This window comes from Pogona vitticeps, chromosome 5, assembly GCF_051106095.1.
Source record: "Pogona vitticeps strain Pit_001003342236 chromosome 5, PviZW2.1, whole genome shotgun sequence".
Taxonomy (NCBI): domain Eukaryota; kingdom Metazoa; phylum Chordata; class Lepidosauria; order Squamata; family Agamidae; genus Pogona; species Pogona vitticeps.
The window spans coordinates 88,593,701-88,695,696 of record NC_135787.1 but is presented as its reverse complement, the minus strand read 5'-3'; the positions used below and the strand labels follow the sequence as shown (position 1 = coordinate 88,695,696).

The window sequence follows — 101,996 nt, the reverse complement described above, 5'->3', positions numbered from 1 at the left end:
ATGCCTATGAATATATATATAGTCAAAAAATATAACAGTGAATAAAAACAAACCCAATGTGAAAGCAAATGATATTTAATGAATGAGTCTAAACATGTGATTTACTCCTGTGATTTGCATGACATCTGTAAAATAAATCTGTTGAATTGGCAGCACGTGTCTAAGATCTATTTGGTATTAAGGGAATAATACCTGGTGGCAGCGTGAAGTGAGGACACACACCCAGAGGGTGGACTTGTGTTTAAGGCAAAATAAACAAAGGACACGGGGTGTACGTCACAGTACTTTTGAAACAAGGAGAGCACATTTTAAGTGATTTTAGGTGCCATCAGGTTATTTCCAACTTATAATAACCCTATGAATTAATGGCCTTTAAGAAGTTCTGTCATTAAACAACTCTGCTTAGTTCCTGCAAACTAGGCCATGGCCATCTTTATTGAATCAATGGATCTCCTGGTATTTCTTTCCCTACATCTTTCAATTTTCCTAATATTAATGTCTTTTTGTGTGAATCTTTTCTTTTTCTGGTATATGCAAAGTTTCCTAGCCTATTTAGATATTTTTGCTTTTAGTCTGAGACTTTTGAAGTACAAATGATAAACCTACCGGTATAGGTCTATGGTAAATTAACCATTAGATCTTCCCTTAGAACTAAAAATTTAATGTGTTGGTAACATTAATAGAAATTGAAACAAATTAACTTTTGATTTTTAACATTTAAGACTAACAAATTAAGGAATAAAGCTAATATGCCAGGATACAAGGGAAAGTAAGAATCAATTTTTAAGGATATATATTTTTTCAAACAAGTAGCTGTATCAGCTTCTGTCACAGTGTAACAGAAACAAAATACTTGTGGCACTTTTAAGATTTATTTCAAATTCAGTGATTTTTTTCTTTATTACAATACAAGCGGCAAATGCTCACACTGAAAAAAACAAAAAGTCGTTTAATCCTCACTGACAATCCAAGGCCGGGGCACCTTTACTAGACCACTAAAAAAATTATCATGGGCTAGATGTCCATGCCAGCTTCCTCTGTTAGAAGCCGCCTAGAGTGGTCTTAATTGACTAGATAGGCGGGATATAAATAAAATAAATAAATAATAATAATAATAAAACGGGGGCTGCAAACGAAAACAACCGTTTGTCTTTAAAAGTGCCACAAGCCTCCTTTTTGTTTTAAGAGCATCCACCGCCCATATGGACAATTTTAGGCCTATTTGTATGCAGTCTGTTAATACAAGGGAATCTTTGGCTGGGGAACAGTATCCAGCATCACGAAATCCTGCAATGGTTCAAATCCCGCACGTAAAGCAACAACTCCTCCTTCGCCAGATCTCGCATAAGCGCTCCATTCTCTCTCCCCGCCTCCTTCTTGGTCTCGCGACGCCTTTAGGCTAACCGTACGTAGCTGCGCCGAGTCAGCTGCTCCCCTTCGTCACTTCCGTTCAAGCGCGCTTCCGGAATAGCGACCTTCGCCCCCCCGTCTTGGTTGCTATGGCGGCCGGTTTGAGTGGGATGTTTGGGAACCAGGGCCCGGTCCCGCCCCCTCCGCCCCCTCCTCCGCCCCCAGTGGCCCCGGGTGGTCCGGGCCCAGCTGGGCTGCTTGCTCCGACTCCTGCGGGCCAGCGGAACCCCAGCAACACCCTCGTGGACGAACTGGAGGCTTCTTTCGAGGTGACCTGCGACGGCACGGGCGCGGTTGGACGGTGTTGCGAACCGGGCGGTGGCGGGGAGGCGAAGGGTTGCAGACCTAGGAAAGGTTGGACCTCTCTTCACCTTTGAGCGAGAGGCCTCCCTCCCCTTGAAGGTGGGAAAAAAACAGGAAAAGGGAGAATTTATTGTTGTTTGGACTTCTGTACCGCCCGCTTCTCATCTCCGCGCCGTCGCTTGCGGGGCAGGTAACGGCATAAAAGCGACAATGTTGCTATGGGTCGCAAAGAGGCTTGCGGCATTCTCATTTTCTTTGAGTGGGAACTTCCTAGAAAAATCGGTGGGGAGGCCTAGTCGACACTCTGCGGCAGCACCCCGTCCGGTCGCAGACATTGTTTTCTTTCCAAGTCACGTCTTGTTAATCGGGTTACTGTTTGGTTTTTTCCAGTCATCTTTGTTGGGGGGGGCGAGAAGGGAGACAGACTTGTAACAGTCTTAGAATATTGTCCACTTTCCGGAGGGCAGCCCTTATGATTCTGCTGCTGCTTCTGGAAGGCCAATATACTTGTGCTGGTGTCAGCTTCGTTAGTTTCCTCCACTGTGGTGTAGGAAAGTTTATGCCAGCCTTCCAGACGTTTTTGACTTTATCTCCCATAAGCCCCAAACAGCATGGCCTATGGCTCGGAATGCTAGAAGCTGTAGTCCAAAACATGGAGGGTGGTAGCTTGGCGTGGGCTGGCTTGTGATGTAACAAATGCATCAGTGTTTAAAATGCAGTTGTTGCTGCTGTATGCTTGTGGTAAATCTGTGGCATATTTGATTGCTCCTAGCCAAAAGGGGCCTGTGTGGTACAAATGGTTTAGGGGTGACTGACTTAGGGATAAAACCTCTGAAAGAATCACTGCAGGCATGTCTGTGATTGACAACTTAATCTCCATGATGTGCAAATTGGGCTACGCAGATTTGGAGAAATACTGTAGAATATGGCAAACATTTGCACTCTCATTTATGGGATTTTTTTTTGTTGATTTCTAATTGTTGCTTCAATATAATTATTCTGATGTTCAGCTCTGTGAGGGGCATCTTTTCATTCTTAACACTTTCTTGATTTGGGTAGTAAAACTACATGGGTATACTTTTAGATGGATAGATCCATGTGATTATTCAGTATTAGACTGTACTAATGGCAATCAAGAAGCTATAACCTCTTAATGGGATGTAACTTGAGTTTCCTCTGTTCACAGTGAATTCTAGGATGTCTGTATGGATGGATGTATATAATTTTTTCCTATTGCTTAGGCTTGCTTTGCTTCTCTTGTGAGTCAAGATTATGTGAATGGTACAGACCAAGAAGAGATTAGAACAGGTAAGCTTCTGTTACATTTTCTTTTTCATTTGGGATTTTATTTTATCTGTGCTACAGTATTTCCTTCTTCATTTTCTGTTTTTCATCTTATACAGATTTAACTTCTTTTATTTACAGAAGATAGAAGACGTCTTACTGATTTTTCTGTTTAAGACAGAAGTCTTGCGCACAGCATGGAAAATCCAAATCGTTAAATATAGGCTCAAATCCTATTTATGCCTATAGAAAGTGAACAGTGCAACTCACAGTACTTTGTTACTGCTAATTACTGAGTCTCTACTTGAATTTCTTGGTGTGTGCTAATCCAGTTGATGGCATGTACCTTGGAAATTAAGTATGGGCTTGTTATTTGCCATCAAGAAGTCTCTAGAAGTTATGCCATTTGCATTCTGCACGCATAACTATATAATAGGATTTTCTTTTTGTTTTTTACAGGTCACTTTCTGATTTTGGACACTCCACTGTTGTTTTTGTTAACAGTATACTTTAAAAAATTAACTTCAGTCTCATTTTTGTATTTTTTTAAGAAGGCAATGAGTGCATTATACTTTGGCCTAAATCCATTTGTTGATCATAAGTAAACACATACGTGGGGCTGCCCACTTCAACAGCTCTCAAATTCAGTGCCAGGTTGATTACAGGAGTAAGCAAATTCCATCATATTACTCAAATCCTGGCCTGACTGTGTTGGCTCCCTGTTAGTTCCCATGCCCAATTCAAGGTGCTGGTTTTGACCTACGTGGCCCTAAATGGTTTAAGAGCTAAATACTTGTCGGAACATCTCCTTCAAAAAACATCTACATGTATCACTCATTCTTCCAAGGCCTTGCTACTGAAGGTGGCCAGTCTGCAAGAAGGTCTCAGTGAGAAACCAGATCATCTCGATGGTGGCTCCATCTCTGTGGCACAAATACACCAGACTCTCATCCCACCAAGTATTCAAAAAGTTAAGGCATAACTCTGCAACTGCATTTAAGAGTATACTGCCATAAGCGAGGATTGAGTACCTATAACATCTTTCATTTTTTCTCTCTCTTCTAGTTGTTTATTTATTTTTATTTAATTACAGTATTTTTACTCTCCCTTCTCTTTAAAAAGACCACTAGATGGTTGTCAAAATTTTTCAATAAATAAACATTGCTGATTCCTAATAGAGCACAGCTGAGGAACCAAAAAAATGCGCCCCAAAACAAACAAACCCTCCCAAGACCCATCACAGCACAGAAACATAACCCCCCCAGCCAAAAACCACACTGCAAAAATACTCAGAACAGTTTTTAAAAAGTATAAAGGAGCACCTTACCTTAGCAGGCAGCCTCCTCGGATCACACACTCTCTAACTGCCGGGGCGAAAGAGCGACAGAAGCAGCCTGGTCGCCACCTACAGTTAGCTATTTGAATTTCCCACCCTTTCCCCTACCTTTTTGTGTTCGCAAGTCAAAGCAAAATTATGTGAATGGAGCTGCTCATAACTCAAAATGTTCATGGGTCATAAGTCAAGGCACCACTGTCTATATTAGTGGAATTTCCCAGTTATGTTCAAGGTAACAAAAAGAAAGGGTATTCATAGACAAGCAGATCAAAGCAAAAAGCTAACAGGGATTATTGAGGGAAGGGACAAATGTGTATACACAGAGAGAGAGAGGTCAATGGCACTTTGAGAGGTGCCTCTCTCTCTCTCTCTCTCTCTCTCTCTCTCTCTCTCTCTGACAAAATTAATCGAAGTGATGTCTATGTGGCAGGATAAAAGAAAAGTAAGGAACTCAATGCAGCCTCCCCAGTAACCCGGGCCAATTATAGGGTTGCACCGTTATTTGTGGGTCTTTGTTTTTTATTTGCATCTTGCTATTTGCATTGCCTCACACAATGAACATTACATATATTTCTATATGAAAGTCATCAAAACACCTCCTCCCAGTTAGAGAAGGACCCATTAATCTTCATCATCTGAGTATGATTCTGTAGCCAATTGTGTATCCACCTGACATTTGAACTATTCAGCCCACACCTACTTAGTTTGCTAATCAGGAGATCATGGGGCACTGTCAAAAGCTGTGCTGAAGTCAAGATATACTACATCTGCAGCATTCCCTCTGCCTATCTGGGAGGTGACCTGATCAAAAAATGAGATCAGATTAGTTTGGCAGGATTTGTTCTTGGCAACTCCATGTTGGCTTCTAGTTATTTGTGGCGAACACCCTAAGATATGCATTGTAATTATGAATTATTCATGGTATATGTTAATGTGGTTAAGAGTTGGGGCCGAGAGAGATGTTAAAAGGTGGAGCCTGAGAGGAGTAGTTAAGTCGGTTAAGTGAGAGTCAGGGAGAGTCTGTGTTAGGAATCTGAGAGAAAAGGATAGTTTGGGGTCTGAGGAGTGATTAGTCTGAGTGGAAACTGTGACAATTACTATAGAAGGTTAATATTGAAGCTTGATGAAATTTGAAGATTGTGCCAATGAATTGTTCCAGAAACCGACTGTAATCAATAAACCTGTTCTATTAAAAAGTCAGTACTGAATGGACATTCATCTTTTCTAAGTAAACTATGTTGATAAGGAGATCAACTGGTGGCAGTGTGTCAAGAGGTGTTTTGATTTGCCTTTGTGAGCTCTGTGTTTGGGAAGACAAACAGGGGCCATGAGAGCAAAAGTCACATTATTACTGCCTTGTTTTCTAGGTGCTTGCACAATGACTGGTTTATGATCTGTTCCAGAATTTTGCCTGGGATTGCTGTCGTGGTTACTGGCCTGTGGTTCCCAGGTTCCTCTTTTTTGCCCGTTTTGAATATAGGGACATTATTAGTCCTGCTCCAATCCTCTGGCACCTCACCCATTTCCCATGATTTCATAAAAGTAATGGATAGCGTTTCTGAGAGTTTCTCAGCCAGTTCCTTTAGTATTCTCAGATTCAGTTCATCCGACCCTGGAGATTTGAACTCGTTCAAGATGGTAAGGTATTCTTTGACTATTAGTTTATCTATCTCCAGCTGCAATCGTGTCCCACCCACTTGCATTTCCAATTTGTTTGGAAGTTCATTGTCTTATGGGAAAAGACTGAACTAACATAGGAATTGAGCATCTCTGCCTTTTCTTTGTCTTCTGTTACCATTTTCTCCATCTCCATTGTGGAGCTGTGCCACTATGTCTTTTCTTTGTCTTTTGCTACTCACATACCCGAAGAATGCCTTTTTATTGCTTTTAATGACTCTAGCTAACCTCAGCTCATTCTCAGCTTTTGCCCTCCGAATGCCACCCCTGCATTTCCTTGCTACTTTTCCGTACTCATTCTTGGTGGCCTGGCCTTCTTTTCACTTCCTGTACCTGTCTTTTTTGGGGGGGGTTAGGTCCTTTGTGAGCTTTTTGTGAAGCCACACTGGCCTTTTTTGCCACCTTGCCCCTTTTTCTCTTGTTGGAATTGTTTGGAGTTTTGTCTTTAGAATTTCTGTCTTAAAAATCTCTCACCCTTCTTGGACTCCTTTTCTTGTAGGATCTCCTGCAATGGGACCTTACTTATCCTTGTTCTGAGATTATTAAAAGTGGCTTTTTAAAAATCCAGCAGACCTCTGTGGTTACACTCTGATTTCGTTTCCTTTGAAACTGAGAATTCTAGAAGGACATAGTTCCCCTTACTGCCATTTCCCCCACCAACTCATTTCTGTTGGTCAGAATCGAGTCAAGGATAGCAAACCCTCTAGTTTCTTTCACCACTTTTTGTAGGAGAAAATTATCAGCCACAAAAGCCAGGAATTTCTTGGAAGGGCTATACTTGGCAGAAATTGCCTCCCAACATATATCTGGATAATTGAAATCTCCGATCACTATTACTTCATGTCTCTTTGACCCTGCAATTCGTTTTTCAAAAATTTTGTCTGCTTCCTCTCTTTGATTGGGTGGTCAGTAGTAGACTCCAAATGCCAAGTTCCTTTTGTTTTTTCCCCCAGCTCGATTGATTCAGATGCTCTCGATGGGACAGCCAATTTTCTTCTGTATTTCTGTGCAGAAATGTGTATTTTTGACATATACCGCGACTCCACGTCCCTTTTAATATTCTTTGTTCTTTAGTACTAGTGTAGTAGTAATGGGAGATTTCAGTTATCCTGATATCTGTTAGGAAGCACTAAGGGGAACTCTAGGCAAGAGTGACCATGTTCTACTCTGTTTTCCTGAAAATAAGACCTGATTTGAAAATAAGCCCTACTATGATTTTTAGGATGCTTGTAATATAAACCCTACCCCCAAAAATAAGACCTAGTTAAATGAAACCCCAACCTCCACCATTGTGCAGCAACCCAAAAATGACATGACTGCATTTGAATAAATGTAGGTTGTTGTACATGACAAAAAAATCCCCTGAAAATAAGCCTAATGCATTTTTGGAGCAAAAATTAATATAAGACTTTATCTTGTTTTCGAGGAAACAAGGTACTAGAATTCTTGATTTCAAAGAAGATTTCACACTGGATTTTTAAAAAGCCCAGAACAAGGATAAGTAAGGTCCCATGGCAGGAGATCCTAACAAGTAAAGGAGTCCAAGAAGAGTGGGAGCATTTTTAAAAAAGGAAATTCTAAAGGCACAGCTGCAAACACTTCTAACAAGAAAAAAGGTGGGAAACAGCAAAAATAGGCCAGTGTGGTTTCACAGAAAGTTCAGACAGGACCTGGAAACAAAAAAGGACATGTCTAGGAAATGGAAAAGAGGCCAGGCCACAAAGGAAGAGTAAACAACTAGCAAGGAATTGCAGGGTTGGTATTCTGAGGGCAAAAGCTGAGAATGAGCTGAGGTTAGCTAGAAAAATCAAAAGCATCAAAAAAAAAGCATTTTTCACATATGTGTGTAGCAAAAGAGAAGAGAAGAGTGTCTCAGTGACTCAATTGAGATGGAAAAATGATAACAGAAGAAAAGGCAGAAGTGCTCCATTCCTATTTTAGCTCAGTCTCTTCCCAAAGGACAGACTGTGACCCTTCAGACAAATGTGTAGTGCAAGCAAAGGGGCAGGATTGTAGCTGGAGATTGATAAACAAATAACTTACTACCTTGACCAAATTCAAATCTCCAGGTGCAGAGGAATAGCATCTAAGAATATTGAAGGAACTAGCCAAAGATCTCTCAGAACCATTGTCCATTTTCTTGACATCATGAGAAATGGGTAAGATGCTAAACCCTTCAACTTCTCTGTTCTACTACTTCAGAATCATTATCACTAGTGGTTTTTCTTTGTTGCTCTGCTCTCGCTCCTCTGTTGAAGGGGTTGTTTTCCTCTCTCAGTCTTGGGGATCTTGGGGTTGGGCTCACCTCTTGCTCCATGGACGAGGGACGACGCTCTCGCAGTGACTTTGTCTACCCTGCCATCTTTCTCACAATCGCAAGCCAAATATAAGCCAACAGTGCAAAAATGGCAAATGCTATTTTAGGCTGCGTTAACAGAATTATAGTCTCCAAATCCTGTGATGTACTAGTCCCCGTCTATTCAACACTGGTTAGGCCTCACCTTTAATTCTGTATCCAGTTCTGGACACTGCACTCCAAGAAGGATGCTGACAAATTGGAACAAGTTCAGAGGAGGGCAACATGGGTGATCAGGGGGCTGGAAACCAAGCCTTATGAGGAAAGGCTGAAAGAACTCGGCATGTTTAACCTTGAGAAAAGAAGGCTTGGGGGAGATATGATAGCACTTTTCAAATACTTGAAAGGCTGTCATTCAGAGTAGGGGCACAATCTGTTCTCAATCATTCCGCGCAGGACACGGAACAGTGGGCTCAAGTTACAGCAAGCCAGATTTCAGTTGAATATGAGGAAAAACTTCCTGTTAGAGCAGTGTGGCACAGGAACCAGTTACCCTCAGAGGTGGTGAGTGCTTCAACCCTGGAGGCATTCAGGAGAAATTAGACAACCACTTGGCAGATATTCTTTGATTTCTGTTCCTGCATTGAGGAGGGGTTTGGACTTGATGGCCTCATAGGCCTCTTCCAAAGTCATAATTCTACGTGAATTGAATTGATTCACCGGGATAAGCAGTGGGATTTAGGCCATGAACTTTGTTTGTTCCTCCCTAACTTATTTTGTAAAGCTACCATCTTGTTCTGCTCTTAATGGTAAACATTGTTTTAAAATGTTGCTTTTTCTGTGTATTAGGTGTTGACCAATGTATCCAGAAGTTTTTAGATGTTGCACGGCAGACAGAGTGCTTTTTTCTACAGAAAAGGTTACAGCTATCTGTCCAGAAACCAGAACAGGTAATTAAAGAAGTAAGTAATGTAACTTTCTTTATACTTTTAAGTTTGAGCCCCTGATCTGTAATAGACTGTGAAAGTGGTAGGAGTGCACTACATAGTACTTGGGTTTAAAAGACTCACTAGAATTTGAGTAGGTTAAATTTAGGTAGGAGTTTTATATGTGTGTTTAAGATTATAGCTGTAGTGTCATTGCCACTTTGAGCCTTAATTAGAAAGGAATATGTAGAATAAAGATACTTTTAATGAACAAATAGTGCCTGAATCCAGTATTGGACTGGAGAATCTGAGCCAATATTATTGGTAGTTCTAACTAGGGATGGAATTTTCAGAAGAAAAGAATTCCTACTCACATAATTCAGCAAGAATCCCCCAGGCCTACTTACGGCAATAAAAGCACTCAGATTGGCAAGTGGTATAGCTTCTTATTGTCCTGCCATTCCTGTAACGATTCTATTGACCAGAAAGAAACTCACTGCAATATATGAATTGTGAGGATTCCTTGTGACTTGCAAAGGTTTGTGTGAGGACTGCCTCCACTGAAACTTGGCCTCCCATGAACCTTCATGAGTCACAGGGAATCCTTGTGACTCAAACACTGCAGCAGGGTGCTTTTCTTGCCTCTAAGCAAGAACAGCAAGGAGGTAAGAGGGCTGCTCTGCCTCTTGATGGTTAGACAGCTTTTACTTGCATAGTTTGGCCTGGGGGGGGGTGAAGTTTCATGCAATTAAGGGAGTAGAATTTATTTATTTCCAAAATCGCTCCCTAGACCTGCTGCATTTTGGATCTGTTGAAATTCGCTGACCCTTTCCGTTGGCAGCCCCACATAGAGCACATTACAGTAACCCACCCAGGAAATAACTAGGGCATGTATCACAGTGGCCAGATCAAATGTAGCTAGCACACTAGTTTTAATTGTGTAGCTGCTCTCCTGGCTACCTCTGAGACCTGGGCATCCAGATTCAGGGATCAATCCAGGTGCACCCCCAAACTTTTCTTTTTTCAATGGGGGTGTAATCCCATCCAGTACTGGCTCCATTCTTATTCCTTGGATCTGCCTTTCAACTAACTAGGCACACCTGTCTTGTCTGGATTAAGTTTCAATTTATTCACCCTCATCCAATCTATAACTGATACCAAACAATCATCTAGAGCCAAAGTAGCTTCCTCAGATTTAGGTGGCAAGGAGAGGTAGAGTTGGGTGTCATCTGCATATTGGTGACACTGAACCCCAAAACTCTAGATAATCTCTCCCAGTGGTTTCATGTGGATAGGAGACAAAACAGAACCTTGAGGACTCCACAGGTCAGCAGCCATGATTTTGAACAGACGTCCCCCAGCACCGCCTTTGAATTCTCTCCTCCAGGAAGGACTGGATCCACCATAAAACAGTGCCCCCAAATCCCATTCCAGAAAGATGGGTCAGGAGGATATTGTGGTCAATAGTATTGAAAGCCGCTGAGGTCTAGCAAAAACCAACAGGGACACAGATTCCCTATCCAGTTCCCTTTTTAGGGAACAGCTGTCTCTATCCCATAACCAGGCCTGAAGCCAGATTGAAATGGGTCTAGATCAGGGGTCTCAAACATGCGGCCCGGGGGCCATTTGCTGCCCACCAGATAATAGTTTGTGGCCCCCGCCTTGCTTGCCCCCCTGAAGCGCCCACACATCCTCTGCTGTCAAGAGTCAAAAAAGCCTCCCCTCGCTTGCTGGCTCTCTCCCAAGACAGCACCTCTTGCACCCTCCATCCGGAACTGCAGCCTGCACTTAATTTGTGATCTCAACACTATCATTCTTTTATCATCCTTAATCTCAAAGTCCCAGCATACTGTCTCAAATGAAATCAGGAAAGATTCAGGGCAATCTCCTTTCCTATATTGGGGAAATTTCTTTAGGTCAATTTTTGAGATATTTCCCTCACTAGTGTTGTTATTATTGTCATTTTTTGAGCAGCTAATTCTAATTATTTCATCTGTATTTGAAATTCCATTTCCCTTTCTCTTAATTCTATTTGTCTTTTTTCTTGCTCAAATGCCATTTGTCCGGCCTTTTCTCCATAATCTCTAATTCCTTGAGCTGTAGCTTTTTAGCTTTCTCTTCAGCCCTGGCTTTCCCCCTAATTTCCATTTTTTCCCCTCTGAGTCTATGCTCCCGTTCTAGTTTCCATTTCTCCAGATCTAGGGAGCTTAGAACACTCCCTCTCTCTGAGGCACCCTCATCAGTCTCCTCCTGTTCCACTGGAGCTACAGGGTCTCCATTTCTGTCCACTTCCTGAGATAAACTTTGTGCCTCTTAAGGATCAATTTCCTTCAATACTGGCTTTTTAGTTCTGTTGGGTGGCATATTTATGTACTTTCCTAATAGGAGCTGGTTTCTGTTGCTTAGTCAGGCCTTTTAAAAAACAAAACAAAACCAAAAAAACACACACACAGAAACACTTTTACTGCTGTTTTATTTTCCCAGTATTTTTCTGGGGTACTATGTAGTTCTCAATCGGCAGTTAAAGATGGCTACACTTTATCTGGCCTCATGCTATCTCTGATGATTCTTGGTCTGAGACAACCTTCTTACCTCCAGACACAAAATAAATTCTATCTTCAAGCCCCTGCTTTTAATTTTCCTATCACCTCAGATCCGATCTGACCCTGGCTTCCACTTTTTATCCATGAATAGGTTCCCTTATATCTCAGTGCTCCCTTATATCTCAGAGCCTTGGATTTCAAGCTAACCCACTGGGTCTTTTCAAATCCTGAAGTAACAAAATTTTTTTCCCTATCTTTAGTTCCCCCAGATCTGCGTTCAGAAGCCCCGCCACTAAGCTTTTTCCCAAAAGCTCTAGCAGGCCACCCACTTTTTCACCACAGACCTCTGACTAAAAGATACCCACGACTCCAGAAAATTCACTTTTTAAATGTATTTTATTATTTTTTATGGCATACATATCTATAACAAACGACAGAAATACCTACAAAACAATAACACATGAAACTAATAAAACATACAAGACTAGTAAGACAAACATATAGGCGGGGAGGTATTTCCCATACCAGCTTATCTATTATATAGATTCTGACTACAGAAGTAATATATCTGTGTGCATCTGCACATATTATATTCCATATCACTATTTTATATATCTAATTAAGTATCTAAACATCCTAAATTTATAATAATTTTTTTAAAATTCCCTCATCTGCATTTCCATCCATCTGTCTCTCATCATATCCATCATGATATCCTCACAGGCCTATTCATTCCTCGATGGTCTCCATCCTTATATACAGAAAACTCTGTATCTCATCTTTTCAGCATAATCACTCCTATGGTTCACACATATTTGATATTTCCATATACATACCTTAGAGTAAAACATCCAATATTATTATTCATCATCATTTCTAAATCACATACACTTGTCTAACCTTAAATTCCATATCAGGCCAAATTTGCTTATAGTATAGTGTATTAGTCATGTTGCTTTATATATTAATTATATATTAGTTATATCTATCTTAAACCAATTGACTTCTATTATTTATTCAGCAAGTAACTTCCTCCTTTCTGGTTTCTATTTATCAGCTCCAGTGTCATCAAACCGGGATTGGCTTTCTAATCTTGTCAACATTGTCAGTATTATGGTCACACATATTTAATGTCTCAATATACATGCCTCACAAACAAAGTGTTTTCCAGTTTTGAAATGCCATCTATAATATTTTTTTAAACATTTTCTATGCGGTTGACTAATTTTGGTCCCAATGTAGTCAGTATTCTGGTTTTGGAGCAACATAGTATGTGATCTCTGGTCATAAATTCCTGCCCTCAGCTTTGCCCATCCCTCCCCCTCTGCATTCTTTCTTTTCGGAACAGTCTTGAAAAAATTCTCCCCCGCCCCCCCTTTTGTCTTTTTTTGTCATCCTTTGAAGAAAAGGAGTCTTTCTTCTCTCTCTCTTCAGATCGCACAGATTCCTCGCCTGTCTCTGACGACGGTGGCTGTTTCTCCGGAATTGAAGACTGTTCATTAAAGATCTGATTAAGCAGTTTCTCCTTGCTTTCGATCTTTTCATGCAAAGCATTTTCAAATGATTTATTATGTTACTTTGACATTCTTGAACAAGTTCCTTGATATGAATCATTGCCAGTTGCGATGATAAATCTCCCCCACCTTCCATGGCCGTAGCAGTCAGCAGATTAGTTACTCAAATTTCCCACATGATTTTTAGCTAGTCGGCACTTAAAGTCTTACGAGAGGGGGCTCCATGGATGTTATTTGATTTACAGATCACCTTGTAGTCAGATACAGAGTCACTTAGATTAAATTTGGCGGAACGCCTGCTTCCACCAAGGTCTACCCGGATCACCCGCACGAGTCAGGAGGTGAGGCTGAGGAGCCTGACGCCGAGAAAGGCCCGGAAGGAGAAGACACGAAACCGGGCCTTCTCGGCAGTGGCTCCTCGCCTCTAGAACAATCTCCCTCTGGAGATTTGCGTGGCCCCTACGCTGGGCATCTTTAAAACTCAATTGAAAACATGGTTGTTTATTCAGGCCTTCCCTCCAGCCAACTCTTGATTTTTAAATTTTTTTCTCTTACTTTTCCCTATCCTTTATTTCATTGTAGTTATTACTGAATTGTCACGTACTTACCTGTGTTTTATTGTTTAATTTTGTATTGGAAGCCACCTAGAGTGGTCTGGTAGTCCAGATAGGTGGGTTATTATTATTATTATTATTATTATTATTATTATTATTATTATTATTATTATTATTATTATTATTATTATTATTATTATTATTATTATTATTATTATTATTATTATTATTATTATTAATAATAATAATAATAATAATAATAATAATAATAATAATAATAATAATAATAATAATAATAATAATAATAATAATAATAATAATAATAATAAAAAAAAAAAATTATGTAGAGTCATTTAGAGTTCTTAAGTCCTGACTTTATAAATTTATGAGAAGCCAGTTTCTCTGGGAGGGATTAGAGAGAAAAAGAGCAAGTTGGTTTCGTTTCCGAGCTGTGGCGTAGTAAAGAAAACTCCGATTTACAGGCATCAACAAGGTTATGCCACTTGAGATCTCCTTATCAACTTTCAAATAGCAGATTTGGTCTTTTACTTGCTGTAGCTTAGCAGCAGATCGTTAATCTCTGTTCTGCAGTCAGATAATAAATTTCAAAACCTCCCCATTCCAAGCAGCTAACTCACCATCATGGCGACTTCACGAGACAGATTGCGTGTAGGAAGGGAACTCTTCCAAAAAACAGACTGCCATCTGAAATTCGGTGGTTCCAAGGCCCCCACTTGCTAACAAGTCCCACTCCCCGGTGGAACTTGCCCCCCCTTCTCCGGGGGGGTGTCTCTGACTCGGAGTAAAACCCAGGGGAATCCAGAGCCCTGGAATTTCCCCTGTTCTCGCTCTCGTTGCTCCTCCCTCCCCAGAAAATTCACTTTTAAACATTAGTTTCACTGGATTATTTGGTATCCTGCTGCGGGACACCAATTGTAGCGTTCGCCCTTGTGGCCCCTGCTTCTCCTTCTGTCACAAAGGGTCACATGTTTTCCTCTCGCTGCCACAGTGGATTACCTCAATCCACAGTATAAATGATGTTTGTCAGGACACTTGTAAACACAAACAGAACTTATTTGTTGAAATGAAGCAGATTGAATAATAACAGAAGTCCTTCAGATACACATTATACACAAGCAAACCATTAACAGTTCTCTCAGTACATACTTCTTTTCCCCTGCAATGTCATTACCACCTTCTCTACCTATTTTTTCTAACCAGCCTGATTACTCAGTATTTGTTCCCCCTCTCTCTGACTAACCAGCCCTTATCTCTGACTCCTCCTTCTCCCACCAAACCTCATATAGCTGCTGACTTTGTCTCTCCAGTTCTGTCATAGGCTCATGCAAATCAGCTCATGACTATGAATAGCAAGAGTGACATGGGGCAATTGTCACAAACACTTTATGTTAATGCATTTTGTAAAGAAGATTGAAGTAGGAGTAAATATGTGTTGGAAGAAAATTAATGCCTCTTTGGAGTTTGAAAATACTGAGCTGTCTGCTGTAAACATTCATCCACCTAGCTTGTTCCACTACTCTTTCCAGTAAAGTTTTTTCCCCGTTTGGATAAAACTTATGAAAGATTCACTTCAGGCGTGTCTGTATAGTGGTTAGTGCATTAGAGAGGCAAGCTGTATCTTATAAAATTGTATGAAGTATATTGTTTAGAGATAGGATATGTTTTTCCAAGGCAAATATTGATAACATTTATTAAAATGGCTGTTACTAGGAAGATAACGAGTTACAGGTGTGCAACTGCAAAGACTTGTCAGTAAATGTACCCTCCACTCCTATTTTAACACTACACAAAGAGTAACTTTTTAGGAGCAGTATTTTTAGTTCTTAAAAATTCATAGCGTTTAAGATTAAGCAGAAAAACCTGTCTTACTCCTCTGCAGGATGTTTCTGAACTGAGAAATGAATTGCAGAGGAAAGAAGCACTGATCCAGAAGCACTTGGGTAAACTGCGACACTGGCAGCAGGTTTTGGAAGACATCAATATGCAGCACAAAAAACCTGTTGAAATGCCTCAAGGACCTTTAGCGTATTTAGAGCAGGCTTCAGCTAATATACCTGCACCACTTAAGCAAACATGAATAAAAATATACTTTGAATGGTGAAATGACTTTTGCTAGACCAAGGAGTGTGGTTTTAAAAAGCTTTGTACTGTCTGATGTAATTTTTATAGATATTTTTTAAATGATGTGAAGATGCATAAAATGAGAACACCATCTGCCTTTATTCGGGTTTATTGTATTTATATTAATCATTTCAGCCAACCAAAGCATGATAATGCAAACTGAAAACAAAATTTTCTGCTTTGTGATATTAAAAATGTTTTGTTGAAAAAGCAGGAAGGAACTTTTTCTCTGTTACATGGGTTTCTCTTTACTGTAGTACTGAATAAGCAAGATTTAAAAGAAAAAGTCACATGTGTTCCACAGATGTTGATTGATCTGTGGAACAAAATATTGGCTGAGATTCAAAGGGCTACTTCAGAATACACATCAGAGCCTGAGTACCTTAGTCAAATTCTTGGCCTTTTGAGTATTAGACCTGTTTCCTGGTAAGTTACTTTTTTTAAAAAAGTGAGTTCGTCAGGAACATAAAGGGATGGGGACTGTGGTGAAAAGCAAGCAAGCATTTGAATGTGGCTAAAGTAGACCTTTGGATTTCTGCAAATATTTTGTTCGAAACCATGTTTTAGCACTTTTCTTCTGCTTCTACTACCCTTGATGGTCTAAGACACTGAATAAAGAGCTCTATAGAGTACACCCTCCAATAGTCTCTCTCCCTCAGATCCCAATGCCAGACTTTTCCACTTTCTTCATATTTATTTTTTCCTCTGTCAAGCCTTTTTTTTGTCTTGCTCTGGGTAACATGTTGCTCATAATTGTTTCAGCTTAGCTGTTCAAAATTCTTGTTATATAATGATAGAACAGAAAATATCCATGAGAAATATGTAGCTAACTTGGATTGCTTTTATTTTCTGTCATTTTCTGCGTATTGCAAACTACTTTCTGAATACTTTAAAACAACAAATATTTAATAATGCATCAATAAATCAATGTCTGTTTATGTGCTATCAAGTCACTTCCAACTTATGGTAATCTTAATAGTATTTTTCAGGTGTGTGAGATGGACAAAGAATGGTTTATTACTGCCAGCCCCCCCCCCCAAGTTTCTGTAGACAAAATGGGGATTTGAACCCACATCTCCCAAATCGTAGTCTGACACTTTTATCTGCACAGCATGGGCTGTCAATGTCTTATCTAACTTTTTTAAATGTTATCAACAAGTGGGCTGTTAGTAGAGCTAATTTTTATTATCATGTGATAGCAAATTGGTTTTAAATACACAGAAACCTTTGGCATGTTTTATTCCCTTGACACACAGACTTTTTCTTTCTTCCAAGTACATTGTTTCGTTGCAAATATTAACAAAAATCTGGCATTCAAAGAATTTCCTAACCTTGCAATGTGTAGTGTGAATAAGTGAAAGGATACATTGAAGGAGAGATACCTATCATTTCAATAATTAAAGGGAGAAGGGCAGTTTATGGTGGTATGAAGAGCCATGAGGAGGATGTTACTTGGGATTTCTTCCATATAATATTAAAATATTACATGTGACACTGAAGATTTATTTTACATGGATTCAGTATTTACACTTCTATAAGATGGTGTAGTAGTGATGTTTGAACAATTGCCCAGAACCTAATCTTAGTTCTAGCCAAATTAGCTGCTACTGTAATGGGAAGATTCTGTTCTAAAGGGGATGAGGCTTATCTTTCCTTAAGGCAGGACAATGTTCAGCTTTTCTCCATCAGTGTAACACAGATGGGATACTTTGCATCTGTAGAATTTACTATCCTCATCATTCATAAAGGCACATGGAGTTTTCCAAGCAACAGACCTGACCCTGATGTGTACTCATGACAAGGTTAATATTAATTAATTCATTTAAAAATAAATAAAAATATAAATGTAACCTTCATGCATTATTAGAGCAAAATAAATACCGTCTAAGCAACTAATTTCCACATCACCTGCTTACAAATATTCCAACTCCAAGTGCTCTAAAACAGTGGTTCTTAACCTTTGTTACTCAGATGCTTTTGAACTGCAACTCCCAGAAACCCCAGCCAGCACAGTTGGTGGTGAAGGCTTCTGGGAGTTGCAGTCCAAAACTCCTGAGTAACCCAAGGTTAAGAACCAGTGCTCTAAAGAACAATTTACATAGATTGATGAAAAGCATTATGATCATAATGACAAGTGTATAGAAAGTAGCTCAAGTAAGGAAAGCAAAAATGTTTACCAGAGGCAGATTACCTGAAATACCTTTCCTATGTAACCCCTGGCAAAAGTTCTCAGAGTTTTCAGTGCATTCTGTTTAAAGTCTAATGTTGGCCTTTATAACTGATGTTGGAACTCTGATCCATTAAGGACCATAAACTCCTGCATGACTCTGCCTCTATGTTATGGTATAACTTGAAAGTTCTTTCCTAGGATCGGGTAGTATCAGATCAAGTGGGTAACCTTTTCAGAGGTGTTAATTCAGCTTTGATTTTTTTCCTCAGAGACACTTGTCTGATATGAAGTCTGTCATCTTTTCAACACTTGGCAAAGTACTTTCTATTGTCTCATGCATTTTGGCTTCCTGTCTTCTTTTGGTGCTTTTTTCAGGTGTGTTGTATATGTTATATGTTGCACTGCCCAAGCATGTTCTGTTTTAATTTACTGTTTATATGATTACATTGCTCTGGAAATCTTATGGGACTGAAGTTAACAGAAATAAATGCTTATGAATGTTCTTTAAGACTGGTAATCTGTAGTGCCAAACACTTGATGAATACAGTGGTGCCTCACAAAACGAATGCCTCGCGGGACAAAAAACCTACAAGACGAATGGTTTTTGTGATCGCTGTGGTGCCTCGCAAAATGGCTTCTTCTATGGCTGTGCTTCGCAAGACGAATGTTTTTCGAAAGACCGATGCCTCGCAAGATGAATGAATTATTTTCGCCTTGCGAGGTGCATTCCTATGGGAAACCACTTTTCGCAAGACAAAAATTTCGCAAGACAGCGCTACTCGTGGAATGAATTACTTTCGTCTTATGAGGCACCACTGTATTAGAGTTTATTTGTAATACATCAGATATATTTAAATACGTTATCACTGATTTCCCACTCTTCCTTTTAAAGCTCAAATAATAAACACTTCACGTTTGATTATGTTCTACAAACCCTAATCTCTGCTACAGAACAGTGATGTTTCTCATGATATGGAAATAACTGAAGAGACATGTTTCTGAGTCCAGAAACATGTTGACTTTGAATGTGCTAATTATCTGAATCTGTCAACAGATGAACTGGCCGAATTAATTGAGGCTTACAACTGGGATAAAAAGAACTAAATATTAAGTGACCATTTCACATTTCTCTACATGCAAAACATTTTGTGTCAATTCATGCTAAGATCTCATGTCAGACTATGGTTTGCTGTAACCATGGTAGATCATGCAAACCATGGTTTGAGGTCCTAGAAGTAAACTATAGTAACATCTTTGGGAGTTTCTTGTCTGCTTTCATTTTCATACCCACTCAGCAATTAGGTTCCTTAATTTATGCCTGTTTCTGTGCTGTTTTATTGTTGAAGTTAACATGAAATCAGGTCCAAAGACCTTACTAGATTTTCTTCATGCAAAGATCAAACATACCTAGAATGATTTCTGGGTAACTTTTTGTTTGAAGTATATTTTTTTGAATAACTGAAATGTTTTAAAATACTGGAGCAATAGCAGTCTACTCCAGTATTTTAAACCACTTAAACTACTAATAATATTCAGGAAATACCAGATTTGTGTTTTATTTCTCCCAGGAAAAATGGCACAGCAAGGGGAAGATCAGCATGGCCTCAACCTTTGCCAGAGAAGATGCAACTGCACGTTGCTGGTTCTATTCCCCTTGCTAGAAGGAGCATTTCTCTAATTGCTAGTTGCCTTAGGACTGCAGAAGAGGAAACATTTTTGCTGTTACTGGGGTCTGATGTAGCGTTGGTGTATCCTGCCTTAATTGACAGCTGTGATATAGCAGTTAAAGAGTAAATGCATAAATAATGATTGCATAGTTCATCAGTCCAAAAACATCCTTCCAGAACATAAGATTATTTAAATATGGTTTGGCTTCATGCATACACTAAACTTTATTTTTTAGATTTGTATCTTGCCTTTCCTTCAGTAAGCACAAGGTGGTATACATGGCTTGCTTGTCTCTATCTTCACAACAACCCAGTATGGTAAGCAAGGTAGAAGAATATAATTGTCTCACTTTTTTTTTTCCTAGCCAAATGAAGATTTAAAGGTTTCCAAAGTCTTAGCCATCTGCTAATAACAACATTACACTGGCTTCAACTTTATATGCTGCAATATTCCAGAAAGCAAATATCACAAGACTAAGAAGGAGCACCTGGATGTTCAGTTTCTCTTCAAAAGTGATACAATAAATTCTGAAGACAAGTTTTAAATAAGCACAGGTTTAATGTGATCTTGTTTCTGCAAGTTCCTTCCTTCCTTGAATTTAAAGAACTGAATTCTTTTTAAAGTGTCTGAATGATTCAACATTCTTAAAGTATGTATGTGTATACAGCAATACTAGATGGCTTGTTCTTGCTGGGTGAGCAGTCCCTCAATGCATTAGATGTACAATATAGGAGTAATTCTTGATGCAACCCTGTTACTGACCTCATAGGGAGCTGTTCCTGCACTGGAATAACCTGGCAACCGTAGTCTATGCTCTGATGATTTTCTTGCCAACAAAGGTCCGCATAGTCAAACCTATCGTTTTTCCAGTAGCGATGTATGGAAGTGAGAGCTGGACCATAAAGAAGGTTGACCACTGAAGAATTGATGCTTTTGGATTGTGGTGCTGGAGGAGACTCTTGAGAGTCCCCTGGACTTCAGGGAGATCAAACGTATCCATTCCGAAGGAAATCAACCCTGAGTGCTCACTGGAAGGACAGATCCTGAAGCTGAGGCTTCAATACTTTGGCCTTGTCATGGGAAGAGAAATCTCCCTGGAAAAGACTCTGATGTTGGGAAAGAGTGAAGGCAAGAGGAGAAGGGGACAACAGAGGATGAGATTGTTGGACAGTGTCATCGAAGCTACTGTCAACACCAGGGTCTTCTAAAAGATCACCTGATGGTCGAACAAAGAGGTTCTAGGCATAAGTGTACTAAAACAGTGAGCAGAGTCCGGGTAACCCAGCCAGGCAGTACCACTTACCCTTTTCCCAAATCTGTTCTAATGAGCAGTTAAAAGAAAAAACAAAGATAGAAGTCATGAGTTTTGGAGTCTGCCAAGACAAACGAAACTCAGATCAAAAAGGACTCAAGTAACACCTTATTGGAAGCCGCCCAGAGTGGTCGACCAGACCAGATGGGCAGGATATAAATCAAATAAATAAATTAATTAATAAATAAAAATTCTCTGTGGCCTGTCACTATAATACTTGCAGATTTGCTGTTCAAGAGACCAAATTTAGGATTTTAAGAATTATTGTTTCATTAGAAAAATAAAGAATTTAGAGATATTCAGTTTGTTGCAAAAGCATAGCATCAAATACATTTCCATAAATCATAGCAGTTAGAATCTTAGCAAATTCTAGCTACAAAAATAAAATAATTTGCATTCAACAAAAAAAGAAAAAGAACTTGTGGACTTACTGCTTTGTTAAAGGAATGTACACAATGTGGTATTAGAATGTTCCTGAAGAACATGGTATATGAGAAGAGGGCTTCCTATCAACATGCCAGATTAAAAAAAAATAACATTTCAACTCGGGGATTCTTTCCTTTTGTGGCGGAATGCCCACTTCACTCCTGTCTATCAAAGCTCAAGCTCAAGTGCAGGAGCCTATGACAAGACAGGAGGGGCAGAGTCAATGAGACAGAGAAAAAGAGGAGTTGATGGAGAGTTAGAGAGGAGAATAGAAGAACTGGAGAGTGGAGAGAGAATGAGAACGAGAGTTGTGAAAGAGATGAATAGTCAAGATATAGCCAGAGATTATTAATGAGCTGGGTAATGTGTGTATAATACAACACTTCAATAAACTAATGTGTAATCAAATACAAGAAGTTTTAATGAGTGATCCTACACAATGATAAAAGAACATCTGTGATTTAACAAGTTATATTGGCAGCACGTGTCTGAGACATATATGGTGCAGTGTGGGTGAGAGAGACTCACCGTGGCAGCGGAAGAAAGACGAAACTTATCCAGAGAGTAAACCTTGGTTTGGGGGAAACAAACCGGGAACACTGGGCGGAACGTCACACATTTCAACTCAGGAAGCCAAAATCCTTTGTTTTGCTCTTAGCTTTATAGGTAGTTTGCTTCTGTTACTTTCTTCCAAGCATAGTAACCAATTAGAGGTTTTTTCCCCCTTCAGATAAGTTTGCTAAAGCTTTAAAAGACTCAATACCAGAAACATCTCCTCCTATACCCCCCCGCCTCCCCCGCAACGACTATGGCATTGATTTCTGTCTGGTAAGCCTTCTCTGAGGGGTGTGTAAGGTAAGGAGTTCTCTCTCCCCTTCTTTCTCCCCAACAATGGTATGCTTGAGGTATCGCCTGATCTTGGGCCTCTCAGCCATGAACTGTTTTGAACCGTCATAGGCTGTGTGGCGCTGTGACCCGCCTCTGGCGTTACCTGCTCGTAAGACACGGTTCAGAAATCCTGCTAATAAATATGAATAAACGCCGGCTAGGAAAAAGAAGAGAGACAGCAAATTGTTAACCTAAAGGCGGTCCTGTACTTGGGACACACATCGACCCGAAACAGCACGTTCCCGCTCGGCAGCAAAAAACAAGCCGAAACTAATTGAAAACCCTTTTGGGCGACGCCGCCCAATCACCGAAAGGAAAAGTCCCCGCCGCTCGCTCCCACTTCCTCACTTTCCTCTTTCCCTCCTCCCGGCTGACTAAGCATTAGCCACGCCCCTCTTCAGAACGTTCCCCACTTCTTCTTGGGGTAGGTCAGCCGTCTTCTATAATCTCGCGAGAATTCTGACGAGAACGCAGAGTGCTTCCGTCGCAGGCTGAGCATTTGAACAGAGCGGCGGGAAGAGAAAGGTCGTTCTCCGTCGTACAAACGGCTCGGGCATCTCGAGGTCCTCTGGCTTGCGCTGCCGTTAGGCGAAGCGGGGAGTCTTGCGTGTGGAGGGTAGAAGCTGGGGAACGTGGCTTTCGGACTGGCTGGAACGGCCCCAGCCGTTTAATAGCGAAGACCAGGTTTGCTCGAAACAGCTTGATCTAGCTTGATCCGAGGTATGGGAGCTGGTTGTCACGGAGGAGAGCCTTTTCCAGTTGGAGCCGGGCCTCCTTACATGTAGGGACCAAGCACTGCGCTTTTAGGAATGGATGCGCCCGTGTGGTGGATAGTCGCTGTCTTAACTCCTCCTCCCTCCAAAAAGGCCTCTTTCATGTCTTTCTTACAATACCTCAGCCCACCTTTCCCATTTCTCTCTGAGTGGTTTACAGAATAAATCACAATCCAGAGCCCCTTAGGTCCACCCCCATATCTCAACACAGTCAATATGGTGATAGACCAACTTGAACAGAGTTAGTAAAAAAGAAAAATCCTAAATAAAAAAATAGTATTAACACCATTTATGGCTACATTCTTAAAGGGTGCTTTGTATAGTTCTGTTTTAACTAATTTCTGAAATATCAGGAGCCTAGTGTAGTTGTATAGAGGAGGAAATTTCACAAGTACAGCTTACATTAAAACTGCACCTGCTAAAATGTTCTCTCCTTATCCACTACTTAGGCTGTATAATCCCTCTCATATTTTTCATCTAGCTACCCCTAAGGTTTTCGTTAAATTAAATCAATTCATTTCAGATGTTATGATAGCAATTTTGATTATAAGGAAAGGTGAGTCCTGGAATTACTTTTAAAATAATAGCATGAATCAATATATTTGTCTTGACTATTTGAAACAGATGACTGGTTTAGGTATTTGACTGTGAGCTAGAGGTTGAGAGTTCAGATTCCCACTGTGTGTTCTGTGAGTAGAGCCAGCCTGTGTACCCTTGGGCAAGCTGCACAGTCCCAGGGAGCCCCAGAAGAAGGGAATGGTAAACTCTGAAAAGGGTTGAACACAAATCAGAACTGACTTGACAGGACAGATGCTTGCAAGTAATTCCATGGCTAATGACAGCTTTCAATTGCAATCTTTTAAAGTTACACATCTTTTTGCAGCTATGAAGGGAAAGAAGACTCTTCATATAAAGGAAGCCTTTGAGCAAGCTCAGAAACTTCACCAAAATCATGCAAAACTAGTGGTGTCTTTAAAGCACACATACAATAAGGTAAATACAAATTATTTGTTTGATTGGATCTAGAACGCTTTTTTGACAAGAGTACCCTAGAAAATACTATAGTTCCATTAAAGAAGTGTGCACTTCAAATGTTAAAAACATGCAGGAAGTATATACTTTGACAATACTGAAGAGAGCAGGTTGAATAAGGAACTACCTTGCAAAAAAGAAAATGAGAAACAAAATTTCCACACTTGTAGAAGGTTGCAGAGAGGTAGCTATAATAGTCTGTTCCAGCAAGAAGAGTATTGTGACACTTTATAACAGATTTATTTATCTGATCTTTCATAGATTGTTACCCAATTTATCTGGAACACGGTGTACATATGGTTTTGGAATACATTGAAATGGGATACAGAATATGACCATTATATCTTTGCTTGCTTTAATGCTGGTAATGAACTTTCCAAGTGACAATGGTATTTTGAAGATGGTTAATGAACATTCAAATTACAGTGGAACCTCTACTTAAGAACTTAATCCGTTTTGGAATGGTGTTCTTAAGTTGAAACGTTCTTAAGTTGAAGCAAAATTTCCCATAGGAATGGACTGAAAACCAATTAATCCGTTCTGGCTGTTTTTTTGTTATGTAGAGGTGCGTTCGTACATTGAAGCATTAGTTCCCATAGGAACTAATGCAAAGCTGGTTAATACGTACTCTACCACTAGGGGGAGAATTTTTTTTAACCTAAGATGACCTAAGGTTAAAAAAAGAGCAGGAAAGGTTTTTTTTCCTGTTCTTATCTTGGATTTCTGTTCTCAAGTAGAAGCAAAATTTAGCAAATGGAGCTGTTCTTAAGTTGGATTGTTCTTAAATAGGGACGTTCTTAAGTAGAGACTCCACTGTACATAAGTGCTCTGTAAATAAGTGATTAGCTTGTCCGTCAGCTGGTAGACAGTGGTTAGGTGGTTGTTTTTGAAATGTAGCAACAAATGACTTCTGTTTTCAAGAACAGATGGTTGTCCTGAGGGTGCTTTTGTGTAGTGGAAACATTGTTACATGTAGGGATTGTTTGAGTCTCATCTTAATGTGCCCCTTGCATGCTAGCAGATTGTTCTATTAGCTGTGAAAATCAAATTATATTGCTGTTTAATTCTTGCTTCTTAGTTACAAGACAAGATTGGCTTTCATGAGGAGTTTGTTCATTACCTTAAGTATGCCCTGATAATCTACAAACGAGAACCTGCAGTAGAACAAGTGATAAATTTTGTGGCCAAGTTTCTTGCTTCTTTTTATGAGCCAGAAGATGATGATGTTGAAGAGGAAGAAGTGGAGAATTCACTTCTGAATTATTTGTTCAACTTTCTGCTTGAGGTACTATAATAATAATGTATGTTGAGAAACTGGTATTGAGTAGATAAATGTTGCCCTAAAAACACTATTGTCTAATCAGCATCAAACCTGCACATAACTGAAGCATACTTTATGCTGTATTCTCAGTGATTTTGTAAATTCGACATTAAGCTATAGCAGGAAAAGAAATCACCATGGGTGCCCTATATCTGTGCAAAAGCCACCAGTGTTAATTTATAACCTGCTAGTAGCAGGGACTTCTGATGGAGTCATTGAGGATCTGATTTCCTTAGTCTACTTCTGTGGAATCTGAGTGAATTGTGGCTGTATATGTAGCTCTTTTTATTTTATAGTTGCAGGAAGAACAGAAGTGTCACTGTGAGGTACTGTCCTATCACAAAAGTCTCTATACATAGCAGAATCCAGTGTGGTGTAGTGGATAGAGTACAGTGGACCCTTGACTTACGGAATTAATCCGTATTGGAACTGTGGCCGCAGGTCGAAAAGTCTGTAGGTCAAGGGTCCATTTCCCATAGGAATGCATTGAAAACCATTTAATCCGTTCCAGGCAAAGAAAAAAAATCCCGGGCTTCCAAAGCTGCACCCGCTGCCCTCTGTCTCCCGTCCCTGGTGCCCTCTGCCTTCTGTTCCTGTGTGGACAGAAGGCAGAGGGAGACAGAGGGCAGCGGGAGCAGCTTTGGAAGCCCGGGAAGCCGAAAGCCGCTCCGTACCCGCTGTGGCTGAGCGGCTTTCGGTGGGGACAGGAGGCAGATGGCAGCTTTGAATTTCCCACCCTTTCCCCCTGCCTTTCGTAGGTCGAAGCTCCGGCCGCAAGTCGAACTAAACTTGCGGCTGAAGCTTTTCGTACCGCGAAATTTTCATAAGTAGGGACCTTCGTAAGTTGAGGGTCCACTGTAATGGAAACTCACCAGGCAATGGACGTGGTAAAACAATTCCTTATATACTTAACATACTTTGAAAACCCTATCGGGATTGCTGTAAGTGAGTTCTGAATTGACAGCACATAATAACAATGACAATACCATGCTAAAGAAGAAGAAGAATTTAAGATTGAAACTCACCATGCCAGTATTGTAACGTAGCTTTAGAAAAATTGGGAAATTGTATTTTGTATTATTGTGTAAGTAAACTTAATGGGATTTTTGTATGTACCTTTCTTTAAATTTGTATGCCAAATGAAACTTTGTGTGCCTAGAACAGTAATGCAAATATGTTAAAAAATTAATGTCTTCTTTTTAAGTCTCACCATGCTAACAGTAACGCAGTTAGATTTCGAGTGTGCCAACTTATTAATAAAATTTTGGGAAGCCTGCCAGAGAATGCTCAGATTGAAGATGAGCTATTTCATCAAATTAACAATGCCATGCTGCTCAGAGTGAAGGACAAAGTTCCAAATGTGAGAATACAAGCTGTTCTGGCATTGTCTAGACTTCAAGATCCAAAAGAAAATGATTGCCCTGTGACTAATGGTATGTTGCTGCTTTGTATCTTTTTTAAATTGTTTTTTACTGTGTTCTGCTTTCTGTGTTCTGGCACCACTAGAAGGAGGGAGGAGCCTGAACAACTCAATGGCATTTTAAAATGTGTGTCTTCTTTCTGTATGAATCCAGAATGGTATCAACTTCATGCTTGGTTATTAAAAAATAATCTCCTGAATAAAGCTTACTTGGAACAGTCTGTATTATGTTAGGGTCTCAGAGAGTCCAGTAATATGATTTATGATATCACCTGGAGAGCTTTCTGTTGGGGGTGCAATAGAAGGGGCAGGCAAGCATGGAAGGCCTCTGTTTCTGATATCTTGGAGTTCTTGCAGAAGGGCATGGAAAGAAAGAGGCAGCTGGTTTGGCAGCATTTTTTCCATCTAACAAAAGCAGTTTGTTCTATATGCAGAATATTGCATGTTTCTTTAGGGGTGTGTCTTTGTAATTTCCCCGTTATGTCCTCCCTTCTGGAATCTACACGTGGCTCTTAAAGCACTCACTAAGGCCACATTTGAGCAACCAAAGCCATCTGTATTCCAAAACCAGGCCTGAAGCCAGATTAAAATGGACATAGATTATCTCCATCATCATATTGATTATTGTCGTTTGAGATGCATTTTTTTAATAAATGACCTAATTTTATCTAGGGATGTTTGATCTTTTAAAACAACAGGGTTTTATATGACATGTGATAACACATGATCTGCACAGCCACATAATCTAAGGTTATAATTTGGCCAATTTCTCAGTAATATGATACCAATATCATTGAGTAACTGGAGTGAAGGCGTGAATGAAAGTTATATCCCATTCAATAAAATTTTTTTGTTGCCACATATGTAACACACAACTCTTTGATGATGGGGTTAAGAACTTCTGGTAAACTTAGATTGGTGGCTGCTGTAATCATTTAGAATTTCATATTTTCATTGAGATCTCCACCGGTTGCGAGTTCCCTGTCTTTGTATCTTTCCAAAGTGCAGTGGGTGTCACAGCCCACCACAAAAATACAACAAATGTTACAGTCAGCAAAGGACAGAAGGGACCTCCTCGCCACTGCAGGAGTATACCGGATACCTTGCAGTTGTGGCCAGGTATATATTGGAACCACAAAATGAAGCATCCATACCAGAATCAAAGAACATGAGAGACACTGCAGACTAAAACAACCAGAAAAATCTGCAGTAGCTGAACATGCCCTAAAACAAACTGGACATGAAATTTTATTTCAAAATACTGAAATACTGGACAACACCAGCAATCATTACATCAGACTGCACAGGGAAGCCATTGAAATCCACAAGAATCAGCAAAACTTCAACAAAAAAGAGGAAAGTTTGAAACTCAACAAAACTTGGCTCCCAGCTCTCAAAAATACAGCGTGCAAAAGTCAACAAACTCTACCCAGCCACAAGGACAGGGGATCACTACACACAAAGACCAGTTAATGACACCCATCAACTACAGTGACAGATAATCTCTCCTTATCACAACAATGCACCCACAACAAGACACACTAATCACCCATCTACAGAAAAAGAAAAAAGCCCATCTCACAGCCATAAATACTCCACTCCCAAGCCAACTACACCAGAGCACAGAGTGCTGTCCTCTGAAGATGCCGGCCACAGAGACTGGTGAAACGTTAGGAAGAACAACCCTCAGAACACGGCCAAAGAGCCCAAAAAACCCACAACAACCAATGTTGATTGTTATTAAGTAAGTAAACTGATGATGGGAATGAACTGCAATTTTCAGTATCCCATTAGGAAATATAAATGTGCCAATAGAGCTTCTTTGTGTTCCAAGCTCTTGGAACAGAACCTGGGATGCAATAGCTATCAGGACTCTTCCAAATTTTGTAGATACAAGAGCTTTCTCTTTCAATGCATTTGATTAGATATGTTAATATTTATTGATTATGTATTTATTTAAAATATGTTTACCCTGCCTTTCTCCTTTTAGCCTTTTGTTTCTGATCATGGGGCGTTCTTGGCAAAGATACTGGAGTGGCTTGCCATTTCCTACTCCAGGTGGATTGCGTTTAGTCGGAACTCTCCACTATGTCCTGTCCGTCTTGGGTGTCCCTGCACGGCATAGCCCATAGTTTCTCTGAGTTACTCAAGCCCCTTCGCCACGACAAGGCAGCAATCCATGAAGGAGAAGCTCTATACAGTCAGCAAAAACAAGACCTGGAGCTGACTGCGGTTCTGATCATCAGCTTCTCATAGCAAAATTCAAGCTTAGACTGAAGAGATTAGGAAAAACCACTGGGCCACTCAGGTATAATCTAAACCAAATCCCTTATGAATACACAGTGGAAGTAAAGAACAGATTTAAGGAACTAGATTTGGTGGACAGAGTGCCTGAAGAACTTTGGATAGAGGCTCGTAACATTGTCCAGGAGGCAGCAACGAAAACCATCCCAAAGAAAAGGAAATGCAAGAAAGCAAAGTGGCTGTCCAACGAGGCCTTAGAAATAGCAGAGAGGAGAAGGGAAGCAAAATGCAAGGGAGATAGGGAAAGTTACAGAAACTTGAATTCAGACTTCCAAAGAATAGCAAGGAGAGACAAGAGGGCCTTCTTAAATGAACAATGCAAAGAAATAGAGGAAGATAACAGAAAAGGAAAGACCAGAGATCTGTTCAGGAAAATTGGACATATTAGAGGAACATTTTGCGCAAAGATGAACATGATAAAAGACAAAAATGGGAGGGACCTAACAGAAGCAGAAGACGTCAAGAAGAGGTGGCAAGAATACACAGAGGAATTATATCAGAAAGATTTGGATATCCTGGACAACCCAGACAATGTAGTTGCTGACCTTGAGCCAGACATCCTGGAGAGCGAAGTCAAGTGGGCCTTAGAAAGCCTGGCTAACAACAAGGCCAGTGGAGGTGATGGCATTCCAGTTGAACTATTTAAAATCTTGAAAGATGATGCTGTTAAGGTGCTACATTCAATATGCCAGCAAGTTTGGAAAACTCAGCAGTGGCCAGAGGATTGGAAAAGATCAGTCTACATCCCAATCCCAAAGAAAGGCAGTGCCAAAGAATGCTCCAACTACCGTACAATTGCACTCATTTCACACGCTAGCAAGGTTATGCTCAAAATCCTCCAAGGTAGGCTTCAGCAGTATGTGGACCGAGAACTCCCAGAAGTACAAGCTGGATTCCGAAGAGGTAGAGGAACTCGAGACCAAATTGCTAACTTGCGCTGGATTATGGAGAAAGCCAGAGAGTTCCAGAAAAATATCTACTTCTGCTTCATTGACTATGCGAAAGCCTTTGACTGTGTGGACCACAGCAAACTATGGCAAGTTCTTAAAGAAATGGGAGTGCCTGACCACTTTATCTGTCTCCTGAGAAACCTATATGTGGGACAGGAAGCAACAGTTAGAACTGGTCATGGAACAACTGAGTGGTTCAAAATTGGGAAAGGAGTACGGCAAGGCTGTATATTGTCCCCCAGCTTATTTAACTTATATGCAGAATACATCATGCGGAAGGCTGGACTGGAAGAAACCCAAGCCGGAATTAAGATTGCCGGAAGAAATATCAACAACCTCCGATATGCAGATGATACCACTCTGATGGCAGAAAGTGAGGAGGAATTAAAGAACCTTGTAATGAGAGTGAAAGAGGAGAGTGCAAAAAACGGTCTGAAACTCAACATCAAAAAAACTAAGATCATGGCCACTGGTCCCATCACCTCCTGGGAAATAGAAGGGGAAGATATGGAGGCAGTGTCAAATTTTATCTTCCTGGGCTCCATGATTACTTCAGATGGAGACAGCAGCCCTGAAATTAAAAGGCGCCTTCTTCTTGGGAGGAAAGCGATGACAAATCTTGACAGCATCTTGAAAAGCAGAGACATCACCTTGCCAACAAAAGTCCGAATAGTCAAAGCTATGGTTTTTCCTGTCGTGATGTATGGAAGTGAGAGCTGGACCATAAAGAAAGCAGACCGCCGAAGAATTGATACCTTTGAATTGTGGTGCTGGAGGAGGCTCTTGAGAATCCCCTGGACTGCAAGGAGAACAAACCTATCAGTTCTAAAGGAAATCAACCCTGAATGCTCACTTGAAGGACAGATCCTGAAGCTGAGGCTCCAGTACTTTGGCCATCTCATGAGAAGAAAAGAGTCCTTGGAAAAAACCTTGATGTTAGGAAGGTGTGATGGCAAGAGGAGAAGGGGACGACCAAGGATGAGATGGCTGGACAGTGTCTGCGAAGCAACCAACATGAACCTGACACAACTCCGGGAGGCAGTAGAAGACAGGAGGGCCTGGCGTGCTCTGGTCCATGGGGTCACGAAGAGTCGGACACGACTAAACGACTAAACACACACACGCCTTTCTCCTTAAAAGGACACAAGGCAGCTTACAACATTAAAAGGACAATATTTAAAAACTTAAAAAAGTAAATATACAAATATTGAAATAATTAAATATAATATTAAAATAGTAAATAAAATCATGAAGGAAGACCACGTATTGACACCAGCAAGACATGCCATCAAAGAAAAGTGGAGGAATTTGCCCAAGTGCTTGAGGAAACCCTGGCTGATGCAAATGCACCTGAAAAATGGGAACATTTCAAGAACGCTGTTTATAACACTGCCTTGTCCACATTTGGAAAGAAGACCAAAAAGCTGGCAGACTGGTTCGAAGCCCATTTGGAGAAGTTGATACCAGCCATCGAGGAAAAGAGGAGAGCTCTAGCAGCATACAAAGCCTGTCCTAGTGATCAGAACTTGCAGGCTCTTCGAGTTGCTTGTAGCAAAATCCAACAGGCTGCCAGGAGATGTTCTCATGATTATTGGCTTCAGCTCTGCTCTCAGATACAGATAGCAGCAGACACAGATAACATCAAGGGAATGTATGATGGTATCAAGCAAGCTTTAGTTCTCCTTTGTGTTCTCTGTGAATACACACTAATGGCTTAATCTGCGCTCAAGCAGAGCAGCTTCAGAAACTTTCAAAAAAAAAAAAAAGCAAAGCGTGCTGCTTATATACCGCCCCATAGCGCTTCAAGCACTCTCTGGGCGGTTTACAATTTAATTATGCAGGCTACACATTGCCCCCCCAGCGAGCTGGGTACTCATTTTACCGACCTCGGAAGGATAGAAGGCTGAGTCAACCTTGAGCCGGCTACCTGGGATTTGAAACCCAGGTCGTGAGCACAGTTTTAGCTGCAGTACAGCGATTTAAGCATTTAGTGCGGGGACCTCTCCTACACCAGCTATATAACTCCGCCCCCCCCCCACACACCCAGTCTTCAGTTCTTTTTTCTTCTGCCACTGTAGCAGCAGCTTCATTTGGAACTTCGCAAGTAAAAAACAAAACAATTCTATTCCTTTCCTTTCTTTGGCCTCCCCTTGTTATTTCTTTATTAACAAGTTGTTTCTTCTGCCTGGGGGAAGAGCACTAGCTGGGGTTAGGTATTCTTTGTAAAAGCTTTACAAAGCCAGCTTTGGAGCCCTCAGGGCTTTTCTCTTAAAGAAATAAGGTCTCTTTTCCCTTCTTAGCAAGGTTACCCCCAGGCTCAAGAGCAACAGCTATCCACTTGTTTGCAATCTTCCTCTTTGTTTCAAAAAAGAAGAGGACAGCATCTGAGCTAACTCTGCAGAAAGCTGGGTGCCAGCAGCCCTAGCTTGCCCTTGGAAGAAGAAAGGGAGCCCTGCAGCTCTTGCCACCATCCCTGCTTGTCAGTGATTCTCCTGACTGGGGTAAAAGCCTCTGTGGAGGTTGGCGTGGAACAGCCCTCTTGCATCAAGGGGCTCGTTCATACAGCTATTTAACCTATTCCTTTAATGGGTAGGCATTCTGTCACTTAGCATCATGATGACATTTGCCTACTAGGCCAACGTCTCTGGACACATTCCTTCAGTTTCTCCTTCACCTGTTTTGCCTTGGACTGGCCCGTTCTACCTGCAAGCTAGTTCTCTGAGGCCTGAAGAATATGTGCCCTGCCTATAGACCATTAACACCTCAGTGGTCTCTCCAATTAATTCTTCGGTGGCTTATGAGGCCTCCCTTCAAGCCCTTGGCATCAGCATCACTCCGCTTGCCAACTGTCAAGACTGCCTTTCTCCTGGCGATATCCTTAAGCTTGCAGGGCTGGAGGACTGGCTACACTAAGAGCAGGTCCTCCTTTCTGCAAGGTAACCATACGGCCAGACCTTACCTTCCTGCCTAAGGTATTTTCTGCCTTCCATTTGAATCAGCCAGCTGTCCTTCCTGTCTTCTTTCCCACATCATCTTCACTGCTTGAGACACCTCTGCACACTCTAGATGTAAAGTGTGCTCTGTCATATGTGCATCACACGACCACTTTACGTGCCTCACAACGTCGTTTTGTCACCTTTGCTGGCTCCTTGTTTGGAGCACTGGCTTCCTCTCAGACCATCTCTATATGGATAGTCCAGACCATCTGTCTTTCCTATGATTTGGCAGAGATTTCTCTTCCAAAATCAGTGAGAGCTCACTCTACTAGAGTTGTAGGATCCTCAATGGCCTTTCTCCATGGAGTGGACATCACAGATCTCTGCCGTGCTGCCACATGTGCCACTCCATCTGTCTTCATCTCGCACTACCTCCTGGATGTCTGGCCGAAGGCTCAGGCTGTGGTAGGTCGAGCTGTCCTGGCTTCTGCACTTTTGTGACGTCCCTCCTCCTGGTTAGTCAGCTTGCCAGTCACCCATTAGTGTGTATTCACAGAGGCCATGAAGGAGAAAGAGAAGCTATTTACCTATAACTCTGGTTCTTCGAGTGGTCCTCTGAATTCACATGACTAAGCCTTCTCCCTGTTGTCCGTCACATGTTCCATGGCTTAGAACTGAGGCACTGGGCGGAGTTATATAGCTGGTGTAGGGGAGGTCCTAGCACTAAGTGCTTAAAGCTGTGAAAGTTTCCGAAGATGCTCTGCTCGAGCGCAGGTTAACCCATTAGTGTGAATTCACAGAGGACCAGTTGAATAACCAGAGTTACAGGTAAGTAACTTCTCTGTCCAATACAGAAGAAATCTGCTCCTTTGAAGTCTGCTGCAGGCATGATCATCCAGGACCAAGCACAACAGATCGAATGCGGGGTGCAGCATTACTATGAGCTATATTCCAGAGAGAATGTAGTAACCGAAGAGGCATTAAATAACATTGAGTTCCTGCCTGTCTTGGAAGAGTTGGACAGCGAACCAAGTTTAGCAAAAATAAAAGTGGCCTTGGATTCCCTCGCCTCCAGCAAGGCACCTGGGAAGGATAACATCACTGCTGGCGTGCTGTAAAGAGATTATCACCACTGAGCTGTATGAAATATTTTGTCTTTGCTGGAGGGAGGGTGGAGTACCACAAGACATGAAGGATGCAAACATGGTCAAACTATATGAGAACAAAGGAAACGGGGGAACTGCAATAACTACTGTGGCATCTCTCTTGTTATCATTGTAGGGAAGCTGCTTGCCCATGTTGTGCTGAGGAGGCTCCAGTTGCTTTCAGACAGAGTCTATCCAGAATCACAGTGTGGATTTCGAGCTAATAGATCCACCACTGACATGGTATTTTTCCTTAGTTGCAGGAGAAATGTAGGGAACAATGACAGCCATTCATTGCGGCCTTCATAGATCTTACAAAGTCCTTTGATTTGTTTAGTGGGGACAGCCTTTTTAAAATACTTCCCAAGAGTGGATGTCCACCTCGACTCCTTAACATCATCAGATCCTTTCATGAGGAAATGAAGGGCACAACGTCAGATCCCTTTGACATCTGAAGAGGAGTGAAACAGGGCTGTGTCCTGTTTGGGATTTTTTTTGCTGTCATGCTGAAGCATTCCTTTGGAACTGCAACAGAAGGTGTCTATCTACGGACTGTATCAGATGGAAAACACTCTAATCTTTCTAGATTGAGAGCGAAGACCAAAGTCCAGCAGAAATGCATGCAAGATTTTGCAGCTGCATAATCGCCGATTATGCAGCTGTTGTTGCCCATTCTGTTGAAGAGCTCCAACAACTCATGAATTGTTTTAGCAAGGCCTGCCAAGACTGGATTAACAGTCAGCCTGAAGAAAGCACAAATCATGGCCCAGGGCATGGACTCACCTCCCTCTATTACCATGTCCACACAAGAATTGGAGGTTGTTCATGACTTTGTGTACCTTGGTTCAACGATCTCTGATACTCTCTTCCTAGATTTCGAGCTGGATAAACACATTGGCAAATCAGCTACCATGTTCTCTAGACTCACAAAGAGAGTATGGCTTAATAAGAAGCTAATGGCATATACCAAGATCCAGGTCTATAGAGCCTGTGTCCTGAGTATACTCCTGTACTGCAGTGAGTCTTGGACGCTTTGTGCATGGCAGGAGAGGAAGCTGAACACATTCATATGCATTGTCTCTGACACATTTTTGGTATCACCTGGCAGGACAAAGTTCCAGGTAGAGTAATCCTAGAATGAGCTGGAATTTTTAGCATGTATACATTACTGAAACAGTGATGTCTATGTTTGCTTGGGCATGTTGTGAGAATGCCTGACAGTCGGATTCCAAAAAATCTCCTGTATGGAAAATTAGTGCAGGGAAATTGCCCCAGAGGGAGACCACAGCTGCAGTACAAGGATATCTGCAAGCAGGATCTGAAGGCCTTAGGAATAGACCTCAACAGATGGGAAACCTTGACATCTGAGCGTTCAGCCTGGAGGCAGGTGGTGCATCATGGCCTCCCATTTTGAAGAGACACTTGTCCAGCAGGCAGAGGCAGTCCCAAAAACAGCAAAAGCAGGGAGTTGGACAGGGGACAGATTGTATTTGTCTTCAGCGTGGAAGGGATTGTCACTCTTTTATTGGTCTTCTCAGCCACACTAGACCCTGTTCCAAGTCCTCTATTCAGAGCATATTACCATAGTTTCTTGAGACTGAAGGATGCCTAATCTAAAATAAAATCAATAATAACTACCTTTAAAAACAACAGAGCACAACAATGCAATTTGAAATACCTCTCTCAGACTGCCAGTCACAAAGGAAAAGCTTGTCTGAAGAGTAAGGGCTTTCCTTTCTTGTGGAAAGACAGGAAAGATGGGGCCGCCTGGCTTCTTGTGGCAGGGCATTCCAGATTCTGGGAGTAGCAACAGAGAAGGCCCTTTCCTGTGTCCCCACCAAGTGTGCTTGTGAGTATGGTGGGACTGAAAGACCAATATGGTAGGTTACTGGTTTCCACAAGCTGCACCATATTTTATTTGGCAGTTACTATTCCATGATAATTGCTAATGATTAGCAAATAATGTGATGTGTTCAAGACAAACAGGTTTTGCCCTCTCAGCCCATGGATAAACATGGTGGAAAGCTGGTTTGCTTGTTTTAGGGGAAGTTCTGGGTCTACTCCAGAGAACACAAAGTGTGTTGGCCCTTCTTCTTTTCTCCCAGTTAATTCCCATATACACATTCCTGTCTCTAACAAATCTTGTATAATAATGTTGCAGTTTACAACAATTTAATCGAGAACGACTCCAATTCAGAAGTCAGGCGTGCAGTGTTGTCATGTATTTGTCCATCACCTAAAACTCTGTCCAAAATTATTGGTCGTACCATGGATGTAAAAGAGACAGTCAGGAAATTGGCATATCAGGTAAGCTGACTTTTATTAATGTTACATAGGCTGAAATGCTGTTAAATGTAGCAATTCTGAACTAGAGTTGGCCCATTGAATCAGTGGGGATTTGGTGAGTTCTCTAGAAATTAAATTGATTCAAAAGGGACTATTCCAATTGAAACCCTGCCAAGCAACAAGATTTCAGCCTCAATGTGTAATACCTTTATATATGTACCAAACTTTACTAAACATTTTACTACAATGACTTAAGCATTTTGTTTTTGATCAGTACCAGCAATAACAGTATAGAAGGAAATTCAGTAAGACAACTGCTATCTCTTTTATGCCTACCCTATTTGTTAGCCATGTTTCTTAGAAACAGCCTGAAAGCAAAGTGAACATGTCATTAAAAAATCTGCCAGAAAGCAAATGCTTTACAATTTGCACTGAATTTTTTTTTTGCCTGCTCCAAGAATAGGTTAAAATTTCAGAGAACCCTCGAGGTTACTTGGCATTGAATACTGGCTACTTTGAACACAGGTCTTTGTCTTGTTGAGAATGATATTGTTAGTGTTTATTTCTGCAGGAATTAGATGATACCTTTATTAAATTACTAAAAAAAATTCACACAGTTTGCAAAGTTTTGTGGGTAAAATCCAACTTCCTCAGTCTGTGCATTACCCTTTTATGGAGAGTGCAGAAAAAGTATCCCAAAAATTCATTGCAGATACCTGTGCCAAGTCTGCTTCTGTGAGGTGAATCCAGACTCAGGTAGCAAAGTCAGTTGGGAGGAGTGGTCTCAAGCACCCTCTCTTGTAAGCATGGTTGGAATTTTCCATCCCAAACTCCAAACAAAATATTTGCTAATTTCTTTGTGTCTGCCCAGACACCATCCCATTGCTTGCTTGTGAAACATGAACTTTCCTCTGGACTGGGAGTTGCAAGGGGTGGGGGAACAATTCAGAGACATAGCAACTTCTGTTGGTTGGAATTATATGTAAATGTTACCAGCGGGCAAAATACTAAATTTTGTAATTCAATTTTGGTAGCATTCAGGAAGTCCTAAGAAGAGCTTGAAAATGTTGGATGCAGTCCTGCTGGTGTATGCATAAGGTTTGCATAACTTGCCATGACTAATTGATGAAGTGCCAGCAGACTCCTTGGTTGCATGGTTGCTGAACAGAGCTGAACAGATGTGCAGCCAAGATGTGCCCCACAATGTTGTCAATTAGCTGTGGTTATTTCACAAACCATAGACAAAACCCAGTACAATTCTGACGATTATTTTTTAGGCTAACACGACTACCCCAGCCAACATGATCGATAGCCATGTTGGTCAGTAGATTCTGGCAGTGGTAATCCAGAAATGATCTATTTCCTGTTCTGGACTTTAGAAGTATCTGGCGGTATATTTGTATCAAAAGATATATTAAGCCAGTTAAAGGGTTTTTGGAAATTTCAGCTAGTTCTAAGATTCCCAGTGTGGTGTAGTGGATAGAGTGAAGGACTAGGATTCTAGAGATCACAGTTTGATTCTGCACTAGCTATGGAAACTCACTCGGGGAGGGGAACTGGTGAAACCACTCCTTAAATGTCTCTCCTTGAAAGCCCTATTAAGATTGCTGTAAGTTGGTTCCGACTTAACAGCATGTAACATTAACAACAGCTGGTTCTAAATGTTGTGGACAGATGTTGGTTTCAGGACACATGTGACTCCTTTGTTACAACAGCTTCATGGGTAGCAATCTATTTCTGGACATCTTACTCGAAGTGCTGAATGGGACCTATAAAGACTTGGAATCAAGCTGTGTGATGGATAATATTTTTCCGTTCAAGCTTTGAGAGCCTGAGGAGAAGACTGAAGTAGATGTTTATATTGTTGTTGTTTTTTAGTCATTAAGTTGTGTCTGACTCTTCATGGCCCCATGGATAAGAGCACGCCAGGCCCTCCTGTCTTCCACTGCCTCCCGGAGTTTGGTCAAATTCATGTTGGTCACTTCATTGACACTGTCCAACCATCTCACCCTCTGTCATCCCCTTCCCCTCTTGCCTTCACACTTTCCCAACATCACGGTCTTTTCCAGGGAGACTTCTTTTCTCATGAGTATCCAAAGTATTGGAGACTCAGCTTCAGGATCTGTCTTTCCAGTGAGCACTCAGGGTTGATTTCCTTCAGAATGGATAAGTTTGATCTCCTTGAAGTCCAGGGGACTCTCAAGAGTCTCCTCCAGCACCACAACTAAAAAGCATCAATTCTTCGGGGTCAGCCTTCTTTATGGTCCAGCTCTCACTACCATACGTCACTACAGGAAAAACCATAGCTTTGACTATGCGGACCTTTGTCGGCAAGGTGATGTCTCTGCTTTTTAAGATGCTGTTGAGGTTTGTCATCACTTTCCTCCCAAGAAGCAGACGTCTTTTAATTTCGTGGCTGCTGTCCCCATCTGCAGTGATCATGGAGCCCAAGAAGGTAAAATCTGTCACTGCCTCCATATCTTCCCCTTCTATTTGCCAGGAGGTGATGGGACCAGTGGCCGTGATCTTAGTTCTTTTTGATGTTGAGCTTCAGACCATTTTTTGTGCTCTCCTCTTTCACCCTCATTAAGAGGTTCTTTAATTCCTCTGCACTTTCTGCCATCAGAGTGGTATCATCTGTATACCAGAGGTTGTTGATATTTCTTCTGGCAATCTTCATTCCGGCTTGGGAGAAACTGATGTAAGGTGAAGCTATCAGCAGCTCCTAGTCATGATGGCTCTATCTTATCTCCAATGGAAAAGATAACATGTCTCTAAATATCACTTTCTGGGAGTCAGCAGGAAAGGGCTATTGTCTTGCATGTGGGCTCCCTGAAGGCATCTCTGTGGTCACTTTTCAGGGAAAATTATGTACTAAATAGGCTTTTGGTTAGACATGGCATAGCTGATTTTACATTTTGATTAATAGAGACATTTGCTATGATTTACAGAAATTCATTGTTAATCAAATGCTAAAGTAGTCTTTTCTTCCAAAGGTTCTCGCAGAAAAAGTTCATATGAAAGCTTTGACAATAGCCCAGAGAGTAAAACTTCTGCAACGAGGACTTAATGATAGATCAGGTAAAATATTTTTATTTTAATTTACACTTCTCTCTTTTGTGTGTTTGTTCAATGTTCTAGGGTTCCCCAAATCCCCTTTTTCAAAGCTTTAGTGAAATACATCATGATGTTGTGCAAAGCAAGGACTCCTAAGCATACATACCTGGTAGTAAGACCCATTAAAACCCCTTTGGCATGCCTAGGGGTAAAGATTCAGACAATGATTGTGTGATATGGGCAGCCTTCACGTTGCTGGTAGCATTAATACATTCTCCAAAGTATAACTTCTTTCTTAGCTTAACTCAATTTCCTATGCTAGAAGAAAACCCTGCTAGAAAAGAGGAGTTGTGGACACAAATGTTAGTATTTGGGTGAAAATTATTTGAGGACATTTGTTAAAACTGAGGGTGGGAATTTTGAAATTCTAGGACTTCCAGTCTCAGAAGTTACCAATAATCCCTCAGGTAGACCTCTGGGTGATGAGAAACCAGAAGACAAAAGAGATATCTATCTACCTACATATTGTCCTTCTCTTCAAGTGTATCAACTGAGAAGCAGAAAGAAATGCTTCCTCAACTGCACTGCTTCCTGGGAGTCACCCCACTGTTCCATGGGAATCTCACTGACCATTAGGCTCTATAGGGTGAACCTTTCACTGAACTACATTCTCATGGACTGATGGGGGTATTTCTTTCTTCTTTTGAGCCAAACCTCACAGAGTAAAGTAGGGAATGGTGGTAGAAAGCCATCTCTTTTGCCTTCCAGTTTCTCCTTTCCCAGCCCCAGAAGTCTCCCTAGGAACGTCTAAGCGACTTCTGGGACCAGAAGTCTAGAATTATGAACATCCCATCCTTAATTAAAAGAAACTTGTCAAATCTGAGAATGATGTGAAGAGGTTATATAAATGCAGTAAAAGAACAAATACAATGGCTGTCATCAGTTGCATGGGTGTAAATTTAGAACTTTGGCCAATATATTTTAGTACAAGCTATTAATTATTTCAAAAAGTCCTAGTTAATTATTGCTGCACGTGTTTGAAGCAGTAGATATTGTGTGACAGTCCAATTTAGCATTCTATAAGTCAATTCAAAAAATAGGGGTGCCCCAAACAAAAAATTATAACTTTGGAACTGGACCTTGGATCAGCACCACATTTGGCACAGATGTAGCGGATAGTCTTCTCTTGCTCTGTGCCAAATTTGGGGATGTTTTAGAGTCAGGATTTTTTTAAAAGATAAAACTGTTTTAACCCTTGTGCAGACACAGTCAACCTTCCGTGTTTATAGATTTAAACCAATTTTGAAAACATCAGGCTTGCTTATCTTGACAGAGAATAGTTCAATCCTTTTTTTTTAATTTGGAAGGAATCTGGGCATCGATGGTTCTGATACTGATATTTAAAGTAGCCATTTCAAAGGGATGAAAAGTCAGTTTTTGGGTTTCTTATAAACTCCAACATTCTAAAGGTAAACATAAACATTGTTTCAGCTTGAGAGCCAGGGAGGTCTGAATTTTTGACCCAGCCAGAATCAAATTAAACCACTTTGAGGAGGAAAACACTTAACTCATTCCTGTTGAAAAAAGACATTAAAAAGAGTTTCTATTTCTGTATAAAATTATAAAAACATATAGAGAATAAATATTCTTTGTGGTCTACGTGAATTCACATCAATGGGTTTTGTGTTGCGCATGTGCAAATCCTTGGAACATTCTAGAGCTTAGAGCAGAAAGAGATTGTTAAAAGCCCCACCCTCCCGCATTGCTTCTTTGTGGTTCTAATGGTCCTCCCTCAGTTCCTTTTTTGCTGCTGCTTTGGATGCATCTAACGATTGTTCTGAAGCTTACTACATTTTGTAGTCTATTTTCTTCATTTTTTTTCTACATTGTCTACAGATCTTCTTTCCATGAGTTGTCTCTCCTAAAGGGAAAGGTTTTTGGCGGTCTATTGTGGTTCTCCCCAAAACATCTACCCTTCCCCTAGGCCCTTTTATAGCCTCTAAGGGCCCTTTCAAGAAGTGCCACTCTTATGGCAACAAGCTACCCATCTCCAACATTCCCTCTGCCATTTCTGCTCGGAAGAAAACACGAGCCCTAGTTGTGCCACCATTGCAAAGGTTTCACTAAAGCTGCCCTCTGTCATCATTTGGCTTGCCTGAAAGCTCACCTCTGGGAAGCTTCTCTTCAAGCTGTTTCCCCCATGGAAACCCCAAGAGATTCAGCCCCAAACTTGACAGACATCATGCAACCAAGGTCTAACCATTGGCTTCTAAATTTTTTACCTCTAAATCCTCAATCAAAGCTATCGAAATTGAAAGCCTTGGTTCTCTAGGACTCCGCTTCCAAATTGAAGTCTTTCATCCATTTACCAAGAGGCCTCTTAAGCATCACCAGCTTCCTCAGTCAACCCGAACACCTATCACGGCTGTTATTATCTCTCTGCTCTCCAGGTCAGACAATAAGGCTCTTGAGCTTCGGGACTGTCTGCTTTCTCCTGCCTTCATTTTCCTGCATGGATGCACAACATCCCATTAAGCCAAAATGTTGCCCCCCCCCCACTCCCCAGGGTCATGCATGTCTTCTCATGCCACCCCACAACACTATTTTCCGACCAACTGCTGTACTGCAACTAGGGTCTCACACTCTTCCTCTACCATTGAGGTTAACTTTACATTGTCCACCCGCAATACCACCAGACATCCAATCCTGTGGTCTACTACAGAGATCAAGAGTGGTTGGAACCAACAACCTCCAACACTTACTGCCCTCCACATTACCTGGGAGAGCACACCAACCCCCATCAAGGGATGCAACGGGCCTCCACCGGGTGGTGTTGCACCTCTGACTTGCTGTTGGTTGCCTGGCACTGACACCAGAGTGTTTCTCAAAACCACTATCACTCTGACCACCCTGGATATCCAGAGGTTTCATATCCAGAGGTCTTGTATTAGTACCAACATCTGTCAGTGACCGTCTCTGTACCACCCTCTCACCACGAGACCGAGCTTCCAGGCCATTCCAGGTCCCATATTGGCCTCCCTGAGGCCCTTCTCTAAGAGACACTACTGTGGACTTGAGCCTGTGTTGGCTCCAGAACCAAAGAAGGCTCGACATTATTGCTCTCACCAGATGCCTCCGCCACCTCCTTTTGGTGCCATTGCCCCATGCATCTACATTTGGAGCTGAATAGGAACACCTCATTACCTGTTTCAAACGCTCAGTTCCGACAGCTTTCACTGCCCTGCAGCCTCCCCATTCTCTGCCACCAATATCAGGTGGGAATACTGCCAGCTACCATATCAGCTGTTACCAATTCCAGACTCCAGTCTATCAGTTCCAAGGGCTTTCCTGATTCTGCATCGTTATTGTCAGAAGGCACCCCTTTGGTGCTGATTACTACACCAGAATCAGACATGGCAGACACTTGTCCACTGTCCCCTTCTCCAGACTTACAATCCTATTCAGACCTCATACTTTGCCTGGCTTAGTCACTGGAGCTTCAAGCCCAAAAGCCCCCACCACAACACAGTGACTCCCACTACAATGAGATCAACAAGAATTCCTCTGTGCTGGTCTAGCTCGCAATTATGCCATATCTACCCAATATTGCCAATGATATTTGAGTCAAACCCTCCTCAACTCCACCCACTTCCAAGCAGGTGGAAAGCTTCTACAAAATCTTTGAGGCAAGGGTGAACTTCCTGACCAAACATCCACCCACACCAAATTCTATTGTTATAGATGCTGCCCAGATAAGATCAAGGGGCTGTCAACCAGCCGCCCGAACAATAAAGAGGGCATCAAGATTGATTTCTTGGGCAGGAAGCTTTACTCTACTGCTTCTCTGGCTTTGAGAGTAGCCAAATACCAGTGGGCCATGGGGGCCTATACTAAACACTTCAGAGCTAAACTTCAGCCCTGGTTGTAAAACCTCTTGAAGAATTTCATCCCTAGTTCCATCAGGAATCTCTAGTGGTTGCTGCACAGCAGATGAGAGCTGCTCATCATGCCACAGAGTGTGCAGCCTGCCAGGTCTTCACTGCTGGCTCCCTTAGGCATCATTCCTGGCCACAATCAGCAGGCCTGCCTGATGATGCTTGCACTTGTATTGAGAATCTTCCTTTCAATGGCAAGGGCCTCTTCAACACAAAGATCGACAATATTATGTATGATCTCTATAAAAAGAGAAATGGTGCCAAATGCCTCAGAGTATATCAACTTACCTATTGGGTTACCTGTCCTCAAGCTAATAGGCCTTGTTTCACATCCCCAGCCTCTGTTGCCTATTTCGCCTCCAAGTCTCATCGCTCTAAGTTTCTCCAACTAACAGCTGTCAAACGGCCTAACCACAAATCCACACAATCTTTCTGACTTGCTCTCCATGAGGTACATGCAAATTCCCTTCCTCATTGGTGTCACATTATAACTGACAGGTGTGTTCTGCATATAGTTCAACATGGGTATGCTATAGAATTTAAAACTCTTCCCTGGTGGGCATTTTCAGATCCACACCACTATCCATCACTCTATTTCAGGAGGTCTCTGATCTCCTCCAGAAAGATGCCATCAAACCAGTCCCACAGTCTCATTCATTGCAGTTTCTTCTCTTGCTACTTCACAGTACAAAACAACGATGGTGGCCTCTGCTCCATCCTGAGTCTCAGAAACCTCAATTCTTACATCTGAGCCACCACATTTCGAATGACCACACTTGAAACTGTCCTACCACTCCTTCATTGGGGGGGGGGGCTGGTTTACTGTCATGGATCTCAAAGACACCTATTTTTATATCAATATCTACCTGGACCACAGAAGGTTCCTTTCCTTCGCTCTCAACCCACATGCCTTCCAATTCAAGATCTTACCCTTTTGGACTCTCCACTGCCCCCGCATTTTCACAAAATGCATGGCCCCAGTTACATCTTACCTCCGTACCTGAGGAATCACTGTCTAGCCATACATAGACAACTGGCTCCTTGTCACCATCTTAACGGCAAGCAAGACAGGACATTGTCTTTATGATCTGGACCTTGCAGTACCTTGGTCTTCACATCAATCTTCAAAAATCCACACTCTGCCCCTGCAGACCCATTCAATATATTGGGGCCATCCTTGACTTCCACTCAGTTTGGGCATATCTTCCTCTAGAAAGACAACACAAGCTTGTGGCCCTAATTCAAGCCTTCTCCTTGGGCACCTACATATCAGCCCTGTGGGTGCAGAAGCTGCTGGAAATAATAGCATCTATCACATCAACGGTTGCCCATTCCAGACTCAACATGAGTTCCCTTCATGCATGGTTCTTGGCCCAGTTTGACCCTCTCTGGGACCCTCAAACCAAACGTCTTCTAGTTACTCATAAATTTAGCCTCCAACTTCAGTGGTGGACTCGCACTCAACATTGGTCTGGGCAGGCTTTTCCAACCCCTACGCCCGAAGCTCCAACTTACCACCGATGTCAACCTCTCTGGCTGTGGTGCCCACTGTTCCGGTCTTCATGTTCACAGCCGATGGTCAGCCTCAGATGCGGGTCACCACATAAATGAACTGGAGCATTCCAGTCCCCTAGAATGAGAAGAACATCTTTCTTTGGTGTCAGTTCTAGAAGGTGTTGTAAATCTTCATAAAATTTTCAGTCTCCTCAGCAATGGTGGTTGGTGCATAAACTTGGATTATTGTGATGTTGAAAGGTTTGCCTTGGATTCGTATTGACATCATTCTATCATTTTTGAGTTTGTATCCCATTACAGATTTCTCACTCTTTTGTTGACTATGAACGCTACTCCATTCCTTCTACGGGCTTCTTGCCCACAGTAGTAGATATGATAATCATCTGAGCTGAATTCGCCCATTCCTGTCCATTTTATTTCACTGATGCCCAGGATGTCGATGTTTATTCTTGCCATCTCCTGTTTGACCACCTCCAGCTTTCCAAGGTTCATAGATCTTACATTCCAGATTCCTATGCAGTATTTTTCTTTACAGCATTGGACTTTCCTTTCACTTCCAGGCACCTCCACAGCTGAGCGTCCTTTCGGCTTTGGCCCAACCACTTCATTAGCTCTGGAGCTACTTGTACTTGTCCTCCACTCTTCCCCAGTAGCATGTTGGACGCCTTCCGACCTGAGGGGCCCATCTTCCAGCGTCATATCTTTTAGCCTTTTGTTTCTGATCATGGGACGTTCTCGGCAAAGATACTGGAGTGGCTTGCCATTTCCTACTCCAGGTGGATTGCGTTTAGTCAGAACTCTCCACTATGTCCTGTCTGTCTTGGGTGGCCCTGCACGGCATAGCCCATAGCTTCACTGAGTTACTCAAGCCCCTTCACCACGACAAGGCAGCAATCCATGAAGGATTACCTTAATATCCTTTAATAAACCAGTTCTGTTGCTGGTAGCCAGTGTCAGACTAAAGTCCTTTACAGCGTGGATAAAGAAATCCACTGGTGGTAGCGAAAGAAAGAGGGAACGCCACCAGCGTGAGCCCTTTTGGGTTGAGAAAAAGAAACAGGGGCACGGGGTGGACGTAACAGTAGGTATAGAAGAACAATATCCCATATTCCTAACCTGAAGGTGTTTTTTTTGAAGGACTGAATAATATCTAAGTTGTTTATCTGCAAGCTAATATATGTTTATTTTTGAAAGTTTCTAGAACACTAATTCTGAACACTTAAAGAAATTGTATCTTAGTTAAAATTCTTCTGCTTAAACAGAAGCTGTGAAAGAAGTAGTTCAGAAGCAACTTCTTCAAGCGTGGATATGTCTGGTTGAGGGGAATGTGTTAGAACTGCTTCATCGATTGGATGTGGAAAGTTGTCCCGATACTGGAATTTCAGCACTTAATGCCATATTTTCACTGTCTCCACCCAATGACTTGATTAAACATTTCTCAGACCTTGATGATAGGTATGTTTGTATGTCTTCTACAACTGTATTTTTACTTAGAATTTGCTTCTTGTATTTATATTTAACATTGCTAAAAGAGAACAACTTTCTGTAGTGGGAAAAGAGTCTTGTAGTTCTGGAATTTCATTTCTTTTTTATTATATAGTGGCTCTTGCCGCCATATGGTTGTGATGGATTAGAGACCTCCACAGAAATAGATCCTAAAGGCTATGTTCTCCTCCCCTCTTTTGACAATCTTTTTATATGGCTGTTCTTCACTTTCTGCTTGTGAAGTGTTTAATTTCTGCCTTTTACCCAAGTAGAGAATGTCAGGTGGCTACTGTGGAGTAAAAAAGATGTTTTCCTACTCCTCTTCATTTCTTTCAGAATGTATGGGTTTTGGTGGAACACATGTCTTGGAGGATGCCACATTACTACTACAAGGGGCCTGTCAACTCATTCTCCTTTGTGGTTGGTTTTGTTGTTCTTAGAAAGCTGTCTAGAACTGGCTGGGGGAAAAAGTTGGTTTTCTATGTATAGTGTGTCCCAAGGTGTTATGTTGCTGTTGGCCTTGTTCATTTATACAGTGGTGCCTCACTTAACGATGATAAGTGGTTCCCAAAAAATCGTTGTTAAGTGATTTCATCGCTAAGCGAACCACGGTTTCCCATAGAAATGCATTGAAAACAGGATAATCCGTTCCAATGGGAACGGATTGCCGTCCTTAAGCGAAAATCGCCATAGGAAACATCGCTAAGTGAAACACGGTTCTCCAATTGAAATGCATTGAAACCTATTCAATGCATCTTAATGTGGAAAACATTACAACAAATTTAAAAAGAGTCGGAACAAAGTCAGATTAGTTTAACAAAGGGTTTATTAAGTGCACTTATGATTTCAAGCATTCTAAACATTTTTTTAACATTTTTAAACATTTAAAAAACAGCCAACATGAAGCTATCGAAACCATCATTAAGCGAAACAGGGAGACCCAAACTGTCATCGCTATGCAAAGCATGGTCCCAAACATCGCTATGCGAAAATTGCCCATAGGAACCATCGTTAAATGGAGTGCAAGATCGCTCTGAAAAAGTCATCGCTAAGCAATTTCTTCATTAAACGAAGCAATCGCTAAGCGAGGCACCACTGTATTATGGCTTTAAAAAACACACATACACAACTTTTACCACAAGTTGTTTTGTAAACAGAAACTTCCCTCACATCATTGATGTTTGTATATACAGTTCTCCCTTGAATTGCACAGGCCTGATCTGGGTTCAAGAAGATACTGAGAGAGTGCATCAAATGGGATTTAAATGCTGGGCTTGTTTGATGCCAAGAGATGTTGACAGATTTTGTAATTTTTAGAAGTAATTGTTTATGAAAGCAGCTACAGAAAAATCTGGAAAGTTGTCATATAAGGATATCCAGATATATCAAGATCTTTGTTTTCAAACTGTACCCTGGAGGATAGCCTGAAAATCAATAACAGCCACCCTCATGAAAAATAATACAAGTTGTAATTGGGAGTATACAGTACAGTGGTGCCTCGATTTATGAACCTAATCCGTATTGGAATGGTGTTCACAAGTCAAAATGTTCCTAAGTCGAAGCACCATTTCCCATAGGAATGCATTGAAAACCAATTAATCCGTTCCAACTGAAGAAAAAAATCACCAAAAAAATAAAAAAACACAACAAGCCGAGTCAGGAGGTGCTCTGTTGCAGAGGTTTAAGAAGGAAAAAAAGCCTCCAGAAACAAACACTAAAGCCACCTCCGTTGCTGAGGTTTAAGAAGAAGAAAAACCTCCAAAAACAAACAGCAAAGCCACCAACAACACAGCACAGAAACATACCCGCCCGAGCCAAAATCCACCCAGAACAGTTTTTTAAAAGGAGAAAACAGCAGCTGACCTCCCTGCAGACACACACACATAGGCTCGCTCTGAAGCAGGAGGCTCTCCCAAGCCTAAGAAGAAGACCCGTGTCTTGTCCAGATTCAACTTTAGCCTATTGGCTCTCATCCAGTCCATAGCTAAGGTAAGGCAGCACTCCAGGGATCTGTACAGCTTTCTCTGCTGAAGATGAAATGGATAGATAGAATTGTGTGTCATCAGCATACTGATGATGGTGTATTCCAAACGTCCTCCACCAGCAGCCTTATATAGATGTTGAACAGCAGTGGCAGATGATTAACCCTTATGGGACGCCACATTGTAGGACCTACAGGGATGAGACAGCATCCCCAAACTGGACCATCTGGCACCAGTTGTCAAGAAAGGACTGAAGCCAGCACAATGCTGTACCTCCAATCCCCAATACCAACAGCTGGTCTGGGGGATATCATGGTGCATTAATTTAAAAGCTTGATGGTTCTTGCTTGGCAAAAAAGCCAAAACACATTGTTTTCATGATACAAGCATGACTTTTCTGTGATCTTCTCCTGTTCTTTTGTTTTAAAGAAAATTAATTCCAATAGAAAAACTAACTGCGGAAAATGCTTTATTCTGGAGGGCTCTTTCTGAATACTTGAAATCCAAAGGGGAAGAATTTTTGGAGTACATTCTGCCAGAACCTGCTGTATATGCAGATTATTTGTTAAGGTAAATTTATAAAAGAAAATCAGAAAACTAATGTGTTTGTTAAATATAGACTGCTTTCTTCTCACAGTTAAATTCTTCTCTTCATCTCAGTTTCTCAGTTGTGGCCCTCTTCTATTCTGTCACATAGAGAAACAAGCAACTAATGTAGCTGTCTTGTTAATGTGTGTGTGGAGTATAGAGAAATGTCTGTGAGGGGGGAAACAGGTTCTGAAAGCTTTGGATCTTGTGAAGTAGATACATTTCAATGGGAAGTGAAATGTGATCTTGAGAACTTCATCTGAGTATGTTCAACCTCCAAAATCATTGGAAGAGGGTGGGAAAAGACTAAAATGAAAGCCACCTATGACATCTGGTGAAGACGGCTTTGCTCTTTAGAGAAAGAGTGGCTCACCTGCAACATGACACTCCTGCCCTGGCATGACCACCGCCCTTGCCCGTGGTGCAGGTGGCTGGACAGGTCTCTCTCATAGTTTCCATAGACTCTATGTTCTTGTCCTGCTGGTACTGGCCTTAATTAGGATAAGGAAGGGACGCAATGTTATTTGGATGTTGTACTCCTCCCATTCCGATAGTCGCCTTTAGAACTTCCTCATCATTCTCAGGCTTCAATTGGGCCTTAGTCCTGTTCACTGGACTTCCACTGTTTCTAGTCTGGGTCTGGGTACTGGTTTGCAGCACTGACACCAGCCAACTGATGCCCTTTAGGGAGAGCTAGTAATGCTGGGATGATGAAGGTCCCCAAGCCCCAGTAGCTCATCCCACTCCCACAGGATCTGCTTTAGGTGCTCTCTGTGGTGCATCCTCCTCCAGTGCTGCTTCTGCATTAGGCTGGGGTGGGGATGACTGGGCCAGACATCTGTTCCGTTGTTGTGGGGCAACAAGCATGCCCCTTACCCCTAGAGAAGTGGCCCCATTCTCCTGTCCCAAGGGTTATGTAGCAGCAGTGACTGAGGTTGCAGAAGATGGGAGGGAGCTCTTTGAGGCCTCAGCCCAATCTTCTGACTCTGAGTCCATCAAGGATGATGAGTCCTCTCCTCCTCCTCTTTAATTCTGGCTCCCAGCCTACTATTCAAGCCTACTGTCCACCTTTGAAGTCCCACGTGGGGCTATACTCCTGCCTTCTGTGCTGTCAGGCTGCTCTGCTGCCAGGGTTTTCAGGAAGTCCACTGCAGGGGGCGGGGGGGGGTGCTTGTATGAGCCAGGGCCCACTGTGGACAACTGGAATGTCTCCCTCACACTTGATAAAATGTATAGGATTGGGAGGAATACAAATATATTTAAAAACCCACTGAACAAATAACAATTTGTTTTTAATTAAGTTATCTTCAGAATATGCCAGTTCTCAATGGAGAAGAAAAGGAAGACATGGCATGTATTGAACACTTGATGACCAAAGAATTTATAGGACAGCAGCTGCTTATTATAATAGATTTCATGGATACCACTGAAGAGGGAGGAAGGTAAGGCTTAGATTAGCAACAAAGAGGGCATTGTTGTATTTTTTTAAATTAGCCTTTAGAAGTATTTTTTCCCCTGATGCATACCGAACTGGAAAAATATTCATTAGCTCTATTCAGACCATACGATGTTCAAAATGCTGACCATTTTGTCTCAAAATTTGGCATATGCAGTAATTATCAATAGAAAACCATGGACTTGGTTGTCCAATGATCAGATTTGGATTAATGTTAGCATTATGTGTTAAGGAGAATTTAACTCCCACAGAAAATCCATCAAGTATCAAATTAATTGGAAAACGATATAGGTATATTTTCAGAAGCTTCACATTATATAAAGACACTTTGCTTCTACAAAGCAAGAGGTAAAGATAGACTCAAGGGCAGTTCTCTGATAACATACATTCCAGCAAGCCAGGCAACTTACCTAAAATTAATGTTAAGTGGTTAATGTCTTTCCTTTGTTATCAAATGATCAAAGGTATTGTGCTTCTTACTATTCAGTATCATTCAGCTACTTACACCAGAAAAGGAATTGATTTGCTTTGCTTTTAAACTGGGAAAATGAGTATTCAGTAACAATAATAATATAGCAATCCATGAGATGAATTTGGGTATGTGGAGAATGGAAAAGATAAGAGAACCTAGTGAAGACTTAATAAAGTCAACAGTGAGAATGAGAGCGCTGTGCATGGAAGGTGCAAATGGAGCAGAAAAGCGGATAGTATTGCTTGTGTACAGGCAAGATTTATAGTTGCAGTTGGAGCTAGATACTTGCATGCCAACCACAGGTAAAGTTTAGTAGCCCAACTCTGTAGCAGAATGCTTTCCTGTCTTTGAGTTATGAAGAAATAGGAATGTTTAACAGAGGCACAGATAAAGTTCCAGTTAAATTTGCTCCCTAACAAGGCTTTCTTCTTAGTTCTTAGACTAAGCATTTTTTATTTTGGTGTATCTTCTACTCACAGATTTTTATGCTTTAAGATGAGGGTTTATCCAAGTCATGCTATCTGTATTTTGTCAGCTCTAGACTGCATGTTTAACAGCATATTTAGTGACTTTTTAATGCATTTTTGCAGGCTTTACAGTCAGTCTTACAAAGGTATCAACTCCCACAATAGTAAAAAATAGTAATAGATTTCTTTGACACCAGGCTTAACATTCATTTATGTAGTATAAATTATATTGCAATATAAAGCAAAAATCAGACAAACTTAAAAGACAGAGACATGAGCATAACATAGGAAAATATCATTTCACACAAGTTCAGTAATCACTTTTACCAAATCTAATGTTAGACTCAGAAGGCATTTGCATGACTGCATGTATTCTCTTTTTCTCTTGGGCAGTTTTTGTAATGTTTCCTCAGCACAAAATATAGTTTGTGTACAACTTAGCATCTGATCCTTTTAACTGATTAACAGCCAACCATTACTCTTTAGGTTCCAAACTACACCAATGACATAAATAAAACAAGGTTGATATTTCAAATAATTGATACCTAAAGTTTGCAGAATCATTTAATTAATTAATTGTTATAAATTTTTCTTGAACTTGTTATGCTTTATGTTGTAAGCCACCTAGAGTGGTCGAAATGACTAGATAGGCGGGGTATAAATAAATAAATAAATAAATAAATAAATAAATAAATAATGTTTCATCCTTATGTGAGAATGTTGCTTAGATCACTGATAGCCTGAGAGCAGGCTGTCCTATGTTTTAAAGTTCATGTGCAGTGTTGGAACATCCTTTCCTTGGTAGCCCATGCACAAAGGTCAAAATGCTATACTAATTGTGCTGGCATGCATTTTACTTTTATTTGGTTACTAGAAGTTCAGTTTTATGCCTAGTCCAGTTTTGGCATCAACTACAGGCCTTTGCTTCGGATTTCTTGGGCACATAGTTCAATTAGTTCTTTCAGCTAGTAGTTCAACAAAGAAAATGCTGATTCGGTATCTAACAAGTGCCTTTTATTTTATTTTTTGTAAATTATTAAGTATTAAGTTTGTTTTTCTTATACGCAACTTACTTGGGTTTGATAAAGTCAAGATAATTATTTTGAGTTTCAAAATATTCAAAATAAAAAATGTTCTTAGTGTTTCTTAACAACTAAAATTAGGAAATATTTGTGACATTCTAGGTACTAGATTTCTACTTTGGCTATAATTTTATTTAGGCATATTCTGATGTTTCGCACCTCGCATAAGAATTGAGGGAAAAGTGGTTTCTGTCTCTTAATGTGAAGTTAGCAGCTGCATTAATTAAGCTGTACAGCTGAGCTGGTTGGAAAGAGAAGCAAAGAAGCTTGTAAATGTGTTAGAAAGCAGTGAAGTAGCTAACATAGAACTTTTGTTCCATTAACAACAGCTAATACCCTGTCCTTCGATTCTGAACAAGAATATGAAATGCTTGTTCTTTTAAACTAATAAATACATTTTACTATTTGGGAAAGCCTTCATCCTTTATGGTTTTTTTTCAAAGGAAGAGATTGCTGACTGTATTACAAGAAATTCTTATGATTCCAACCACTTCAGCATCCCTTGTACCACCACTTATGGAAAACCTGCTCCATATTATCAAAGACGATGACAGAAGAATCCAGACTGTATGTTCTTGTATTTGTAAACTTTTAGAAATTTTAACATCTATAGCAAATGATACTAGTAAAGTATTTCTATTTCCAGCATACTCATGTATGCATTGTTTGCTAGCATTAAGTGCTTTTTGCTGTGTTTGGAAAAAAATGAGTGAGTATAATTTATTTATTTATTTATTTATTTATTTATTTAATTTATATGCCGCCCACACTACCCAGAGGTCTCTGGGCGGCTTACAACAATTAAAATGCAATACACTAAAAGATAAAATAATTAAAATACAATGATAATACAATTAGAATTGCCATCGGACCCACAGCTAATATTATTTCAATTAAAAGCCTGGCGCTGAAATTTCATCAGTGTCGGCGCCAGACGAATCTCGGTCAGGAGGGCATTCGATAGTCTGGGAGCAGCTGCCGAAAAGGCCCTTTGTCTACAACCCGTCCCTCTTACTTCCTTAAGGGGCGGCTCTTTCAAAAGGGCCCCCTGGCTAGATCTTAACTGCCGGGTAGGTTCATATGGAAGGAGGCGGTCCTTCAGGTATACAGGGCCCAAGCCATTTAGGGCTTTATATATCAAAACAAGAACCTTGAATTGGGCCCGGGCAGCAACTGGTAGCCAATGTAACTTACACAGAATCGGCTTGATATGTTCCCTGGCGGCTGCACCACTCACCAGCTGCACAGCTCGATTCTGGACCAGTTGCAGTCGCCGGACCGTCTTCAAAGGCAGCCCCACGTAAAGCGCATTGCAGTAATCTATGCGGGATGTTACCAGTGCATGTGTGACTGTCATGAGACTCCGCTCGTCCAGGTAGGGCCGTAGCTGGTATAATTTCCGCAGCTGAAGGAAGGCGCCCCTGGCCACCGAGTCCACCTGGGCTTCCAGTGTTAGACTGGGGTCCAGGAGCACCCCCAAGCTGCGGACCCTGTCCCTTAGGGGGAGTGTATCCCCATTCAGGGCAGGGAAATGGCCCTCCAGCCTGTCCGCTGAAGCACCGACTAACAGCACTTCCGTCTTGTCTGGATTGAGTTTCAATTTATTAATCCTCATCCGGTCCATTATCCATTTTATACTTTCTTCAATATGTACTGCAGAATATTCAGGAATATAGGAAGGTCTACAACTGTTTAAATGCATACATACATAAATATGCATACGTTTATGTATACAGAGAAGACTTATATTTATCAAAGTTGTTTGAGTGAGAGCTTGGCTTTATGCAGAAAGTATCAATGTGTGTCTTCTGAATCTTTATTTGGACAATATGTTGGTTATGGCAAGCGGCAAGCGTCACACAGGCAGTCTTTCCTTCCATTTTAGAAACTGTTGAGATTGCCTTAAACAATTGTGCATGCCTGATTTAAAATTACCTGGGATTAACTGGGAAGCTGCTATTTCTCCAGTGCCAACGTTGAGAGGAAAGCTGGGAAACACTTTTGAAAGCTAAATTGGGGTAGGTGTTAGCCATTCAGTACCAGATCACAGCCTTCTTTGCTTTGGAGCACTGAAGATGAGCGGGATGAAGCATTAACTAGCGCTATCAAAAGATGTCCTTTGCACTTCCAGGAAGTACACAAGCTTGCAGTCCCAGTCTTGCTTTCAGATAAGACCAAGTTGCGAGGGGGCAGGCTCTTCAGGAAGCAGAACTCAAGACATGTTTCTTCTTCGTTCATTCGTTTAGTCGTGTCCGACTCTTCGTGACCCCATGGACCAGAGCACGCCAGGCCCACCTATCTTCAACTGCCTCCTGGAGTTGTGTCAAATTCATGTTGGTTGCTTCGCAGACACTGTCCAGCCATCTCATCCTCGGTCGTCCCCTTCTCCTCTTGCTGTCACACTTTCCTAACATCAAGTTTTTTTCCAAGGAGTCTTTTCTTCTCATGAGATGGCCAAAGTACTGGAGCCTCAGCTTCAGGATCTGTCCTTCCAGTGAGCACTCAGGGTTGATTTCCTTTAGAACTGATAGGTTTGTTCTCCTTGCAGTCCAGGGGATTCTCAAGAGCCTCCTCCAGCACCACAATTCAAAGGTATCAATTCTTCGGCGGTCTGCTTTCTTTATGGTCCAGCTCTCACTTCCATACATCACGACAGGAAAAACCATAGCTTTGACTATTCAGACTTTTGTTGGCAATGTGATGTCTCTGCTTTTTAAGATGCTGTCAAGATTTGTCATCGCTTTCCTCCCAAGAAGAAGGCGTCTTTTAATTTCGTGGCTGCTGTCTCCATCTGCAGTGATAATGGAGCCCAGGAAAATAAAATCTGTCACTGCCTCCATGTCTTCCCCTTCTGTTTCCCAGGAGGTGATGGGACCAGTGGCCATGATCTTAGTTTTTTTGATGTTGAGTTTCAGGCTGTTTTTTGTTCTCTCCTCTTTCACCCTCATTACAAGGTTCTTTAATTCCTCCTCACTTTCTGCCATCAGAGTGGTATCATCTGCATATCGGAGGTTGTTGATATTTCTTCCGGCAATCTTAATTCCAGTTTGGGATTCATCCAGTCCAGCCTTCCGCATGATGTATTCTGCATATAAGTTAAATAAGCCGGGGGACAATATACAGCCTTGTCGTACTCCTTTACCAATTTTGAACCAATCGGTTGTTCCATATCCAGTTATAACTGTTGCTTCCTGTCCCACATATAGGTTTCTCAGGAGATAGATAAGGTTGTCAGGCACTTCCATTTCTTTAAGGCCGTAGTTTGCTGTGGTCCACACAGTCAAAGGCTTTTGCATAGTCAATGAAGCAGAAGTAGATGTTTTTCTGGAATTCTCTGGCTTTCTCTATAATTCAGCACATGTTTGCAATTTGGTCTCTAGTTCCTCTTCCCCTTCGGAATCCAGCTTGTACTTCTGGGAGTTCTCAGTCCACATACTGCTGAAGCCTACCTTGTAGGATTTTGAGCATAACCTTGCTAGTGTGTGAAATGAGTGCAATTGCATGGTAGTTGGAGCATTCTTTGGCACTTCCCTTCTTTGGGACTGGGATGTAGACTGATCTTTTCCAGTCCTCTGGCCACTGTTGAGTTTTCCAAACTTGCTGGCATATTGAACGTAGCACCTTAACAGCATCATCTTTTAAGATTTTAAATAGTTCAACTGGAATGTCATCACCTCCACTGGCCTTGTTGTTAGCCAGGCTTTCTAAGGCCCACTTGATTTCACTCTCCAGGATGTCTGGCTCAAGGTCAGCAACTACATTGTCTGGGTTGTCCGGGATATCCAAATCTTTCTGATATAATTCCTCTGTGTATTCTTGCCACCTCTTCTTGACGTCTTCTGCTTCTCTTAGGTCCCTCCCATTTTTGTCCTTTATCATGTTCATGTTTGCACAAAATGTTCCTCTAATATCTCCAGTTTTCCTGAACAGATCTCTGGTATTTCCTTTTCTGCTATTTTCCTCTATTTCTTTGCATTGTTCATTTAAGAAGGCCCTCTTGTCTCTCCTTGCTATTCTTTGGAAGTCTGCATTCAATTTTCTGTAGCTTTCCCTATCTTCCTTGCATTTTGTTTCCCTTCTCCTCTCTGCTATTTCTAAGGCCTCGTTGGACAGCCACTTTGCTTTCTTGCATTTCCTTTTCTTTGGGATGGTTTTTGTTGCTGCCTCCTGGACAATGTTACGAGCCTCTATCCAAAGTTCTTCAGGCACTCTGTCCACCAAATCTAGTTCCTTAAATCTGTTCTTTACTTCCACTGTGTATTCATAAGGGATTTGGTTTAGATTATACCTGAGTGGCCCAGTGGTTTTTCCTACTCTCTTCAGTCTAAGCTTGAATTTTGCTATGAGAAGCTGATGATCAGAACCGCAGTCAGCTCCAGGTCTTGTTTTTGCTGACTGTATAGAGCTTCTCCATCTTTGGCTGCAGAGAATATAATCAATCTGATTTCGATATTGCCCATCTGGTGATTTCCATGTATAGAGTCGTCTCTTGTGTTGTTGGAAAAGAGTGTGATGACCAGCTTGTTCTCTTGACAAAACTCTATTGGCCTTTGTCCTGCTTCATTCTGAACTCCAAGGCCAAACTTCCCTGTTTTTCCTTTTATCTCTTGGCTCCCTACTTTAGCATTCCAGTCCCCTAGAATGAGAAGAACATCTTTCTTTGGTGTCAGTTCTAGAAGGTGTTGTAAATCTTCATAAAATTTTCAGTCTCCTCAGCAATGGTGGTTGGTGCATAAACTTGGATTATTGTGATGTTGAAAGGTTTGCCTTGGATTCGTATTGACATCATTCTATCATTTTTGAGTTTGTATCCCATTACAGATTTCTCACTCTTTTGTTGACTATGAACGCTACTCCATTCCTTCTACGGGATTCTTGCCCACAATAGTAGATATGATAATCATCTGAGCTGAATTCGCCCATTCCTGTCCATTTTATTTCACTGATGCCCAGGATGTCGATGTTTATTCTTGCAATCTCCTGTTTGACCACATCCAGCTTCCCAAGGTTCATAGATCTTACATTCCAGATTCCTGTGCAGTATTTTTCTTTGCAGCATTGGACTTTCCTTTCACTTCCAGGCACCTCCACAGTTGAGCGTCCTTTTGGCATTGGCCCAACCATTAGCTCTGGAGCTACTTGTACTTGTCCTCCACTCTTCCTCAGTAGAATGTTGGATGCCTTCCGACCTGAGGGGCCCATCTTCCAGCATCATATCTCTTAGCCCACTGGTTCTTAACCTTGGGTTACCCAGGAGTTTTGGACTGCAACTCCCAGAAGCCTTCACTGTGACAAACACGGCACCCGAAAGCACGCGTGAATGCTCGGACAGAGAGTAATTTGGTGATTGGGCACGCTAACACGTGCTGAGTGAGTCCTAGAACTCAGCTGGCCGTGAACAACTCCCCATCTTAGAAGTCTGACCTAATAAGAACACCCTTGTACCTTTGAATATTACTGATAGAAAACCATGTGGGCTTGGTAGTCCTGAGACTTATCATGCACCACAGGCTGGACTCCTTAAGTATGCTAGGCCGAGGCAGCACTCTCAGATGACCCTAAGACAAGTTTACTGTTCAGGAAACCAATTGATTTTTATAATCATTATTTTATTAAAGAATAAGCATGTTCCTAGGTATCAAAACCAATCTAGGCCAAAGGTAGTAAATAAGCATTGTGCTGGTTATTTACAAATCTGTAGTGAGGCAAAGAAAACATGAAAAATAGACAAGTGTTCAAAAACATTACAAGAAATCAAAAAGCCATTAAAAAGAATAAAAACAGTTCCATTAAAGTAATTCATCAGAGAAATAAATTAGTCCAATTATGTAAGAAACAGTCCGTAGTCCTCAATAATCCTGTAGAAGAAAAATACTGTACAAAAATTAAAATCCAGTATAAGAAAATGTCCCATTGTCCTGAGAAAAATCCAAGATAATAGTCCATAAGGAGCATTCCATCAGAAATAGTCCATGAAAATTCCCTCAGTGCGTGTATGGGCAATCCATGTGTGTAAGCCACGAGTGAGTCACGAAAGACTGAAGAGTAGGTCCCGAAAGACAATGTCCATAGGCAAAAAGTTCCTTTTTCAAGAGTAACTGGTAAGGTCTTATCGCTCCTTCCCACGATGTCATCCAATCACAATCTGTTGCTAGGCAAACAGTCCTGTTGTACCACATGACTTTCTCTTCCATGCGTAACAGATGTTATTTGGGTTTCTGTGGTTTAGCAAAGAGTCACAACAATACCCATCTATCTTATCACAGAGTCCTTTGTCATGCTCTCAGAATAGCATTCCCTTGGCTCTCACTAGCAAACACCCTGTCAGCATAGCATAGATCCTTTATACAGAGAACCAAGATGGAACCTCTCTTGCACATTTCTCAATTACAAAACCCATGTTCCTTACAAGATTTCAACTACAAATTCCATCTCATCACATTCACCACCAGCTGTCCTGAATGGGGTTTCTGGGAGTTGCAGTTCAAAAGCATCCGAGTAACAAAGGTTAAGAACCACTGTTTTAGCCTTTTGTTTCTGATCATGGGGCATTCTTGGCAAAGATACTGGAGTGGCATTGCCATTTCCTACTCCAGGTGGATTGCGTTTAATTGCAACTCTCTACTATGTCCTATCCGTCTTGGGTGTCCCTGCACGGCATAGCCCATAGCTTCTCTGAGTTACTCAAGCCCCTTCGCCACGACAAGGAAGCAATCCATGAAGGGTAAACTGCAGTACTACAGCCAAAACTCTGCTCATGATCTGGATTCAATCCCAGATAGCTGGCTCGAGTTTCACTAAGCCTTCTAACCTTCTGAGGTTGGTGAATAGAGTACCCAGCTTGCAGGCGGAAGGTGGCATAATAGGCGGGAGGGAGCCTGTATAATTGAACTGTAAACTGAGAAAGTGCTTTAAGCTCTATGGGCAGTATATAAGCAGCACACCTTTTCTTCCCCCACCCCCAAGGAGAAGCATTCCACCTTTTCTTTCCAGTCTTTTACACAGTAAAAGGAATGTGTGGTATCCTACAGCACATGCTTCCTCCTCTATTTTAGGAAAGACTTTGGAGGAGATGTAGGTTCTAAAGACACAGGGACTAAGATCTTCTTTACAAGAAGATCTTTACAAGAAGATCTTCTTTACTCTGTCAAATAGTGCATACTCTACCTCACCTTCCTTTGGTAGTGGGAGAGATAGGGGAACTGATTATTCCCTTTGATGTTTGGTCTTGGAGCTTTTTCATCATTAGTATTTTATATTCAACTCAAAAATGAGATGGATGGAGAAATAATCTCCCAAAGTTTACATCTAGAAATGGGGGTATTCATATACAAATACCCCTGCACAGGTGGAGATAATGAGGGCCCAGTCATCCGTCTGCTGCTGCAGCTAACTCCACACTCCCTTCCAATCATTCCGGAGCTCGCCATCGACTAGCCACTCATCAGCCTGGCAGGGAGACCCATCTTCCCTCCTTCTGCCAGGAGTGGCTAGTCAACCATGAGCTGTTGTTTTTGAGCCTTTTGGCGTAGTGATTAAACTTCAATACTGCAATCAAGAGTCTTCCCACTATTAGAGTTAGATCTCAGCTGTTCTCAAGTAGCCAGCTCAAGGTTGCCTCACCCCTTCCATCCATCAGAGGTTGGTAAACTGAGTGTTCAGCTTGCAGGTGGGGGGCAATGTGCAGTCTCCATAATTAAATTGTAAAGTGCTAAGACAGTGGTATAAGTGGTATGGGGCAGTATATAAGCTGTACACTTTGCTTTAGTGTTCTGCTTTCTTCTTTGTTTTCCTGTTCATCTACTGCTTTGCCACCCATTTTATGTATCAAATTTGTCTTCTTCCATAGAATTGTGTTGTTCATAACTAGTCAGATCAATATGTGGTGATGTTATTGCTAGAAAGAACACTAGTTTAGAAAAACATTTGCTATAGCAGCAGCTGCTTAGGCTTGTCAAGAAACTCTGAAGCTTTATTGCAATGCTGTGACTGGTGAGGCTGGGATTGGCAAATGGACTAGCTCCCCAAACTTTTCAACCATCTCAAATCAGGAAGGGTCTTTTTATTGGTGACTTGTGTGGGAAACTGTTGCTGTACGTTTCTCCTCTGAAGTTTCAACTTAGTGTTAATTTCATCTGCATCACCAGGTTGCTCAAATCATTTCAGAAGTTCGTGAAGCAATTATTACTTTAGATAAGCCACCAGATGCAACTGAAATAAGAAAACAACAGCTTAAAGTAAGTGGAAGGTCTCTTTTTTATACTTTAATGATGTAATATAAGCACTGTGACTGAAATACCATAACACCAGTTTCTTCTGTAATAAATGATTTAGCTAAAATGGTTTTCAATAAAGCAAATAATAAAAATAGTGAAGTATGGGAATCAAGCTTTCTCTAGCTTAGAGTCAACTAAGTGTCAGAAAAGACAGTTCAGATCTTGGCTTGGGTGTCCATGTGGGCTTTTTTGATGATAAATGGCAAGTGGGGAAGAAAGGTAGGTCATTCGTAGATAGAAAGGACAGGTATTTCATTCCATTGCTGCAGCATCAGGCATTTAATGGTCAGCAGTGCATAAAGAATTCATTGTTGATAGCAGGTGTGCTGTTGGAAACAGCTAGAAATATTCTTTTAAGATGTATATGTCCAAGTGTCTATAGAAATGCAATGAAATTTTTCATCTCCATATTGATGTTAATGGAGACTTCAAACCAGATGGGGTCAACAATCAACTAGTTACACGTTAGATTTTGTGGTTTTTGCTTGTGGGATATAACATCAATTTTAGAAATGTCAACTGCTCTTTTGTCATTTATGGTTTTCCTTTCAGCTAGCTGAAATAAAAGTGAAGCTTATTGAAACAAAAGATGCATTGGAGAAATGTGTGGCTCTGCAGGATTTCAGTCATGCGTCATTGTTGAAAGAAAGGATAACAGAGCTGGAAGACATTAGAAGTGGTCTTTTGAAAGAGGCAGAGGAATCTCAGACAAAAGAAATATGCATAGAAAAGGTTTTGAATTTATACTTATTATACTCCAGTTCAATGACTGTGTTTTAAAACAAATATAAAGGTTCTTTGGTGTTTTTAAAATGACTTGTAGGCAAACTAATCAGTTTACACAGCAGCATACTATTATTTATTTATTTATTTATTTATTTATTCCTTCCTTCTTTCCTTCATTGAATTTACATACCACCCCATACTGCAAAGCACACTCTGGGCGGTCCATAGCATAAGCATACAAACAATACAGCACAATACATTGACTGATTTTGCTTGATGGTATTTATCTGTCCTCAAAACTAAACCAGCCAAACTCATTTCCAGATAGCAGGTAGAATGAGTAGGTGTTTTGTGAGGAGATGTTCTGACTGATATTGAGGTCCTAAACAGTGTAAAGCTTTATAGGTGATGACCATCACCTTGAATTGAGCATGGATACTAATAGGAAACAGTAGAGACATGTCATTATAGGAGATATGTTGTCATATTTATTGGCATTTAAGATCAGTCTGGCTGCTGAATTTTGGACCTTCAGAAGTTTCTGTACTGACTTCGCAAGGTCAGTTCTACATACTGAACATTACAGTAGACTATTTGGAAATTACCAAACCATGAATCACTATTGTTGGGCATTTGTTCTGCATGTAGGGGCACAGCAGGGCAATCAACCAAAGTTGATGAAAACTACTCTTGGCCACAACAAATATTTGCACCTTCATAGAGAGAGCTGCATCCAAGAGTACAGCCAAACTGTGAACCTGATCCTTCGGGGTAGTGTAACCCTGTTGAAAGCAGTAAAATGTCCCTCTGACTGGTCTAGTGATCCTCCCAACAGCAGGATCTCCACCTTATCTGGATCCAGTTTTTGTATATTGGCTGTCATTCAACCAATATTGGCTATTGTATATTGGCTGTCATTCAGCCAATATTGGCTAAACCCTTATTGCCACCAGACAACTCTCAAGGACCTGCACTGCATCATCTGCAGATGAAGAAAAAGAGAGAAAGATGTGTGTCATCTGTATTGGTGACAACTATTTCAAAATGACTTTTCACACAACTTACTGTGTTGAAAAGTATTGGGGAAATGGTTGATCTCTGAGGGACCACATAAAAGAATCATGTTAGGCATCCTTCAGTCTCGAGAGACCATGGTAATGTGCTCTGTATAGAGGACTTGGAACAGTGTCTAGCTGAGAAGGCCAATTCGAGAGTGACAGTCCCTTTCACACTGAAGACAAATCCAATCTGACCCCTGTCCAGCTCCCTGATTTTGTTGCTTTCATGACTGCCTCTTTGCCTCAGCCTGATGGACAAGTGTTTCTTCAAAATGGGAGAGGTCATGCTGCACTGCCTGCCTCCAGGCTGAACGCTCAGATGTCAAAGTTTCCCCTCTGTTGAGGTCCATTCCTAAGGCCTTCAGTTCCTGCTTGCAGATATCCTTGTATCGCAGCTGTGGTCTCCCTCTGGGGCAATTTCCCTGCACTAATTCTCCATACAGGAGATCTTTTGGATTCCGACTGTCAGCCATTCTCATGACATGCCCAAGCCAACATAGACGTAAGAGAGGTCTCAAGGAATAGGCATTACCTTCCAAGCTGTACTCTCTGAGAACCACGAAAGAGCGGTGTCCCCAAGTCCTAAACGTGACAGTTGTCTCAGAATGATATCGTGGTTGACAATATCAAAAGCCCATAGAAAGATCCAGGAGGACCTGCAGGGTTACACTCCCCTTGTCAGCCTCCTTCAGGAGGTTGTCCTGCAGACCAACCAATGCAATTTAAGTTCCATGACACAGTCTAAACCCCAATTGAAATGGATCTAGAATACCCATTTCCTCTAAGAGTGCAACTGGTCAGCCTCCACCATCTTGATCAACTTGCCTAAGAAAGGTATATTAGCAACAGTCTTATAATTATTAAAGTAATCCAATACTAAATTTGTTTTCTTCGGATGGGGCCTTCTAAAGGTCTCTTTTAAGAGGATAAGTGTTCTTCCCATACATTGATGCATTGATCATATATGTAATCCATTCCCTAGCTGACATCTTAGCTGATTTTAAGAGCCATGGTGGACAACGATCATCATAAGAAATTTTATTATATTTTAATGTTTAATTTTTGTTAGTTATGTATTTGCTGTTGATGTTTGGTTTTGGAAATTCATTGGCCAGTGTGATTCATAAAGTCAATGGTGGGCAAAAGCATGCATCTGCCTGTTTTTGCAGCACTAGGGACAGTTTTGCTCCTGGAATCCTCCAAGAACAGCTATTTTCTAAAGAAAGGGATGCTGCCTTGTGTTACTATGTAGGTGTGTGTGTCTCCAGTCACTTCTAGTTTTGAAAAAGAAAATGGGGAGTAGGGGATAAAATAATGTTTAGAAGTGGGTAGCTGTTTGCTGCTGGGTGGATGGGATGCTAGTTGTGTCTGAGCCTGCCAAAGTTTTCTTCCCCTGTTGGAAGTCTCATTCGTAATGATTAAGTTCTCACTTAGGAAGGGTTTAGGAATGTGATGTTAGCTAGGTATGGGACTCCCTTATTTCTTGTACATCCGCATGCAGAATTCATCAAGAATTTCCTCAGACAGGATTCTGGGGGTAAACCAAGAAATTAAAATCCTCACAGGAGTTTTCAGCTATGCATAGGTGGAGAATGAAGGCTCCAGCAATTATTGTTCAGGACTCATTGGAACCTCGGGATGGGAGGAGGAAATGCTACACCTGATGACATCAGCTTGACATTGTGAAACTTATACAAATAGCGTTTCAGCTGTGTTTCTACTTTCAGAGTAGCTCAAACTTCAGCTTTAACTTGATTTTATTTTAAAAAGAAACAAATTGCTATCCCAGTTTAATGTTCTTCAGTATGTCACACTTGGTTATTAAATGAAGTATATGAAATAGTCTCATGTGTAGTAAGCATCTGCTAAATTCTGATATGTTTGTTTTAAGAATGATCCTGAAACATTGCTGAAATGTCTGCTAATGTGCAGTGAACTTCTAAAGCAGCTATCAGTTTCCAAAGGATTAGGTCCAACAATGGATGGAATAATCGAATCCTTGGTATGTGGCATCAAAAACAAATGCTTGGCATATGTGGGAGTTCAAAAGATGCTTAATGAATGTGTAAAGTATTAAGTAGCCAAATGTTATTGCATGTCATAAGTCACAATCTTTGACTGTGTATCCTGTTTCTGAATTTGTCAATCCTGTGCATGGAGAACTGAGACAAAAGCTGGAGCTAGACTGAGCTCTTGACTATAAAGACCTCTCGCGCTTACCAAATTAAAAAAAAGTATATGGAGGGTAGGGATGAGATTTTGAAGAACTCTCAGGCTCCTGTGGTGCATTGGGACACTTTTAATGGAAGTGAGGGGGATGTTCTTCCTCCTGCTGGTTTGAGGGCTCCCGGTGCAGTAATTTGTCATGGGGTGGTTCATGTCAAATTATGGGACTGTGCTTTCTTTAATTGCCAAAGTTCCATCCCTAATGGAAGATCAAATCATGCACTTCACATGCCCCATCCCCACAGCATATTGCTAAATTTCACATACTGAGTATTGATATGTGATACTGGATTTTTGAATAATTGTTTGAAAGCCCCTGTTATGTTTGTTTTGACTAGAAATGTGTATTACTATTATAATAATTTGTTTGTGTTTTAGATAATTCCAGGAATTACCAATATCCACCCAGCTGTAAGAAATATGGCAGTTTTATGTTTGGGTTGTTGCGGTCTGCAGGACAAAGACTTTGCCAGCCAGCACCTTCCATTGCTATTACAGGTAAAAGTTTTTATCACTGGGCCTGCTCAAATTATACCTTCTGTGTTAAGAAGCTAGCTGCACCATTCAGGCAAACAGTAGGATGTCAGAGCTTGCACTGCTTTCTGTAAAAAGATACAGAGGAAAATGACTTACTAATATAGGAACCTGTCTTGTGAACCGTCAGCTTGAGATTCACAGTTTCCCATCTGTTTCCTGCTTATTCACTGTAAGAATATGGGGAGTCTGTTGAATCCCTGCTGCTTTCTTGTGGCACGGAGTCCAGGTAGATGCAATCTTCTCCCCCCCCCTTAAAATCTTATACTTAAAATACAAGAATAAGTGGTATGCTTGTTCTATATTCAGATAATTGTGATTTACAGGGAAGGCAGCAGCATGAGGACTACTTGATTTGTTTGTTGTTTTTCCTTAATTCTGTGTAGTGATCATGTGCATGCAGTTAAAACTAAGAGTTGGACCTGTACTACTAGCATCATTACTTGAAGACTGGAGACTAGGAGAAGCATCTGAGCAAACCCTTCTGGTGATACAGATTTTGATTAATTGGCAATTTGTAGTTTTCTGTTAAAAATTCTGTTGCAAGGTGACAGAGAATCATGAACCTCAAAAAACTCTGCTTTCCCCCACTGCAGTGAAATATCAATGTTTTAGTTCAAGCCTCTATTACTTTCTGTAAAGAAAACATCAACATGACTGTATTTTAATGTAAGTTAAGTGTGTATGTCTATGTGAACAAGTGGAAGTAGGACTGCCTTAATTGGAGGCCATTTGTGCTTTCTCGATGACATATGTTTGAATTTGCAATTCCAGTTTTGAGGAAGTTCTAAAACAAGGGAGTGTGCAAAACAAAGCCCTTTGTCAAGCTCGGGATTATACCTCACTGTGAAGTAGAATCAAAGGCCAATTTCATAGATAAATGTATCCTATTTCTCTTCTAAAACTACCCAGGTATTGCAAATTGATGAAATGAAGGTAAAATTAAGTGCCTTAAAGGTGCTCTTTGATCAGTTAATGATGTTTGGAATAGAACCATTCAAAGCAAAAAAAGGAAGAGATCCCCAAAATGAGAATGAAGATAATGACGAAGAGATGACTAAAGAAAATGAAGAAGAACCTACTACTGCCCATAATCTCCTCCAACTTATTTCTGGGTTTTTAGACAGTGAGGTAAGGCAATGAAATCAAGAAATGTTGATTCAACACTTGACTACATGTTTGGAGGATTAATAAGCATAGTGTTTTAGTATAATGTTTTTGCTAATGAATAATTGTTTGTTAACGTTAAATTAATATGGAGATAACATATGCATGTAAAACTGACAAGGAGTAAGGTTTTTTTTTAAAAAAATTGTTTATATTTATAACGTGTCTTATTTCTTGAGCTCAGAGATCACTAGCAGTTATACACAAAAAGTAGATATGGACTTGCAGGCCATTGGAGAGTGGTTCTATTCCTCGAACATAGAAGGCATGGACAAAGACAGATTTCCAGTTTTGGGCAGGCGGGAGGAAACCACCTGCAGTGGCATAAGTTTGCTGAAGAAGTAGATCCAACACTAAATATAAAACACCAAAACAATTGATCAAGATAGGGAGAGGTGTAGGAAGGCCTGACTGCATTATTGCACATGCTCAAATACAGCTCTCCAGAAGAACTGCTGCTGCTTGGAACTGGTGCATCCTTTCTTTGCTGTTCAGAAAAAGTCCAACTTTCTGGTCTCTGTCAGTGGACTGAATTGGAAAGGTATATATTATAGCAATATGTCCCTGCAGTCTAATAAAACATTCACTGGAGGAATGCTTCAACCAAAGTGTACTTGTTGATTCTTCTTCATGGCCACTGTGAATCACACTGTGGGTAATCCGTGCATGCATGGAACCTCATTGGACATTCTAGAGTTTTTGTGATAGCAAAAAGATACATTAGAGCAAACCCCCTCCCCCTTGGTATATGTACCTTGGTGCCAAGGCTCTCCCTTCAGTTTCTTTCAACTGCCACGTTAAGAGCCTCTAGTGGTCGACCAGACCAGATGGGCGGGATATAAATCAAATAAATAAAATAATAAATATAAAATAAATATCGTTCCTTCTGTGAAATATGAAAGTGAAAGAAAAGGAAAGTTATTTATATCCTAATTTAACAGCTATTACTAATACTATATTTGCAGACCAAGAAGAAATATGCTCCAGCCTTAGGGCCGAAGCATTCCTCCCCCCCCCCCCCCCAATCTTCAGTTCCTGGCCTCTTCTGGCCCATTTAAGTGATGCGTGGCCTGCAATAACAAGATTCTGCTCTCAGACGGCCACGCTAATTGCCTTTTTTGCCTTGGTGAAGCTCATCAAACCTCATTGTGTCCTCATTGCAAAAACTTGGAGTTCTCTGTAGACGCCTTTCTCGGCTTCAGCTTCAGCTCTGGGAGCAATCTCTCCAGCCAGCTAAACCAACCTTCCTGCAAGTCCATATCCCACACTAAAGCAATGAGCAAAGCAGTTTCTGAAGTAGCGAAACAGGGCCCGTCAGGTACTCCATCTTGCTCTGCTTCTGTGCCGTCCACAATCACGTGAGTACATAAAGCCAAACAGCCAAAGTCAAAGCCCCCGACATCGAAGACAGCGCTAAAGAGGAAACTGTCCATGAATGCTTCCTCGGCACCTGACCCTTCACCACCAAAGAAGGCCAAGTCCTCAAAATTAAAGCCTCTTCCAGCTGCCTTCCCGACTCCACAGCCACCACAGTCCGGAGATCTGATCTGTATTGGTTCCCTTCCAGATGAGGAACCACTTCCACCTCACCAACTGTCACCTTCGCAGTCTCCCAAGTGGGAACAAAGGATCGACCAGCTGACAACTTCTCCCGACAGCCCGCAACCTTCCTTGGGCTCTCTGAGTGTGTCCTCATCGATTGCCTCTCTAGGTCTGCATGATGCTGAAACTCAGCCAGAGACTGTGCCTTACCTGGCCCCAGTAGGCCTACTATCTCGGCCTCTGGCATATCAGCAAGGGAGTCAAGCCTCTAAGACCATCTGTTGGCCCTTGCGCGTGGAAAAGGATTGTGCTCAGCACCATCATTGGGATGCTCTTTGCCCCAATCAGTGCCCAATGGAGAGGCCCACCAGACATTATCGACCAGCTGTTGTTCCTGGTCTGGTGGCACGGCCAGAACATATTACCCCTCCTCAAGACGATTAGTTTTTGCGATCGCTTTTGTGCTTCCTATCAACAATTTTCGCAAGACGACGATTTTTCCCCATTGGAACACATTAAATAGATTTCAGTGCATTCCAATGGGGAACTGTGTCCTGCAAGACGATGTTTTCTATGGACGATTTTTGCAAGACAGCAATTTTTCCATTGGAACACATCAAATAGATTTCAATGCATTCAACCCCGTTTTGCAAGACAATGTTTTTGCAAGACAATGTTTTTCACGGAACGAATTAACATCGTCTTGCGAGGCACCTCTGTGTGTGTGTGTGTGTGTTTATATATGTTTATATACATAGCCCTCTGATGGTTGAGTCATGGCCAAGTGAGGATACAGACAATAAACAAAGTGATAATGCATAGTTAGCTCTGGAGTGGGACTATTGGGATTACTTCAAATTGCAGGCCATAACCAATGATTATCTGTCCATATGTAGTGCTTATGTGTTTAAGAGTAGTTCCTGGGGCAGGGAGTAAATCAAATAAAAAACCCCAGCTATTTTATCTATATAAGATGTTACCGAAAACTAATTAGTATACAGTGGTAGCTTGGTTTACAAACGCCTCGGTGAACGTAATTTTCAGTTTACAAATGAAAATCCATTGAAAATAATGCCTTGGTTTACACTTCTTTTCTGCAATATGAAGCAAGTTTGCATTGAGCCTGGGAGGTTTATAGCGCTGCCCCCGTGCATGCATTCATATGGGAAACTGTGTTTTGGTTTCTGAATTTTTCACGTTATGAAACATCCAGGAGAACGCATTAATTTTGTAAACCGAGGTATGCCTGTATTGAGTATACCAATATACTACATATGTTAATATGCATAGTGCACTAGGAGCACTATATAAGTCCTTAGGGAGATGTTTAATTTGTTTTTGTAGCTTATTTCTGCTGTCTCTCTCTCCAGTCTTCCTTTGTAATTCTTGTTTCCTACAATGGCTACTTAGAGATCCTTAACATAGCATTCTGGGATATTGTGTGTTGAAATTATATCGCCATTCTTGATATTGTAGACTATTAACAACCTTTTTTCAGTTTTCAGAACTTAGAACTGAATCTGCTGAGGGTCTAGCAAAGCTCCTATTTTCTGGACGACTGATAAGTGCTAAGCTTCTTTCTCGACTTGTGTTGTTGTGGTATAATCCAGTAACTGAAGAAGATACTCGTCTCCGCCACTGCTTGGGAGTTTTCTTCCCATTATTTGCTTATTCAAACAGGTATAGCACTTTTTTCCTGATTATTTTTTTTTGGGGGGGGAGTGTTTTCAATAATTTCTGCAATTTTAATTAGGGATAGGCAAAATGTGACCTGGGGACTGAATATGCCCCCTCATGGGCATTTTTTGTTTCACTTTGTGGTCTTCTGTGATTCATACACTTGGGTTTCACAACTGTGCAGAAGCAAGCCATTCAAAATTTCCCAGAGCTTTCTATCCTCCTCTCCTCCATTTCTCTTGTGTATGATCACAGTGCCTCCCATTCATTCCCTCAGTCCTCTGTTGTAAGAGATGAAGGATGGAAGGATAGAGTGCTCTGGAAGGTTATGAGTGGCTGTGTCACGAACCCTGTGTCCCTTGTTTATTATTATTCCTTCACAAAGGCCCACAGGCACGTTCCCTTTATGCTGCCACCAGTGGATTATCTGAACCCACAGTACCATTAACGTATGACAGGACACTTGTCTTGTGAACAAACAAAATGTATTTATTGAAGTGAAACAATATTAGAAATCTTTCAGGTAATCAAAATTCATTGGCCTTAGCTCATAGGTCGGGGAACAGGGGTAAATTACCCCAAATGGGGTAAAAGTGAAAATCCTGGGGGTAATGAGCAGGCTGCTACACCCCTCCCTCCCAACCACCAACCCCCACCCTCTGGAGCCAAAGCTTTAATTGTAAACCACCTCGCCCTGTTACTTCCTTCGTTGCAGCAGGGCACTCCTAAATGCTCCGTTCTGTTAGAGAGATCGGAGAGATAAACCTAATTGGTTACAGGTGGGGATTAGCCCGGGCAATCAGCCAATCTGGGGCTTCTGAATGACTGCTTCCTCCGGAAATGACTGCAAACAAGCAGGAGGAGGGAAAGGAGCAAGCAAGGGAAGGAGGGAAGAAAGAAAGATGCGAGAGACTGAGGACTTCATCACGCTTATTTAAATGTATGTAATTGTAGAAAATGGAGGGAGAAAATGGAGGGAGTGTGTGTGTGTGTGTGAGAGAGAGAGAGACAGACTGACTCAAAACTGAAAATGAATAGGGAGTCAAACAAAAGAGAAACTGAATTAAGGCGGGGGGGGGAAGGGTGGCTTTTTAAGGTGCTATCTAGGTTTATCATTGCTTTCCTTCCAAGAAGCAGGCATCTTTTAATTTTGTGGCTGCTTTCACCATTTGCAGTGATCATGGAGCCCAAGAACGTAAAATCTGTTACTGCCTCCATTTCTTCCCCTTCTTTTTCCCAGGAGGTGATGGGACCAGTGGCCATGATCTTTGTTTTTTTGATGTTGAGCTTCAGACCATTTTTGCACTCTCCTCTTTCACCCTCATTAAGAGGTTCTTTAATTCCTCCTCACTTTCTGCCATCAGAGTGGTATCATCTGCATATTGGAGGCTGTTGATATTTTTTCTGGCAAACTTAATTGCGGCTTGGGCTTCCTCTAGTCCGGCCTTTCGCGTGATGTATTCTGCATTTAAATTAAATAAGCAGGGGGATAATATACAGCCTTGTCGTACTCCTTTCCCAATTTTGAACCAATCAGTTGTTCCATATCCAGTTCTAACTGTGTCTTCCTGTCCCACGTATAGGTTTCTCAGGAGATAGATAAGGTGGTCAGGCACTCCCATTTCTTTAAGAACTTGCCATAGTTTGCTGTGGTCCACACAGTCAAAGGCTTTTGCGTAGTCAATGAAGCAGAAGTAAATGTTTTTCTGGAACTCTCTGGCTTTCTCCATAATCATCACATGTTAGCAATTTGGTCTCTAGTTCCTCTGCCCCTTTGAAATCCAGCTTGTACTTCTGGGAGTTCTTGGTCCACGTACTGCTGAAGCCTGCCTTGTAGGATTTTGAGCATAACCTTGCTAGCATGTGAAATGAGTGCAATTGTATGGTAGTTGGAGCATTCTTTGGCACTTCCCTTCTTTGGGATTGGTATGTAGACTGATCTTTTCCAGTCCTCTGGCCACTGCTGAGTTTTCCATTGATGATGATAAAAAAAGCACACTGGTCCTTTGATATTGGGCTGTGGCACCAGGGTGGGTGACATGACCTTTAGCCTGGTTTGTTCCTTTTTGCACACCACACATAGAATGATTAAAGTGGTGGGGACCCCCCCCATTCTGCGTTGCCTGTCTCTAGCAAGCATGTCATTGCTAGAACCACTCTGGCAGTCACCTCTGCAAGCTAGCAAAAATTTAATGCAAATTGCTAAGCACGTTGGACACCTTACTACTTACTCCCTATACCACACCATGGGTGGAGTGCAATGTGTTCCAGCAAAAATAGTGCACATCTTTATCAAATTTGGTGCATCCTGCTAGTTCGGTACACAGCCTCTGTAGATTCAGTAATATTTTTAATTCAAATAATGTATGATTTCCTTCCTTTCGAATCAAGGGGGTAATGCCGGCGTATATAAATTTTTTGCGGGGTAAAAGGTTAAAAAGTTCCCTGACCCCTGCCTTAGCTTATCAATTCCCTCATTACTTTGTTTCTCTTTGTTTACAGTTTCATAAACACATCACCAACCTATCTCTTTCTAGCCAGTTCTTTTTATCTTCTCATCAGTTCCCTAACCGTTTCGTAACTTATCCCTATCTGACTGCTCCTCTTTCAGCCAAGGCTCATATCAATTAACTCCGCCTCTCCAGCTGTCTCATAGACTCATGAAAATATGCTCTTGAGCGTAAATGGCCGGAGTGACAGGGCCAATCGTCACATTCCTCCCCTCTAAGAAAAGTTTGTCTCATGAGGGAAAACTTTACAGTTTACTCTTACGAACAATGGGACACAGGGTACATTTAAACCAACACACTTACCTTATAATACACTTACCATTTAGGATCTAAACCAATTAAATACATAAATATATCTCTATGTCACTCATTTATTTATACTCAACACATCACTAGATAAGCAGAGCATTATAATAAAACATTTAATATATTAATATTCATTAGTCCTCTCTCAGTCCTCTAGTCTCTGCGACAGCACATCCGCATCCACATTCTGGGTTCATTTCACAGTTCATATCTCAAAGTCAAAGTCCTGTAGAAGTAGTGCCCACCTCATCAGTTTATTGTTGTTGGCACGAGTAGTCCTCAGCCACAGAAGTGGGGAATGGTCATTACATAAGACAAAACGTCTCCCCCAGATATATGATTTCAGTTTTTGTAATGTCCACATAATGGCTAGGCACTCCTTCTTGATCGTAGAAAGATGTTTTTCACCTGCCTGCAGTTTCTTACTAACAAAAAGTAATAGGGTGCTGCTCTCCATTGTCATCCACCTGACTCAGCATGGCACCCAGCCCGATGTTAGACATATCCATAAAAATGATGAATTCACGCTAGAAGTCTGGTGCTCACAGTCCTGGTCCAGAAGTCAACACCGTCTTTAGCTTGTTAAAGGCCTCACATTCGGCTGTCCAATGGATTTTCTCAGATCGGTGTTTCTGGGTTAGATTGGATAATGGAGCGGCTTGTTCACTAAAATTGGGAACAAAACATCTGTAGTAGCCCGCTAACCTTAGGAATTATCTTACCTTTTTTCTTAGATTTTGAACTGCGTCAATTGTTGATAGCTTCTATTTTAGATTCTAAAGGTTTAATTACTCCACCTACTATATGGCCTAAATACTTTAGCTCTGAACTACCAATCTGGCATTTATTTGCTTTCACTGTTAATCCAGCCTCCTGTAATCTTTGTAGCACAGTTTCTAGGTGGGTTTTGTGCTCTTCCCAGGTCTAGCTGTAGATTCCAGTGTTCTCAATATAAGCTACTGTAAACTCTCTCAGCACTTGTAAGATTTGGTCTACTAGCCTCTGAGAGGTTGCTGGAGCATTCATGAGCCCGAATCCCATGACTCAAAATTTGAACAGGCCCAGGGGGCTACTGTCCCCCATGCTTTTTAACATCTACATGAAACCGCTGGGGGAGGTCATCAGGAGGTTCAGGCTGAGGAGTCAGCAATATGCTGACGACACTCAGCTCTACCTTTCCAGCAATCCAGGTGAGGCAGTTTCTATGCTGAACTCATGTCTGGACCTGATAATGGACTGGATGAGGGTTAATAAACTGAAACTCAATCCAGACAAGACAGAAGTGCTGTTAGTCGGTGCTTTGCCAGACAGGCTGGAGGGACATTTCCCTGCCCTGAATGGGGTTACACTCCCCCTAAGGGATAGGGTCCATAGCCTGGGAGTGCTCCTGGACCCCAATCTAACTGGAAGCCCAGGTGGACTTGGTGGCCAGAGACTCCTTCTTTCAGCTGCAGAAATTATACCAGCTACGGCCCTGCCTGGATGAGCAGAGTCTCATGACAGTTACTCATGCACTGACATCTTGTATAGATTATTGCAATGCACTCTACATGGAGCTGCTTTTGAAGATGGTCCAGTGACTGCAACTGGTCCAGAATTGAGCTGTGCAGCTGGTGAGTGGTGGGGCCACTAGGGGACATATCAAGCCGATTCTGTTTAAATTACATTGGTTACCAGTTGCTGCCCGGGTCCAATTCAAGGTTCTTGTTTTGATATATAAAGCCCTAAATGGCTTGGGCCCTGGGTACCTGAAAGACCACATCCTTCCATATGAACCTACTTGGCAGTTAAGATCTAGCCAGGGGGCCCTTTTGAAAGAGCTGTCCCTCAAGGAGGTAAGAGGAATGGCTTGTAGACAAAGGGCCGTTTCGGCAGCTGCCCCCAGACTATGGAACACCATCCCAATTGAGATTTGTCTGGTGCCGACGCTGATGACATTTTGGCGCCAGGTCAAAACCTTCCTGTTCCAGAAGGCTTTTAATTGAAATAATAACTGGGGGTCCTAATGGCAATTTTTAGAAGATATACTTTAATTGTATTTTAATTTTGTTATCTTTTTATTGTATTTTAATTGCTGTATGCCTCCCAGAGACCTTTGGGTAGTGTGGGTAGCATATAAGTTAAATAAAATAAAATATAAAGCAGTCTTCTCAATTTTTGGTAGAGTCAAAAATATAAGAGTCTTAGGTAGAGTCTTGAAATATAATTGCATTTCCCTATGGCTTCTATAAGGTCATCTAACCGAGGCATCGGGTAAGTGTCGGTTTTAGTGAGGTGGTTTAATTTTCCATAGTCTATACAGAAATGGATACTACCATCCAGCTTGTCCACCAACACAATCAATGCTGCCCAAGGCTGAAATCCTGTTGGGTGGCATCATAAATCACAAGAGTAAAGCCATTGAATCAATGGAACTTACAAGCTTAAATACCCATTGATTCAGTGGGCCTACTCTAGTTGCAAATTACTATGCTGAGCAACAGGATTTCGGCCATAAACTGTTCTTTGTATCACAGTAAGCAACACTGTGATTCTCAGATTTTATTTGATTTGAAATTATTCTACAATAAATTAATTTTGGAAGGGGCAATACATGATTCTTATGAATATGTTTTCATGTTGATTTCTGGAATACCAACCTTGATAAAAGCTCCACAGCAGCGCATTCATCATCAGTAGTCAAAGGTGATTTATTTTCACTTAGATCATTTTTTGTAAGTGTATAATGCAGTATATTAACATTTAATATCAAACATTTTAAAAATCTAGGGCTAATCAGGAATGCTTTGAAGAAGTCTTTATTCCAACTTTGCAAATATTGTTTAATGCTCCTGCATCATCACCATTATCTGAAGTTGATGTCACTAATGTTACTGAGCTCTTAGTAGACCTGACAAGACCAAGTGGACTGAATCAATGTACAAAGAATTCCCAGAATTATGAGGTATGCTAAATCCTGTCCAAGGGCTTTTATTTTGGTTTCAGTAGAGCAGAACTCTACTTGGTAAATGCCGCAAGTTCCTTTTAGTAAAATTGGATATGTGATGTTACCTGCCTCTCATATTGGAAGTTTTTAATACTGGAAGACCTCTAACAGGCAGGTGACATCAAGTGACTGTAAGGAACCTTTCATGATACATAGCAACAATGTGGTGCATACGGCTGTGTATAAACGAAAGTAGGCTACTTATCCATATTTGATGGGTAAGTAATAATATGCTAGATCAGTGGTTCCCAACCTTGGGTAACTCAGATGTTCTTGGACTGCAGTTCCCAGAAGCTTTCACCATTTTTTGTGCTAGCTAGCTTTTCTGGGAGTTGCAGTCCAAGAACACTTGGGCTGCCCAAAGTTGGGAACCACTGTACTAGACCAATGGTTTCCAACCTTTGATCCCCAGACGTCCTTTGACTAAAACTCCCAGAAGCCTTCACCACTAGGATTTCTGGGAGCTGTAGACCAAAAACATTTGGGGACCTAAGGTTGGGAACCACTGTACAAGGCTCTGTAGCATCATTTGTAGAATCATCTGACCATCCACCTGTATCAGCTTGATGGTGTTCTTGCTTTCCATCTTGAGGAGCCCCAGTGACCCTGCAGCAATTACTCCAATTGCATCCTGAGGAAATGGGGCCTCTTCTGGAGTTAATCATTGGTAGTAGATTCTTTGAAATTTTCTAGACCCTTCCATGTTGGGTTTTCTCTTGCTAGAGAGAGGAAGGATATCACACAGTTTTAAACTTGGTTCACAAGCTGCCTCCTCTGAACCTTCTAGCTTCTTTATCTTCCTTGTGCAGAGGTGAACTGTCTTTGATGTGCTCTTTCTGCCTCTGTTTTGTGATTTGTACTTGCTGTAATATGCTGAAGGCTTCCCTATTTTTACCTAGGCATTTTTCCTAGGATTTAAAGAAGGTAACTGCTGAACACCTTAGCTGACGGGATGAAAAATGGGAAAGTTGGGCTTTAGGGCGATTGGGAGACATTTCTTCTTTGCCTGTTCTGCTTTATTTATTTAATGTCATTTCTGCAGTGCCTTTTGCCTAGTGTAGGGACCTAAAACTGCTCACAAATGTATTTTATTGCTTCTAAATCTGTTTTGCCTAATATCTTTCATGTAGTTATTAATTTTTTAAAATATTTGAATAATTTACTATTTTCTGCTTTTAATATTGTGTTTTAATGCTATAAGGCAGCTTGGATCCCTTTTAGGAGAGAGGAAGGGTAAAAATATTAGAAATACATAAACTATGTAAAAAAAATTCAAGCCATCACCAAAACTTGGGCATCTATGCTCAGGGATGAATCTAGTAATGCATCTAAATGGCAAATCCGAGCTTTTAGAGGGAAGATAATCCCATCCAACACAAACTGAATACTTACTTTTGACAGACAAGGAGAATGTCTGTTTTGTTCGGACTAAGCTTAAATTTGTCCAGACTCATTCAATTCATTCCTTGGAATGAGCTGGGAAGAAGAGACAGAGTTTGGCACCAGCAGCATACTAGTTGCACCAAGCCCTAAAACCTAGGCCATCTGTCTCAGCAGTTTTATGCATATGTTGAACAGCAAGGGAGACAGAACTAAACACTGAAGGATCCCAAGGGGCAATAGCCAGTATATTTAACAAGAGTCCTACAGTACAAACTTGTGAGCCCCTATCAAGATACTGGGATGTTGTTTGAAGTGAGGTTCTCGCCTCACTCTGCCATTTGCCCAGATCAAACATTTTACAATCATTTGCCCATATCAACTATCTTATAAACACAAGTTAAATAAATGGCATTCACAGTTCTTGTTTCTCATATCTGTTTCTTGGCAGCACCTCCCCCCCCCCAAGAAGAACCAGAGCCACTACAAAACAGTGGATGTAATCCTGTGGTAAACTGCATCTTGGCTCATTAAATCAGTAAAAATTTGGTGAATCACTTCCATAAATTCCATTTATTCAATAGGCTTGCTCTAGTTGTGATTTACTACTGGATTTTAGCCAGTATCCCTGTTCCTCATTCTTGCTTGAAAACAGATGTTCTTGCACATTTGCTTTGAAGCACTTGAACAGTATATGCAGCCTTGCTTGATGTAGTAACTTTATTCAGTCATTTGTATTGTGATGCTACTAGCAGTCTGTCAATTTTGTATGAAAAGTGGGAAAATTTAATTGAATGTTTGCTCACCAGAGTACTATCCATATAGCCACCCTAGACAGGGTATAGTAAGGTAACTGTAGACAATTCTTTAAAGTATGAAAATAAAATGTTTAGTTTTTTCCTTAAATGATGTGCATTGTGGTGGCTCTTCTAGGGCTTAAACATTCATGATAATTTAGCAATGAAAATATGCAATGAAATGTTGATGGATCCAAGTGCACCAGATGTCCGTGTCTATGCAAAAGCCCTGAGTTCCTTAGAACTTAGTAAAGACTTCACAAAAGATCTCCTGATTCTGTTTGATGAGGTCCTAGAGGTAAGGTTCTCTTGCTTATTTTTCTTAATATTCATTTATTTTGAAAGGTGGGCATGAAGTAGAATATCATTTTAATCAGGTGGACACATATGCTATTGGAATAGTAGCATAGTAAGTTGCAATCCAAGTAGGCCCATTTGAACCAATGGAATTTATGGAACAGTTGACTCACTAAATTTCTTTTGATTCATTTGGCCTACTGTAATGTGATTTACTATGCTAAGCAACAGGATTTTGGCCAATATGTCATTTATACATGTAGGTATAATTACATCCTGGTAATTATTCACATAAAATACCTTCACAGTATCTTAAAGGGTGAGAAACAATTACAGTGGTGCCTCGCATAGCGAGGTTAATCCGTTCCGGATTAACCCTCGCTATGGGAAACATCGCTGTGTGGAATGAAAAAAGGCTTCAAAACTCACCGCTGTGCGAAGTTCTTCCATAGCGCCGCCATTTTCGCGCCCTCGGTAAGCGAGGGCAGGGTGCGAAAATACAGCGCGGACCTTCCGGCGGCCATTTTGGAACCGCCGATCAGCTGTTCTCCCCCGCTTCGTTATGCGATATTCGCTAAGCGAATCGCTTAGCGAATATTGCAGTGCGAAAAAACTCCATGGGGCCATCGCTGAGCGAACGCTCCAGCGATGGCCCAGAGCCCCTCGTTAAGCGATTTAATCGCTCAACGGGGCGCTCGTTATGCGAGGCACCACTGTATATTCTTTCTCTGAAACTTGTCATATGTTGCATATCTAGTTTTGAATCTCAAATAACTCGTAAATCAGAATTCTCGGAATTCTTTGGCCACCATTTCTCAAATTACAGTTGAGAGTAAATAATGCAAGAGGGTAAGGTAAAGGTAAAGGTTCCCCTTGACAATTTCTGTCCAGTCATGTTCGACTTTAGGGGGCGGTGCTCATCCCCGTTTCCAAGCCATAGAGCCAGCGTTTTATCCGAAGACAATCTTCCATGGTCACATGGCCAGTGCGACTTAGACACGGAACGCTGTTACCTTCCCACCGAGGTGGTCCCTATTGATCTACTTGCATTTGCATGCTTTCGAACCACTAGGTTGGCGGGAGCTGGGACAAGCGACAGGAGCGTGGATTCGATCTTACGACTGCTTGGTCTTCTGACCCTGCAGCACAGGCTTCTGCGGTTTAGCCCGCAGCGCCACCACATTCCTAATGCAAGAGAGTAAGGAGGCCTATTCAGCCTATAAACTTGGAGAAAGAAATGTGTAAACAAAATCACACCTCTTCAGAGCTCGCTGGATAGCTCAGTGGTATCTTGCTGTGGACAAAGAGTTGGGAGTTTATTCCTCGCTGTGCCTCCTATGAGCAGGGCTAGTATGGCCTTGGCAAGCTTCACAGTACCAGGACACCCTCACAAGAAGGGAATGGTAAACCACTGAGTATTCTCTACCTTAAAAACCATGAAAAGGGGTTGTCATAAGTCAGAATTGACTTAAGGGCACATTATCATTATTATTCAACCTTGAGTACATGTGCATTTCTGTAATCATATAAGTTTACAGGTACCGTAGTTAGAAACTGGATCTCCTCTAGAACTCAGTGACAACATGGGCATTTAAAGGGGGTGGATGTGTGCTGGCATGGCCCTCAGGTGATCATGCACAAGTTAAAGTGATATTTAAAAACATAAGATAGCTTTTTAAAGTGTGTCCAGGCAATATTTATAAGTAGTATTAGATGGTATTACTCATAAAAAAAGTATTACAGTACTTTGGTTTCTTTATGTTAATGCATTTCTTTAACTTGGAATTAAGTAAAACAACAAAACATATAATCTAAAATGAGAAAAATGCATCTCTGAATGTTGATATATGTCTATTTACACAGTTAATTCCCACCACAAAGTTATATTAACCTCTCATATTACTGCTGCAGAAAGTGAAAGATAAAACATGTTTAAGAATGGTTGAAAAAGTGAAGACCAGTTTAAGTGGGAAAAATCATATCAGTGGAGACACCTGTCAAGTAACACAGAAAATGGGTTTTTTTCAAGTAACTCAAGATGCTGTTGATCCTGACGATCTGCATGACAGTAACAGAACATCATGTCTCACTGACCAGAATGAGGAAGGTAATGTTCAGAATCAGTATATTTTTTTAAATTTTCTAATCTGCCTCCAGAATACTGAAATCTTAATAGTAGTCATTGTCTGTGTCATGTTTAGCTAGGATAGAAATCTTAAAAACAAGGAATGCTATTTTAATAGTGAACACTACATAGAAAGGTCTCTCTCCCTTTAGTGGCCAGTTCTGGTAATGACATTATGGAAATCTCTTTCACTAGGGAACCCTATACATAGCATGGTCTCTGGTTTTCTCTAGTTCTGATAACTTCATCGTTAAAAATATACATGTATTGGGATTTTTCTTTTAATATTTTGAGTATTTTCAGACCGTGAATCAGTGGATACTGGTCCCGTGGATAAGGGGGGCCTACTGTATATATTCTTTTGTTTTGTTAAATTTTGCTGTTCATTCATTATCTCATTTTTCGGTATTCTACCAGATTGAAGCTGTTTAACAGTTTTGAAAGGTTGTTACTAGTAGCTCTTTTTGTCATTGTCTTATATTGCTATATTTATATTTCCTCGCCAAAGGAATAACTTATTATGGCAGTTATGATTATTTTTCTAGAATGTTTTGAAAACAGAAAAACTTTAATGGTCTTGTCACTATTAATGTTTCTCCCACAACGTTGCACTGAACTCGGAAAACTGACCTTCTGAAGAATCCGGAGTGCTGTTCTGCAAACGATTACACTAGATTTCATTTGATACCATATGATAAATTGATTCTACATAGAATGTAATGCTTCTTCTTTGTGAATTTCTGTGATTCGCACATTTGGGTTTTGTATCTGCACAGCCATTTGGAACATTCCAGAGTCTACAGCCTGTTAATAGGTTCCTCTCCTCTGTAGAAGCAGCAGCTCCAGAATGAATGTTGCTTTCATTGTGGTACCATATCTAAAAAATTCTACAGTATGTTTACTTACATCTTTTGTTGTGGTTTCTCTTTCATCCCTTCTTCTGGCACTTTTCTCCTGAAAAAGAAAAAGAGACCTGTTATCCCCTATGTTTTACTCACATTTTTCCCAGTACAGTGGTGCCTCGACTTATGAACTTAATCCGTTCTGGAAGATGGTCGTAACTTGAAATGGTCGTACTTTGAAGCACCATTTCCCATTGAAATGCAATTAATCCGTTCCAGCCAAAGGAAAAAAATCACCAAAAAACCCGCACAAAAAACACTGCAAGACCAATTGGAAATGTTATTAATCCGTTCTGGCCAAAGGGGGGGGAGAGAAAAGCAAGCCAAGCATTCAAGACCCATTGGAAATGCAGAAAAAGGGAGGGGTGGAGCAACGGGCAGTGAGAACAGGGGAATTCTCAGGGCTCTGAGAACCCCTGGGTTTATTCTGAGTCAGCGGACCCCCCAAGAAAAAGGGGGGGCAGGTTCCCACAGGAGACGTGGGGCCGTAGCAGGGGAGCCGGAGACGCCAAAGAATCCAGACTGCAATCTGCTTTTTTCAGAGGAGTTTCCTTTCCTCAATTGCAACTGACTCGTGAAATCGCCATGATGAATTGGTGCGTAGCTGCTCGGAGAAGGGGGAGAAAGGAAGATTTATGATCTGACTGCATGAACAGAAGCTGATCGGATATCTCTACGGCAAGTAATAGACCAGATGTTTTGTTTCTCTCTGGGAAGTTTGAGTGTGGAGACGATCTCTTAAGCGGCAGAGGATCTTGGCAAACTTTGGAGGTTTTTCTTACTACGCCATAACTGAGAAAGTGAAACTCAATCTGTCTTTCCCACCCCAACCCCCCCTCCTAAGGTTTGGCTTTTTATAAATTAGAAGCTTGAGAATCGTGAATGACTGAACAGCTTAAATTTAAGGAACTTTACTTTGAGCCATAAAGGAGGACTATATATCTAAATAGTCACTTTTATGACCAGAGTGCTTTCTGCAAAGGAGCGAGGAGGGAAGCTGAGCAACTTCGTCTGTCGGACTCTAATGATTTTTGGATGAAAATTTTAAGGGCGAGATGCATCTTTGAAATTTTGAAATGGAAACCGATCTGATATTCTGTCTTCAGGAATTTCAATCTAATCTCATCAGTCATCTTAAGGCTCAAATTTCAGAACTGAAGACAGACATTAAAGTAATATTTCTTGGCTTGGACACTATGATAGCAAGAGACAGACAGTATCTTCTAAATCAGCTGAACAACTATCATCGCTAGAGAGAGGGGGAGAGACCACTGTTCCTGAGGAGGAGACGGGAGATGAAACGATTGACTGCTCTGAACTAATTGAACAACGGCCTCCGGAGAGGCAGAGAGAGACTCTTTTTTTTAAAAAAAGCAGAATAAAATACTTAAAAATGAGGAAAGGAGGGGTGAGGACAAGGTGGGAGAGCACATGGATTTTATCCTGATGGAAAATAATGTTAAAGAGAAGAGATGGGTGAATTTAAAGGCAGGAATTTATGATCAGAGGTTGAATTGATCTGTGTTGCTTGGAAATTGAGATATGGATTATATTGAGAGGAAATTAGTAAATCACATAGAAAATGTCTTAATGAAATTTTATAGAGGGCATTTTAAAACTGGTAAAAGGGAAGTAAGAAATTGGGGAAAGAATCCTGTGGATTAAATGATAAAATTTCTTGGTCCTGAGATATATATATTCACACAGAAAGCAATATGAGTAATTACATTATGAACAATTATGGCCAGATGGGAAGCTAAAAGGTAAAATTTCATAAAGGTCAATGAAGAATAATAATACTAGATGCTAGGGCTCTTATGGTTTATCGTCGTCGTTTAGTCGTGCCCGACTCTTCGTGACCCCATGGATCAGAGCGCGCCAGGCCCTCCTATTTTCCAAAGCCTCCCGTAGTTGTGTCAATTTCATGTTGGTTGCTTCGCAGACACTGTCCAGCCATCTCATCCTCTGTCATCCCCTTCTCCTCTTACCTTCACACTTTCCTAAGATCAAGGTCTTTTCGAGGGAGTCTTCTCTTCTCATGAGATGCCCAAAGTATTGGAGCCTCAGCTTCAGGATCTGTCCTTCCAGTGAACACTCAGGGTTGATTTCCTTTAGAATTGATAGGTTTGTTCTCCTTGCAGTCCAGGGGACTTTCAAGAGCCTCCTCCAGCAACACAATTCAAAGGCATCTATTCTTCGGCGGTCTGCTTTCTTTATGGTCCAGCTCTCACTCCCGTACATCACTACAGGAAAAACCATAGCTTTGACTATTCGGACTTTTGTTGGCAATGTTATGTCTCTGCTTTTTAAGATGCTGTCAAGGTTTGTCATCGCTTTCCTCCCAAGAAGCAGGCGTCTTTTAATTTCGTGGCTGCTGTCTCCATCTGCAGTGATCATGGAGCCTAAGAAAGTAAAGTCTGTCAGTGCCTCCATATCTTCCCCTTCTATTTCCCAGGAGGTGATAGGACCAGTGGCCATGATCTTAGTCTTTTTGATGTTGAGCTTCATACCGTTTTTTGCACTCTCCTCTTTCACCCTCATTACAAGGTTCTTTAATTCCTCCTCACTTTCTGCCATCAGAGTGGTATCATCTGCATATCGGAGGTTGTTAATATTTCTTCCGGCAATCTTAATTCCAGTTTGGGATTCCTCCAGTCCAGCCTTCCGCATGATGTATTCTGCATATAGGTTAAATAAGCCGAGGGACAATCTACAGCCGTGTCGTACTCCTTTCCCAATTTTGAACCAATCAGTTGTTCCATGTCCAGTTCTAACTGTTGCTTCCTGTTCCACATATAGGTTTCTCAGGAGACGGATAAGGTGGTCAGGCACTCCCATTTCTTTTCTTTAAGGACTTGCCATAGTTTGGTTTATATAGAGAGCTTAAATATGACTGAATCACTATATTGATTATATAGATAAGATGAGATTTACAATGTTTTTTTATCTGTAAAAGTGGTGCTCTTTTAGAAATATACTGAGCTGGCCTAGAGCTTCTATGTAGGGAGGTGTGCATGGCTAAGCTACCTTTAAGATGAAATTAGAATTACTTATGATGAGTACTGGTTAGAGGTGAATGCGGATGAAAGAATATAAAGAGACAATATAGATAGCATTTTAAAAGCCAGTAAAAAGAATGAAAGAAATGAATTCCTAGATTCACAAGGCTATAAATAATTAAAAATCCCTGATTTATACATGGAGCAAAGAAATATAATAAAAATGGGGAAGTTACTTGCTGAATGTCGTAAATGGTAGATAAATATAGGTAATGCTCAAATTAGATTACATATTCTGATCACAAATGTTTAGAAGTTATTGAGGATGAGTTAGAAGTATGAAGATAACTTGTGAACTATAGTTGATCCATGCAACTAAGAATGGCTTGAATATAAGATCAATACAGGCTTAAGATTATATATTAGACAATTTAAGTATGTTAATCTTTACGGTTTATGTAGTCAGAATTATATATTAAATGGATATGGCCTAAAGATGCTTAGTAGGGCAATATGGTTTATGTAGTCAGGTTTATATGTTAGATGGATATATTCTCCCCGTATATATGTTTTTGTGTTTGTTTTGTATGTTTGTCTGTGTTTAATAAAAAAAAGAGAAATGCAGAAAAAACAAAGCAGAAAGCAAGCCAAGTATGCAAGACCCATCGGAAATGCAGAAAAAGCAAAGCAGAAAGCAAGTCAAGTGTGCAAGACCCATCGGAGATGGAGGGGGAACCAAAAACCAAACAACCCCCCAAGACCCATCAGAAATGGGGGGAAAACAAAAAAAACAAACCCCCCAAGACCCATCAGAAATGGGAAAAAACCCCAAAAAACGAACCACCACCCCCATGACCCATTGGAAATAGGGGAAAAACCTGGTTGTAACTCAAAATCGTCGTAAGTCGGGACTTAAGTCGAGGCACCAATGTAATTGTTTATGGCTTCTATTAGCCTTTTAAAAAGATGTTCTGTGTGTAAGGCCAAGATACCCCACACCGATGGATATAGTGTTTTTTGTTTTTTGTTTTTTTTTGGTGGAGAATCATCAACCCCAGAGTTGTGTCAATCTAGAAAATTTACCAAGCTAGCTTTAAAACCCAGCAGATTGAAGTATTTTTTGTAGGGAAAATTGCTAAAAGCTGCTAGGACATTTAAATAGGAGCAAACTACTTACTTGTAACTGGTTCTTTGAGTGGTCATTCTGTGAATTCACACAGCCCTCCATCCCCCCTCTGTCATGTCATTGCTTTCTTACGGGACATCAGACATGGGAGGACTGATGGATTGATCAGCATGGAGCCTGTCCATAAAGAATTGGTGGGGGTTAGCCTGTTGACAAGCTGTAGAGCTCTGGAATGTGCTTTAGAGCTGTTCTGCACATAATACTAAACTCAAATGTGTGAATTTACAGAAATGACCACTTAAAGAACCACAGGTGCAGGTAACCCAACTTTACTGAAGCTGTTGTTCTCACATATGCAAATTTAATTTCTGACATCTCCAGCATAAAGTGTGAAGCAACTTTTCTGTAAAAGAGTAACCACCTTTGAATCCAATCCATGGGCTTGTGTGACATGAGATTATATCTTGATCAGATATGTAGATTACAGTATAAGTATGGTTGGTGCATTCTTCCATGTATCTGACATACATGAATTGCAGTTTGTACTCTACAGGTATGTGTTTATCATTATGTATGAGAGCCTTGAGAGCTCATATGACTATGCTGCCTACATGAGTCTGTGAAGAAGGTGGACAATTTATAGCAGTTATGGCTTTGGACTGCAACAGTGTATTAACAGTTCTGTCAGCCCCAGCCAGCTTTACTAGTAGCTAAGGGAATATGGGAATTACAGTTCAACAGTATTTATAAGGGCCACAGGTCACCCAAGCTGATCTAGAGCTTGCTTTTGTACTCCCACTATTGAGTGCCATTTGTGTTTGCAGTGCTGAAATTGTACAGTACAATCTGTTGGTCTTCTGATGAAATAGTGATGGGTCATCACTATTTTATTGTTTTAGAGTTCATTTGTTCCTTTTGCCAGTGTTAGCTTTATAGTACTTTAGAAGTTGTGATTTTAAAATTATAGCTTTTCTAAAAATGATGAAATCCAGTGGAATGTGATCCTTTGAGGGTCCACCTCAGTGAGCAGGGAGTTGGACTCTATGGCCTTATAGGCCCCTTCCAACTCAATTATTCTATGATTATATGAATGGAATGTGTGTTGCTGTAATTCATTCAGCAACATGGATTTGATTTAAATCAAATTAATTTTCTTCCATGGATTATTGGAAATTGAGTTAATCTGGGCAAGGAGATTTTGAAATATATATATTAAGATTGTAGTAAACCAGGAGTAAACCATTCATGGATTGCTACCTTGTTGTGGCGAAGGGGCTTGAGTAATTCAGAGAAACTATGGGCTATGCCGTGCAGGGACACCCAAGACGGACAGGTCATAGTGGAGAGTTCCGACTAAACGCAATCCACCTGGAGCAGGAAGTGGCAAGCCACTCCAGTATCTTTGCCAAGAAAACCCCATGATCAGAAACAAAAGGCTAAAAGATATGACGCTGGAAGATGGGCCCCTCAGTTCGGAAGGCGCCCAACATGCTACTGAGGAAAAGCGGAGGACAAGTACAAGTAGCTCCAGAGCTAATGAAGTGGTTGGGCCAAAGCCGAAAGGACGCTCAGCTGTGGACGTGCCTGGAAGTGAAAGGAAAGTCCGATGCTGCAAAGAAAAATACTGCATAGGAACCTGGAATGTAAGATCAATGAACCTTGGGAAGCTGGATGTGGTCAAACAGGAGATGGCAAGAATAAATATTGACATCCTGGGCATCAATTCAAATGACTACCATACCTACTATTGGGGGCAAGAAGCCCGTAGAAGGAATGGAGTAGCCCTCATAGTCAACAAAAGAGTGGGAAAATCTGTAATGGGATATAATCTTAAAAATGGTAGAATGATGTCAATACGAATCCAAGGCAGACCTTTCAACATCACAATATGCACCAAGTTTATGCACCAAGCACCAGTGCTGAGGAGACTGAAATTGACCAATTCTATGAAGACTTAGAACACCTTCAAGAACTGACACCAAAGAAAGATGTTCTTCTCATTCTAGGGGATTGGAATGCTAAAGTAGGGAGTCAAGAGATAAAAGGAACAACAGGGAAGTTTGGCCTTGGAGTTCAAAACGAAGCAGGGCAAAGGCTAATAGAGTTTTGTCAAGAGAACAAGCTGGTCATCACAAACATTCCTTTCCAACAACACAAGAGGCGACTCTACACATGGGAATCAGCAGATGGGCAATACCGTAATCAGATTGATTGTATTCTCTGCAGCCAAAGATGGAGAAGCTCTATACAGTCAGCAAAAACAAGACCTGGAGCCCATTGTGGCTCTGATCATCAGCTTCTCATAGCAAAATTCAAACTCAAACTGAAGAGAGTAGGAAAAACCACTGAGCTAGTCAGGTATAATCTAAACCAAATCCCTTATGAATACACAGTGGAAGTGAAGAACAGATTTAAGGAACTCGATTTGGTGGACAGAGTGCCTGAGGAATTTTGGATAGAGGCTCGTAACATTGTCCAGGAGGCAGCAACAGAAACGATCCCAAAGAAAAGGAAATGCAAGAAAGCAAAGTGGCTGTCCAACGAGGCCTTACAAATAGCAGAGAAGAGAAGGGAAACAAAATGCAAGGGAGACAGGGAAAGTTACAGAAAATTGAATGCTGACTTCCAAAGAATAGCAAGGAGAGACAAGAGGGCCTTCTTAAATGAACAGTGCAAAGAAATAGAGCAAAATAATAGAAAAGGAAAAACCAGAGATCTATTTAGGAAAATTGGAGATATTAAAGGAAAATTTTGTGCAAAGATGAACATGATAAAGGACAAAAATGGGAGAGACCTCACAGAAGCAGAAGATATCAAGAAGCGGTGGCAAGAATACACAGAGGAATTATACCAGAAAGATTTGGATATCCCGGACAACCCAGATAGTGTGGTTGCTGACCTTGAGCCAGACATCCTGGAGAGCAAAGTCAAGTGGACCTTAGAAAGCTTGTCTAACAACAAGGCCAGTGGAGGTGATGGCATTCCAGCTGAACTATTTAAAATCTTAAAAGATGATGCTGTTAAGGTGCTACATTCAATATGCCAGCAAGTTTGGAAAACTCAACAGTGGCCAGAGGACTGGAAAAGATCAGTCTACATCCCAATCCCAAAGAAGGGCAGTGCCAAAGAATGCTCCAACTACCGTACAATTGCACTCATTTCACACGCTAGCAAGGTTATGCTCAAAATCCTGCAAGGTAGGCTTCAGCAGTATGTGGACCGAGAACTCCTAGAAGTGCAGGCTGGATTCCGAAGGGGCAGTGGAACTAGAGACCAAATTGCTAACATGCGCTGGATTATGGAGAAAGCCAGAGAGTTCCAGAAAAACATCTACTTCTGCTTCATTGACTACGCAAAATCCTTTGACTGTGTGGACCACAACAAACTATGGCAAGTCCTTAAAGAAATGGGAGTGCCTGACCACCTTATCTATCTCCTGAGAAACCCATACGTGGGAACAGTTAGAACTGGATATGGAAACATTGATTGGTTCAAAATTGGGAAAGGAGTACGACAAGGCTGTATATTGTCCCCCTGCTTATTTAACTTATATGCAGAATACATCATGCAAAAGCCCGGACTGGAGGAATCCCAAGACGGAATTAAGATTGCCGGAAGAAATATCAACAACCTCAGATATGCAAATGATACGACTCTGATGGCAGAAAGTGAGGAGGAATTAAGGAAGCTTGTAATGAGGGTGAAAGAGGAGAGTGCAAAAAACGGTCTGATGCTCAACATCAAAAAAACTAAGATCATGGCCACTGGTCCCATCACCTCCTGGGAAATAGAAGGGGAAGATATGGAGGTAGTGACAGATGTTACTTTTTTGGGCTCCATGATAACTGCAGATGGTGGCAGCAGCCATGAAATTAAAAGACACCTTCTTCTTGGGAGGAAAGCGATGACAAACCTTGACAGCATCTTAAAAAGCAGAGACATCACCTTGCCAACAAAAGTCCGCATAGTCAAAGCTATGGTTTTTCCTGTAGTGATGTACGGAAGTGAGAGCTGGACCATAAAGAAAGCTGACCGCCGAAGAATTGATGCTTTTGAACTGTGGTGTTGGAGGAGACTCTTGAGAGTCCCCTGGACTGCAAGGAGAACAAACCTATCCATCTTGAAGGAAATCAACCCTGAGTGTTCACTGGAAGGACAGATCCTGAAACTGAGTCTCCAATACTTTGGCCATCTCATAAGAAGAGAAGACTCCCTCGAAAAGACCCTGATGTTAGGAAAGTGTGAGGGCAAGAGGAGAAGGGGACGACAGAGGATGAGATGGTTGGACAGTGTCATCGAAGCGACCAACATGAATTTGGCCCAGCTCCGGGAGGCAGTAGAAGACAGGAGGGCCTGGCGTGCTCTGATCCATGGGGTCACGAAGACACGACTAAACGAGTAAACAACAACAACAAACCAGGAGTGCACTTTTTGATAGGGAGTAACAATTAAATTCAAATCCACTTAATTTTCTGACAAAGTGTGCACTTTTAGAGAAAGAGTTTAGGACTTGCTTTGTTACTACTGCTGCTGCTGCTGCTGCTGCTGCTGCTGCTGTTGTTGTTCAAAAACACTAGGCACAGTCAAAATTATAAAAACATTGACTGGTATTGTACCGTGTTTCCCTGAAAACAAGACGGGTCTTATATTAATTTTTGCTCCAAGAAACCACATTAGGGCTCATTATCAGGTGACTTTTAATTCTTTTCATGTACTACCGTCTACATTTATTCAAATACAGTCATGTTATCTTCTGGTGGCTGCACAATGGTGGAGGACGGGGGTTTCACTTAACTAGGACTTATTTTTTAGATAGGGCTTGTATTGCGAGCATCCTGAAAAATCATGCTAGGGATTATTTTCAGGTTAGGTCTTATTTTCGGGAAAACAGGGTATAACAGATGCAAGTTTTAACCCAAAACCTTAGTATTGCAGGGTTGCCACTTTCTGGAAAGTCAGGGAAATGGAAATTGGTCATGGAAAATCAAAATTGGTCTGAAGTCAGGGAAATTGTGATTTAAATATCTTTAAGCAGTGGATTTTTGACCTGCTGCTGCAAGAGCATGATCTGTTCTTGTGGCAACGGGAATATAGAAGTAGCAGAATACAAGTAAAACTTAATGATGCCCTTTCCTAGCTCCAGCTTTTTCTTAGCCACACCCTGAGTAACCAGCCTAATGTGTTTGCTGAACTCTGTCCCTGCACGATTTCCAAGGTCTGCCTGTAGCATTTGCAAAGCAAGGCTAGTTTAAACATTTAGCAAGATACCAACTGTAAACAAGTGTTTTCATCCTTACCTGCTAGTACTGCATTAAATTACATATAAAGATAAGCATGTTTTCAGGTCATGCTTGTGTATGGAATGGACAGTTTGTGTCCTGCTAAAGCCAGCACAGAGTTGCAAATGTGTTTTGCTGCTGTTGGATTTCACAATCAACTAGCACTTTCTACTCTGCATCATGCAAAGTAAAAATTTTCCAGTGAGATTGCTTGTTCCTGCTGGAGTTTTCAGAGTACCAGCTCTCTCACCCTCTTCCCTGACTTCTCCTACGCATAAAGGTTGCAAATGAGGATTGCCTGCTTCTCTAGATTTCAGAAATGATCTGCAAGCATTTAAACTCCACCTCCTTCCTTGCTGCTGATCTGCTCATTACATTTAATGGAACAAGAAAGTGAAAGTGACACTTTCCCAGCTTTGGAAAGTTCCTACTTGCCAGAAAACAAATCTGCTAACATCTTGGTGCCAGGCAGGTGGTTTTTCTTTATGGCCTCTGTGAATCACACCCTGGGTGATCCGCACCTGCACGGAGCCTCATCAGAAAGTTCTAGAGCTTCTGTGGTAGCAAAAAACACATTGGAATAAGGGCCCTCCCTCCTCATATAAGTACCTTGGCACCGAGGCTCCCCTTTCAGTTTCTTTCAACCACCACGTTGAGAGCCTCATAGTTTCTGCTTCTGTGAGTAAAAGAGAAAAAGCTTATTCTTGATTCCTTCCTGTTATTGATCTTTTTTCTTTTAAACTTTAGATCAAATTCTTTATCATCAGATTTTTTTTCCTTTTTGCTTCGCTCGGCCACCGGCTGCAGCAGCACCCCGTCATCATTTTTCTCCTCAAAACATTTTTCTCCTATTCATGGCCCCCTTGGGCCCGTTTAAACACTGCGTGATCTGTGATAACAAAATACTGTACCACTTTCCAATGACCACACCAGGTGTCTTTTTTGCTTGGGAGAGGCACACCAGACATCCTCCTGCCAGCACTGCAAGAACTTCAAGTGTGGAGTCCTCCATTCTCGCTTATCCAGATTTAAACTCTGTCTTTGGGAGCAATCCCTTCAACCAACCACAATGGCCCAACCTCCTTGTAAGGCCACCTCACAAACCAAAGCAATGGAAAAAGCTCTTTCTGAAGCCTGAAAACAACATCCATCGACCACACCATCCCACTCAGACGCTTCATCCACTTCGTCTAAAACTTCAAAAACCCATAAATGGAAGCGCTCAATACCAAAATTCTCGATATCGAACCCCTCTGCTAAACATCAAATGTCCACGGAAGCCTTTTCAGTCCCGGAACCTTCTCTGCCTAAAAGACCTAAACGACATAAATCTAAAGCTGCAATCATCTCTCAGCAGCCTCATCAAACCACCGAATCAATCTCCATTGGTACACCTTCTGACAATGGTGGAATCCCCTCTCATCAACCCTGCTCCCAATCACTGGAATGGGATGACAGAGTCGATTGATTAACATCTCCTCCCAGTCCTCAACACTATTCTTTTGAGCAACCGTCCCATAGTTGCTTCACCTGACAGGGTCGACTCCAAACAACAACTAGAGACCATACCTTATTCGGTAACATCTGATCGTCCACCATGACTGCCTCAGAGACATTGGTCCCAACAGCCCCTGGAGCAGTCTATTTCAACATGCATGGCTCAGACCCGTGTTCAGCACTCATCGGGTTGCCCTTTGCCCCAACCAGTGCTCAACAGGACAAACTGCTATCGCCAATCAGCCAGTTGCTCTATCCAGTTCAGCCTTAGCTTCTCATGGCAGACCTCAATCTCGACAGCCATTGGTGCCGTAACGGCCATATCACCTGACCCACATGGACTCCAACCTGCTCCCTACTTGGCACCTAAAAGATCCAGGACAATCGAGCAATTTGCTTATACATTCAAGGCTTTTACAAGCTCCAGCCTCCCGATATTTTCCCGTTAATCCAGATGAAGGAAATCATTCCACTTGCTCAGCATCTCCAGTGTTTATATACTACACTGCTTTACCAGCTCGTCAGCAACCTCCACTTCGACATCAGTGAGATACAGGCTCTGATATCAATGATCTTCGATATCCATCCTGGTCCATGGATGTTCATTCTATCCTTCTATTAACGCACGATTTCCATTGACCAGTAGAACCAAGCCATCAAACTCGACATCATTATGACCCTGAGTTCAACACTGACGTGCAACCATATCAAATGACGTCCATGGAAACTTGAATGACATCTCTCAGTATCAAAAATCCTCAACACCGACAAATGCCCATGGACATGCCTCCATCGATATCGAGCCACAAATGTCAATACTATGACACTCAACCTATCGACACAGAGGTCGATCGACAATCCATCAACTCCAAACACAATCCCGATTCTGATCATGGATCCAGACCTCAGACACCATCAGTATTACTCACCTCACCGGAATCCTACCTCATTGATGCCAACCCACCATCACCAGCAGAAGACTTTCAGACTTATGCCCAATTTATGATCGATATGGCTGTCTCTCAATCTCCAAATCCACCGTCCTTTGACAGAACCAGCCAATCATCTATATCACTGGTTCTTAACCTTTGTTACTCAGGTGTTTTTGGACTGCAACTCCCAGAAGCCTTCACCATCAGCTGTGCTGGCTGGGGTTTCTGGGAGTTGCAGTTCAAAAACACCTGAGTAACAAAGGTTAAGAACCACTGATCTATATGACCCAGTCTCTAAAGATACAGCTACTCCAGTACACATCTCGATGCTTCTGTCTCTACTCAGCACCACTCAACGATCCTGGACAAAGCCAGCCTCTTTCCATACCATGTTTAAACGAATCGATAACCTCTACAGAGTCCATGATCCTGGAGCTCTATTTCTTCAAAAAGAACCAACTCCAAACTCTATTTTTGTCAAAGCCTCTCAATCCAGATCTCTACATCGACAAACCCTCATGCCACCAAATAAAGACAAAGGAATGACTGAATGGGAAGATGGCCTTACTCATCAGCAGCATTCACCATGCATGTCGCTAACTACCAGGGAGCCATGGGTGCATGTCAGCATTTCCTTTGGGACAATATGTCAACCTTTGTTGAATCTTTACCAGAAGATAAAAAGTACTCACCCATAACTTTCAACAAGGTCTTTCCGTTGCCAAACAACATATGCTTTCTGCTAGGCAGGTCTCTATTTTGTTAATTTTTCCATTCTTCATCTTCAGTTCTGGTATCCTAGAATTGCAATGTCAATTACCCAGATATTTCTCTGTCCCATTACAGTTATGTCTGGTGTATTGTGCTCAAGGTGTCTGTCCTAATGTTCCCATGGATATTTGAATGCTAGCAGATTTTTTTACATACGTATATATGTAATTGTGCATGATTAAGTCTTAAAGAATTGCAGTGTGGGTCCAGTGACAACAGAAACAATATTGAATTCTACAGTTTTATGTTTGCTTTGTTACTTTTAGGTCTGAGAAAAATGGAAGGAAAATGTGTGCCCAGAAGAGGAAGTCATACAATGTTTGAGTCAGAAGATGAAAGGTAAAAATTTCTTTTATCTATAAGGAATACTTCAGCCATAACTTGAACTATATTTGACTGGAATATTTTTTAAACTTTTTCACACTTATTTTCTCATTCCAAAGAAGATGGATGTTTGACAGGTCTCAATATCAACCTGAAGAATTGTTCATTGCAATTCAATATATAAGTTGTTACAGGATCAGATTTAGTGAAGCAACATATAACAAAGGAGCACAGCTGGGTTGATTGAGGCAGCTGTGTGACAACCAATGTGATTGGATGATCCAAGAATAAAGCTAGCCAAGCTTACAGAGACAAACTGTTGGGTAGTTTGGGTAGTTGGACTGTTGGATAGTTTGGTTGGTTGTTGTGTTGCTGGTGATCGTGTTACTGTATTTACTGCATCGCTGGATGAAGACTTGCCATATTGCAAGGAGAAGATCCTGGGAGAAGACTATCTCCGTGGTGAGAGGAGAAGACTTCGTAGATGCTGGACTCTTTATATTGGTAACAATATTTGGTTACTGAAACTGTAAATTTACCATTGCTAACTGAAGAACTACTGTGAATGACCAGGACTGTATAAAGACCAAGAGAAACTGTATTTACCCCTGTATATATGGACTTTATTGTAAATAATACTTTCAACACTACAACAGTGTCTGTTTGGTTTCATCTCTGGGCAGTTCACTTCACCATTACGCCCCCTGGCGTAGTCTGGTAACGCAGCACCTCTGTCAATTGGTTATGGGCCCAGACAGCGCACCAGACTGCATCCAGGTATAAATTTAAGAAGTTATTGAAGAAACTGCTGACCAGAGAGAGCCAAGTAGTGTGTGGTCTACAGTCTGTGGTAAAAAATGTCCAACGAAATGTCTATGGCTGGACTGTGCATAAAAAAGTTGAATGGGGAGAATTATGCAACTTGGCAGCAGAAGGTTCAGTTGCTACTACAAAAGGAAGCATTGTGGGACATTGTAGAAAATCCCCCAGCAGTCCTAAATGAGAGGAAAAAGAAACTAAATTTTAAAGCTCTGGCTATTATTGGGTTAACTCTAGAAGACCGTCTTCTTATCCACCTGAGAGGCCAAAACTCAGCAAAGAAGGCATGGGAGGATTTAAGGAGACTCTTCGTAAGAGATAACGTTGGAAGCCAGATTCAAATTGCCAGGAAACTTTTCCGAACTAGACTGCAAGCTGGAGGGTGTATGCTTCAACATTTAGAGGCAATGAAGTCAATGTTGATGGACTTACGAGAAAAGAACATCACATTTACAGAAATACAAGAAGCATTTATTATCCTGTCTTCATTAGATGAGTCATATGATCAGCTGGTGACCAATTTAGAAATTCTTCCTCAAGCAGAGCTAACAGTAATTAATATAACTAGCAAACTGTTGGAAGAAGAACAAAAGAGAAAAGATAACAAACAGTTCCGAGACTCCAAACTCACTAATCACCGTGATAAGCTGAAAGAAAGTGAGGAGGAGGGGGACACAGCTGCAAGCATTCATTCTGGAAAACGCTGTTTTTCCTGTGGCTCAAGAAAACATCTGATGAAAGACTGTAAATTTAAGAAAGGAAAAGAAAAACAAACCAGACGCAAGAGAGAAACACTAAGCCTGACTGAGGAAATTTATAACTCTGAACAGGCAGAAGAGTGGATTGTCGACTCTGGAGCAACTTCCAGCATGTGTAAGAGTAAACAGCTAATATTTAACTACCAACCTGTATCCAACCAACAAGTATGCTTAGCAAATGGTGTTAGTGCTAAGGTACTGGGAAAAGGTAAAGTGAAATTGCCTTATATTGCTAGACCAATAGATGTTTTACATGTTCCAAATTTGAAGCATAATTTACTTTCTGTGAGTTCATTAGCAAAGAATGGGTTTGTTAGCACTTTCTATGAGGAGAAATGTGTAATAACTAGCAAGAGCAATGAAAAATTGAATTGCTATGCTAGAAACAATTTATATAGACTAAACTGTACTAAGGCTAACAATGTCTATGAAAACAAATGTATACACAAAGATTGTATTCATTTATGGCATCAAAGGCTAGGACATGCAAACTACAAAACATTGAGAAAAACAATTGAAAACTCAGTAGGAGTTAATTTAAAGCAATGCAATGAATATGTGAATTGTCAAGCATGCCAATTAGCCAAGAGTAAGAAAGCTCCTATAATGAAACATAGTGATGTACAAGTGAAAAATATATTAGATTTGGTGTCAGTTGATGTAATTGGACCCAAAAGTGCATCATTAGGAGGAGCTAGATACATTCTCTCTATCCAAGACCAAAAGTCCAGGTTTGGATACTGCTATCTCATGAAAGATAAAAGTGCAGTACATATAGAGTTTGAGAAATGGCTCAAATTTGTAGAGCGCAAAACAGGGAAAAAGGTTAAGGTGGTGCAAACTGACAATGGAACAGAGTTTACAAATGCCAAATTTCAAGCAATATTAAAGAAAAATGGTATTACTCACAGGAGAGCCGCTCCCTATACACCTACTCAGAATGCCTTTATTGAAAGAAGGGGCCAAACTCTGCAGAATATGGCTGAGGCAATGATTAGGGGGAGTAATCTATCTGAGAAATATTGGGGGGAAGCTACACTTTGTGCGAATTTTTATATTAATATTCTTTGGCACAGTGGGATAAACAACATACCTTACACAGTTTGGACTGGGAGAAAACCAAATTTAAAATTTTTACATGTATTTGGATCTCCTGCTTGGGTTCACATCCCAAAAGAAATAAGGAGAAAGGGAGAGAAGAAAGCCAGGTTGATGTATTTCCTTGGATACCAACAAAATAGGAGAGCATTTAGGTTTGGGTTGCCAAATACCAACAAACTTGTAATAAGTAGCAGTGCTTCATTCAATGAGCACAGTAACTGGGACAAAATATGCAAACCCCCAGAAACAATAATTAAATTGCATGAAAGGAATGAGAGTAGTGATGATAGTGCAGATGAAAGTGACTCTCAACCAGAGCAAGAAATTAAAAGAGAGGTAGAACCTGAGGAAATGCAATCAGACAAGGAAATTCCATCCAACTCAGAAAGGAGGGAAACTCTAGAGGAGGACAGAGAATTACCTAGGAGGTCAAGCAGAGAGAGAAAAACTCCTGACAGGTACAAGCCTGAGACCTATTACTGTCTCAATGTGGCTGAACCAGAGACATATGATGACATATGTAATATGCCTGAGAAGGAACAAATAAAATGGAAAGAGGCAATGGAGAAGGAGTTAAATTCATTAAAACAACTGAAGGTTTATGAGGAGGTGAAACTGCCTGAAAAATCAAAAGTAATTGGTTCCAGATGGGTATTTAAAAGGAAGGTGGATGCCGATGGTAATGTTAGGTATAGAGCAAGGTTAGTGGCAAAAGGGTATGCACAAACTTCAAACGACTATGATCAAGTTTTTGCCCCGGCTCTAAGACCAGAGACACTGAGATTTGCTTTAACCTATGCAGCCAAGCATAATCTCATAACCAGGCATGTTGATATAGAAACAGCCTATTTATATGCTGACCTGAAACACACCATTTATATGGAAATTCCACCAGGTATAGAAAGTGAAGGTAAATGTTGGATATTGAAGAAAAGTCTATATGGTCTCAGACAAAGTGGCCATGAATGGAACCAACATTTAACCAAAACTTTAAAGGACAATGGTTTTATGCAAGGAAAGGCTGACCCTTGTTTATTTATAAATGAGAGAACACAAGCTGTAATATTAGTATTTGTGGATGATTTAGCCATATTTACAAAAGATAAGAAAAAGGCTGAAGAGGTAATCCAAATGTTAAAGAAACATTACAAATTGAGAGATTTGGGAGAAATAAGTAACTACTTGGGAGTAGAGATAGAAAGAAGTGAGAAAGGATTTAAAATAGCCCAAAAGAACAAAATATTAAAACTCCTAAAACAGTATAAAATGGAGGATTGTAAAAGTGCAGCAACTCCAATGAACATAGAGTTCGAAAAAGATATGAATGGCCCGGAATGTGATATTGATGTATATAGGTCACTGGTAGGCAGCTTATTATATTTGAGCAGATGGTCAAGGCCAGACATCTCTATAGCTGTAAATTTGCTATCTAGGAATGTAAGCAAACCGAACGAAAGGCACATGCAATCAGCAAAAAGAGTACTAAGGTATTTAAAGGAGGCACAAAATAAAAGGCTAAATTTAGAACCAGTGGGAGAACTGGCTATTACTGCTTATGCCGATGCAAATTATGGGAGTGATTTAACAACCAGACGATCAACATCAGGCATGACTGTACATTTGGGAGAAAGTTTGATAAGCTGGAAGACAGCTAGACAGAAATTTATATCATTGTCTTCTGCCGAATCTGAGTATGCAGCATTATCTGAATTGTGTACAGATCTAGTATTCTATAAACAATTGGCACAAGATCTGGGATTGAATATAAAAACACAAATAAAAGTTTTTGAAGATAATCAAGCTGTCATACAAATGGCGAACTCACCAAATGTAAAAAGCAGATCCAAACACACAGATATCAGATACCAGAATGTAAAGCAAAGCATAGAGAATGGTTTAATTGAACTGATATACTGTGGAACAGAAAATAATAAAGCTGATTGTTTGACTAAAGTATTGGGGCCAACCAAACATAACAAAGCATGTGAAATGTTGGGTATGATATAATGTATATGAATGTAAAAGGAACTCTGTATATGTTCAAAGCAATGTATAATGTATGTATCAGAATTGCTATAAACAATTGGAGGAGATTGACAGGTCTCAATATCAACCTGAAGAATTGTTCATTGCAATTCAATATATAAGTTGTTACAGGATCAGATTTAGTGAAGCAACATATAACAAAGGAGCACAGCTGGGTTGATTGAGGCAGCTGTGTGACAACCAATGTGATTGGATGATCCAAGAATAAAGCTAGCCAAGCTTACAGAGACAAACTGTTGGGTAGTTTGGGTAGTTGGACTGTTGGATAGTTTGGTTGGTTGTTGTGTTGCTGGTGATCGTGTTACTGTATTTACTGCATCGCTGGATGAAGACTTGCCATATTGCAAGGAGAAGATCCTGGGAGAAGACTATCTCCGTGGTGAGAGGAGAAGACTTCGTAGATGCTGGACTCTTTATATTGGTAACAATATTTGGTTACTGAAACTGTAAATTTACCATTGCTAACTGAAGAACTACTGTGAATGACCAGGACTGTATAAAGACCAAGAGAAACTGTATTTACCCCTGTATATATGGACTTTATTGTAAATAATACTTTCAACACTACAACAGTGTCTGTTTGGTTTCATCTCTGGGCAGTTCACTTCACCATTACGCCCCCTGGCGTAGTCTGGTAACGCAGCACCTCTGTCAATGTTTAATCAGTCCTAAATCTATTTGTTCATTTGCTTACATCAAGGTGCACATTATGTCAGTCTTCACAGTTTTTGAACTGCCTGGTGGATATTGACATCACGAACAGTATCTTTTAGTGGTCAATCCTCTCATTAAGATACAGTCCACTCTCCTGAAAGTCTGATTGCTACTCATGTAGAAAGCAAAAGTAAAAAGAAGACAAAACACCTCAAATATAGTCATCCATAATTGTAGCTTGTCAATTAATCATCTAATAATAATAATAATTAATTATTATTAATCACACATAATAATAATTGTGTGTAACCAAGTTGATTCTGACTTGTGATTACCCTTCTTGGGGTTTTCTAGGGGCCTGGTGAGCTCTGGTCCATGGGGTCATGAAGGGTCGGACACGACTAAACAACAAAAGGGGTGAAGTATTCAGAATTGGCTTACCACCAGCTTCTTCTTATGGAATGCTATGGAAGTGTGTAGCTTGGCAAAAGCCACACATGCTGGTTTTTCTTCTGGGAGGCATAACATGAAATCAAACTAATAGCAACACACAGTAAAGGAAAAGGAAAGAAGTTGCAAGTGTGAATGGAGGAAGGGTTGTGCTTAGTGATACCTGGGATTTTGATTCCCCACTGTTTCAAGTCACTGGGCTTTCCAGGTGCACAATCCATCCTCCATTTCCTTGCCAGTACCTTCATTTTTTCTTATTGTTGGGTGCTTGCTGACGGTGGTGGTTTCATGAGCTAAGTGGATATCAATGGGGTCAAAATCTAGTGGAATAATTAATTAAGCTGTCCTATGCAAGTTAGCCAATGGAAATTTACCTTGACCCCAGTGTCTAAAGTTTATAATCAGATCTTTTTTGTTCCAACAGTGCTTTGTGGGTGTGATCTCTATATAGCATAAGGTAGCCAGACTGTCACACCCAGGAAGCATTGCAGCAGCAACCTTGCAAGAAATCTTGTAGCAAGAAATGAAGCCTAGAATGCTATATAGCCTCAGAGGCCTCACCCTTATGCAGATGAGTAAAAGGAAGGTGTCTGCAGGTGTTTTGGAGAATTCTGATAGTTGAATTAAAAACAGGAAAATATCAAATTACACATCCCTAGTTACTGTACTCTTTAGCATGTCCTTTGAGATTCCAGTCAATGGCCATTTTGTTTTCATATTTGTTGGTTTATTCTTATCAGAGTTTTGATAGATTCAGTTTCTGTTGCTTGGAATAATTCTATTGCTATTGGTACCATGATTTGTTTCCTCTGAATGCTTTGAAAGCAGCTTTCACATCACTTTCTAAAACTGCAGGTTTTCATCACATAATTCTTGTTTAAATAAGTTTGCCATCTTTTCATCTCTTCTAAGAATATCTTTTAAAACGTTGATCAATTTATTTTATTCTAATTGACTAAGGAGGGGCTTTGGAAAGGAACACTGGTTGGTGTGAGGGGAGCAGGCAGAGGCTGAGCAAAATAAGAAAGGAGCAGAAATGGCAGCAAGCAGGTGAATGGAAGTGAGAAATGAGTACAGGGAGAGCTGCATATAGCCTGAGGTTTCATAGGTAACGAAACCTGATTTGTAATAAAGAATGAAATACTTGAGGACAACCTCCAAGTCTAAAACAATTTGATACGACTAGCTGGTTCTATGTCATTTAAACTGTTTCTCTTCTTTTAGCACTAAAGAAGTTCAAAAATCTGCTTCACTGACAAGTTCAAGACCATCACGTCGAGCAAAAACAGCAGCTCTTGAAAGAACCAAGATGAATCTTTCAAAACTTCTAGATAAAGAATGAATTTGCTTAAAGTGAACCAAACTGGTTTACATAGTTCTTAGTAAATGTATAAAGTCTAATAACATACCTTTTTGTTGATTCCACTGCCCCATTTTTTTAAACAAAGGCACAATCTTTGGGTATAGGGTGATAGGTTTCAAACAAGAAAGACTAACTTCTCTTTTGTTTTCTCTTACAAGTCCAAACATTTTTGTCATCTTGAATAGTTTTTTTTCCGAGTTGGCAATTTTGTTAAAGAAATATGATGGTACAGTTCAGATGCTTCCTGCAGAATAGAATGGAATCACACTTTAATAGTAGCCAGATTTTACTGCATATCTAGCTTACCAAGTTGTGTTGCTGATTATGATACAGATGGAAAGCCGCTTTGTATGTATTTTACTCTGCAAAATGTGTGATATAGTTTATAAAGATAGAATAAAGAAAATGTGTTGGCGTTCATGTTTCTTACTGATAATTTCAATTGCATAGGACTGTAGTTCCATTTAGAGAAATGTGATTCCCTTCTAAAACTGAAGAAAGCCAGATTATGAAGTAGCCTGGTGTTTTTGTATATAGTTCTGAGGGAATCTGACTAGTAGAGAATTCTTTTAGTCTCTGTAGTTTTACAATGGTGCCTCAACTTATGAATGCCCCTGCTTACAAGCAGCTCTGCTTGCAAAATTTTGCATCGACTTGTGAGCAGAGCTTCCACTTATGAAAAGAAAGGTAAAGGTTCCCCTTGACATTTTTAG

General features: G+C 41.0%; 2 protein-coding genes and 1 long non-coding RNA gene across 7 annotated transcripts; 2 read left to right on the top strand and 1 right to left on the bottom strand.

The window, feature by feature from the left end:
- Positions 1–1,465: 1,465 nt before the first annotated feature.
- Positions 1,466–18,657, top strand: MED28 (mediator complex subunit 28). The gene is made up of 4 exons (XM_020809830.3): positions 1,466–1,679; positions 2,955–3,021; positions 9,156–9,268; positions 15,744–18,657. Exons 1-4 carry the CDS (start codon positions 1,500–1,502, stop codon positions 15,939–15,941), a joined length of 558 nt encoding a protein of 185 aa, XP_020665489.2. The 5' UTR covers positions 1,466–1,499; the 3' UTR covers positions 15,942–18,657.
- A 4,264-nt stretch (positions 18,658–22,921) lies between these two features.
- Positions 22,922–101,703, top strand: NCAPG (non-SMC condensin I complex subunit G). Of its 5 annotated transcripts, none has more exons than XR_012087576.2 (21): positions 22,922–23,169; positions 24,106–24,215; positions 25,333–25,539; positions 26,780–27,008; positions 36,492–36,637; positions 39,613–39,697; positions 46,386–46,578; positions 49,020–49,160; positions 50,480–50,620; positions 53,099–53,222; positions 60,803–60,892; positions 61,484–61,663; positions 64,607–64,717; positions 65,320–65,439; positions 66,388–66,606; positions 69,683–69,864; positions 75,447–75,621; positions 77,977–78,138; positions 80,167–80,244; positions 94,035–94,107; positions 101,145–101,542. XR_012087576.2 is itself a non-coding variant. In XM_020809839.3 (21 exons), the coding sequence occupies exons 2-21, from the start codon at positions 24,108–24,110 to the stop codon at positions 101,260–101,262; spliced, it is 3,000 nt and encodes a 999-aa protein (XP_020665498.3). In that variant the 5' UTR covers positions 22,922–23,169; positions 24,106–24,107; the 3' UTR covers positions 101,263–101,703. The 5 variants fall into 5 exon arrangements, 4 of the variants coding, with proteins under 4 accessions (XP_020665498.3, XP_072857172.2, XP_020665499.3 ...); XM_020809839.3 differs by having other exon boundaries at positions 80,049–80,244; positions 101,145–101,703; XM_020809840.3 differs by having other exon boundaries at positions 22,995–23,133; positions 80,049–80,244; positions 101,145–101,703.
- Positions 73,082–99,641, bottom strand: LOC144589447 (uncharacterized). Its single transcript, XR_013545542.1, has 5 exons — positions 99,511–99,641; positions 93,690–93,795; positions 91,178–91,244; positions 81,169–81,216; positions 73,082–73,343 (listed from the first exon to the last, which is right to left on the bottom strand). It is a non-coding gene; the product is annotated as an uncharacterized LOC144589447 (long non-coding RNA).
- Positions 101,704–101,996: the final 293 nt, after the last annotated feature.

Coding starts and splice junctions, on each gene's coding strand:
- MED28 (XM_020809830.3), top strand. CDS start 1,500: ATGGCGGCCGGTTTGAGTGGGATGTTTGGGAACCAGGGCCCGGTCCCG. Junction 3,022..9,155: donor CCAAGAAGAGATTAGAACAG/GTAAGCTTCTGT, acceptor TCTGTGTATTAG/GTGTTGACCAATGTATCCAG. Junction 9,269..15,743: donor CAGAACAGGTAATTAAAGAA/GTAAGTAATGTA, acceptor ACTCCTCTGCAG/GATGTTTCTGAACTGAGAAA.
- NCAPG (XM_020809839.3), top strand. CDS start 24,108: ATGAAGGGAAAGAAGACTCTTCATATAAAGGAAGCCTTTGAGCAAGCT. Junction 27,009..36,491: donor TGATTGCCCTGTGACTAATG/GTATGTTGCTGC, acceptor ATAATGTTGCAG/TTTACAACAATTTAATCGAG. Junction 78,139..80,048: donor TGTTTGATGAGGTCCTAGAG/GTAAGGTTCTCT, acceptor TTACTGCTGCAG/AAAGTGAAAGATAAAACATG.